General features: G+C 47.7%; 1 protein-coding gene, 1 long non-coding RNA gene and 1 pseudogene across 4 annotated transcripts; 2 read left to right on the top strand and 1 right to left on the bottom strand.

The window, feature by feature from the left end:
* Nucleotides 1–6,015: 6,015 nt before the first annotated feature.
* On the top strand, nucleotides 6,016–8,462 carry LOC119086225 (annotated as a pseudogene).
* A 22,434-nt stretch (nucleotides 8,463–30,896) lies between these two features.
* Ctdp1 (CTD phosphatase subunit 1) lies at nucleotides 30,897–95,486 on the top strand. Of its 3 annotated transcripts, XM_028872007.1 has the most exons (13): nucleotides 31,051–31,364; nucleotides 42,550–42,633; nucleotides 43,358–43,451; nucleotides 44,051–44,179; nucleotides 45,994–46,144; nucleotides 49,514–49,604; nucleotides 51,509–51,675; nucleotides 52,779–53,825; nucleotides 55,429–55,570; nucleotides 56,871–57,080; nucleotides 68,815–68,977; nucleotides 81,458–81,645; nucleotides 94,680–95,486. In XM_028872007.1, exons 1-13 carry the CDS (start codon nucleotides 31,051–31,053, stop codon nucleotides 94,819–94,821), a joined length of 2,922 nt encoding a protein of 973 aa, XP_028727840.1. In that variant the 3' UTR covers nucleotides 94,822–95,486. The 3 variants fall into 3 exon arrangements, with proteins under 3 accessions (XP_028727841.1, XP_028727843.1, XP_028727840.1); XM_028872008.2 differs by lacking the exon at nucleotides 68,815–68,977 and having other exon boundaries at nucleotides 30,897–31,364; nucleotides 94,680–94,800; XM_028872010.2 differs by lacking the exons at nucleotides 81,458–81,645; nucleotides 94,680–95,486 and adding an exon at nucleotides 60,882–61,030 and having other exon boundaries at nucleotides 30,897–31,364; nucleotides 68,815–68,902.
* On the bottom strand, nucleotides 61,167–62,186 carry LOC119086291. The gene is made up of 2 exons (XR_005089545.1): nucleotides 61,856–62,186; nucleotides 61,167–61,344 (listed from the first exon to the last, which is right to left on the bottom strand). It is a non-coding gene; the product is annotated as an uncharacterized LOC119086291 (long non-coding RNA).
* Nucleotides 95,487–111,051: the final 15,565 nt, after the last annotated feature.

The following is a 111,051-nucleotide window of genomic DNA, read 5'->3' as shown; positions in this document are numbered from 1 at the left end:
TTCTCAGCGCTTTCTGGGAATGACGACACTATCAAGAGCTGATTCTTCAACAGCCCCTTCCCTGATGCCTGGCAGCCACGATTGGGAAGCTGTCATCCAAGCACATCCTACGACTACCAGCCAGCTTTCCCTTGTGACACTCAGACTGCTTTGGACACAATATAGCAGTGGTTCTCAACCTGTGGATCATGACCTTTTGGGGACAAAAAGACCCTGTCACAAAGGTCATATATCAGACATCCTGCATATCAGATATTTGCATTATGATTCATAACAGTAGCAAGATTACAGTTATGAAGTAGCAGCGAAAATAATTTTATGGCTAGGGGTCACCACAACGTGAGGAGCTATATTAAAGACCACAGCCTTAGGAAGGTTGAAAGCCACCACTCTATTGTCACCCTCTGAGGTCACTCCTGCAGTTGCAGGGGACCACTGTTCCCTCTGCTGAAGACAGCTCCAGAAAGTCCACCACACTAGCCTTGGAAACAGCACTCCAAGCAAGATGGGTCTCAGAAAACTCTAGACCACCATTCCCTACCACACCCCCCAACCCTTGGCCAGGAGGGGCACTTTTCTGTAATGACCCAACAAAGGCTTGTGGTTGGTGCAAACACAGTCCTTCATTTGCATGAGGGACTGTGCCCTGAGGGGTGTGGTAAAGCATTTATTTATACTTACTCTGTTGTAGCAACTTTAGGCTCAATAAAAGGTTTAGTGTAGAGTTGTGTGGTATTTTGTTTGTGTTCTGACAAATAAACCCTACCTGGAGATCAGAGTGCAGAGCCAGCCACTTGATAACCATAGAGGCCAGGCAGTGGTGGCACCCACCTTTAATCCCAGCACTTGGGAGGAGGAAGCAGGAAGATCAAGAGTTCAAGGCCACCCTGGGCTACACAGAATCGAACCAGTCTAATAGAGAAACAGAGCTGGGCAGCGGTAGTGCACACCTTTAATCACAACACTAGGGAGGTGGAGACAGGAATATAAGGTGGGGAGACAGGATCTTGGTACCCCATTTGGCCTGAGGAGTCGTAGAAGTAAGAACTCTCGAGTGGCTGCTGCCCTGCTTCTCTAACCTTTCAGCTTTCACCCTAACATCTGACTCCAGGATTTTATTTAATAAGACTAATTAATATCACGCTTCATGTTGGTAATTAGGTTTGGGTGATGCTGAGACCCCCCATCTTCCCCTATCAGTGGTCATTCTGGGGGTCAGCATGATAAAAATCCCATAGTCTGCTCTGTCAAGGAAACTGAGTCTACAGAACAGGATAGCTCAACATCTAGACCATGGGCTGGGGAGACAGACACTAACCTCAACATCTCAGTGTCCTGGTGAGTAAGGACCCACACTCTACCCAGGAAAGGGTGACTGAGAACTTGTCATTTGCTTTATTGTCACTCAAGGGGCAGGGAGGAGTCAATGCAGGGATGAACAATGAAGCAATAGTCAGGTCACTATTCCCTGGGGGATGGTGGGTCCCCAGGGAATGGGGACTCTAAGCCCCGCGGCAGCTTGTATTTCAGGCTTAGCATGTTAAGATTCTCAGCCCTTGAGAGGTGGATCTCTGGGGAATAGGCAGGATCCCTAGGGGATCTCCAGCAAAAAGACTGGTCCCAAGGAAATAAATGGATCCCTAGGAAATAAGTGGATTCCTGAGAAACAGGTATGAACCCCTAGGATAGGTGAAATCACCAAAGAATAGATGAGTACCCAGCAGCCCTTGTGCCGCTTCTGGTCTCTGAGGGCACTCTGGTCTTGGGATCTGTGTGTTACAGTGGCTTTCCCTTCTGATCCTGCCAGTGAGGAATTGTGGTGGCCGGTGGCCTCCATACCATGTCACACACACACACACACACACACACACACACACACACACACCAAGCTCAGCTTTCTCATCTCTAGATCTCTAGATGTTGAGGGGAAGGAGACCCACTCTGTAGGGTCAGGATTATCATTTCTCGTGTAGCATAAGCAGATGAACAGCAGACCTACCATTTTGTGAGTAAAATCGATTGTTTTCTTTTCTGCCACCCCATTTAATATTTATAGGCCCAAATGAGCATTATAATCAATAGGACAGCCAAACTAAGAAACTTATTTTTACTAAAAAGGTTTTTCATGGAAAATAAAAATACCTGTTGTAATTCTAATTCAAAATTATGTGCAACTGGGACATTCATGTGGTAGCGTGAATTCCCAGGCCCCAAGCAAAAGCTGCTTCCAAGGCCATCATTCATAAACTGAGCCCTGACAGTGCTGAGTCCAGCTCAACAGAGCCAGGGCTCCTCCCTAGCCTGTGGTGCTGGGACTCCTGCCCTGGTATCCCTGCCTGATCCACCCTGCTATCCCTTAACACTTGCCCATGGACAGCTCACAGATACCAAACCAGGACTATGCACTCCTCAGCCCAGTGCCTCCTTAGCCAAGACCTCCCACTGCTGGATGACAGAGCTCATTAGCGGAAGGATGATGAGAGGTCAGACCCTCTTCCTCTGCTCAATATACCCTCTCTTCATCCATCCTATAAATTACTCCAAGCCTGTCATCATGCCCAGAGTCCCCACCACACGCCTAGGGTGCCCTGCCACACTTATTTCCACCCACTCATCCCTCCACTTAGAGGTGGCCCCTTTCAAGTCTCCTGCAGTGAGCTGGATTCTCTGCCACCTGCCCTGATACATCCCACAGCTTACCATGTTGTTATCTTTTCCCTTTTAATTGGGGTATAATTATCCTTACCCCCCAAAACTGGACAGACTACTCTATGATGACAGTCTTCGAAAGGCAGTCATCTGTGAACTGAGCTTCTTGTCCCCAGCCCCAGGCCAAGTCCCACGCAAAGGCTGGACCCTGAGAGAGTGAGACTGTGGGCCTTTGAGTTTCCTCTACTCACATGGTGCCTTTAGAAATGGCCTCTTCTAATGCAAATAGATCCATATCTATCACCCTGCACAAATCTCAAGTCCAAGTGGATCAAAGACCTCAACATTAATCCAGTTACACTGAACCTGATAGATGAGAAAGCAGGAAGTAGCCTTGAGTGCATTGGCACAAGAGACAATGTCCTGAACAAGACACCCATACTGCAGACCACTAAGATCAACACTTAACAAATGGGACGTCATGAAACTGAAAAGCTTGTGTAAGGCAAAGGATACCATCAATAAGACAAAACAGCAGCCTTCAGAATGGGAAAAGATCTTTACCAACCCCATATCTGACAGAGGACTGATTTCCAAAATATATAAAGAACTCAAGAAACTAGACATTAGCAAACTAAATAATCCATTTGAAAAATGGGGTATGCATCTAAGCAGAGAATTCTCAACAGAAGAATCTCAAATGGCCAAGAAACACTTAAGGAGATGTTCAACATCCTTAGCCATCAGAGAAATGCAAATCAAAATGACTCTGAGATTCCATCTTACACCTGTCAGAATGGCTAAGATCAAAACTACAAGCAACGGCTCATGCTGGAGAGGATGTGGAGCAAGGGGAACACTCCTCCATTGCTGGCGGGAGTTCGATCTTGTACAGCCACTTTGGAAATCAGAATAATAGTTTCTCAGAAAACTCGGAATCAATCTACCTCAGTACCCAGCTATACAACTCTTGGGCATATACCCAAAAGATGCTCAATCATACCACAAGGACACTTGCTCAACTATGTTCACAGCAGCTTTATTTGTAATAGCCAGAACCTGGAAACAGCCTAAATGCCCCTCAACTGAGGAATGGATTAAAAAAAAAAAAATGTGGTACATTTACACAATGGAGTATTATTCAGCTATTAAAAACAAGGATACCAGGAAATTTGAAGCAAATGGATGGGAGAAAAAATCATCCTGAGTGAGGTAGCCCAGACCAAGAAAGACAAACATGGTATGTATTCACTTATAAGTGGATATTAGACGTAAAATAAAGAATAATTATGCTACAGTCCACAGACCCAGAGAAACTAGGTAACAAGGAGGGTTCATGGGGGGGAATGCCCAGATCTCCCTAGAAAGGAGAAATACAAGAGATTTTGTGAGTGGACTGCAGATGGGTGGGGATGGGAACAGGAGCAATCAGGTTGGGTGGGGGTATAGGGAGAGAATACTGAAAGAGACTACTGGAAAGTGGGGGGCATTTCAGGGTCAGGTAAAAACCTAGTACAAGGGAATTTCCCAGGAATATACAAGGATGATCCTGGCTAAGACTCCTAGCAATAGCAGATATATAGCCTGAACTGGCCATCTCCTGCGACCAGGCAAGACTTCCAGTGGAGGGAATGGGACACCAACCCAGCCACATAACCTTTGACCTACAGTCTGTCCTGCCTACAGGATGTGCTGGGGTAAGGGTGTCCTAGAGATTGAAGGAGTGGCCAACTAATGACTGGTGTAGCCGAAAACCCATGCCAGCAGAGTAAGTCCGTCCCTGACACTGCCTGGAGCACCAGGACTCACAGGCTGGATGACCCAGAGACCTAGGACAGAACCAAATATGACTGGAGGAAAAAATGTCAATGTAATGATGCCTAAGACATTCAGCTATACACATAGATCGATGCCTAGCTCAGTTGTCATCAGAGAGGCTTCATCCAGCAACTGATAGAAACAGATGCAGCCAAACATTAGACGGTCTTCAGGGAATCCTGCAGAAGAACAGGGAGAAAGGATTGTAGGAGCCAGAGGGGTCAAGGTCACCACAAGAAAACTCACAGAATCAACTAACCTGGGTTCATAGGGGCTCACAGAGACTGAACCGACAACCAAGCAGCCTGCCTGGGACTGACCTAGGCACTCTGCATATGTGTTACAGTGGTGTAGCTTGCTTCTCTTGTGGGACTCCTAACAGTGGGGACAGGGGCCGTCTCCAACTCTTTTACTGGCTTTTGGGACCCTACTCCTCATACTGGGTCACCTTGCCCAGCCTTAACATGGGGAGGTGCTTAGTCTTACTGCAACTTGATATGCCATGTTTGGTTGATACCCATGGGAGACCTGCCCTTTCCTAAACAGAAACAGAGGAGGAGTGTACTGGGGGGAGGGGGACTGGAACCGGGGAGTACAGGGGGAGGGGGAGGGCGGGGGGGGAGGGGGAGGAACTGGAAGGAGAGGAGCGGGAAACTGTGACTGGGGTGTAAAATAGATAAATTTTTTGAAAAAAAAAAAAAAAAGGTCTCTTCTGCTTTGTAGAGTTAGAAGATGGCCCCGTGAAGGGAAGAGAAACCACTGTGACCTAAACTCATTGCCTGTGTGACCACTTCCTCTCCCAGGGAGGACAGATGTCCCAAGTGTCCTATGGTGTCAGGGTCAGAAGACAGAGCCACATACAGGGCTCCATTTACCATCTGCTCCCACAGCAGGGCCGTTTCCTCCCTGACCAGCAGAGTTGCATCTGGGCAGCCAAGCATCTCTGGGGCCTCCTTCTGCTAAAGGGTGCTCCTTCCTCACCCCCAGCACAGACTAAGGATACCCACAATGCCTCTTGTCTAACAGCAAGTTTGGAATACTCCTCTGCCTGTGGCTTCTAAAGCTAATGGACGTCACTGGGCCACCCCGTGAGGCACCCAATCAGTCTCACAGCCTGGAGCCCAGATGTACCAACACGAACCCTGGTAGTTCTGAAGAGCAAGCCCACAGCCCAAAAGGCCAAGTCTCTCAGTTCTACACTACGCAGAGTCCCGAGCTTTGTATGGTTAAGAATGTGGCATTAAGGCCCCTCACCACCTCAGAAGTCACTTTGATGAAATTCAACAGGTTTAGTTCCTGTTGGGGACAGGACACTGGACAGTGCTCCCAGGCAGTGGCAGCCTGTGCTCCTAAAGAAGCTGACTCTGTTCCCTGTCCCCAGCCACTGGTAGAGACTCAGAAGTGCTACCTACTGGGTGGTGTACACTCAGTCCCCAGAGAGCCCTGCTTTCAATGGCCTGGGGACTGTGGATACCACTCTTGGTCTTTAAAATGTGAAAGCCTGGACTTAAAGCACCACTCGGGGTGCTGTTGGGGATGAAGGTGACCATGATGGAGTCCATTGTTCCCCTTCAGGAACAGGGTAGCAAGCAGCTGTTGGAGGCTTGTCCCAAACTTGTGCTGCACATCAGAGGGAGCCCCCAGCCCACAACCTCCAGCCAACAGGAGCTGAGACGGTAAGACGTCATCGGGGCAGGAGGCAGCAGTCGGTAGCTGAGGCAGAATGCCAGAGACATCTTCAGGAAGGGCCTGCCTCCTAGATATGAATTTGGACAATGTGGGTCCAGGCTCCCGAGGCAGGGCCCTACAGACTCCGAATGTTGACGAGCCAGCAAAAGCTCAAGGCCACGCCAGCCCCGGGGCCGCCCGCTGTCAGCCACACTTTCTTTTTCCTGTGGCAGTCGGGATGGTGAAGACAAGTCGTCTCTGGAGACAACCTCAGACTTCTGTTTTCAAATTGGAAACAGCATTACTGGCTCTAATTTTCTGTGAAATTAACCGACACTCTCGCTCTCCTCCAGCGCTCGGGCTGCCATCCTGTGGGCAACAGCGGAACAGGAGCCGAGAGCGGGTTTCCACGGGAGGAGGTGCTTGCTCCGGGAAGGCTCGAAGCACCCATGGGAAGAAGAGTTGTCGTTCATCCTCTTGGGCCCTGTAGGTTGAGCCTGGGCAGAGGGCTCCCCTCACCGGGAAACAGAGGATCTCATACAGTAGTGGTGGCCTCAGACTGATGTCCAGCAGAACCCCAGGACAGCGGTGGGGGTGGGGATGGGGGCGTGCTCTCTACCTGACCCTACAGAGTCCAAGCAAACCGGGGTCTGTCACCGACTTGGAGAAGCAGTGAGACACAGCCAGGCTCTCAGCCAGCTGTCCCGGGCCACCCAAGTCTTTAAAGGCTCTAAAACCCTCTGAGGGGCAGAGGAGGGGTGTTTCTCATGAGATTTCTGGGAACCAACTTCAGAAAGAAACCAACCCTGCCCAGGAAGGGCCGGCAGGTGTCTCCTAGAGGTGCCAACAGATGTTTCCACATGCCAGTCTTTACTGTGAACTGAGAAGGGTCCTCCACTGAGAAGGTTCCACCGATTCTGTCCTGCTCTGGCCTCCTTGCCGAGGCAAACTTTACCACTGTGGAGAGAACTTTGCCTTTAAAGTTTGGGTCTTGGGTTTTTTTTTTTGGGGGGGGGTGTTTGTTTGTTTGTTTGTTTTTTAGAAAAAGACATCACAGTGTAGCCCTGGTGCCCCTGACTCCCAAGTCCTGAGATGACAGACATGAGCCATCAAGCCCAACCTAAGTCTTTTTATAACCTTTAACACTGCAGTTAAAACTCCTCAGTGGTACTATTTCCCGAGAAGTCTGCTGTGCAGTTTTTTAAAGCATTTGTTTTAGTTGAAGGAAAATGAACCGATCACTCTGTATGTTCAGACCCTGCTTCCGACTCCAAGGTGTGCAGCATGGTAAGGCTTAGAGTCTATGCTCAGGAAACATTCTGAACTCCTCTTGCCCACACGGAAGCCACAAAGGCAGTCGAGAGCCCTCCGGAGGGAGCAGAGCTTATGGGCGATCTCTGTACCTCATTCCCTACCCACTGGGATTTTGTCACTTGAAACACAGCCAGAGATGGGTACGGTGGCTGATGCCCAACGTTTGTGAAGCTAAGGCAAGAGGATTATTGAGGGACTAAGGCAAACCCTAAGCTCTATAGTAAGTTTCAGGGTAGCCTGGGCTACAAAGGGAGACTCTGTCTCAATTGAACCAATTGAGAATTGATTCAATTCTCAAATGAATCAATCCTCCTCATCACTGATAGGACATTCAGGGTTTGTTGTTGTTGTTGTTGTTGTTGTTGTTTTGTTTTGTTTTTGTTTTTTTGTGGAGTTTGGCTCAGTGGCCTATGTCTTCTCTGGGCTTCATGGTGGAAAACTGGCCATGAATCTAAGTGTTGTGGGTCAGAACGTGGCTTTGGTGGGGTAAGGGAACACGCCATCCCTTTCACATGCACGCCACTTACTGACTTCCTTTCCAAGTTCCCACACAGTGCCCACCCCTTCTCAGAAGCATGCAAGAAAAGCTTGGGAGAAGGTAGCTGTCAATGCAAAATGGACAACCACAAGAAGGACCAAGAGAAAGGAAAGTCAAGATGATGGATTTTGTTTGTTTCAGAGTCATGCGAGAAAAGAAAATGAGGAACGGAAAAATCAAGAACGAAGTTAAGAAGCATCGAAAAGAGCCTATGCTGGGAGCTTTCCTGGACCCCCCTGCTCCCCACTAAAAAAATGTCAGTTGCCTTTATGGCTATAGCAACAGTTGGCTATAGGAGCAGCAGCAGCTGAAGCTAAACTACCAACCGATGGGGCAATGGGGACAGGCAAGAAGGCCCCTGCCCAGAAGGCCCCTGCCCAGAAGGCAGGGACTCCTCCACAAGCTCAGAAGGGTCAGAATATTCCAGCCCAGGAAGCACCTGCTCCAAAGGCACCTATCTGGCAAGAAAGCATAAGACATTTTTTTAAAAGGAATGAAGGCTCTTTTTGGCTAAAAGAAAACAGTTAGCTAGAGTGGAATACCCAGAATTCCAAAACCAAGTCACGAAGGGCTAACCCTTTCCTGAAAATGGACAGATGTACCTTCGGTGGGTTTTGAAAACCATGGTAAAATAGATAGACTGTCTAGTTTACCATCCTGACTAGCTCCAGGCATACAGTTCAGCAGTGGGTGAACATCCGCGTGACTGTGTGTCCATTGCCACCACCCGCAGATTCTTCCATCGTATACAGATGGAACTCTGTCCCCACTGAACTCCGGCTCCCTGTGCCCCTCAGCAGCCACCCCAGCCCTCTGTCTCTATGGGTTTGGGGGGATCACATATGGGTGCCCTTTTTTGACATGCTCATCAAATTGTTCTCAAGGCTCAACCATGTGTTACCTATGTCACAGGTCTTTCTTTTTTAGGGAGGAATGCTATTCTGTATTGTGTGTTTTCCACTCATCTGCCTATCAACGCAGTTTGGTTCCGTCTTGGCTACTGTGAACAGTGTGACTGTGAACAGGATGAGTGAACAACTCCATAAAATCCAGGCTCCATTCCTTTGGGTTTATACTCTGTCTTCCCTGTTTCATAATACGTGATTTTATCTTCCCTTAGGTGTTTTACCCACTTGTAAAATCTTACATTTATTTAGTTGAGGTGTACCTGTAATGAATATTTTTCACATTTGTAAGTACAGATACCTCTAAATCAGCTTTCTGCTAATAAATACTCCTGGTCTTATGGAATGGAGGGGAGAAAACAAAGCGAGAGAAGAGGCAGGGGAGGTGGGGGAGGAGGGGGAGGTGTAAAACCCTGACCCACATCCCAGGGCCAGGCTCTGTCCGGCTTCTCCTGCTGTGGCTGCTCCTCTTCCTCCACCATCTACAGCCCTCTTCCTCTCTCCTCTCCCCTGTCCCTGCTAGGGCAAGCCAGGTCTTTCTCACTTCCATTCAGCCTCGGGCTCCTTCCCGCTTCTGAAGCCGTCCACTGTTGTTTCTGGATCACGATGGCACCCCTCTCAGGATCCATCCTCACACTGTTCACTAAGGGGGGGGGGACGCAGGCTCTGTTTGGAGGACGTGGTGAACACAGAAAGATAAACTTCACGGTGCATGAGTAATATTTGAAGATACAATTGTGCCCCAGTGTGGTGACAGTTCAGAATGCAGACCCGGGAACCTCCACCAGTGTGGGTGTGACAAGCTTGCACAGAGCCACGTGCATCGTGCCCTGTTTGGAGTAAGCGGGCGACAGTAATGTCACCCTAGCTCCCTGAAGCCTGTGGCTTGTGTGGTGCCTAAGATGAGGCGACCAGAGCTTAGTTATTTTCCTACTCGGTTCCTCAGTAAATGTTTCTAAAACATCTTTTCTATTCGCCCCCAAGCAGATGTTTAATGATAGGACAAACCTCCTCTATGAAACAGCGTCATGCAAAGCTGGGCTGTCCACATCAACACCAGAGGAAGTGTGGGAACGCCCACCCCAGAACCTGCAAGTGTGCTGAGAAGCAGTCCCCGCAGACCCACACCCCTTCCATCCATTCTTCTCCCAGATAACGCTGGCGGCTGCCCTGCCTGAAGGCAGCCACACACAGATGAGTGCGAGCAAGGGCAGAAGAATTCCGAGACAGGGTAACAGACTCAGAGAAAATCTACAGATGAACCAAAGCTGAATACCTTTGGTAACCTCTTTGGTAAGTAGTCACACTGACTGCTCAGAATATCTGTTTCTCCCAGGAGAAAACGAGAACCATAGGATTATATGACCTCTGGTCACTAAAATCAAATAACCCAAGAAGCCTTCGGAGCCCACAAATGCATACCCACGTGCATGCACATACACTCACATATGCGAGCAACATTCCATGGAAAGGGGGGGCACTGGGGTGGGGGAAGAGGCTTCCCTGATCCTTTTAGTTTTGAAGCAGAATGAAGCTTAGAAAACCCTAAGGGATTCACTAACCTGATTGTCAAGTTTCGGAGAACCTAGCTAAGCCTCACGGATGGCTGTGTAGCCCAAAGATCCTGCATCCCTCCTCCTCTGCTCCTGCTGAGCCCCCAGTGACACCTATAACTCCTAGCTCACATGGATGGGTCCCTAATTCCATAAAGAGCCGCTTCCTGATTGCATTAGCTGCATGATGAAGTTCCATATCATCCTGGGGCGGACCTTCCCTTCGCTTGTCTGATGGCATGAAGTAAATCAAAGGCCGCCTGCTTCAGAGGCCCGAGAGAACAGCAAATGAGGTGGAATTATCGCCCCCTTGGTGCTGAAGGATTCTCAAAGATCACATTAGACACTAGTCTCTACCTGTTTCCAGAAACAGAATTCCCACCACACTGAGTTAAGAGGCTTCCGCTGCCCCTCCTACGTTGTCCACCACCAATACCTGCAACCCCCCAGCCACAGCCTGGCCACTCAAACTTCAGTAACGCCAGCCATCATAGCTCATTCCCCTTGCGTTAGTTTGTTTTGTTGTTTCGAGACAGTGTCTCACCATGTAACTGTGGCTGGCCCAGGACTCACTATGTAGACCAGCTGGCTTCAAACTCACCAAGATTCCCCTGCCTCTGCCTCCTGAGCACAGGGATTAAAGGTGTGCATCATCATACCCAGCCTCCAGTGTTTAACAGTCCTTTCTTAAAAGGCATTTAGTCTCATCTTCAATAAAAATGAGTTGCATCACTAGCTAAATATGATTCTTTCTAGCACACATTCAAAAAAATATGCACAATCAGTCAAGCATAACAGACTTGTAATCAAATAAAAACTATGGTTCACACATTCCCTAAAATGCCACCCCAGGGCCAATGGTGTGTTCTGGGAACTTGGGAAGACAAAGGTTGCCTTAGTGTGCTTCCCCACCACGGGACCATAGCCCAGGCACACAGACCACGGGGCTATGGAGAGAGGTCTCCATCTAGCGGCCTCTTTTCTCATTACATCAAAGAGGCACATTCATTCTGTCCCCATGGGGGAGAGGGTGTTTTCCTGGGGTCTTTAATGAAATAAAATAAGGGTGATGTTTTGAGAAACTTGCGGATATGATGAAAGTCGCTGAAGTGAACAGTTTAAGGGGAGTATAATATGGAAAATTAAAACTTTGAGTTTTAAAAAGAACATTGTGAAAGTTTTTTATGAGCAGAAAGAAATGGTGCACCTCTTATGGTAGACTTACACGGCCCAGTGAGGCTCTTCTCTTCACATTGTTGTGGGAACGTGAAGTTTGACACCCAGGGACCACAGTTTTGAAAAACAGAAGTGGTCATTTCACGTGTGTTTGCAAACCATGTCTCAGTTTCTGGGAAGGCAGTCCGCCCAGGACCCCTTCTCTGATGTTCACTGGGTTGTTTCTTTTTAAGGACGCCTTCCCCCACTGAGACTCCAGGGTTGCAATTACAGATCTGAGCCGTGCACACAGGCCTTCACTCCGGCTCCACTGGGCTGGTGGGTTAGATTATGATGTTTTATTCTAGGGGAGCAAGAAACATCTGCTTCTTGATGGGAGCCATGTGTTATTACAAGACACTACGTCAGGCATCTTAACACGATATATTCCTCGCAATTACACTCACCACACAGAATACCGATGCAGAATTCCCACTAATGTTCTCATCACACACCAACTCAAGGATCTTCCTCTGCACCTCCGTGGGATTGATCAGTGCAATTATTCTGTAAAGGTCTTTGTCAGTGGATTCAAAATAACCAGAAACAGTAATTATTATTATTTAGGATTCAAGTGTTAATTTTCCAGCTGAGATGCAGCCTCAGCCACACAGCTACAGGTGTAGATAAAAAAGAAAACAAAGTTGTCTGCACACAGCATATCTTCATATCTCTGGAAGGGGTCCTGGGGACACTGTTTCTCAGCTCTACAAGAACAAGTGTTGAAGATGCTGCTACAGGGGTCTCTGAGGACCGAGGACGACCCTCGGGCTTGGCAAGTACATCGTATGCTCACCCTAACTGGTCTTCCTTCTCCATCAGATAAGATCTTCTCCGAAGATAAGCAAGCAAACCCGGAGTGCTGCCTAAGCAGGAGGCGGCTGGTACTGCCTCCAGGGCACAAAGCTCCAGCAAGCTGAGCAGGGCTGGAAAGCAAGTGTGAGCAGTGGGGGGGGGGGGTGTGAACTGGAGAGCCATGTCCATGAGGAGCCCCGGCCCAGACTCTAGGATGCTCTGGTTGCCTCCTCCGCTCCCCCTCCCCTCCTCCCCCTCCCTCTGCTTCCCTGCCTTTCACAGCTGTGAACACATCCCACCTAGAAGTCCACCTGCAAGGCAGACCCAACCTATGATGCACAGGCAGCCTAGGAGGCAAAGAATCATCCGGTCCAAACCATCCATGCTGCGGAAGCTGTGGGAGGCCCTGAGATAGACTGACCAGGGAAAGAGACTGGAAGCAAAGACAGGAAAAGAAGACAGGAGTCATGAGGGACAGGGACATCCCTGACAACTGCACCCCCCCCCCGAAAAAAAATTAGAATTACTTTGATGGAATACACCAACCACTGTACACAAATTAGCACGGAATGGGAAAACTTAGAAAGATTCAAATTATCAGAAGTGACTCAAGAAGAAATTAAAAACCTGAACAGCTTATAGCCAGTAAACAAATTTAGCTGTGACTAAAAATCTATCCACAGAGGAAAGCTCAGGCCCAGATGGGGGTTAGGCCTCTCAAGCCTCTAAAGAAAATATAACCCCAGTCAGTCCTACACAGCTCTTTCAGGAAAAGGATCACGTGACGCTTCCGAGCTCATCCTGAGCAGCCAGTGTCACCCTGATACCCAAGTTCCAGTGGCGTGAAACGGTATCATAAGTCATGGCCAACTGCAAGATAAAGCAAGCTTGGTTCAACATCCGAAAAGCAATCAATCTATAGAAAATACGGGGAAAGAATAATAAAACTCAACATCTGTTTGCGATTTTTAAAAATCTTTCAACAAACAAAGGCTGGGAAGAAGGGAGTGTTCTCAGTCTGCAAATGGTGATGGACAAAACCCACAGCTACTATGGGAAATGACAGGAAGAGGCTGAACGCTTCCCCTTTAGACGATAAAACAAGAAGTCTGTTCCTACCCTCCCGCTCAGCACTGTGCTGGAAGTTCTAGGCCTCTAGAAGGAGAAAAGGGGAAAAAAAGAAAATGGATCAGAACCACAGATACTGAAAGAAAATTGTTAATAATCAACCCGATCTACCAACAAACAAACAACAACAACAAACAAAAAACCCTAAGAAACTTACAATAGAAAAGGTCTATTCAACAAGATAAACAATGGGATGATGGGATGACAGGACACAAAACCCATTACATTTTGTATAAGCAATCTAAACATCCAATGACGAAAACAAGTCCATTAAAAACAGCCCCAATTCACCAAGGGCCTGGGAGAGCTGGCTCCACCCCTGCATCTGAAAGGAGCGGGCCCCAGCATCCCAGACTGACCAACTCAGCTGCCGCCCAGGCACACAATCAGGGCTTGGAGTAGGCACACCCCAACACCTACCCCATCTAAGACCTGCTAGAGTGGGTGAAGGGACTGGTCTTGTGGAACCATAGCAGCAGGATCTCCATGACTAGGGGCAACAGCAGGATGTTAGGAATGCCGATGAAGGTCCAGTATAGATGGTGTACCAAAGCCAGAGGCCTTGAACCTGACCAACAGCTCATCACACAATGAACATGTGCACGTAAAGCTGTTTGGGCAAGTGGGTGTAGTGCATGATACACAGCAGCTCCCAGAGCTACTGAGATGAACGAGGAGGTGATGGAGAGGTGGGAAAGATGAAGGAGTGAAGTGTTTTTCTTTTTTTTATTATTGTTTATTTTTATCTTATTTTTATTTATTATTTAGCTTTCCTTTGGGGGCACCCTATAAGAGGGAGGGCAGTATAGAGGGACTGGGAGATGAGTATGATTAGGGTGCATGATGTGAAGTTCCCAAAGAATCAATCAATCAATCAACAAACAAACAAATAAATAAATAAAAACAAAAACATCCCCCAAAAGAATAGAGTGTGTAGCAGGAACCTTAAAGAGTCTTATTAATAAAATCAAACCTGTGAGCCAGGTATTGGAGTGGAGCTGGAAAATCAGAGAGACAGAACAAGTCACAGCTATCTCAACTCGCCGGATCCTCAGCTGATCCTGTTTCCTCAGACTGGAAGCCTCTGAGTCCTCATCCGGAATGGGTCTCAGCTGAACTGCTGCTCAAAAGCCTGAAACTTAACTAGCTAAAAGCTTAACCATCCAAATGCTTCTAGTTTCTGGTCTCCACGCCTTATATACCTTCACCACTCCCTGGGATTAAAGGCTGGCTTTCTGGGATTAAAGGTGTGAGTAACCATGCTTGGCTGTATCCTTGAACAGATGGATTTCTGCCTCTGGAATGCTAGGATTAAACGCGTGTGCTACCACTGCCTATCCTTTATGTTTAATATTGTTGTTGTTCTGTCTCTGACCCCAGATAAGTTTATTAGCATGTACAATATTTTGGGGAACACAATACCACAAGAGTGCCCTGGCATGTTGGGCAAATGCCTTTAATCTCAGCACTCAGAAGCAAGCAAATCTCTGTGAGATTTGAGGCCAGCTTCATCTGCACCCTGAGTTCCAGTCCATTCAGAGCTACATGGTGAAATCCAGCCTAAAAAAAATAATTTAAAAATAAAAAGCTTTTTATTAAATGTAACAAAAACATGCAGCACTTATTCTCTGAAAATTGTGAAAACATGAGAGCTGGACCTGTAGCTGCTTCACGTGCCAAACATAGATCTAAATAAATGAAGAGATAATCTACACCCACAGATGAAAAGACTTAATAGTGTTTATATGTCAATTATCCCCAGATTGCTACAGATTCAATGCAATCACTACCAAAATGCCTGCATGCTTTTGTGGAAATCAGTAAGCCAAGCTGTTCATTTAGATGGATAGGGAAAGGGTCTGGGACAGTCAGAACACTGTGAGAAAGAAAGAAATGAGAGAACACACACTACTGACTCTAAACTCATTAGAAAGCTGTAGTGTCACGGACATGGGCATTGCTGTAAGGACAGACCTCAGGATCTTAGAACAGAACTCGGAGTGGTGGATGCTGGTCTGGTTGGTGCAGTGTTGGAGAGCCCCTGCACCGAGGTGTCCTTGGAGAAGACCCTCTCCATCCTGAAGTTTACCTTGTGGTGTCTGCCCTTCACTGTTGGTCTAGGATGCCAGCCCATTCAGTTTCAAATTACGCTACAATGGTCGGTCTTGAGACCTACTGTTTATAAACTCTCTCCAGTGAATGGAAACTCAGAAAGGATGAAATGAGAAGCAAATGAGAAGGCAAGGTGTATATAAGTCATAAGTGAATTTATTCAGTGAGACTCTTTCCTCTGACTCAACCTTGAAAAGTGTTCATTATGAAAAACTTTCAAACACATACAAAAGAAATGACATTCCTACCCATCTCGGCAGCCGCCAGTGCAAACCCACCTGGTCCCAGCTGCCCACCTGTCCTCTGATCCGTCCAAACCTCACAGAGCATCTCACTCCACCTGTAAGAGCTCTGGCAAGCACCTCTTAGTGACAAGGCTTCTTAACTCAAGGTTTAAGCACTGTTAAGCCCCTGCTGGGTTTCTTCATCTACACAGACACCTTCCAAGGGCTTCGTGGGTTACCCACACTCAGCCCAGGAAGCCAGAGGTCTCCGACAGGGCCTCTGCAGACCCATGTGAAAGGAGAAAGCAAGTGGGCTTTGTACCATGTTAAAAACCTGTGCCTGTCCCAGCTGGAAAGCACACGGTATCCTACGCGGTGGTGGGTGACCTTTGGCAGCTAACCTGCTGGAAGAAATGGGTTAGGGATAAGCCATGTTAGGACCTGACCGCTTGCTTGCCGTGTGTTTCTGGGGCCAGTGACAGAGCTGGAGAAGCTGAAAGCTGCCCACCCACTTCCCTCCAGCCCCGCAGGGCTCTTCCTGGAAACCCCGTTCCACACCTGGCAGAGTGAAGTACTAAGTGGAAATCTGTGGGCTGCAAGTGTGAATCAGAGCCACTCTGAAATTTCTTTTCTTAATGCCTGACTTATAATAACAATAGGAAATTAAAGCCAAGCTGAGTGGAAATAGCCAGAGTGCAACATTTTGATCCACACACACCCATCTCTTGTAGTATTAACATATATATGTTATATATGTGTGTGTGTTATATATAATATATTATATATATATATATATATATATATATATATATAGAGAGAGAGAGAGAGAGAGAGAGAGAGAGATGATTCTGTGTTGAAATCAAAACCCCCACCGAAGTATGACACTAGAATCCCAGCCGTGAAAAAATACAACTTAGAGGGTCCAGAGGAGCGTGGGGGTGTTGTGAAACCTGCCCTGTCTGTTGTGATGACTCAGGAGGAGCAGAGATGACTAGAAAGCAATGTGCTCTGCCCTGTGCTCGCATCGACCCTGCACAGCCCACCAGGTGCTCTCATGGTATTTGTCTTAGTTAGGGTTTCTATTGCTGTGGAGAGACCGTGACCACAGCCTTATAAAGGAAAAACATTTAATTGGGGTGGCTTATATTTTCAGAGGTCTAGTCCATTAAGCATCATCGTGGGACATGGTGGCGTGCAGGCAGACATGGTGCTGGAAAAGCAGCTAAGTGCCCTACATTTCAACTTGCAGGCAACAGGAGTGGTCTGTCTCACTGGGTGTGGCTTGAACATATATAAGCCCTCAAAGCCCGCCTCCACAGTGACACACTTCCTCCAACAAGACCACACCTACTCCAACTTCTTAATAGTGCCACTCCCTTTGGGGGGGCATTTTTATTTGAACCATCACAGTATTCAAGGTTTGTTCATGTTGTAGACTGTCCCAGATCTTCATTTCTCTCTAGTGGTTGAATAATATACTACTGTATGTATGAAGAATAGGCCTGTATATTCATCGGCTGATGAACATTTAGATTACCCCATCTTCTGGCTGCTGTAACATGCTGCATGCGAGATGGGATGGTTGGAGGATGAATGACCTACAAACCACAGGTGACCAGGAAGCCGACTTGACTGACATCACCTGTGGAAGCTTCAGATCCGGAGCTCCACACACCATCGCCACTGGTATCTACCTCTTCCAGACTGCAGGGGAGCCAACCTGCCGACAGAACTGTCCATCTCCCAAAGTCCCCTTTTCCTAAACCCCCCAGGCACCCCATGCCACACAGGCACAGTCTCCGCTTCCGCAGTGAAACTGTGGCTTCTCTGAGGCCCGACAGTTGTTCGGATTAAAGGAGCCACACTGCTTCTGGAGATGCCTGTCTGCTTTCTTTTATTCCCAGGTCCCCTCCATCAATCCTGACCTAACAACAGCTGTGTTTAAAGACAGAACATCACAGGTGTTGGCGAGGCCGTGGGAGAATCAGAATCCTTGTGTAAAGCGGGTAGAAACATAAAAGCGTGGGGCTCCTAAACTACAGTGTTTAAAGGTGTTTAAAGGCTCATTACATCAAACTTTCAAAACTTACTAAAAAACTTTCAAAACAGAACCAGAAGCAGAAAAGAAGGAAAACTTCCCCAAACTGTTCCAGGAGGGGAATGAAGTTCTGATGCCAAATTAAACCTGGATAAGCAAAAGAGGAGGCTTTGAGGGTTATCTCAGTCATCACATGTGAGAAACCAGGTAAAATAGTATCCAGAACGGAGTGAGGTTATCTCAGGAATGATCAATTTTCTTTAGGCATAAATGGAATCACACATACACATATATATTCAAGTATGCATATATGCATGTAAGCCATTCTATCAGCTGATGAAGGCTGATGTTTGATAGATAATATTCCAAAATAGCCATAAGAATATTTTAGGAGATGACAAATGGATTCGTGCTGATTTGAATAAGAATGGACCCCACCTGAGCAGATGTTTGAATGCTTGATCTTCAGTTGTTGGAACTTTTTGGTAAAGATTAAGAGATATGACCTTGTTGGGGAAGGTGTGGCCTTGTTGGGGAAGGTGTGGCCTTGTTGGAGAAGGTGTGGCTTTGTTGGAGAAGGTGTGGCCTTGTTGGAGAAGCTGTGTCTATGGGGATATGAGCTTTGAGGTTTCAAAAGTTCACACTATTCCAGTTAGCTCTTTCTCCCTGCCTTAAGCTTGTAGACCAGATGAAAGCTCTCAGCTACTGCTCCAGGGCTGTGCCTGTCTGCCTGCTGCCTTGTTCCACCATGGTAGTCAAGGATTAATGCTCTGAAACTGTAAGTGGGCCCCCAGTTAAATGTTGATCATGCTGTCTCTTCACAGCAATAGAAAAGTAGCTGACAGAATTCTAGTTTCTCTCACTTGCTAAATAACATTGGCCAAATCCAATTAGCACACATCCTCCATAATAAGGGCATGTTAACATTCTCCCTTTAACATCTGGAATGAGGTGGGGATTCCACCATGGCTAACCCTGACCACTTCTGCATAGAAAATAAACTGAGATGGCGGGCCACGGGGTGAGACTGAAGAGCAGTAGTAAGTGATTATTTAAGTGATTATCTGTAAATGATATGGCTTTTCACAGAAAACGCTGAAGACTACTGGTACACTAGAAATAAAAGATCTTTGTTCTCACAGTCAGTCCTAAGGACGGCACCGAGGCCTTGCTCGGCTAGCATCTTACCACCGACTCTCACCCATGTAGATCTTAATGTGATGACGTTCAGGTCACACATCTTTCCTGAAGTTTCATAAACCAGCAATGATGGGAATTTTAGAGTTCCTATTGCTGTGCTAAACACTGTGACCCAAAGCAACTTTGGGAGGAAAAGGTTTATTTCAGCGTACAGTTGCACATCACAGACCAGCATCAGAGGAAGTCAGGACAGGAACTCAAGGCAGGAAGCTGGAGACAGGAACTGAAACAGAAGATTTGTGAAGCAGTGCTCAGTACAAGTTGGAATGGAAACCCCAAGATCTTGGAGATGCCTGGAATGTGTGTCATCTGCAGGGAAGCTGCAGACACTGAGCAAAACCAGCTCAAGAGAGATCCCACGATGCTACAGGCAACAGGGCCAGAGTGACTATCCAAGACCTTTAGAGCCTAGGTGGTGCCCCCACATGATCCAAGTGCCAGACCTGGAGTTGCAGGGTTTAATGTTTGCCATATGGGATTTTGTTACGGTTTGATCTTGTCTTTCCGATCTGTCCTCCAGTTCTTCCTTTAAAAAAAAAAAATAGGAATAGGTGATGATTAATTTTAGTTGTCAACTAAACTGGATTTAGAATCACCATGGAAACACACCTCTGAGTGTATCTGTGTTTCCACAAATGTTTAACTAATCATGAGAACCCAGACTGACTGTTGGCGGCACCATCTCATGGGCTGGGGTCCTGGACTGAGTAACATGAGAAGGTAAGCTCAACACTGGCCTTCACCTCTCTGCCTCTGGACCCTAGAAGCCATGTGAAGAGCTGTCCAGAATTGCCACCATCACACCTTTCCTGTCCGGATGAACTTGATTCCCAGTGTGTGACCTAGAATAGAACCTTTCTTGTTTAAGTGGCTTTTGGGGGTATTTTGTCATAGCAAAAGGAAAAATTACTAATACTGCCCACTTTCGAGGTAGATCATTCATCAGAAGTTAAACCTCTTTGGAAACTCCACCAAAGACACAGCCAGAGGTATGTCTATGAGGAAATTCCTAATCTTGTCAAGTTTACAATAAAGATTAATCATCACTGATCCACCCCTTGTCACCTTGACACCCGAGCACGTCACTTTTTAACTTCTGACCCTAGGTCCTCCATAAAGTGCACAGCCATCTCATGCTACAAAAGGCATTGAATTCCATCTTCAAAAGCCCCCAAAGTCTTCACAATTTTAAACTGTCCAGAAGTTCAAAGTATCATCTCAGACTCAAGGCAATCTCTTAAACATGAACCTGTTTAAACTTTTAAAACTTACATACTCTCTAGCATGCAATGGCACAGAATAAACACTGTTATTCCAAAAGAGAGGAAAGGAGGGAGGGCCAAGAAAAGCTAGCCCAGAGAAAGCCCAAACCCTACAAGGGAAACACCACATTTGCATCTCCATTGCCAGCATCCGGAACTCACAATAGAATCACTTACTGTCCGGTGACCTTTGGGGGACCCGCCTTGCAGCTTTACTACCAATAGCACAGGTGGCCTCTCTTTCCAGCCAGCTTCCTTCCGTGCCTGTGGCTTTCCTGAGTGGACGGTTCACACTCCAGGCATCTCTAACATTATGGGGTCTTCGCTCCAATTTAGGCTTCACATTCTGCTTCTCACAATGGTCTCCCAAGGCCTCTCTGCGGGGAATCTGACCCTGTCAACATTGCCTGTCGCCGGGCGGTGGTGGCGCACGCCTTTAATCCCAGCACTCGGGAGGCAGAGGCAGGTGGATCTCTGTGAGTTCGAGGCCAGCCTGGACTACCAAGTGAGTTCCAGGACAGGCGCAAAGCTACACAGAGAAACCCTGTCTCGAAAAACCAAAAAAAAAAAAAAAAACATTGCCTGTCACCAGTGGCATTGTCAAACCCCGGGTGCAAGTCTCCACAGTCCTCTTACTTCCGCATTTTGAACGCCTGCAAACCAGCACCATGTGGATGATCCTGGCAACACCTTTCTACTGCCACTGTGATGCCCTCTGTGTACTTTTGTGGCTGAACCTGGGCAAACACTCCCCTACCCCAGTTGTTTTGGAAACAAAATAGCCCTTCAGCAGCACTCCCAGTTCAGGCTCTCTTTCCTCAGGTGAATTTGTGTTTTTATTAGTCAGAGCCTTCAGTGGGTGGGATGAAAGCACCTTTCCTGCGGTCTCAGTACAGGGCCCAAGGTTTCCCCTTTAATGACACTAATGTCTTTAACAATTACCGCTGTTTTCTCCTCACCTGCTTTGTCTGCAGCTTCCAGCTCTCACGTACCTTTCCTTGTCAAACTGCTATCTTTCATATGCTTTCAATCCTCTCTCTGAACCTTAAGTGAAATGAATGGTAACCATTCCACAGCCTTAATGCCGTTCAGCCCCAGATTTTCCTCTGCCAAATGACTTAGTGTATTCCTTTTGAATTCAGCCTCATTCTGACGGTAGGACACAGGCAGAATGCAGCCAGATTTTTCCCCATAAAGTGTGTAAATGGTCTCTCACTCAATTCCTAATAGAATCTTTGTTCTCCTATGAAACTCTGGAGCAGTCTTTACTACTTGCTTTCCGATTGACATTCTGATCTCTACCTTCTCACCACTAAGCATTCTGGGAGCTTCTAGTCCACAGTCCCAAACTCTTGCAAATTCCTCCCACAAACCAGTTCCAGAGTCCTATAAACCATGCAGACAGGCGGTCACAGCAATAGCCCCACTCCTTAATATCAACTTCCTGTCCTAGCTCATTTTCTTGTCACTGTAAGAAAATCTCTGACAGAAGCAGCTTAAAGATTTATTTGGGCTAAGAATCTAGGGGGGGATCCAGTTCGGCACAGCAGAAAGGCTGTGGAGTTCAACAATGACCGTGTGCACGCTCAAGAGCTGGAGAGCCCAGTGGCTGCTCAGTTCCTGGAGCTGGATGCCTCAGGCGTCCCGATCTAGCGCTGATGGCCTCTCGGATTCCTGGAACACCTCTGCTGTTCAGTCCAGACTGAAGGTCAAAAATGCTGGAATCTGATGTCAGTGAAGTGTGGCCACAGCAGCAGCACAGACACACTCACCATCAAGAAGCAAAGTCAGGCAGACAAGAAGACGGCTTCTTTTGCCTCAGACCCTTTATAGTTAGGCCATCTACAGGAAGGTGCCACCCACTCTGGGGGAGGGTCTCCTTCAGTTAATCTTTCCCAGACGTGCCCTCTTGGCTGACACCAGATCTCATCAAGTTGGCAATTAAGATTAGTCTCCACATGTTGTGACTAAAATCTAAGGCCATTTGTTATTTGGGGGAAAGAAACAAATGAAAAGAAATTTAAGAAAGAAGGAAAGTAATCCAGTATAGTGGAAAGTGGCATTCACTGTCTTACTTGTATTTTTGTGAACTGAGAAATGATCAAGGATCTAAATGAAATCAGGCTTTCTTTATTCTATGTAATTAATTCCCTTTATCTATTTCCCATCCAAGTACTAACCAGGCCCGACCCTGCTTAGCTTCCGAGATCAGACGAGATCGGGCGTGTTCAGGGTGGTATGGCCGTAGACCCCTTATCTATTTCCATACTTTCAAGCAATTCTAGTTTACATTATGAAATAAGAACAATTGCATTATTGGAGTATGTGATTCACAAAACTTATTACTAATTTTAGGGGCTATATCTCAATGGTAGAGTACTCACTTAGCATGCACAAAGCCCTAGTTTCAATTCCCAGCACCGCGAGAAAAAAATCTGGCAATATCTATTTTACTATGCCAAAATTAACTAAAACCATGCTAAGTGGTTTTCTAAACAGTCCCCAACTTTTCCTTTTTAAAAATTTAGTTGTGGTTATAAAAAAAAAAATCCACATAGAACCTACCATACACCTGGTAAATTACCGAACACTATAGTACATAAACCTGCTTATTGAGGTACCATGGATTTCCAGAACTCTGTATCTACTATACCATGGATTTCCAGAACTCTGTATCTACTATACCATGTCTGCTTCCCTTCTAGCAACCATTAACTGGTCAACTTTTTCTTTAAAAGTTTATTACTTTAGGTACATCTTAGGAGGATTTATGCAGTATGTGCTCTTTTGTGAGTGGTTTATTTCTTTTAATACATCTTTAACATTCACCGCATTATAGTATGAGCCAGATCTTCATTATTTTTAAGGCTGAATAGCATCCCATAGACTATATTGCCAGCTTTTGTTTGTCATCCACGCAACCGTGGGCTCTTTGGTTGCTTCTGTTTGGCTATTATGGATAATGCTTCTATGAACCTAGACATAGAAATGTCTCTTCTAGATAGTGACTCTAATTTGCTTGGATAAATACCCTCTCTGACCCTTTTCTGGGACTGTTGGGGTACACAGCAATCCCATAGTGATAACATTTTATACATCTGCTAACAGTAGAACAGGCTTTTAATTTATCATATTTTTGCCAACACTGATTTGTTTTTACGGTGGCCATCCTAATGGGTATGAGATGATATTCCAATAAAGTATTAGTTTACATTCCTCTAATTGAGGCTAGCAAGTATAGAGAAAAATTAGCCACCTAAGACCCTATTTGGCTTGAGCTACACACACACACACACACACACACACACACACACACACACACACATGCGCAACCTTTCTTAACAATACACTTAGAAACCTAAGAATTCTCCTTCATTGAGCTGCATGTACACTCCTCTCCAAGCAAAAGCAATTGGGACAGTCTGTGGTGTCTTGAATGAGAAATGTACCCCATAGGCTCAGATATTTGAACACTTGGTTTCTGATTGTTGGTGCTGTTTGGAGACATTATGGAACCCTTAGGATGTGGAGTCTTGCTGGAGGATACATGCCACTGCAGGCCGGCTTTCAAAGTTCCCTCATTTCCAGCTCATTCTCTGCTTCCCATCTGAGGTCAAAGACATGTTCTCCCAGTTTCTTGCTCTGGATACCTGCTGCTATACCTTTCCTACCATTATGGAGTCTTTGTAACTGCAAGACAAGATAAACTCTTCCTTCCATAAAACGCTTTGGGTCATGGTATTTTTATCATGGAAACAAAAAATAACTAATATGCATTCTGACCCATAGCTCTCTCGCCACCTTTAATAACTACTGTGGAAAAAATCCTCTTGTACACTGTAAAGATTTGTCACTTGGATTGGTTTAATAAAAAACACTGATTGGCCAGTAGCCAGGCAGGAAGTATAGGCAGGGCGACCAAACTAAAGATGATGGGAAGGAGAAGGTCAGAGTCAGGAGTCGCCAGCCAGATGCAGAGGGAGCAGGAGATGGGTGTGCCATGCTAATAAAGGTACCGTCACATGGCAGAGCATAATAAGGAATATTGGTTAACTTCAAATGTAAGGGCCAGTTAGTAATGAGCCTGAGCTATTTTTGAGTATGTACAATTAATATAAGCCTCAGAGTGGTTATTTGGGAATAGGCAAGTGGGACAGGAAATGTCCATTTACAAATAACTCTCTTTCTTATTTGTTTTTCTATTGCTATGAAGAGACACCATGAGCAAGGCAACTTACAGAAGAAAGAGGTTATTGGGCTCATAGTTTCTGAGGGTGAGTCCATGGCCATCATGGGGGAGCATGGCAGAAGGCAGACAAGCATGGTGCTGGAGCAGAAGCTGAGAACTTACATGTTGAGACAACAATCATCAGGCAAAGAGAAAGATGAAATTCACTGGGAAATGGTGCTGGCTTTTGAAACCTCAAAGCTTATCTCCAATGACACACCTCCCCCAACAAGGCCACACCTCCTAATCCTTCCCAAATAGTTCCATCAACTTTGGACCAAGTATTCAAATATATGAGCCTCTGGGGCCATTCTCATTCAAGCTCCTACATTCTATTCCCTGGCCCCCCATAGGCTTGTGGCCATATTGTAATACAAAATTCATTTGGTCCCCAAAGTCTCTATCATCTTTCAGTCTCAAGACTGTCTAAAAGTCCAAAGTTTCTTCTGAGATACAAGGCAATTCTTAGCGGTAACACCCTGCAAAATCAAAAAGCAAATTACATACATTCACTGTTCAAGGCACAGAATATATATTACCATTCCAAAATGGAGATATTGGGGCATAGTGAGGAAATACTGGACCAAAGAAAGACTGAAACCCAACAGGGCAGAATCCAAACCCTGTAACTCCTATGCTTCATGTCAGAGGACCTAGATGGCTCCATCCTTCCAGCTCTGCTGACTGCAACACTTCTCTTGGGCTGGTTCCATTCCTTATGTGCAGCTCTCCTTGGCAGACATCCCATGGTGATGGCATTTCCAACACCTTGGGGTCTCCAACATAATTCAGTCTTCACTTTCACAGCTTCATTCAAACACCTCTCAGGGTCTCTAAGCAGGGCCTCCTCAGCCACATGCCTGGCCTCAGCTTTCCTTAACTGCAAAGGAAGATTCTACAACCCCCTGCTGTGGGATGTCTTTCTGTATGCTGTGAATATGTGTGTCTACCATTGGATAATAAGTACAGCTGCATTGGCCTATGGCAGGGCAGGATGGAGTCAGGTGGGAAAATCCAAAAGAGACAGAGAGAGAAGGGCAGAGTGAAGGAGACGCAAGCCTGCTTCCAAAGGAGCTACAAGATGCCAGCAGACCGGTAACACCACGGCCACATGGCAACATATAGATTAATAGGAATGGGTTAATTCAAGAGGAAAGAACTAGCTAGCAAGAAGCTGAAGCCAGAGGCCATACAGTTTGTAATTAATATAAGCCCTGTGTAATTATTTTATAAGTGGCTGTGGGACCATAGGTGGGAGAGATTTGTCTAGACCTCAGGACCTGGCAGGACTGGAGAAACTTCTGGCTACAACTGCCTTTCTCCTTCACTCTTCATGACTCTAAAGCCAGAACCACCACACTCCCTCAATTTGAAACTAAGGGTAGTGGCTAATCCAGCCTAGACTGGTTTGGGGTCTGTGTAAGGCAAACTATATATTCAAAATGAAATTTTGGGGGGAAAATCTTTTACTTACTCTCTTATGCCTAGGCACAACTAGGCATTAATTTGGATGCTGGGGATGTGAATTCAAGTCCTTATGTATGCATACTAAGTGCTCTTACCTAGTGAGCCATCTCCCTAGCCCTACTAAGCATTCATTTGATTAGAGTCAGCTGTGTCACAAGAAGGGATGCACAGTGTACAGAGACCTCCACAATCTGAGTCTGTCAGTCAAACAGAGAACCACCTGTGCTCTACCTCTAGCAACCAACTCCCCCTTTAGACTCTATAACAGAAAGGTCCAAGCAGTGGCCCGGTATTCTTGAGCGCTCACTCTAGTCTAAGTAGCCCACCGTTCCCTTACGGTGCATCTGCTCTGCTCCTTTGTTTTGCCTTTGAATAAAGCTTCTTGCTGCTTTCCTATTTGTGTGTGCTTTTGAATAAGATTCCAAGAACCTGTAACACTCAGTCAGGACAACTTCCTGTGACATTATTAGTAATTGTGAGCATCTTTCCATTTATTATTATTATCTTGTTTTGTTTTTGTTTTTGTTTGTTTTTGAGACAGGCTCTATGTGTCTATCTGGCCTTGAACTTGTAATCATTCTGCATCCACTTGGATTAAGGGATGTGCCACCAGGCCTGGAAAATAATGAGTCTTTTTCTTTCTTCCCTCTGTGGTGCTGGAATCAAAGGCAAGGCCTTTAAACATCCTAGTTAAGACGTCTACAACGCAGCTACATCCCCAGTCCATGTGATTTTTGGTCATTTTTAAAATATACCTTACCTTTAAGAAAATGTCTACTCTGCCTCTTTTGTACCCAGTTCTGGAGAGCAAGCCTACCTGCCCATTTTTAAATTAGGTTGTTTGATTGCCTTTGAGTTGCAGAAATTCTTTGCATATTCTGGATACTAGCCCCTAATCACATACATATACACCTTTCAAATATTTTCTCATTTTTTCAAGCTATATTTTCATTGTTGTGTCCTCTGAGAACAGACATTTTTCAAGCATGTCATTTTGTTTGTCTATTTTTACTTTCGTTGCCCGTGGATCTGTGTCGTATCAAGAAATCAGTGCTAACTCCCATGTCACGAAGCTCTTCCTGTTCTAGAAATTTTGTGGTTTTTAGATCTGTGTTCAACCTAGTTCAAGATGATTCCCCCTCTACCTTATAAAGATGCGTACTTGAAGCTTTTCTGGAAGCCACAAGTTTGTGCATGAAACAAACTTTAGCACAGGCACACAATCATGCAGACAAAAGTCTGCGAGCCTGAGAACTCTGGGTGTTGTTCTTGCCCTGGCAGACCTCTTAACTGCCTCTTAGTTTTGACCTCACTAGCATTGACCCATATCTGTTCATCAGAAAACAGAGTCTGAACGAACCATATCTCAGCCAGGAAAACAGATGAGGTAATGCTCCAGCTCTTGAAAAACAGTCTAGGTAAAGTAAATCAGTCTGGGATTCTAGAGACATGGGGCAAAGAGATTAATTCATCACATACATAGTATGTGAGGTCTCAAACTCAGGACAAATGGCTGAAGTGCTGATTAGCATGTCAAAACTGCCACTGGCTGCCAGGTCCTTCCAGCATCCCTCAGTCCCCACCTGTTACAAGGTCCTCCTGGCTGGCATTCCCAGCCCCCAGCTGCCCTTCTCTATAGCACTCGGCCGTTTTGGCTATACTGGTCCTTTTTCTTGGCCTCTTGCCCTCTTGGCTGCTGCTCCTGGTTCCCTCCTTCTTCCTAGCCCCTCCCTCTCTCCTCATATGGCCTAGTTCAGTCGGGTGGTCGCGTTCAGTCTGGACCCCTTCCAGATGTCTCTGGCTATGCTTTCCCTCATATCTACAATAAACCTCCTCCACCATACCTAGGAGCAGTGATGTCCTTTTATTTCTTTTTTCCATTAGTAGTATTCATGTCTTTCTCTATAGACCCCAAATACAGTTTAAAACACAGTAACTTTAGTGTAACTTACTTGATGGCAGAATCTGACATAATTTGACATATAGTTTTCATTTCCTTACATTTTTTTCTGTAATATTTCATGAAGATGCTGTCTCTACTTGCAGATGATACATGCACACCACCTATTTCTTAAAATCTGAAAAATTATGGACTCGAAAACCCATCTATCCCTAAGATTTTAGGTTAGAGGGTTGTAGTGTAGGATAAACTTTCCTGGCTATGGCCTCACCTTCGGCAAACCAGTTACCTTTCTTTCTAATGAGTAACAATTGTTACACTCTGTCTGATGCTCATGATTGGTCTCAAATTTGTACAAAGTAACTGTATGGTGAATTTGGGCTATAAGACAGAAGTCACATTCCCACCCACCTCACCCCCCCAACAACACACACACCTCTCAAGTCTCATAATCTGGTTACACTATTTCAATTTGTTTCCTTATACATTTCCTGCTAGACTAGTAAAAAGTAACTTGGAGAACCTTTTGTTTCTGCACACTGCAGTCCTTACCTGGTGTCTTAGAGATGCTAAAGCTATGAGGAAACATTGTATCTATTTTGCTTAGACTTCCACATCATTGTCTGTCTTAGTTAGGCTTACTATTGTTATGATAAAAAAAAAAAACAAGCAAGATCGGGAGGAAAAGAGTTTATTTGGCTTGCACTTCCACTTCAAAGTTCATCATTGAAGGGAGTCAGGCAGGAACTCAAACAGGGCAGGAGCTTGGAGACAGGAACTGTCCCCAACAGGCCATGGAGGAGTTTGCTTACTGGCTTGCTTAGCCTGCTTTCTTACAGAACCCAGAACCACCAGCCCAGAGATGGCCCCATCAACAATGAGCTGAGCCCATCCACATTAATCATTAATTCTGAAAATGCCCTATAGACCTGCCTAATGCCCAATTATGGAGGTGTTTTCTCAATTGAGGCTTCCTCCTCTGATGACTCTAGTGTCAAGTTGACACAAAACTAGCCAGTACACTATCATCAAAGGAAGGTCCAGGTAAGAACTCAATCAGGGCAGGAACTGATGCAGAGACCTTGGAGGGGTGCTGCTTACTGACTTACTCCCCATTGCTTTCTCAGCAAGTTTTCTTATACACTCCAGGACTGCCTGTCCATGGAGGGACACCACCCACAATGGGCTGGGTCCTTCCACATCGATCACCAATTAGGAAAATTTCTCAGTTGAAGAACCCCTCTGAGGTGTTATTGTGTTCCCCAAAATATTGTGCACCCTAATAAACTTATCTGGGGTCAGAGACAGAACAGCCACAATAGTAAACATAGATGATACGCAGTGGTAGCACACGCCTTGAATCCTAGCATTCCAGAGGCAGAAATCCATGTGTTCAAGGATACAGCCAAGCATGGTTACTCATGCCTTTAATCCCAGAAAGCGAGCCTTTAATCCAGGGAGTGAGGCAGAAAGCAGAAAAATATATAAGGCGTGAGGACCAGAAACTAGAAGCATTTGGCCTGGTTAAGCATTTGGCTGGTTAAGCTTTTAGGCTTTGAGCTATACAGTTCAGCTGAGATTCATTCTGGATGAGGACAGAGAGGCTTCCAGTCTGAGGAAACAAGATCAGCTGAGAAGTTGGCCAGGTGAGGTTAGCTGTGGCTTGTTCTGCATCTGATCTACCAGCATTTACCCCAATAACTGGCCTCAGGTTTGATTTTATTAATACGACCCTTTAAGATTCCTGCTACACCTCTCTTCCCAAATAACTCTAATTTATATCTTCAGTGTAAAATGTCGGTAGAGGACCTATCAATGAATTGCCATCCCTTGAAAACCCATTCAATTAAAGCAAACAGTTTTGAACAGTATTTTTTAATTCTCTTGGTTTTAGAAAAACCAGACTCCCCGGACGCTATTCGCTGCACTTTAGGCAATTCGTTGGAACACAGCCCATAGAAACAAAGGCCTGTGGCCTGTTTGCATAAGATGCAGTAACAAGTGTAGGCATCTTTGGGACAAGAGTGCTCACAGCCCGGGACACCCACTCAAGCTTTGAGAATGGTATTTGGTAGGATTCAGAAACTGTGACATAGAGATCCTCCCGGCTCCCACTTGTAGGCCTGATGAGTAATGAGCACGCGGCAGCCCTGGAGGAGCGAGCAGGCGAAGTGGATCCCCTCAACCAACCGCAGCCCCACGCTGGGAACGCCACTCTGAAAAGAGCGCCAGCTGCTAGCGGCCACTGCGTACGCTCCTCCACCGCGCACCAGGCTAGGGCAGAACCGGTGAGTCCAGGTCCGCCGCCACTGAGCCAGCAGCAAGAACTCAAGTCTCGCTACTGCAGGATTCACAGTGCACGACCGGAGGAGTCGGCTAGAAGTAGACTGCCGGTCCCGAAATGTACGGGCAGCACTGCTTCAAAGAACCCGGAGTTTCTCCACCGCAAACCTCGCAGAGCACGACGGGAGTGTTGGTGGGGGGGGGGCAACAGGTTCGCGTTGCATGCTGGGGCCGGTAGTTTTCTCTCGACACCAGGACTACAGCGTACTATCAAGCACAGCCGTCCCCGCTGAATGCTAGCAATAAAGTCTCCCGTAGTCGGAACCCGCAGTGTACGACGGGAGTTGGCGCAAGACCCGCGCTGCATGCCGGGACCCGTAGTCCCGATGCGTCAGGACGTGCAGCGTGTGACAGAAGTCTTGTGACAGCGACCCGCGTGGCCTGTCTGAAGTCTCAATACCGCGGACCAGCGCCCGGCGGACGCGAACCAGCGCCTCCCGGCTTCGCGTGGGCCGACTGTTTATCCGCGGCCCGAGAGCACGCCGTCACGCGGCTGCACGTCGCCGGCCCCGCCCTCGTGACGCAGCACGCCTCCCGGAAGTGAGTGCGCAGCGAGCGGCGGCGGGTGAAGCCGGTGTCGGAGCGGGAACCGCAGCGTCGCCGCCGCCCGCGGTGGGCGCCGCGCCCTGAGCGCCTGTGTTTTCCTTTCTCGCCTCCGTTGTTCCGACCGTCCTTGCCGCTCGCTGGGTCGCGATGGAAGCGCCGCCCGCGGCCGGCGTTCCCACCGAGGGCGCTCCGGCGGCGGCCGGGGCAGAGGTGCGCTGCCCGGGCCCCACGCCGCTGCGCCTGCTCGAGTGGAAGGTGGCGGCCGGCGCGGCTGTGCGCATCGGCTCGGTGCTGGCAGTGTGCGAGGCCGCTGCTTCCGCGGAGCCCGCAGGCACAGCCCCTGCTCGCACCACCTCTGGGGGCTGCGTGAAATCCGCGCGGGCCGAGCGCAGGCTCAGGTCGGAGCGCGCCGGCGTGGTCCGTGAACTGTGTGCGCAGCCCGGCCAGGTGGTAGACCCTGGGTGAGTATGCGGGGACCCGGTTCCCAGGGGTGTCGGGGGTCCCTGGGCTACAGCTGCGTTCGGGCGTGCAGGGCGGCCCGAAGGTGCTGCGGGGTGGGAGTATATAGAAAGAATGGGCGCCGTTTGTGATCTAATCAAACCCGAGATACTTGGAGTTTGAAAAGTTCTCGGTGACCCAAAGTTACCCCTTTGGGAAATGTTTTGCATCTGTCCCTCTTCTATAATTGGTAGACTCCACCTTTGTGAGTGAAGGCAACTTGGGTGGCTGTGGCCGCAGGACTACTCAGGCAGGTTCCAGGCTCGTTATTGAAATAGAAGCTGTGGGGCGTGTGTGCTTCTTTAAACGCTTATAAAACTTTGTGAAACGCGGTTATAAAACCTGATGGTTCTGCATCATAGCCGCGAAATGGGTAGACAGAACCCAGGCTGCATCGGGCGCTGGGTACTTGGTCCTCAAGTTATGTGTGGATTCTAGCTGTCATACTTGTGTCCTGATTCTACAGGATCTTGAATTGGTTTGATCTGCCACTGTCTGGCTTTATGTCTGATTTTGCCAGTGTTGTGTGTTGAACCTCAGTTAACACGTGGGCGTGTGTGTCACATGGCTGTGATTGTTTTGATTGTAAGGAACAGAAACTACTGGGAGAGGTGACTGTTCCTACCTACAGTGGGTTGGGCTGGGCGCTTCCCTCTGAAAACATTCTTTTGGCTCCTATTCTGGTGTCCTGTGCTCACCTCTTTGGTAACAATCCTGCCTTTGTTGAGTATTTGCTGCCCACCATTCTCCATAAGGAAAATTCCCATTTTCCATTGGTCTTGTCACAGACAGAGAACCCTGCCTGGCTGTCTTCCTGGTCACTCCCCCTAGTGCATGGTTGCAGATGTTGCCTGGGCTCTTGGCCTGTGGACCTTGCCCTTACTCCTGCCGGCTGGATGCTGGAGGGTGGGGTTGCACAGCCACGGGGAAGACATGGTTCTTTGGGGCTGACCCCCTGAGGGAGCTGTCTGCTTGGCTTCTTCTGGAAGGACAGGGCTGTGGGTTTGGTAGGAATGGTTCTTACATCAGAGAAGCTGCTTTGTTAGCTTCACCTGGGCCCTCACTGGCAGTTTCTCCTGTGGTGATAACCTGCTTTTCAGTTGATTGGTAGAAAGTGCCCACAATGAATGTCTCATTTCCTTCTGGTCTTCTCTGACAGGATCACTGAGGCCCAAACAGGTGCCATCATTGTCCTATAACTAGCTAGTATACATACTCAGACTCAAATCCACCAGTCTGGTGAATCAAACCTACCAGGTTCATTGACCCAAGGAACGAGCGGAGGGCTACTGTAATGAATTCCCAGCTGATATTTGCTTCTTCTCTTTGATGTTTGAGATCTTGGTGCTTAGAGCAGTGGCTTGAAGCAGGACTCTGAAACTGATGAGTTATGTCCCTTTTCAGATGAAGCATCTAAGTGTCCTTGAAATGATTCTTGGAATCCTGGATCACTCGTGGCACCTGTACCACCAGTTAAGTGATGTCAGGTGAATTCCTACTTCTGGGAAAATCACTAGCAACATTACTTTGATTTAAAATGTTTCCTTCCGCCGGGCGGTGGTGGCGCACGCCTTCAATCCCAGCACTCAGGAGGCAGAGCCAGGTGGATCTCTGTGAGTTCGAGGCCAGCCTGGGCTACCAAGTGAGTTCCAGGAAAGGCGCAAAGCTACACAGAGAAACCCTGTCTTGAAAAACCAAAATTAAATAAATAAATAAATAAATAAATAAATAAATAAATAAATAAATAAAATGTTTCCTTCCCTATTCCTATATGTGCATTTGTGGACAACATTTTGTCAGCATTCTGGGGAGTATTGCAGTGAGACAGTATTTCCCACAGTATTTTTCCCATAGTATTCCTGTATGCCTGCATGTACCTGGGTGACCAGTGTGAAAGGACCAGGAAGAAGCAGTTAACAAAGCCTTAGTGTAAAGCTCTCTTTCATTCCCTGTATCAATCCTAAAAGTTTCTTTGGAATAAATTCATGGCTGTGGGTTGCCGTTCCCAGTTGAATTCATGGGTGTTGGGCATGGAGCAGGGGCTGATAGATGTGCAGTACTTTGGGAGCTACTGCTCTTGGGGACACCAGTTAGGCCTCCCCCCAAATGTCTGTCGTACTTTTGTGGATTAAGTCACTTTGTACAAAGACCACTCAGTAGAGAATTGTCTTCCTAAGGCATCAGCCTGGCAGAAGCAGCATCCACTGAGAATCTGTGCACAGGATGCTGTGGGTAGCAGTCAACAGAGCTCTCCATTTAGAGTCTGTACAGGCTATTGTAGCACACAAATTTCAGCCAAGTGGGTCTTCGTCACACAGTTTACTTGTACAGGTTGAGTATCCTTAATTCTATAATCCAAAGTCTAAAATATTCCAAGATCCAAAACTGGGGCATATTTGCTTTTGAGTTTTCCAATGCTCAGTATGTAAGGCCTATGCAAACATACAAACTCCAAATGGCCCCCCCAAAACTGCAGCACTTCTGGTCTCTAGATCTTTGAAGGTGGGATTCACGTATTAGAAAGTCTTTCTAAAGGGCATGTGCATTTCCCTGTTTGAGAAAACAGAGAATAGTAGATATCATTTGATGCTGGTATTGAACGATACTTGCCATGACTCTTAGACCTTGGTCAGCAAAGGGCTGTCTGGCTCACACCAGGTACCCTGAGACAAAGCCCTCTCTCTGTTTTTAGAAGGATTTCCGTGTGTGGTTTTGGTGCAGCCTCATCCAGCAGCAGTTCATCACAGCACTGCTTCACCCCAGGTGGGGACCCTGGAAGAGGGGGCCGGCCAGGAAGAAGCAGCCATGCCTGATAGCCCTAGCTAGATGCTTACTTCTTTCTGAGCACATTTCAGAATCACACTTGAGACTACTTTATAATGGGTTTATCAGAGCATTACTGGAAATTTGCTCATGACCTCAAGTTCTGGTCTTCCAGCAATACCATCCATTTCTTTCTCAGTGCTGGGATTACAGATATGCACCACTGAGTCTGACTACATATTCTAAAAGTCACATGGGACAACTAGCATTTACTGACATTTACACTTAATCTTTGTAGGGTGATTATTGGATGGTGGTCCTTAGAGCCGCCCCCACATACACACTTCTATAAACTTAGGATTGGTGAATTTAGAACTGTTTTGAGGATACTCTTGCCCACCTTCAGCTTGCCTGTTAGCAGAGGAAGCATCTGTTCATGGACTTTTCTCCCCCCTACTTGAATCTCCCCACACCAGTGGAACCTGTGGCTCTAGCGATGACCTGCACTGGTCCCTCATTGGTGTCTCTTCTGAGGTCAGGCCACTCTTAAGCCCTTGTAGGCAGCATGAAGAGGTTCTAAGCCTGATGTCTTTGTGGTTTTCCTGCCCATTACTGTCCTGATTTCTCCCAGGGTTGGCTGACACCATACTTTTGAAGAACGAAGGAAGATCACCCACAGTCTGGGTGCTGTGGCACAGCTGCCCCCAGATGTGTGCACTTGGTGACAGCAGCCCTCATTGGCAGGTTGTTTGACACCAGCTTGTTTTTGCTGAGACGGAGAGGTGACTTGTGTACTTAATAAAGACTGACAGAGATGAGACCCTGTGGTTGTGGTTGTCACTGTTGTTTTGGTCACTAGCAACATCCAGTCATGCCGCATCTGAGTTTGTTCCCAAAGAACTGTATCTGGTTGAAGTTGAAATAATCACTAGGCTGTCATCTTGCGCTGTGCTAGGACTGTTTCCATAGCACTTCATCCTCTCGGATGAAAGAAGGCGCTCTGCCGAGCAGGGGAAGGGAGGAAGCGGAAGGTGCACAGTGGCACACTGGTCATCTGCCATGTGTAGGCGTTATCAGTGACTGGCCGCCTAGTACGCTCCCTAGACCTTATCATGGTGCCCCAGCTCAGAAGAAAACAGGGAGAATGATAGATACTCTGTAGCAGTTTATAGGAAGAGTGATACTTCATATCGGTTTGCCTTTTTGTAATGTTTACATGGGTTACAGTTACTATGGTTGAAAACACTGGTCATTCACCATCTGTCAGAAACCTCTGAATTGGTTCGCCATAGTGCTCTGACCCTCTGTGGCACTTGTTTGCTTGTTTTTGTTTTTTCTAGACAGGGTTTCTCTGTGTAGCCTTGGCTGCCCTAGAACTTGCTCTGTAGACCAGGCTGGCCTGGAACTTACAGAGATCAGCCTGCCTCTGCCTCCCAAGTGCTGGGATTAAAGGCTGCAGGACTTTTTCAAGTTCCCACAGAGGTTTGAGCATGCACTCACTGGAGGAGTGGGATGGAGAGAGGTGATAAGAACCCTGCATCAAGGAGACTTCACTTTGCAGGAGAGTGAAACCATTACAGAAAAACCACAATCAAACAAAATGCAGAATTGTGGAGTCCAGTCCCAATAGATACATCTACAACACGACTCTAGTACCTAAGGCTCAGGAATCATTGTGGAATAGGGTATGGGAGGATTGTAAGAGCAGGAGTTTGCTCTCAGCTTGTACCTCCTAGTGAGGTCAGAAACTACACCCATAAAGTCTTACCAACACGACTGCCTAAATATGAACTGAACACGGACAACAATAAACATACTAACGTGGCTGGTGCAGTCCTCAACTCTACACAAAGAGGTACAGGCAACTAAAGAATGCTGACAATGGGAGCAATGGTCTTCCCTACTACCAAATGGTCAGCCCTGGAAACATACATACAAGTAACATGCATACTAAGCCATTTATACTTATGTAATTATATATATATATATAACATATACATAAAACAGTTGCTGAAAAAGCAAGGAAGGATACCTGGGAGGGTTTGGAAGGGAGAAATGATATATTACAATCTCAAAAAAATTAAAGAGATAAATTTTAAAAATATATATCCATAAAACAAAACAAAAAACTACAAACCAGTAGAGGCAGAGACTGTAGATTGCATTTGGGGACAGTGCCTGTGGGTTGCTGGGAGACGAGCATTTGCCTAGCCAGCCCTGGCTAAAATCAGGAGTTATTCTAGCTGCCTGGACAATGAAAAAGATCTTAGAAAGCCTAAAATAAAATGACTCAGGGTTGCTCCTAGGATTAGCTCCCTATTTCAGTGTGGGAAAGTTAGATGAGGAGAGGTGCCCAAAATCACAGCACATCCCAGGTGCCACGGAAGCCATTGTCTACACAGTCTGGCTTTGGGAATAAGATTTCTTTTACACTTCCATACCCAGGATTTTTATGAATGAATACTCTTTGGCTAGTACTCATGACTCTCCCTGTTGGCGTCTGCTCTATCTAAATAGTTACTCAGAAGACATTCTTGAACATTCTGAAGCTAGGGAAATTGTTCTTTTAACTGAACCTGTTGAATACAGATGATCTGTACTTCAGATGGAGCTGTGTTATATTGTGTTGTATTCCTGGTTTTGAAGGAACTCTTCAGGCGTTTTTGGTTCCTGTGCAGGCTTTTAAGTAGCTTGACATAATCATTTAACAGAGGCCTCTGAGATAGGTGGGCTTTGAAGTGTGTCTACTTAGGAACAGCACATTGGCTCTAGAACTGTATGTGTGTTGTAAAATGTATTGCTAGCCTTGTATCTTCTTCATTTCATTTTAGAGGAGATTAAACGACAGGGTTCAGAGGTTAAGAGCACGGACTGCTCCTCAGAGGATCTGGGTTTCATTTCCAGCACCCACACAGTAGCTCACAACCATCTGTGACTCCAGTTCTAGGGAATCTGACACCCTCTCTGGCTTCTGCCAGCACCAGGCACATATGTAGTACACAAACATACATGCAAGCAAAATCTCCATACACATTAAGTAAATCTTTTTTTGAAAAACATCAAATGAAATCCTCATATTGATGTGGAGGAATAGAGAAGTCAATTCCATATTTTTAAAATTATGCATAAATACTGATGTCATTGTCAAACATAACAAGTGATGTACATCCATTGTCTCAGGAAGAGTGTTAACTGGTAGGAATGTAAGTCTTGCGCCTGTAGGTCGGCAGGTGCACCCTGCAGCTTTGGAGCTTGACGAGCATCAATGGCTTTGTACAGCTACAAGCATTTAAACCCTTGGCCAATGAAATTCTGAGACAGCTTTGGCTGGTACATCCATCCTTGGAGGTCTGTTTTCCAACAGAGGTAATAGGGTGAGTACACGTGTGTGCAGCTTCCATACTTTTGAGACTAGCAGCTCTGGACCACAGAGGTTGTGTCTTTGTGTCGTCAGAAGTCAGTAGCAATCTCTTGAATCTTAGCTGACCTTCAGTAGATTCCGTAGATGGTTTTGGGAAGTGTCCTTCTCCAAATGTCTTAGACTGTTTTTTATACTGCTGCCAGAGCCTGGCCTATCTGGTTGTTCCAGGCTTTGTCCTGACCCTGTGTCTCCTCGGCCCCAGCCCAACTCCGGCTGCAGGTTGGCAGATGAGTGTGTTCCCCATGTGGCACCTCCACCCCACCAAACGGTTATAGAACAGGAAGTGTGGTCTTTCAGCCTTTTTAAAATCTTTTTGCCCCGCCCCCCTTGTGCTATTGTGATATTTTTTGTTTTAGCTATTGTTTTGATATGAATTATCCCCCACCATAAAGGATTGAAGGCTTGGTCACCCAACTGGTGGGGTTTGGGTCATGAAGGTGCTAGCCTTCAATGGGTTAGCACCGTATTGAGTGGGCGAGGAGGAGGAGTGGTACCTATCGGAGGAAGTGAGTCCTTGGAGGTGTGCCTTTGATGAGTCTCTCTTACCACTGGCCCTTCCTGTCTTTATTGCTCTGCTTTAGAGCCACCGTGAGGTGAGCAGCTCTACTCCACTATGCCCTGTCGCCCTGATGGGGCCAAGTAACCAGGGAACTGTGAGGCAAGTAACTCTCCTCCTTGAGTTGATAAGCTTGGGTGCAGCCGGAGCTTCCGACTTAGAAGTTACAGAAGAAGTTGCAGAGCGTTCGCATGAGTGTCACTCGGGGTTCTAGAGGGTCGGCAGTTACTGTGTTTGCGTTCTCTTTCTCTCTTCTTGCCCAAGTCACTTTTCTCTGAAAAGTTGGAGGGTGAGTTGTCCTGAGGTATGACATTCTCCTAAATACTTTCTGCAAACCCAAGGTCCTCTTATGTAAGCACTGTATAGTCAGCGTCTGTGCGGTGTGCTGTCTTGTCCTCTGCAGCCTGCTCTGCTCTCCGTCTTGATCATGTCCTCTAGAGTAGACGCAAACTCTGTCCCACTCTGCCAGTTGCATGTGACAGTCAGCTTCTGTGCCTCCTTCCCCTTAGCATTAGTGGTGACTTGTTTATAGACTGTCCTTCAGTTACACTGTGGCTCTGCTGATGCACAGCGCTGATACCCTTTCAGATATTAGTTTGTCTCACTTTGTATGGTTGAATGTTGATCACTGGGTAATGGTGGCATCTGGTGGGTTCCTGTTATGGAAAGAGACTTTCTCATGAGTTTCAGTGTCATGATAAATGTTTTATTCATCTATAAAAACTGTATATTCTCATCAAACTTTGACCCTAAAATAAGGAGGTGTGGCTACACCTGAGTTTCTTTGAAGCTTGTGTCGGCTGTGTTCTGTCTGGGCCATCATTGTGCATATCGTACCTGTCTCTGTTCGGACACAGGCAGCAGATACCATGTGGGTTTTGCCTGTGTTTCAGCAGACATTTGTCTGGAACAGTGGCATCTTCCAAAGATGCTCTGTTGGTAAGGTGTTCATTTCCCCCTCCTTACACTGTGGCTGTGACATCTTCCAAAGATGCTCCGCTGATAAGGTGTTCACTTCCCCTCCTTACACTGTGACTGTGGCTCCAGCGTTCTTTTACCATATGGCAGCTTCCAAAGGTGCATTGCATGGACTTTAAATTTAGTGGGTCACTTTGCTGGGTCATACACTTGTGTTCTGTACCTTGTGTTATTTTACTTCTTCCTGAGGTGCTGGCAAGCCCTGTATGGTCAGCCACATGAGTTTGGAAGGAGTGAAGCACTTACTGCCTAAGTGACAGGCATCAGGAAAGTCTGGCTTTGTGGTACACCCTCAAGACACCATTTGCGAAGAACAGGAATTCTTAGAGTCACTTGGAGTTGGAGAGATCAAATTTGAATTTAGTAACTATTTTAATGTTTTCAATGAATGCAATTTGTGTATTCTTAACCATTATAGGTAGAAGGAAGGTCACAGGTCAAAACTTAACAGATGGGGTTTAGGTTTGGTTTGATTTTTTGTTTGTTTGTTGTTTGTTTTACAAATTTGGAGATCAAATGCAGGTTAGTGTGTATGCCAGCCAGGTGCTGTACCAATGAGCCATATCCCCTCCCCACTGAGATTTTTGAAATCCAGGCATGTTATAAGAGATGCAAAGATAGATGAAACCTATGCATGGTCCCAGGTTGTTTTGGTGATGCAAGCTGTCGCACATATTAGCTCTCCAGGTGGATTAGCATGTTGGCTGGCAGTGATTCATTAGGGGTGATGTCTCTAGGACACTGAGAGCACCAGTAAACTGGATGAGCATAGACAGTATATACTCTGGTGTGCCGTTGGTCTCATGTCTGTGCCTTCCAATCTGATCCCGGAGACATTCTGAGACAGTTATTCTGTGCCCTGTGAAATAATTGAGCAGTGACATGTGTAATATCCAGAGTGTCTATAAACATGGTCGTGGGTCCCGGGGCAAAAGCTGCCGTACAGGATAAGATGGGCAAAGCCTTTTGAGTCCAGTACAAAACACTACATGATTTTCTCATACGGTGAGGCCGTTAGTTTCCTAGTGCCTGAAGTATAGGGTCCGACTGAGCTGCTCCTCCCGGGCTCCCACTCTTCCTCACAGCCTTCCTGTGCATGCTTTTGTGTTCCCTGCCCCTCTCCTCGCTTGCCAAGGGTCCACAGCAGCACTCTTCCTCCACAGCCTTCCTGTGCATGCTTTTGTTTTCCCTGCCCCTCTCCTCACTTGCCAAGGGTCCACAGCAGCACTCTTCCGCTTGCATGAGAATCCACCATCTGTGTTGGTGGGATTCTTCCTTCCAGTGCTTACTGTCTTTATTTAACTCACAGCAACTGGGCTGTGAGCTTCCCTTCTCGTCAAGTCTTTGAGAGCAAGGTTGTGTAACCCACTGCTTAGATTATGGCCGTGTTTCTTCTGTTTATGAAGCTAGCCTATTCCCAGAGGAATTTTTGCCCATGGCTTTGATGCCCATGCTCCAGGGAAGACCAAACTGGACAGGTCACCCACCAAGGTGGTTGGCTTTGTTACCAGCTCTGTCTTCACAGCAGACTTCCTTTTTAACTTTACCCCTGTCCTTGATGGTGGCTCAGTGTTGCCATGTAGAATACCATATAGTTTGCAGACAGGCACAGGAGCTAGAGAACCAGGCTGACTCCACATGGGTGGGTGGGCAGGGGTACTTAAGGGCTCGAGAGACTTCCCTGTGTCTGAATTAATACTACTAAGGTAGGACTTGTGATCTACTGCTGGTGGGTGGGGAGGGGGTTCCACGTCACATGCTTCTTTGTGCAGCCCCTGTGGCCATGGGGAAGATGCTTACTTGTTACCCGAGCAGAGTTTAGCAGCTGTGCTTACAGAAAAGGCTGAACTGGTCCTGATGTTTGTATGGAAATACAGGGAACCTTAGCTGCTTGGAGAAAGAATAAAGTTGAGAAAAATAGAGTTTTACTTACTGATTTGGAGACTTACTTTAGAGCTGCAATAATCAAGTTCCCCATTCAATTTTACTGTTGAGTTGTGAGGATTGTTCATGCTAGATAGTAGCTCTTTGTTAGGACTGTGGTTAACTTCTGGGGCCTCACTGACCAAAAACTCAGAGAGATCCTGCACCTGACCCTGGGCTTTGTGTTTAGTTGTAATTTGTTTTAAGTCAGGTTTGGTATATGAGCCTTAAATCAAAGGTCCTTTGTTTTGCTTTTTCTTACCTATGGTATCCCACAGCACCAGGGGAAAAGACTCTCCTGTATCCACGGGACTGTGATGTAGACCCTTGGGCATGTGCCCCTCAAGTCAGTCCCTCTTCCACACCTCATGCTCCAAACCTCATGCACAAGGAAAGTCAGGATGCATGCGGAAACCTTGTCCAGTGAGCTGCGTGTCTGGAGCTGCGTGTCTTGGGTCTTGGCCTTCTACCTCCTGTGAAGTACCAGGGAAGTCCTTTTGTTGTTCCTACATGGCCAAGACTTGGTCTAACCTTTGTCCTGCTTTCCTTCATCTCTTTCAGAGTGCTGTGAGGGGAGCAGTGGATAGGCTTCCCTGGCCAGGTCCCTGGGAGGGCCAAGTGCTCTCACTTACAGTACAATAGATAGGTTGGGCCATGAGAGCTTCTGCTGGGGACAGAATAGACCAAGAAGCAGAGTGCCCTTGAGTGTAGAGCAGGGTAGGTAGGACCAGTTCTGGTTTCTGGAAGGTGACCCTGCTTCTGGAGACTTTTAATTTCATGCCACTAGGAAATAATTGGAAAGGTCCCAGAAACAAGCATGGACCTGACAAGCACCCGACTGAACCATATTAGAGAGGTGTGAATCTCTCTCTGCTGGGTTATCTATCAGAGTTGCAGCCTCTGCTTTTACAGTCTGGAGATTTGTCTATAGTAATCCCTCCCTGAGGCAGTAGTGTGTGTGGACCTAATAAGAAAAATAATTTCTGTTTATTTAAAATAGAAAGTGGGCATGGTGGCATAGCCCAGTACTTGGGAAGCTGAGGCAAGAGGATGGAGAGTTCAAGGTCAGCATGGGCTACATGGTCAAATATTGTTTTAAAAGGAAATAAACAACCAACTAGGGATATTATAGTAATTCTTTCAGAAAAATGTCAGATGAATATGAACTGGTCTAGTCTGGGAGTCATCTGTGGGAAGGAACAGAAATTTATTTTTGAATTATACCAACATGTGCTTACAATAATGTAGGTAAAGCGTGATTTTGATGCATTCCTTGTTAGAAACATGAGAAGATCGTGTGCACATAGTTATTGAGACCATCTGTGTGTCGTCTCCTCTTCTGACTAGACCTCTCTCTGCAGCTTTCTTTCTTTCTTAGGCAGTAGATGGTTGTCCTGGCTAGAGTAATCTGAGAGTCAGATGGAGCCAGCCCGAAGACCTGTTCCCTTTCAGACGCCCTTTCTCCCACCATGTGATACATTGTTACTGTTGGCTTCTGTTTCTGCAGAGCACTTCTGGTGAGACTGGAAGGATGCAGCCATCCTGTCGTCATGAAGGGCCTGTGTGCCGAGTGTGGCCAGGACCTGACCCAGTGAGTACACACGGGGGGTGAGGCTCAAGAGTTTTAGCTCTCAGGTGGGGAACCCTGGGGAGACAGAGGGCAGGGGTGTGTGAGGCACCATACAGGGTCCCGCTGCTTCTGCTCAGAGTTGGCCAGTTTCCCAAGGAAAGAATCCTTTTTGTTTTCAGCCTTCACTGCCTGACTGACACCCTAGATTATGCAGGGTACCCTTCTCCAGTGTTTCTGGAAGGCATATGCTTTCCTCACAGTTGGGACTGCAAATCATCTTCTACGTCTGGAGCACCCCCTCCCTCTCCACACACACACACACACACACACACACACACACACACACACACACACACAAAACCCCATTCAGGATGTAGCACAGCTTTGGACACTGAACCTGTTTTTCTAATGCTCTTTGTAGCTGACCAAGCGGTCTCTGAGCTCTGTTCATTCAGCAGTGTAGGTGGGGGTGGCTGTCACTATTTTTGTTTCCATGTAACTGCCGTCGATTTACATGGAGAATTGACTCTTGCACTGAGCATGTGGCTGGCATATCTGACTGCAGGTGTGACCTAGAGCTCAGTTTCTCGTGTTTTTCCTATTTTTAAAGAAGGCAGCATTCACTTTGCCGTCTGCAGACAAGTGTGCTAGGATAGAAGTGTTGGTGACCACCTGCGAAGGCATGTCACTCACAGTTAGATGTGCCTTCCACACGGTTAACCAGGTGCTCTTTCCACATTCACAGGTTGCAGAATCAAAATGGAAAGCAGCAGGTACCACTTTCTACAGCAACTGTTTCCATGGTCCACAGTGTGCCAGAGTTGATGGTGAGCTCTGAGGTAAGAAGAGTAGCAGCCACTGGGTTCTTTAGGGGAACTCTGGAGCATGTCTTGGTAGACATCATTTTATAGGCAACCCTTATCTGGAATACTGCTTTCTAAGACGTGGAAGCTGCCTTTTTTCTTTTCTCATTCATTAACAATGTGTCTACACGGATACTTGGAAGCCCCACAGCTCTTAGTTTTATGTGTTGGTGATCTTCTTGGTGCTGCCAACACAGCAGCAGGGGTGTTGAGTTCCCTCCCCTTGAGCCAGACTTGCCTAGAAATGCTGTGGTGTGCCGGGCGTTGGTGGCGCACGCCTTTAATCCCAGCACTCAGGAGGCAGAGGCAGGCGGATCTCTGTGAGTTCGAGGCCAGCCTGGGCTACCAAGTGAGTCCCAGGAAAGGCGCAAAGCTACACAAGAGAAACCCTGTCTCGAAAAACCAAAAAAAAAAAAAAAAAAAAGAAATGCTGTGCTGGGCTGCCAACATGGAAGCAGTAGTGATGGATGCTAGGGACCTGTCTGTGTGCTTTTTATTAATAAAATTGGATTTTATTAGTATTTATAAAGTATACTCATACTTTGCCATTTTTCTCTTTTCCTTTTTGACTTTAGCAAGCTGAAAAACTAGGAAGGGAAGATCAGCAGCGACTACATCGAAACAGAAAACTGGTCCTCATGGTTGATTTGGACCAGACCCTGATTCATACAACTGAGCAGCACTGTCCCCAGATGTCCAACAAAGTGAGTGACACCAGCTTTCCCGTGGTAGCTGTCACAACAGTCTTAGACCCTATGATTCTATTTCAAAGTACATTATCGTGTTTAAGTGAGTTCCTGTGATCACCTAGAGAGATGTGGGAAACAGGCCCATCGCATATCTGTGTCTGGGCTGGTCCAGGCAGCACTGAAAGTGGCCACTTACTGTTAGCATGGAGCTTTTGGGTGAGGTTCACACTTGCTGGGGTCCACAGAGTTCAGAGACCTGTAAAGACAGTGAGTGGGGACACAAGGAATGCTGTTGAGGGCATGGTCTTGGGAAGAGGTCTTAGGTGGAGTTCCTCATTTCTGGATGTCTAGAACAAGAGGCTATCTGGGTCTGTGTTTAAGAGAACCTAGGAGTCCCCATGAGGGAGTTGAATTCTCCAAGGTGACATAGGAAGTAGCCAGGTGTGGAATCACATTCAGGTTGAGCTTGAATGGGAAATCAGCCACTTGCTAGCAAGTTGAGGTTCAGGAGTGAAAAGCTTTTAGTGCCTAGTAGAGAAAGATAACCTAAAGCCTGTAGTCATGCATACTATTAACAAGGAAGGCCTGGCTAGTGTCAGTTTGTCGGGTTTTAACATATGAGCTGTTGGGAAGTGACACATAGACTGTTACTTTAGATTCTGGGTACATTACAGCTTTGTGTGTGTCCTGCTGTTCCTCCAGGTCTAGGGATGAGAAGGCGCTAGAAGCTAATCACAGCCTAGGCTATGGGTCACCAGAGAGCTAAATTCCTTTGCTTGAATGAACTGCTGTGGATATAATGGTGGTATGAATAGTGACCAGTGAAAATAATGTAATGACAAGAGTGTAGGTAGAGTTTCGTGAAGATTAGCCTAATGTGACTAGAGTTCTGCCTCCACAGCACAGCTTACACTTAGACTTCCATTAGTTATCTCTGCGTACCATGGCGTGTTACAGGACAATATGCACTGTCCTGTATGCAGTATCTGGTGTGATAGAAGTTCTTACTGAATAGTGTATGGTTTCATTCACACCGCCTGTCTGGGTAGTGAGTGTTCTGGAACGTAGATGGCATGTAGATGGAGGGAGGCCTTTGCTCCTGTGCATCTCAGTGTGGGTTGCTGTGGTTTTCTTTATTGTGCCTTTGGAGTTGCACATTTTGAATTAGTTCAGTAAGATAGCTTGAACCAGTTCTCAACTGTAAGGGATCTGGAGAACTACAGTGTGTGTACCTCTGTGTAGGGCAATGGTTCACAACCCCTTTCACAGGGGTCACCTAAGACCATCAGAAAACAACATTTACATTGTGATTCATAACAGGAGCAAAATTGCAATCATGAAGAAGCAACAAAATAATTTTATGGTTGGGGGTCACCACAACATGAGGAGCTGTATTAAAGGGTCACCACATTAGGAAGGTTGAGAACACTATAGGAAGATTTAGGCAGGACCAGCCTTTACTAATATCAGGCTATCCTGGTTGTGATTATCACAGGTAGTTATCATGGTGATTGATCCTAAATAGTTACAGGTGGTTATAGGTACCAGGTAGTTTATAGTAAGTAGTGTCATGGACATTTATAATTATGAGAGGTAGTTATTGCAGCCTGTCATTACAGTGGCTGGTTGGCATAGCCATGATAGTTAGTGGCATCCATCATCATGGACCTTCCCATGCCTCACTCAGGCAGTATGTGGCTCTCATGTGCCCTGTGCAGTTCCTCATTTAACTTGGGTGTCTGCAGACCCTTGCAGGGCCCACAGCTCTACAGATGCTACCTGGGCAGTTCTCCCTGCATCCTCTTCTCATTCTTGCCTCTTCTTTACAGGGCATCTTTCACTTCCAGCTGGGCCGGGGGGAGCCGATGCTGCACACCCGCCTGCGGCCCCACTGCCGGGACTTTTTGGAGAAGATCGCCAAGCTGTATGAGTTGCATGTTTTCACTTTTGGCAGCCGTCTGTATGCCCACACGATTGCAGGTCAGTCAGGCACAGTGTGAGGTCTGCAGTGAGTGTACATGGCACGGTCTTTCCTGTTTCCAGGGTCTGTCTTCAAAGCAAGGAATGGTACAGAAACTCAGGGTTAAGACTAGCAGTTGTAGTGGGAAAGTTGACTGGGACCATAGGTGAATGGAAAGAGAAAACTTACGTGCGTGTGTTTTCAAAGGTAGCTGACTGAAGATGGCTTTGGAGCTGTGTTGTCCAAGTGTGTGCCAAATGGTGTACTTGAGGACTGAGTGACCTTTGCTTGTCTTGGTTGGACATGAACTGCTGGCAGTCACTTCCATGTGCTCTTAGTGTGCAGTGGCCACCAGGTGGCAGCACTGTCTGGGGAATGAGTTCTGGCTAGAGCCAGACAGGAAGTTACCACTGAACCACTGTACATCACAGTCACCGCCTAAGTGATGAGGCAGGACACATTTCATTCCAGCAGGCTCGTGGCACCTGAGTAGCAATTGCAGAACTTGTTCAAGGGAGCACTTTAAAATCCAAAGTCCTGGGGCTCAGGAGATGGTTCAATAGGTACAGCTCTTTTTGTGCAAGTGTGAGGACCTGCGTGCAGACCCCAGCCCCCACTAAAATCAAAATGGACAGCCAGTTTCTGAACCGGTAAGATCAGATACCCTGTTTCAAAACAGCAGAAAACAACAAAAAGCAAAAAAGCGATAGAGGAAGAAGCCCGGTGTTGACCTCTGGCCTTCACACATGCATGCATGGGTAAGTGCACACACACACACACACACACACACATCAAAGATACAGATTGATCTCTGTCTTTATTGATGGAATTAGTAGTTTAGACTCTCGTTTTAGTCTTTAGTTTCTTTGTAGCCTGTGTTTTTAAATAGGCTTTGTCTTTTAGGTGAACTTTAGGTTCACAACAGAATTACAGAGATTTCCCATATACATTCTCCTTCCACAGACTCTGCCCCCACTACATACCCCCTACCCTTAACACATCCTGCCTCCCCACTGTCAACAGCTCCCACCAGAATGTGTACTTAGTAATCTGTGGGTCTACACTGATACTGTGTTTGCCACAAACACTGAAGCCATATGTTGAAGCTGATTCATATTGTCTTCGATTCAGTGTTTTGAGGGTGTGATTCCTGTGTACCTGGGACATAGGATTTGAAGATTTGTGTAATTGTGTAAGAGGAAGGTAAGCCATCTCAGACCAACAAAGAAGAACCCTGTGCTCAGACTGCATAGTCCAACCTTTAATCAGCAAGGTGATTATTAAGAGATGGCCTTGGGAGGTTATGGAAGTGACCTCAGGACATTAGCTTGTCATTTCCACGCTTCGAAGGCATAGTGAGGTGGTACCACACCAGAACACCTACCACCTGTCCCTGGACTGGAGCTGCTGATGCCTTGATCTTGGGTTTACAGCCACTAAAACTCTGATGTGTAGATCGCTGTTGGCTGTCAATTACCCAGTCTGCAGTAGTTGGCTGTGGCAGCCCCAAAAGCTAAGGCATCCCTATATAAAAGTAGATCCACACCCAAGCTTGTGGCTTTCCCATTGAAACCCTCCTCTCTAGGTGGTAATTAGTGACTCATGGGCTAATAGCAATAATGGTGCAAGCTTTAGGCAGGTGACTTGGGCAGACATCAGCAGAGTTTAATGAAGAAAACATCCCAGTGCAATGAGCATTTTCAGACTTTTAATTTTTTTTTTTTTTGGACTTTTAATTTTTAAGGTAAAGCTGTCAGAAAAGTTAAAAATTTGAACTGTTCATCACTATCATCATGTCCACATGTATTCCCTCTTCTCTTGCTTGGGGTGTGTGTGTGTGTGTGTGTGTGTGTGTGTGTGTGTGTGTGTGTGTGTGTGTGTGTTTTACATAGTTTGTCTTAAGTGTACATACACATTCATGCCGTGTTCTTCTCGAATAAGAGTCTTACATCATTGTGGTTGTTAGTAAACCTGTGTCACATAACTGCATAGGAACCATTTCTTTTTGAACAATTGCATTCATTTCAATCTTTCTTCATAAGAAAAACGTCCACTGAGCATCCAACATGAACGAACTTCTCTCTTTAGATTGGCTCCTGTGGGTGAGCACGTCAGCACCCGTGCCTCCTGTCCATCTAGTAGCAATGCCAATATTTATTTGGGGTCTTTTAGATCTTATCCTAGTTACCAAGGACAGTTGCTGGACAAATCCTAGAGCAGCAGTTCTCAACCTGTAGCTCGAAACCCCTTTGGGGGTGGAAGATATCAGATAACTTTCATTACTGTTCATAGCAGTAGCAAAATTACAGTTATGAAGTAGCCATGAAACTAATTCATAGTTGGGGGTCACCACAACCTAAGGGACTGTATTAAAAGGCCACAGCATTAGGAAGGTTGAGAACCACCGGCCTAGAGTCACTCTTCCTTGTAGATACTGTGTTTTATTGATCTGACCATATAGACCCAGCAAGGACCAGAATGAAGGAGACTTAAGGACCGTGCCAGTACTGAGCAAGAGGACATTTGCTTAAGCAAAACCACATCCTGGGTTTCATCTGGGTCACCTCTTCATTAGTCCTTTTGACACTCAGCCAATGTGATACTGCATCAGGTCCGTGTCAGTAAGGCCCCAGTGATGAAGATAAGAATGAATGAATGCCAGGCTGCTTTCAGACCAGCAGCAGGAGAGCGTGGGGTTCCTTGCTGCCTTGACAGTGTCTGTACTGACGGTGCCCACCGTTGACGGTGCCACACCGTAGCAGCCAGCTAACAACCCTGGCTTTGTGGGGCTGCCAAAAGCAAATCCTGCTGCTCTGAGTCTTCTGTGCTAGGCAAGCACTTGTGGCTTTAGCAGAGACTTCCAGCATCTAGTTCTTCTGAAGCATGTAGGACAGACTCGGACAGCAATATCCAGTAAAACTGGAGACAGTATCTGTAAGAACCTAAGTGTGAAATTCTCCCAGGAACACTGCACTCCAGAGCCTGAGGACAGCTGTGGACAGGGTGTGAATCCAATGGCAGATATTCCTGTGGCATATTCTACGTGCAGCACACTTAGCACAGTGCACATCAAGGTGACTGGACACTAGTGGGAGGTGGTTGGGCCTTAGGAAGTTGGCTGAGCGAGGTCACTAGGGCAGTGTCCTTAAAGGAGGGAATACTGGGACCATGCTCCTCCTCTCCCTCCTCCTGTGCTTTGTGCAGGACAGTTGCATATTACAGATTGCTTCAAGTTAAAGTTACTGTAGACAGACAGCAAGTGTGGCTTTGTTTTAGAAAATCTGGCACATATAAGAGAAGATCAGACTCAAATGAGCGGGTCTCAGCTATACCGGTCACAGTGGAGTGCTGTGTGCACAGTGTCAACTTTGCCCTTTGTCCTCTTACAGGCTTTCTGGACCCTGAGAAGAAGCTTTTTTCTCATCGAATATTGTCTCGAGATGAATGTATTGACCCATATTCTAAAACAGGAAACCTTAGGTATGTACTTGGCTGAATTACCTTGGGAACAGCTTACTATTCAGTTTCCTTTTTAAAATTTGAATTTTGAGCCAGACAGTGGTGGCGCACGCCTTTAATCCCAGCACTCAGGAGGCTGAGGCAGGTGGATCTCTGAGTTGAGGCCAGCCTGGGCTACAGAGCAAGTTGGAGTACAGCCTGGCCTACACAGAGAGACTCTGTCTTGGGGGAAAAAAAGAAAGAGATCGAATTTTGAGAATCAGTTTCAGAGGGTCAGTACATGGTCATCATTGTGGGGTGCAGGACAGCAGGCCTGGCATTGGGGTACTGGCTGAGAGCTCACATCTGGGCCTGGTCTGGGTTTTTGAAACCTCCCAGGCCACCCCCAGTGACATAACCTCCTACAACAAGGTCACACCTCCCCAAACAGTTCACCAGCTAGGATCTAAACATTCAGATACATGAGCCTATGGGGTCTTCTCCTCCATCCACCACAGCCCTAAGGAGACCCACTCCTTTCTGCAGCCTCCAGTCCTGTTCCCTCCTCTGGACCGTACAGTTATACAACTACCCTGAGGTGGTTCTTCATTTCTGTCTTCACCACCTGGGGTGGTGGTCATCTTTCCCTGCATGGGATGCATGTTGGCTTGCTCTTCATCACTCACCCATCTGCTTCCATGTCTGCCTTCACCAGCTGACCTGGGAGAATAGGCCTTGAGTTTCAGGCCTATTTAGAGGCCTGGCTAGAACTCACTATTGCAGAGACAGGAAGCAGTGACTTGAGAGGTGTAGGGTTGGGGCTCGTGAGGCAGAGTAGCCTAGAGGAGGTGAAGGGCTCACAGGAGCAGCAGTGTGACCCCAGCAGCTGCCAGAACTTCACATGGCCCTCTGAGGTGAAGGATGAGCAGACCAGTGCCACCATCTCAGAGTTATAATTCAATAGCAATTTCCTGGGAGCCATTCCACTAATACATATAAAACCCAAGTCAAATAGCCAAAGTGTTACATCTTTCCTGTTTCCCCTTCTTCTGTCTTGTTATCTTTTTGTTTATTTCTTGTCATTTCTAAGCTTCTGTGACAGGGCTAGCTCCTACTCAGTCCTACTTGGAAAGCATTGTTGTATCTGAAATTTTTCACTTTGTACAAGATATTTCCCATTTCTACCAAGAAAGGGCCATGACTACCATTCTTATGCATCGAGTGGCATTTGTTTCTATAGTGTTTCTTTCAAGACCTGGACCATAGCAGTTTTGTATGCCAGCTGAAGGGGGTGGGGCTTGTGCAGGCATCCTCTTCTGGTTTCATTTTTAGATCAAGGGATCCACAGAGACTTGAAAGCTGTGTGCTGTTATTAACGAGAAGAGAAGAATGTGAAGTGTTTAGTTGAAACAAGACCTCACTTTGACTAGCTGACGTAGAGGGGGTAGACTGAAAGCATGGGTTTGTGATTCATCAGCACACAAAGCTGTCTGCAGGGCGGGTGCTAGACTCCAGGGAACCACCCCAAATAGACGTATGCTGCCACCTGTGGTGTGGACAGCTGGCCATCCACTCTAGGGTGCCAGGGGAGCAGTTGGCTCTTTTACCCTGGCTGTGTTTGTGAATGTGGTCTGACCCATTTGTTTACAAGAACTGAATTTTCAGAGTTGCGTTCTGACCTGTGACTGAAGTATTATCATCTTTAAAAGTTTTCTTAAGGAGAGCCAACAGTGGAGAAAAATATTTAATGTTACTTTCTCTGGACAAAAAAAGTATAAATTGTGAATTAAGTGAAAGTTTCCTGTTATAGCTTGCTTCTTTTTAAGGAGTCTGCTGTTTGCTCTTTATATGTAGTCGAATGTCCTAAACTTTTATTTTTAGCAGAATAAAAGATTATTGCAAGTGGCAAATCAATGTTTGTGTAAACTGCATGTTTTTGCTTGTAGAAATCTCTTTCCCTGTGGAGACTCAATGGTTTGCATTATTGATGACCGAGAAGATGTCTGGAAGTTTGCCCCTAACCTTATAACTGTGAAGAAGTATGTCTACTTTCCAGGCACAGGTGATGTGAATGCACCTCCTGGGGCCCGGGAATCTCAGACAAGAAAAAAAGGTGGGTGATCCCCTTCCCAATGTGAAATTAGCATTTTGATAAATTTTTATCTTTTTTTATCTCTATAATGACTTGTAAATTCAATATTCACTTTATTCTTGTTTGCTTTCTATTTGTATTTTAATTTTCCCGAGGCAGTGGGGTTTATGTAATGAAAAATAGGATATTTAAAAGTCATATTAGGGCCGGGCAGTGGTGGCACGCCTTTAATCCCAGCACTCGGGAGGCAGAGGCAGGCGGATCTTTGTGAGTTCTAGGCCAGCCTAGGCTACCAAGTGAGTTCCAGGAAAGGCGCAAAGCTACACAGAGAAACCCTGTCTCAAAAAAAAAAAAAGTCATATTAGGGCTGATGATATAGTTTCATGGTATACTGCTTACCTACCTTTCACAAGTCCCTGGATTCAGTCCTTAGTACTGGAAGGGCGGGGGCAGCAGCAGATAACATACTGCTCTAAAGTTTTGCTGGCTGTAAGATTAAAGATGCTGGCTGAGTAACTGTGATGATGCTACATTTCATCCCAGGTTTCCTTAAGCAATAGGACCAGTGGATTCTATATCCTATAGAGGAAGTGAGGTGCAGGATACAGTTGTTCCCTTTGTCAGAACCAGCCCCAAGCAGGGACTCCATCTATTGCCTGCATGGAGACTGCAGGGAACTGTGTCTGCTGGGCACATGTGAGCCAGAGTGTCTGAAGGAAGTTTATATTTCTTTTTCCTCCCTCTTTTGTTTTTTGAGACATAGTCTTTTTATGTAGCCCAGACCCTCTACCTCAACCCGAATACAGGGATTACAGATGTGCATCACCAAACTCAATTTAAAGTTTTGGTTTTAAGAGTTTGTGGTGGATTTTAGTTTTGGGGGAAATGTTTAGAGGCATGCCATTACTCCTGTAGTCACTGAAGTAGAAAAAGAAGGTAGAACGTTTTGGGGGCCTTGTAGATGAGGCCGTTGACCGGGAAAGCCATGCCTGCATGGGCTGTAAAGGTCTGTGCTTGGCCACAGGCCTGAGCTAGAGGGCAGACAGTTCAGACTGTCCTGGAGATGGGTGTGGTTTAGGTTTGAAAGTATTTACTACCATTAAGTAACAGTAACTTTTTTTTAGTAAATCACTCTAAAGGAGCTGACATCTTGGAACAAGCTCTGTCAGTGAAGGATCCTGAGGAAGGCAAGCCTGCTTCTGGGGTGGAGCAGAGCAATGGCCTTGGGAAGACCTCCCGGGAACTCAATGGTGGCGAGGCTGTACCAGGAGCTCTCCCCAGTAAAACAGACGAGAAGGATACCTGGTCCCTCCCCCGGGCCTCTCCTAGCAGCAGCCCCCGCGGCCAAGAGCTGACGGAAGCTTCCGAGCTCCCAGTGTCTTGTGAGTGGGACAGTCGGACCACAGCAGGGAGGCAGCCCCCTCAGGGCGACTCCAGGCAGGATTTGGATTTTGACTTGTCCAGTGACAGTGAGAGCAGTGAGGGCAGCAGGTCCGAAGGGCGGAAGTCGTCCTCTGCTTCCTCCGATGGGGAGAGCGAGGAGAAGAGAGGCCACAAGTCTCCAGCCACCCAGGACAGAACCCAAGTTCCACAGCAGGGGGCACCCCCTGACCCAAGTGTGGGGAGACCTACAGCAAGCCCCTTGGGAGAGTCTGGCTCCAGCACCCACCTGCATGACAAAGGATCAGACCTGGATACACAGGAGGAGAGTGAACGGGACAGTCTCTGTGGCCTGGGCAATGGCTGTGTGGACCGGAAGGAGGCTGAAACAGAGTCACAGAACAGTGAGCAGTCAGGTGTCACTGCGGGCGAGTCCCTGGACCAGAGTGTGGGGGAGGAGGAGGAAGAGGACACAGATGATGATGACCATTTGATACACCTCGAGGAGATCCTAGTCCGAGTCCACACCGACTATTACACAAAATATGACAGATACCTCAAGAAGGAGCTTGAGGAAGCTCCAGATATACGGAAAATTGTGCCAGAGCTCAAGAGCAAGGTGCTGGCAGATGTGGCTGTGATCTTCAGTGGGCTGCACCCAACAAACTTCCCCGTGGAGAAGACTCGGGAGCACTATCATGCTACGGCCCTGGGAGCCAAGGTCCTCACTCAGCTGGTGCTGAGCCCTGACGCCCCAGACAGGGCCACTCACCTCATTGCAGCTCGAGCTGGTATGTGCCACCGTCTCTGACCCCTGGGGTAGGGACATACAACCAGCCTGCTCCCGGGCATGCATGTACCTTTTGTGCTTCGACTTGGTCTCTTTCTGAGGCTAGATCATGATGGAACACTCTTTATAATCATGACACTTTAAAAACAGGGTGACTGGCTAGGGAGAGAAATGAGTTGATCAGGTGTTTGTCACACAGGTGTAAGGACCTGAGTTGGGATCTCCAGAACCCATTAAGCCAGGCTCAGTGGCTTATGTCTGGAATGTCTGTGCCCCTATAGTATGATACAGTGACAGAGACAGAGAATCCCAGAAGCTCGTCTCGAGGTGGAAGAAAAAATACCATCTAAGGTTGTCTTCTGATCTCCACATTTGTGTGTGGCACCTGCACACACACGCAGACACACACACTCAAGGGTGATAATTGACTTTGCGTAAAGGTTTTTCCTGTACACACTTCACCTGTCTTGGGTCCCTAAACAGTCACCTTCCTGTTTTGTGTGACATGGTCATGGGTGCTGCTGTAAGAAAAGCTCATAGAAAGCCAATAGCAGTTTGGCTTTCCTTCATAGAGCTCACGCACACTGTCTAGGCACTGCTGGTCCCCTTGCTGTTTCTCAACAATAGTCCCTGGGCTAGAGTTCCTCACGCTTCACCTCCATGCTCTGCACGCCTGTCGAGGTGGCTCATTCCCATCGTCTCCCTGCAGGAGACTCCCTGCTTGTGTGACTCTGGCTTCTGACCATGATGTCATCTGCTCGGTAGAAGAGTTAACACAGACTAGAGGGAAGCTGACAGGCTCTCTGGCCCCAGCAGCATCTTGTGTCTGAGGAGGGAATGTAGCAGCAATCTTCCTCGAGAACAAAGGGGGTTGTCCTTCCAAAGCATTGGGAGTACAAGTCAGGTCCCCCCTTGGGTTGTGTCTGGGTGTGCATCTGCTTATGTAGGGACCGTCCAGGACTTGGTCCATATCTCTATTTTGCCTGGTTCTGAAGCTCTTTTTCCGTGGACACTTGAGCCGTTGGGACGATGTAAGGTGTGGCATGTTGTCATCCCACCATTTCCTTTGAAGAGAAGGACTTCCTTGAAGCCACAGCCAGGGGCTCAGTTGGCCATCCTACAGCACAGGGTCCCTGAGCCTTGTACAGACCAGCTGTAACACATCAGGACGGGGCAGGAGCAGAACGGGAGTCACTCGGTGGGTGACCAGGAGCCCTCCAGGGAGCTCTTGCCATACATAGGAAGGACAAAAGACGAGGCAGGGGACAGGGCCAGGACAGGGCCAGGCTGGTTAAGGAAGCCCTGGAGTTGCAGTGATAGGTTGCCTCAGTGTGGGGAGAATTGACAGGGCCTCCTGATAGATCTCTTGCTATGGGTGGTGCCAGAGCTCAGGTAATAAACAAGCCTGGAGGGCCTCAGGCTGTCATGGGGCTACCTTGAGGATTAGAAAGTAGTTTAGCTACAGAAATCTTGTTGGTAGAGGTTCTAGCCCCCAGTGGTGAAGAGGATGCTTGGCTGTAAACTGCCGTGCAGCTCCATCCTAAGGAATATCTAACCCCCACTCTGGTACACCAGGCAAGCAGTCTGACATGTTGTCTCTGCAGGCACAGAGAAGGTGCGCCAGGCACAGGAGTGTAAGCACCTACATGTGGTCAGCCCTGACTGGCTGTGGAGCTGCCTGGAGCGCTGGGACAAAGTCGAGGAGCAGCTCTTTCCACTCCTAGACGATGATGCCCGGGCACACAGGTAGGCTCGCTCCCCTCCATATCATTCCACGCTGCCTTTCTTCCATGAGGTACCCAGCCACTAGCAGGCATCTAGGTGTGGCCTGCATGATCTTCCCAAGCTGGGTCAGGAGTGTCTGCAGACTTAGTTACACTTCAATCCAGCAGTGTTTTCAGGTGGCTGGATACAGTGAGGAGAGCCTTGTTGTTCAAGGGTGTCCATCCAAGATCCATGACATATGAGTTACTTGTCCTGATGCTGTGACACAGGACCTGACCAACAGTTTAAAGGGGGAAGGAGTCTCTTCTATCATGGTAGGGATCTGTCGCAGGAGCTTGAGGCAGCTAGTCATGCTGTTTCAGCATTTTAGGAAGAATGATGTTGGTGCTCAGCTAGCTTTCTCCTTCCTGGGTAGTGTAGGACCCAAGCCCAGAGAATCCAGAGATGGTTCCCCACATACCTTTAGGGTGAGTCTTCTCTCCTCAATTAACTTAATCAGAATAATCCTTCACAGGCATGGCCAGAGGCTTCTCCTAGATGGCTGTAGATCTGCACAGTAGTCATTATTACCGTTACGAATGCCACCCAGCTCCAAAGCTGCAGTGCTCCTTAGAGGGGGCGTCCACCCTGGCCGTGACCTCTACAGGTGATCTTATAAAGATCCAGAAAAGCATCAGCTCTGGGTTTTCTTTTAGTACAGTTCCATGTGGGATTCAGGAGTACATCCTAGTTTGCATGTATTTCTTCAGGGTTGATATTATACAAATTATATGAAGGAACCAAAGGACGGGAGGTGGGATGAGGGCCATGGAGCAGGTCTGCAGAATTACTCCAAGAGGAAGATATATGGAAAAGGGAACTTCGCATCTTATGTGTATTTGTGATGAGAAACTTTTGGTGTTGGGGTCAAGTGGCAGTCAGTTTCTGTTGAGAGTAGCTTTGAGCATTGTCAGCTCAAGCAGCTCTCAAAGTGTGAAGTACAAAGAACTGAAGTTGTCCTGCTGAGGTAAAGGCTTCCTCCAAGCAGGCCCTGCTGCGCAGCAGGCTTGGTGATGCTGGTGGTTGAGCATCATGTCATTTTTACACATCGTTATGTTCTAGAATTCCAAGTTGCAAATCTTCCATCTTAAGCTGAATTCAGTCAAGAATTGAAGAAGCTTTTCATTTGGAGCCTAGCCAGTAGTTTGTGGTTGTCCCTGGTACATATTGCCACCTCTCCTGCATCCACATCCTTAACGTTGCTGTACATCTCTTTCATCTTGTGTCCGTGGGCCATGTGTTATTGATAATACCATTCATGGCCCTTACTCTCATCCCACAGAGATAACAGTCCTGCAGCCTTTCCAGACAGACAGAGTGTGCTCCCAACAGCCTTGTTCCACCCAACACCCATCCATTCCAAGGCCCACCCTGGCCCCGAGGTTCGGATCTATGACTCCAACACAGGCAAGCTCATCCGGATGGGCACCCAGGGTCCTGCACCAGCTCCCTCCAGTGCCCCACTTATCCATGGGGAGCCTTCCTCCTTCAGGTACGTTGTGGCACTTGGAAGCTTCCTTTGCTGAGAAAATAGGCATCTGAAATGTTAAAGCTTAGCTTTCTGAACCTGTTAAGATGGTTGTGCTGGCCCAAGTGGTGTTGGAGGCTCTGTTCAGTCCTGAGTTTGTGTTGGGGCTGCCTGCCTGACAGCGGTGATTTCCAGTGCATAGAGCACCTCCCAGCTTGCGCTGGGCTCTTCTGGTTATTCTGCCAAGTCTTGGGTTACAGAACCAAAAGTAGAGGAATCTTGCTTTAGTTCTGCAGTATCCTATACAAGTCATGTGTCTCTACAGAGTGCTCAGTGCTGGCAGGGTATTCAAGAGTATCGTGGGGTGCCCAGCAGAGGAGGGTGCTCTCACTTCCCTCGTAGATCAGTCCTCAGGCCAACCTGTCCTACAGGCAGGCAGTCTTGGCCCCCTGGACTCTTCTACATACTGAGAGAAGACACTTTGTCAGAAGGGTATGTGAGAGCACTGAGTAGATTAAAAGTCACTTCTTGCTTGGGTTGGTGATGGCCCACAAGCGACAGCCCCTTATTACCCCCTACTTTCTCTGTGCAGTCTTCGTCACCCCCATCCCTCTGAACCCCTCAGACTGCCCTTATATACCCAAAGCACATCCTGCTTGTTTAAATAAGGAGTCTAGAGGTTGGGGGCAGTAGATACAGTGTTCAGCTTGCAGTGGGCATGTAGTCCCCTGCCCATTCCTCTGTGATCCTCTCTGCAGAAGCAATGAGATCATTCCTGGTACTCGCCCTATGTGCTCAGCAGCCCAGAACTGTAATGCTGTTCGTTCTGCTCCGATTGCAATGCTTTATATGTTTTCAGCAGAGCAGTCTTAGGGCTGAGCAAGAACTTGGTCCTGGGTGGCCCAGCCTCCATGACACACAGGCAATAGGAAGTAGGATTGGCACAAACAGAAAAGCCAGGATCCTCATTCAGGACTGGTGTGAAGCGGCTTTCTGCTTCCTCGGTGCACGCTGACTGCACCTGCTGCTCTGCAATCAAAACAAAACTTGTTTTCTTCCAATTGGTCACTACATGCTGGAGCTGTCCACTTGCTGCTGCTTCTAGTCTGTACCATCATATCACCAAGGTGGGGTCGTGGAGGTCAAGGTTGCGGATATTTTTAACTGTAGTACAGCGTGGCAGTAGTGTTGCCACAGCATGCTGCCCTTTGCCCTGACACCGAGAGAGTAGACCTGTATGCCCTGGGGAGGTGGGGGGACATATCCAGCAGCTGTCCTGGGAAGCTAATGGATAGCAAGAGCTTGGGAAGGCGGCCTAGCCTCTCTGGGTGTGGCTCACTATCGGAGTACACTTGAGCAAACTGCCTTATTATGTCCTTTCCATCCTTTCTTTTCTACTGAGTTCTTCTTTGGAGAGGGGGTGTAAGGGGTAGGTTTGTCATGTGAAGCCCCCTACGTGCTTACAGGAGAGAGCCATGGTTAGTACCATGCTGCCACAGCGTCCCTCCCTGTGCAGGACCGCATTTTTGAGTGGTATGGAGTACTAGGTGTTTTCCTCCACAGCAGGCACCTATGACTCAGACATTTATTCCCTGTCTATGAAATTAAGTTCAATGTAGATTGGCTGTACATTGTTTTTCTTGAAATTTTTACATTCAGTTTGAGTCTCCTTTCAGATTCTGTTGTGATTAATACCATTTGGCAAATTCTCCATACTCTGAAGTGTTACCTGGTCCCAGAACACAGGGACGGCAGAAGTTTCGGCACCTCCTGCCACAGCCCCAGCCAAGCGTGACTGCTGTGCTGAGCCCAGCAGGTGTGAGGTTGCCGTCACACACGATCCTAAGTCATCTGTGTGTGTTGCGGTGTGAGAAGTCTGAGTTTGGTTCAGAGCACTGTATATATTTTACTGTCCTAAGGTGAAACGGTCACTCTTTTGCCAAAGTGTCTTTAAAATGGTGAGGCTATCCTCATCTCTGAGGTCTTGGTTAGAAAATAAAGAGGATGAATGTGCACAGCTGGCGTGGGGGTATGCTGTACCCCTAGAACCCACATAAATGCTGCACAGTGGTGTGCATCTGCAGTCACACTGCTGGCCAGGTGGAAACAGGCAGATACCTGAAGAAGTTCAGTGACGAGCCAGCCTGTCTGAGTCAGTTAGAGGCCTTGTCTCAGACTTGTAGTGGAGGGTGGTTGAGCAGACACATGATGTGTCGGCCTCTGGCCTGCACACATGCACCTACTTGTACGACCATGTTCATCTGTCCATCACATCCACGTGTAGAAGAGTGCTGTCCCCTCGGATGGGCAGCAGTGACACCTTGTTCACCGGCTTGTCTGTCATCTCACGGCTTCTGCTTCCGTGCACACGTGACGGTGGAGGAGAACCACAGGCACAAGGCATGCCAGCAGTGTGGAAGGGCGGAAGTTGGAGGCCAAGGTGGGCTGGGGCTTCTAAAGAACCTTCTAGCAAAGCTGCAGAGCAGAGTGTGTGCTGTAACAGAAAACATAAAATCACATGGGTACAAAACAAGCCCAAAAAAAGTAAAACCACAGGGAACTTGTTGGCCATGGGTCTGCATACCCTTCATGTAGGACGCAGATGCACCCAGCTGGAAGTCAGGGCAAGTGTGGTCTTCGGACTGACCTAGATACTGGAGCCCAGGTGGTCTCAAGAGGGGGCTCTGTGGCAGTGGGGAGAGGTTAAGCATTCAGCTTGTAGGAATTGGGGGTGTGTGTGACGAACATTCGCCCCCACACGTCACCAAGTACAAAGGCTTTATTCCAGTGCTGCCTGTTCATTCAAACGTGAAGTGTGCTTGTGTTTCGCTGAGGCTGTTTAAGTGAGCTCAGCACTTGGCTGAGCTCTGGCAGTGTTTACTGAGTATGTACCCTTTGACCCAGGTCCTGATTTAGGAGCTGTGCTCTAGAAGTAAAAGCAGTAGCTGAGGGCAGTGGAGTGGGGGACAAGATTTGGAACTCTAATTTCTTTCTTGCTGAAAATAATCATAACACTGTCACAGGAAACACTGATACATAGTGTTGGGAGCAGCCCAGTGACCAGCTGGGCTATGGCCTGTATCCACACTGGTGCTATTCTCTGGGCTGCTGTCGTGTGAGGCCTGAGCAGCTGTACCCTTCTGAGCTGAAGGGACAGACACAATAGGGAGTCGAAGCCACCACAGCCTCCAGGATTTGAGAAGCAAAGCTGAGGGAGGGGAGGCCCAGAAGGAGCCTGGTGGGATTCTGGAGTTGTGAGTCCTTCCGGAGCCTCTCCGCCAACAATATCTGTGGAGGGAATGTGCCATGGTCAGCCCAGAGAAGCAGATGGGTATGGGAAAGGGTGGAAAGATGGAGAACTCAGGTAGGATTCGAGAAGATGTGGGCCTTTCCTGGGGTCGTGGAGGCTGGGCACAGGAACCTCAGTCCCTATGAAGCTGTGGCACACCCACTCCAGAGCTCTGTGAACCCACCCTCTGGAGGTGGAGGATACTTTACATGGGTATAGTAGGTTAATCCCTGGAGCTAATGATTGGCTCTCTGGAGGTCAGAGGTTGGGGTTGGGTTTTGAAGTTCCAGGTCTCAATCTTTCTAGGGACTAGCCCTGTTCTGAAGCCATAGCACACCTCCATGGACACTCCAAGGTTTTGACTTTTGTGTCAGGAACCGGGAACGTGCTCAGATTTCCCCTTGGAGCAGAGTCTCAGTGGTCAAGGGGTGCACATTTCCGTGGCTGTCTGTTCTGCAGTGTTACTATAAGCTGATAAGGGGCAGGAAGGAGCTGTGATTGAAGGCTGTTTCTGAAATTGAGTTTCTGAATTGCAGTTGGACAGCAGTGCTTCCAGAATTTAAAGTCAGGATGTGCTGGTGTGCACCTGCGCATCACCTGTGCAGTCTGCTTCCCACGCTGCCGAAACCAACCCAGCCTCTCTTTATTTCCCCTTACATAAAAAGCAAAGGCACCTTGTCTTAAGGTGAGTACAGTGTTAGGTACAATACTGTTTTTGTAATTACTTGGCTTTGTTTGAAGTGTGTGTCAGTAGACCAGGGATATCTAAGACAAGTGAAAAGTAATCAAGTGTTGTCTGAAAAATAATTTTGAGTATGGTAGGCTGAGCCTCAATAAAGCTTTTAATATGGCAACAGAGAAAGCAGGTTCTGAAAGGTGAAGCTGCCTCGTGCAGCTGCAGGAACTGGTCTCTGGCAGTGCATACTGGGAGGTGACTTTCGCTGGTGTTTTCTTCTTTTGAACCTGGAAGTGTCTTGTGCACCCAGGTTCCAGGCTGTCCTGTACATTAGAGGATAGTAATGAGTCATCACTGTATTGGTTGTAGACCCTGTATAATGGACAGTGGCTTTGTATAGTCACACTGACAGGTCATCTCAGCCCAGTTCACTTGGGAGGCTGCCAGGTAACCTGTCAAGGGCCCATACTTCTGCTGTCCACACTTGAAAGCACAGGGAACTTGGAAGCGCCGCAAGGTCAGCAGGTGTCAGAACTACTTATTCCTGACCCTGATTTCAAAAACCGATGAACTGACCAGTTTACATAAGGACACATGGGGTCCCTGTCCCTTCCTCTCCACTGCTTACCAGTCTGCACACAGAGAACTGGATGTGTGAGGAGCAGGAGCATCCAAATGCAGAAGAATGCTTTCCTTGTGGGTGGCCGTGTCCACTGAGGAATGTAGCTGAGGGATTTGATCCCACTCTGATCAGACCCACTCTGCCATGACCCCTTCTTTGCTGAGTGAGGAAACCTAGCATGTTTTTCCTAACAACACCTTGTAGAATACTACCTTTTGATTTAAATTAGAGACGTCCTTCCCATCCTTGTTGGACTTTACTTCCTTTCTGCTGAGTCTCATGTGCTGAACACTGAACAAGTAAAGTGTGCTCTGGTTCAGCTCTCCATGCTGGTGGTTGGCACCTGGTGACTTTGTTTTTAATAGTCCTACCCACCACAATTCCAGACATCCACAGCGGCCTTTGCAGCCGCTCTACATCTTTGGCTGTAGAGCGTCCTTGGACCCATCCCAGCATAGTGGAATGGACCACTGTTCAGCCATCTTACGGCCTGTAAAGCTCCTGCTTTGTCTGTCACAGGGCTCCTGTGGCAGCTACCCTCATTCTGGGCCTGGAACTCTGTGCAGACCCATTGTGACAGGGCACTTAGCAACAGCACCAAGCACTATCCTTGATGACCATTGTCACCCAGGCTGTGAAGTTGTAAGTTTTGTTTGGTACTTGGTGGCTAAGAGTACAGCGGAGTCTCCCAGACTTGTCACTGAGTGAAGTCAGGGACATCTGCAGGCACTCCTGAGTGACACTCAAGCGTAGTAAATGTGTAGTTTGAGACAGGCTGTGTCCAGTTGCTAGGTGATGTCCATCTGATCCCACTCTAACTTGGTGTCTGAAGCAGGGTGAGGTACAGATCCCCACTGGCCATGTGTGGAGGCGGATCCCTTGGCCTTATTGAACTTGCTAAGATGACAGGGTCCCATCTGGAAGCGAGAGCCCAGGGAGAGGCCAAACATGGCTCTCTGAGGGGCACTGAGCTATGAGCATTCACTGACGATGATTACTCTCGGTGGAACGACTGTGCCCAGTCTCAACTGAATTGTCTGGTTATTACTGTTAACGGAAGCCTTTGTGTGCTCTCCACTTAAAGGAGCGTTTTCTCAGTCCACTGCAGCCTGTCTGTCCACCTCTCCACGGGCCTTTGCTAGAGTGATAGGTTTTTACTTTGTGAAGTTGTGCTTACCAGCTCTTCTTCTTCTTCTTCTTCTTCTTCTTCTTCTTCTTCTTCTTCTGAATTGTGTCTCATTGTCGTTTATTGCTGATAGCCCAACCCTGTGTTTCTCTGGTGTTCTATTCTCACATTTGCATATACTGAAATATGATCTGTTTTCAGTCAGGGTTGGGTTTTTTAGGAGGATGGTGTGGGGGGCGGGGTTTGGTGTGTGTGTGTGTGCACACACCCACAATGTATGTGGAGGCCAGAGGTCAGTGTTCCATATCATCCTCATTTGCTCTTAGCCTCATAGTTTAAGACAAGAGTCTGTCACTAAACATTAGCTCACCAGTTTAGTCAGCAGACTGGCCAATGGATTCCAGACATCTGTCTGTCTGCCTCTCCGGCTCTGGGATTAAAGGGGCATGTGTGTGGCTGTGCCAGGCTTTTACAGGGCTTCTGAGGATCCCAATTCAGGTATTCGTGTTTGCATGACAAACACTTTGAGTCTTCTTCCCGGCCTGAGTCACTTTCTATAGAAATTGGGAGAGGTCTTTTTCAATGGTGGGATTATTGGTTAGCATTTTGAGACAGTCTCACTTTAGCCCAGTGTGACTTGGAACGTGGCTGTCCTCCTGCTGAAGCATCTCCACTGGAATTACAGGTGTACATCTCCACACCCCACTAAGCTGGGAGATTTTCTTGCTTCAGTCTTTCTTGTTGAAAATGTCATTTTCTCCCCTGACCTTCATTTGCAGTTCTCAAAGACACTCAGAGTCCATACATCTCTGTGGATCTGTTTCCTAGTTCTTTCTGTTCTGTTGACCGAGGATGCACCTCTCTTTCAGTCTTGGGTGGAGCACTATCTTGTTGCTAAGCTATTGAGAGCTGTGGGGTTTGGTGCCTCCTCCTTGTCACACTGGGGAGGGTCCCTTCTTCCTCCCCTCTTGCTCTTAGACAAACTTTCCTTACTTGGTGGCTGTGAATGTTTTAAATGATTGTGTATATTAACTAATATGGAGTTTTCTTCTTGACCTGCTTCTACATGGGTGGTTAACCTTCTTTGCCCTTTCTTTATTAATTTATGCACTTAGTTCTTAGAGGGAAGGTGTGTGGGCTTGTGGGACGTGCCATAGAGCAAGTATGGAAGTCACAAGACAACTTACAGAAGTAGTTCTCTTCTTTCACCATGGAGGTCGTGAGGATCAAACTCAAAACTCAGGTCAGCAAGTTTGGCCACAAATACCTTCATCCAGAGCATCTCCCTGGCCCATTGATTGGTTATAAAACAAAAAACATCCTTGAACTCTTGGAATGGAGCTGTGTTTATGGGTTTGTAAGTGTTGGCAGGCATACCAGCTATGCGTCTGTGACATCTTTCCGATTCTATGCATTTTCCCATGCCAGTGTGACTTGTTAGTGTTCTCTCCATTCCCTTCCTTTGCTGAGCCTGTAGAGAGCTGTCTCTGTTTCAGTGATACTGACTGACCCTGGGGTGCCCCTTTTTGCCCTGATGCAAGGAATCTTGTCTTTTTGCATGTCAGTCTTGCTGGAGACCTCTTTCTAAAACCAGTTATTTGCAGTTGTGAGAGAGGCAAGAGGATCAGAAGTTCAAAACCATCCTAAGGCCAGCCTAGACAACATGATACTGTACAGTCTCAAAAACAAAAGAAACAGCAGTTATTTAATATATTGACTTGTGGTTGTTTCCTTCTTCTGTTCAGCTCCATGGTTTCTATTCTTTATCATCTTTCTCCTGCTTGCTTGCTTTCTTGTCATTTGTTCCAACAGTCGAATGCAGTCCAGGAGACTCCTTCAGAGCAGGGTCCTCTGTAGCGCCCTCCCCTGATCTGTCCTGTATGTCCTCCAGACTCTTCCACAAGAGAGATCCACAGTGGGCTCTCTGTTCCCTTTGCCTGCAGTAGTCTTGACTTTGCTCCATTCCTGATAGTTCTCTTCTAGTCTAAGGATCCAGGCTAAGAGTTCTATTTCAATCCTTTGGAAACATCTGGTCCTCCTGGTCTCTGAAACTGATAGGCAAGCTCTAGTGTTGGCTTTCTTTTTCCCTTTAGGAACACGTAAGGCGTCTTTCCTCACACTGCTTCCAGGACACTTTTTTGGGGGGCGGAGGGGGACAGAGCTTTAATTGTCTGCTATGTGGGCTGGTGTGGATTTTGATACTCTGTGGAGTGAAGGATTCACTCAGTCTCTTAGATCAGAAGGTTTATGTCTTATGCTGGACCAGGGACATTTCAGCCATTGCTGTTTGGGTTCATCTCTGCCTCTCTTGGGAGTAGAAGAAACCTTTGGTTCCCTCTCACCTGACTTCTCAAAGCTGATTCATCTTTTCCTCTCCGGTTGTGTTTTCTCTCCGTCCAGGCAAGGTGATTTCTGTGAGTTTGCTGACCTTCCCCCTTTTTCAGTTTGCTGTGTGTGTGTTTTCCTTGTGCTTTTCATCTCTTAGATTTCCCTGCTTTTCATCTTCTAGTCTTTGCCAAGGATTTCTTCTTCTTCTTTTTTTCATCTCTTTCAGATATACTTGTAATTGATGGTTTAAAGTCTTTATTGTGGATACTTTAAAATCTCTGAAAGATGAAAGGTCACCTTGGAGTTGACAACCCCCTGTTAACTTTCCTTTCCATCAGTTGGAGGTCTTCATGGTTCCTACACAAAAAGGCATTCAGATCGAAGCCTGGTTACTTCCCCATCGTGATAGACCTGGGTCTGGTTCATCCTCTGTCTTACCTGACAAGTGGTCTTGAAATGGGGGAGGGTGGCAGTATTCCTAGAAAATGATACCAGTCTCCTCTCTCCTGTCCTCGTCCGGTGCCCGGCATGGGACGGCCTGCTGTAGAGAGGTGTTGGACTCCAGGCTTCCTGTCTTCTTAAAGACAGCACAAGCAGGGCAGCACTGGGGCTTTGCTCTCTTTAGCTAGAATAGAAAAGTGATTGTCCAAAGATGGATTTTTCAGCTCATTTTAATAGAACATCAAATGATCGTCGGTTAGCACACGTTTTCTGTTAAGTGAAGTTCCTTCAGATTGAGAAGGAGTGTAATGGGAGTGCTCTTCATTTCTGTGACTGTCATGTTTTCTCTCTGGGTGGCGGTTCTGGAGGAACTAGTCTTGCCTTCATTCCTGGAAGAGCAGGAGCTCACAGGTACTCTGAGAGGTCCTTGAGAGCTTTGGTATGGGTCTGTATGTGGTCTCTTACAGATCAAAGAAGGAGTTCTGCATTTTTTCATGCTCCTGGAACCTATTACCCTTTCAGAGCTCTCCTGGCACCAGCAGACCCAGGATGGCTGTGAGCTGGGCATGGCCTTGGCAGTGTTGACCTTTGAAGATGAGCACTCAGCTTTAGAAGACAGGGCTTTCTTTTTCTTACACTTCAAACTTGGTTGAAACATTAGACAACCTTAAAGAGAAGCATGGTACACTTAATGTTAGAAAAGGAAACTTAGATGAGTTTTTCCTGTTTCTCTTTGGAACTGGTGTTGGGAGCACGGTGGTGGCTGTAAATGTCGTCAGTCGGTGTCCGGGGACCTGTTGTTGCCGTCCCTGGAGAGAAAGCATGCCAGGGAAGGGGAGGCTCTCTTCAGGTGCTTGTTCCTCAGCACTGGGCAGCAGCAGCAGCTTGTGGCAGCAGATGGCACCTGGTGTAGCAGTTCTCCAGCACGCCTCTGGTGTCCGGGCCCTTGGATCTCCAAGTGTTGATCCAGTTTACAAGAGAACAGCTCCCTGTAGGCCTAGAAGATTCAGAGTTCCTTATATGTTGGCACAAGTTGGCATTGGAACTTCCGTGCAGGCCTAGATGCCAGTGTCCCTAGCCCTTGACAGCAGCTGGCATGAGCTGCCCAAGCCTGGGTGGCTTTGACTCTCAGGACTAAGCAACACTGTAGAAGTCTTCCTGCACAAGGTCCATGGGTTCTAGTCTGCCGCTGGGCATCCTCGCTTCTCCCCTTGTTCTTGTCCCGGCTGTTCTGAGCTCTTCAGCTGCCAACCCTGGCCCTTTGACAGCTCTGTGTGCCGACTGTTCAGCTGTCACCTCCCCTCACTGCCTCTCCCGGACTGTGCTCTGCTGTCGCTGCTTCCTTCATCTCACCACCTAGCCCGCTCCACCAAGAGTCGGGAAGAAAGGTGCAAGAGAAGCCAGTGCTGCAGAGCCAGGAGAGGCCACAGGAGGGCATTGCCCATCTAGCTCTCCAAGTGAGCCAATCGGCCTGCCCATAGAGAGAGCCGGGGCACAGGGTTTTCATGGTGCTCACAGCATTGCCCTTGGGGCCGGTCAAAGGCCCCCCAGGAGAAGTGGTGTCCCTTTAGTCTAGGTGGAAATTGTTTTAGGGTCCTCTAGAGCTTGCCGAGGCTTGCATATGACAGCACAACTCTGGTACAGAGGGCTGGAAATAGCCCTCCCTGGGCAAGCACCTGAGGTTGCCATGTAGCTTTCCTGCAGTGTCCATGGAGGTTCAAGACTGACCAGGGCTGCATAAAGATAACTCAGCTGTCTGTTCCAGGCAACCAGGACAACAAGGGAAAGTGCGCTTGCCTCATCCCCAAATTCAGGAGTGGTTACTGTAGCACATGTATCAGTACTAATAGTGGTGTTTTGTTGTTTTCAGAGTCACCTCCTCTGTCTCAAAAAGGCAGTATTGGGCCGTGGCCACACACACCCTGATCATACTTTCTGCTGAACTTTTGACTGTGATCAAACTGAATTTGCCAGGGATAGGAACATGGAGTCTTGACTTTGGAAAAGCAGAGATTACACTTTTTAGATTTCTAGGTAGAAAATCTTTTGCCCTCATTAGATATTTGGTTAGCCTAATACAGTTACTTTTTAATTTGTGAACTTTGAGTTAATGCCTATTATTCTTTTTATTACATTTTAATCTTTCTGTTTGTGTGCATACTTACATGCATGTGTTTGTATGGGGATGTATATGCCATGGCATCCTTGTAGAGGTCAGAGGGCTTGTAAGAATCGGTTCTCTCTGTCCACCTTGCGGGTCCCAGGGGTCTAATTCAAGTGGTCAGGCTTGGCTGCAAGGACCTCTACCAACTGTGCCATCTTGCCGGGTCCCACGTTTTTCTTCATGTAGTAGGGTCTTGTCACCTTATCTACATGTCAGTGAGGGCCAGCCTGGGACCCAGTGGACAGGGATACTCTTCTTCTCGGCTCACTCCCTTACCTGGGGAAGAGCCCGTTAGAGAGACACCTGTCTTACTCTCTAGCATAGACTGACCTCAGCCTCACAGCAGTTTTCCTGCTTCAGCCTTTCAGGTCCTGGAATGTGTATATGCGCCACTGTGCCTGGTGTGCCTTAAATTTTGACACAAACTCACACATGCATAGGATATATTCATTGAGGTTTGGCACACCTAGGTGCACCTTGCACACAGATGCTGTTTGCGCAGAGCTGCAGTTTTTGCCAGTGAGAATACCAGTTGATGTTGGCTTGTTGGGGTCACAGGTAGGAAGTGTATTTGAGGTTTGGACTTGGTCCTTGAAGCTGGTTGGTTACTGTAGTACTTACTGAGCCTGTGCACAAGGAATCTAATGTTTCTTCCCTGTCCTTTGTAAGGAGATTTATTCTACTCCATTGACAGCCATCTCTTAATTCACTATTTTTGTTTGGGTACTGTTCTGTGCTCTGAATAGGATGTAAATGTCACTTTGGTTTCTTTTGTCTTGTGATCCTGTGACTTTATTCGAGGGTAAATGACATTTCCTGGTGATTTCTAGCAAGCCATTGGTCTTTAAGTTTTGTGCTCGGGTCAAGTCAGGTGATGCTCTGTGGACCGGGTGTGAAGGAGGTGAGTGTGAGCTTCCACAAGGCCCAGGGAGAAACGCTGGGTCTGCTAAACAACAGAGATAGCAAATGGACGCGGTGGACAGAGCTCCTTCTCCTTCCCTCCAAGAGTTCTCCACGCGTGTCACCCGGTCCAGGATTCGGGTGTCTGCTGCAGAGCTGGGAAGGGGCTATGGAACTGCTTTCCTCACGCGGGACTGTAAAATTCCTTTCAGAGCTGTTCAGCCACATCAGCAGCAGATGTTTGGTGAAGAGCTGCCAGAAGCTCAAGATGGAGAGCAGCCTGGCCCTGCTAGAAGAAAGCGACAACCCAGTATGTCAGAGACAATGCCGCTGTACACTCTCTGTAAGGAGGACTTAGAGAGTATGGACAAAGAGGTGAGAATGTGGTGCAGGTCCCAGGGCCTGGAGGCTGGTGTGACCAGCACATCCCAGATTCAGTGGGTCTCATGCAGAAGAGATACGGGTGTGGTGAGCCAGCACCTGTTTTCCTCTACAAAGGGGTCTGTAACCATATGAAAGGATGAACTCGTGTGTTTGGCAACAAGAACACTTGAGCCCCCCTCCCAGAGCTTCATGATCATGTCTGCAGACATTCTACATTGTCATAACGAGGGTGCTTCTGCATTTTGTGGTGCAGAAGACACAGTGCTTTTAAGGATACCCTGCTAAGGGAACAGTCCAGACAGACAGTCGATGGGCTTCAGGATGAGAAAATGTGAATTATTTTGCATTCAGTAGAACATAGATTTTAAATACATGAATTCAGACAAATTAACACCAGTTTCTTCTGTCATTTCTATACCAGTAAATAGTTTTAGGTACACTAGTGGTTAGCTTTTTCTGATGCTCTGTTTGGAGAACTGAATACCTGGACTACAAATGTGTTTTGATTATACCCTAAACACGGGGTGCATATCATTGAGAACTAACACAAAAGAGGCTCCTGGGTCAGTAGTCTGTATTCTAGACTCATGTTCTTTCTTACACAGCCCTGGCTCAGCCCTGGATAGCCCTGTGTCCCTTGGCTGTACACATCTTCCTCTGGGTTCCCAGGCTAGCCCTCTGACAGGAGCCTTTGCTCCAGGGGTTTGGTCGTGTGGTCTACAGTGTCACTGCCCTGCACACTGCTTTCAGGGGACCACTGGAAGAGATGAGCCTCGGGTCCAGTGACCAAGCTGCCTACACTTTCCCTGCAGCCACGGTTGGGCACAGTCTGCCTGGCATGCTGTGCTGTGAGGACAGGAATGTCATGTTTCCATTGACCATGCAGCAGAGAGTGCTAAGGAAGAAAGCATGGCTTTCATTTATTTATAGCAAAAGCAAGAAAATGCAAACATTATTTTCAGGGTGGAATCCCATCAGCATCTCAGATTTTCTCAGTCGATACCTTCCTTTCTGAGCTCTTTACTATTTCTGGTTTTTAAACATTAGCTGTTTCATTGCATGCAAAGGTTTCTCTTGGCCACTGCTTCCTTGTCCTCAAGGTCAGCTGACTGTTACCTAGAGCAGTGCCCACTCCCTGCAAGCGTAGTTGGCTCTCCATCCTGTGTGGCTGCCACGCGCTGTTTCCCTTCTGACTTCCTGGTCTGTCACAGAGGGCTTCCCTTGTCCAGTTTGACACAACTTGGCCACACTAGGCTTTTTTTTACGTTTTTTTTCCACACTAGGTTTTTATTCATCTGATGTTAAAAGACCTCAAATTGTCATATGAAACAGCAACTTTGACTTACTCCAAAATCTTGCTTTCAGCCATAAAAGCCAGCCTTAACCCCCAGCCTCCATTCCTCAGAAGCGTGCTCCTAAGGAGGAAGGGCTGGCCCTCTGGCTTCACGTGCATGGGCGCTTGCTCAGGTGAGGGGAGAAAACTAGAGGCTTTACAGCCCTCGGCACCTGCACGACTTTGTCAGTCTTGGGTCCTGGGCCAGAGGAGTAAACGTCCCTATCCTCCGACAGAGATGGCAGCCAGGTTTCCCTACACTTAGGCATAATGGAAATGTTCCTGCCTTCTGAGTGCCATGGGCCCCAGATCACCATGGGCTCTTTTTTCCGTCTCCAGGGGAGGAAGAGGACAGTATTCTCACAAGATGTAAGCACCAGGCTATTCTCATGTGCCTCTGGCCACTAGGATCTACCTGAACGGTCCACATCCATTTAGTGTTGATATGCCACATAGGTGCTTAGGTTTAACTCTCGTCTATGTCAGGGTCTGTCCTTTCAACAGTCAGTGGTCGCTCTAGGACCACCCTGATCCAGGAGACCTCATCTTACCTAACACATCTACAAAGACCCTGTCTCCAGTGAAACCATAGACACAAGGACCAGAGCAGAACTTACAGGGCAGGGGGCAGTGTTTTGGAACTTAGGGCTCTCTCTGACAGAAACACACACTCACATCCTTCACTATGGCTGCCTGGGGTGCTTCCTTGGGTGAGTTGGAGCAGGGGTTTTTTTCCTGAGAAATTTAACCTAGTTTATAAAATAGGTATACAGATCAAACATTTACTTGTAGTACATCATGAAGAATTTTATTTTAAAATAATTCTTTGATATACATAATAATCTTGTCATTTACTAAAGATGAAAGCAAACTTGTATACTAATAAGCTGAATAGGCTTATTTGAAGAGTGTTCACAAATACATATATTTCCATGCGTGTGGAGGCCAGAGGACAACCTTGGACATTGTCCCTAAGATACTGTCCACCTTGGTTTTACGGCAAGGTCTCTCACCACCTAGGCTAGGCTGACTGGCCAGCAAGCCCAATGGGTTTACCATATGCCTGGCTTTTTTGTTAAGTTGTAGGGAATTTCATTCAGATCTCCAGATCCTAATGCTTGCCTAGCAGACACTTGCCCAACTGAACTCTAGCCCACCACTGTTTGTCTTGGTGGAATATCGATACTGCAAAATACGGAGCATCTTCAACATTTTTCAAATTAGTTGATATTTTTGATTTTTCATTTATCAATTCTGAGAATACTATTTACCAAACACACACACGAAGGGGAAAAAAACCATGTAAAATGGAAGTAATATGCTTAGGGCCATTTCAAAAATTTTTGGGAAATTATGTGCTAATCCCAAATCAAAGTTCTTCTGATGATTTTTTTTAATGAAATTCAAGTGAACAACTCAAATACCACGTTTAGAAATCAACATTCTAACACAATATAATTGAAAGATACACTAATTTCATGTTTATGGTTCCTCATGAGAGAACAATATTCTTTGAGCAGAAAACAACAGTGTGATTCCGTCTCAAGTCTGAGCTGGGGTATTTCCGGCGGCATTCATCAGTGTTGTCTGTAGTGGCGGGGTACAAAATGTACGTCCTCTGTGTAACTCGGCTAGTAAGTGTCAACTTAGCACAACCCAGAACCACCCAGAAAGTCATTCTGGTTCAGGTTGGCCTGTGGGCACGTCTGCAGAGGGACCCTGAATGTGGGCGGCACCATTTCATGGACTGGCCCTTGAACTGTGGGAGTGAAGAGAGTTGGCTGAGGGAGACACGGGCAAGCAGGCAGCATGGTGCACTCGTTTCTGCGCCTTTTACTGGATGGCACGTGACTGGCTACTTCCCCTTCTGCCACCGTGACTTCCTCAGTCATGGACTGACCTGAACTGTAAGCCAAACAAGCCCTCTCGCTCCCTTACGTTGCTGGTCAGGGTGTTTTTATCTTAGCCGCAGAAAGAAACTAGAACAGAAATTGTTACTAGAGAAGTGGGTTTGTTGTTGCCATGAACTTGACCATGTGCCTTGGACTCTTTTATTGAGGATTGTGGAGGATTTCGGAACTTTGGGCCAGAAAAGCTTTTGAGTGCTTAGAGCTTAATGGACCTTTCTGGTAGGAGTTGGAAGATAAAATTGCTAAGAATAATGCAGACAGTGGAGAAATGTTTCAGAGAGGAACCAGAATTTTTGTCCTTAACTCAGTTGAGGCTATTTGTGGATATTTTTGCTAAGAATGTATGTGCCTGGGGTTGAGAAATGGCCGTGGTTGTCCCAGAGCTCCGCACCCCTCAAGTGAAGCCTTCCCTGCCTTCCTGGGACAATAGGAACATGTTTCCTCAAAGTCAGCACACAGAAGCTGCCAAGGGGGCCCGGCTACATCTTGAACTTCCAACAGAACTTGGCAATATCTGAGCATTGTCCACATGGTGCTGGTTTTGAAAGCATGAAAGATGCAAGATTGAGAGAGCCATAGAGAGTGGCTGAAGCTTGGTGCCGTGTGGTGGGGTCACAGTATCTGTGAAGGGAGAAAGACTCAGAGATAAGCAGACTTCCCCTTCTTCCCCACCACATCTGTTCCCCCTGAGCTGGTGAGAGAGACCCCGCCCTTGTCGCCCCCGTCCCTGACTGACTTCACGGAGCTTTGGATGGCTTACTGCCCCGAGCCCAGTTGCCTGCTGGAGCGCTGTGGGCAGGGAACGCCCGTGCTCTAGCACAGTGCTGGTGGTGCCATTCTTTGTCCAGAACCACAGAGTAGTTCCTCATTGCCTAGAAAGCAAATGAGAGATGGGGTGGCCACGAAAGGTACAGCAGAGACACACAGAGTTGATAAAAAGCTGCAACTCTGTCTTCGCTGCCTTGTAATCCTGTGTATGTTTCTAGAGGCGTGGAGAAGCCAAAGATTCTTCTTGACAATCTAGGGAGTCAAGTGGGCTTGGAGGATGTGGGCTGCCCCATCACTAGTAACATGGATAGGTAACTAGGTTAACTAAACTGTCCAGGCCTTATCACTAGTAAACTGTTCTAATAGTTATTGTTCTGTACAGTCCAGAGAATGATCTTTGATAGCCATACTTCTGGTTTTGAATGGGTGGATTTATTACATACACATCAGTAAAAGAAGAAAAATGTCTCGTAGCAAATAGAGAGCAATGATAGATAACCATCTAGCAGAGGGGACTGGAGTAGCCCAGTTGGGGGAGCAAACAAAAGGTAACCTCACTAAAGCAGGGGCTTACAGAAATCAACTGGGGAGCCCCAGAGGCAGCCAGGCAGAGGTCCTGGTCCTGAGTCATCAAACCAGGCAATTCCCATCATCCATCAGCAATGAGCAGGTCAGCTGAAGCAGTCAGCTAGAGTCCTTGATTGTGCCTCTCTGTGGGAGAGCTTCCCATGGCTGAGCTTCCAGTTTCCCAGGCCCACAGTGGGCACTTTCATACCATAGGATAAATGATGATGACGTCTGTTAGAAATGGTTCGCCTCTAGCTGTTCTCAAGGTCATGGTGTTTTAACTCTTGAACTGTTCTCTTCCCTCCGTGTTACAGATTGAAGTGGGCTAGCTCTTCTGTAGCTGGGAAACCTTGGAGGACACTTGGAGACAAACATGCTTAGGTCTGAGCCAGCTTCTCAGTGAACTTACATAGCACATCTAATGTGCACTACATTATTCAAAACAGTTATGACACAGGGACTTCTCAGTTCTTTTACAACAACATGAATTTGACAGCTTGGGTGCTTATTTTGCAGACTTATTTTACAGAGACAACCTCAGTCTGTCCAGCCCATGGTCAGAATTTACACTCTGGCCCTAATTTATTCAGTGTCAGGAGGAGAAATGAGAACAGTCTGGGCACAACTGTGTGGCCTTAGCCTCCTTAGCCCATGCTGGAGAGAAGAACCCATCTCAACAGTGAAACAAATCCCATTCCTCATTTGAGCAGGACCAGTCATAGCCATTCCCCCTGTCCTGGTGAACAGGGTCTCCACCCTGCAGGCAGATGCAGCCCAGGATTATGGTTTGAAGGTTGTTTTGTTTTATCACTCACTGTGGGGGGCGGGGGTGGGGTGCCGTGCATGTTGAAGATCAGAGGAGAACTTGCAGGAGTTGGTTCTCTTTCTCCTATGTGGGCCCAGAGGGTGGAACTCAGGTCATCAGGCTTGACAGCAAATGCCTTTACCAGCTAAGCCATATTGCTGGTCTCAGAGGGTTTGTTTCTGCTGAACATTTATATACTTGTTTAGGATGCATACAAGCTTAATGGTTGTATGCTTGGTTCATGCTTATATGAGTTAAAGGTGGTTGAAGAAAATGGAAACTCTGAGGCATGTTCATATTACCTGGTTAGTTCAAAGTCTGTTTGGTGTGAGCTACTTTAAGGTAGTAACTGCTGGGTCCTACAGAGACCCCACCCCAGAGCCTGCAAGCTGGTCTTCTGTACAGTTTCCGTCCAGGTACCCTGTACCTCGGGAAGCCTGGCAGTGGCGGGCACAACAAGAGCTGTTCATCACCACTTTCTCTTTGGTGTCTCACAGCTGTGCCCAGTTTGGGGCTGAGGCTGCTGCACATAATTGCTTTTCCCACTCCTGCTGGGTGCCATGTTCACAGGCAGGTTGCCTAAGACATGTTCTTTGCTGGAGGCAAATTGTCTCTGGCAGTTGTTCCTTTCTGAGTGAAGCAGGTATCTCTCCACTGCCCTGCAAGCGTTAGGACAAGTTGAGTTTGCTTCTGGAGCTGAGAAAGCCCATGGGGACAGGGCATGGATTCAGGCCTACATGCTTGTGTGTAGTCAACGTTGCTAATAGTGCCTTCAGAACCCTTTGTGTAAATGAACCTGCTCTACTGTGCAGTCACTCTTGAAAAGTCATGTTCTCTGGTTCTCTCAGGGCACTGTATGGGATCCCATCATTAGTACATGAGGGTGGGAGCAGGTAAGTTCTGCTTGGAAACTCAAGTGTGTACTGGGAGGTGTGAGGTCGTACCATACCCCATGCCAGGAGCACTGAGCCAGAGGAGAGGCAGAGTGGCACTTTGAGGGCAAAGTCGGTAGGACGGACAGACAAGTTGTCTTCCAGGGCAGTCCATCCTGCTTTGTCCATGCCACAGCAAGGATTTGTGTCGTGAAGCAATGGCATTTTACGTCTTTTCTATTTTGATGTACCTGAGGACTGCCGGTCTGAAAGGAGGGATCCCCAGTCTGTACAGACAGTCCTTAAGTGATGAACATGTGTGTGCAGAGCTGTGCAGAGTCCTCCCCAGGCTTGAAGGTGGTAGAGGAGACTGGCTTCCGAGTGAAGGCAGGCACACCAAGGCTTCTGTTGGCCCGTTAGACGTCCGCTGGCACCAGTGAAATGCAGAGCTCTCATCAAAACCGGCCGCCCCTATGGTTCGAGAACCCATGACTTACCACTCTGCCAAAAGCAGCTCTGGTCCCAAAGTACTACCTACCACTACCCACTGCCGAGTGGGGGCTGAGGGTAATCTCTGAGGAAGACCTGGGGAAGGAATCCCCTCCTATGTAGATTATGAGCCCATACCAGTCTCAGGCTCATCCGAAAACACAGGCGTGGGCCAGTGCCGTTAGAACTGACTGAGGATAGAAGTGATCATCTCAGCATCTACCTCAACAGCAGGTAGCATTACAGAGCCTCTCAGATTCACTTTGGAGCCTTGCCCACAGAAAGCAACACAGATTTCCTCTGCCAAGTCAGTACTATACAGTGAAAAGCAGGACTATGACGGTGAAATGACCAGACAGGAACTTTGATGCCGCCTAAGGTGGCCAGTGGAAGGTGAGCCATCCTAAAGTTACTGAAGAAAGAGGAACTACACAGAAGGACTAGTTTCAGAAGTGACGTGTATAGAAGTGTGGTAGAGCACTAAAATCCACCAGTGGAACCACAGTGGGCAGGGGCACTGTCCTGGGACCCTTCCACACAGAATCTCAGGAGTGGTTTACCTTGAGGAGCACCCAGGAATGGAGGGAGGGAACCTGGGAGTGCTTCTGGTGGTCTGAATCTGAAGGAGGGTGGCTGGAGCAGGAATGTTCCTGAAGAAACGACGGCTGAGAGTGTCTGAATGAGGAGGAGGAGGAGGTAGATGGCAGCCTCCTGGTGCACATTGGCTTGGCCAGGTGTGGAGGTGGATGGGTTAAATCCATACTGGGTCAGTGTCAAGTCCAGACTTTCCTGGTGCTTTTGTTTGGGTCGGAGAGACCATGGGAAGGTGTGTGTGTGGCGGGGGGGGGGGGGGTGGTGGTGGTGGTGGGGGGTGGTCACCAGCTAGGCTTGTGCGGTCCTCTGCTTCTTAACCTGGTGCGAAGGCTCTGTGGAGAGTAGATCTAGGAATTGGCCCGGGGCTCTTAGATACCAGGAAAAGTTTGCAGTTCTTTGCCCAGTTTTAAATGCTTGTTTTCACAGTGGCTGGACTTTGGTGTATTATTCCAGACTTCTTTTTGCCGCTTTGTGATTGTGTCCTGTGACTGGAGGAGAGGTGGTCCATGTCTTCTGTCTTGTGACCCTATCTATTGTATACTGTCTTGGGCAGAATGTGTTTGGCCAGTTATGAAAACCAGGAAACTCTCTAGCTCGTGCAAGTTGTAGGCTTCCCAGAGCAATGTTTTAAGAAAAAAAATCGGTACTGGAGAATTCTGTGTTTCCCATGTCTTTTATCTTTCCATTTTAGGAAGCAAGTTACTATTGTGGACATTCTGTTTATCCTCAGCTGATTAATTAATACTACCTTTAAAAAAAGAAGCCAAGAGTGCTAGCACCTGAACAGATGGTTTCGTATTGTGATAAGGAGGCAGGGCAGTGCACCACCTCATCTCCCGCTTGCCTGCCTCTGTGATCAGTCTTAGAAAGTTGTTGCCGAGGAAAGTCAGGCCTCGAAAGAAGCGGGCCAGGTGCCTCACCGGCTGTGGAGAGTGGAGAGCCCTCCCGTTGCTGGGTCCTCCTTGGCTGAGTGGACACCTTCAGTCCCACCTCGCTGTCTTTGAAGACGGTCGCCTCCTACTTCAGGAACCTATGAGCGAGGGCATGATGAGTACCTGCTAGGTGGGAGCCGAGTGGGGGGAGTGCTTTCCTTACACAGTGGAAGAATCATCTCCTGATTCCGTGTTTGGCACCATAACCTAAAAACTACCCTTGTTAGAGTGGGTTTGTTTTCCCACTGAATTCAGCACTTGTCTGTCTGCTCTGATCTCTTTATAACAATAATTAATCACTCTTACCGTTTGGCCTAAGATCGACTGTGTAACGGTAATTCATGCTGGATTCCTCTCTGTCCGGGAAACTGAAAAGACAGCCTGGACTGTGACCATGCTCTGCGTACTCACACATCTGAGGATTAGTTTCCCAGAGCACAGCGGACATGGAAAGGTATTTGGGAATACTCTGTTACTGAACAGCAGTCGTTTCTACCTCTTGTCAGCTTGTGACTGGATCTTAGACGATTGTCTTAGTTAACCAGTCCTTAAGAACACATCCTTTTTGTAATCTGTTTAGTCAATAGAGGTCATTGAGCCATTTGGTAACAATGTATCCTACACAGAATGTTCTTTGATGGTGATCAGAAACTTCCTGATCAGGTGTTTGTGCTTGATTTTGATTTTTTTTTTTTTTTTTTTAAGTGTTTGGAAGAATGGTCCTGTCTCTCTGGCCCTTTGTTTTTTCCTGAAAGTGTTGGTCACTGGAGTTTCAGTGAGATAAGGTTCATTGCATGTGAAAATCTATGTGTGAGAAAGTTTGTGGTTCTCTTTTGTGTTCATCTCCCTGGTGTAAAGAACTTTCTGGGGGTTGTGGAGTCATTTGCATAAGTCCTTTTCAGAGCATATGTGCTGCCCACAGCCAGCATCTGTGTGAGACTTTAAATCCTCTTGAGCCCTTTCAGAATGCCTCAGTTTGTTTTCCAAGTTTGGGGGTTTTCACATGTCATTAAAGTTCCTCTTTGGCCTTCCAAGTGTTTTCTCTTCATAAAAATAGCTTCTCAGTTGACATCATCCCCTAAAATACATTCTACCTCTGTATTAGTTTTCTGTGCTGCATACCGAGGGCCACACATGTAAGGCAACAACCCATGTCTCCCACTGTGTTCCCAGGGTCAGGAATCCCTCAGAGCTGGGCCTCAGAATATCCTCCCGGCTCCTAGGGATGCAGGTGATTTCCTGCTGTTGTAGGACTGAGGTCATGGGCTGCCACTCTTGCCTTGGCATAACCACTAGGCCACTGGACGTCCAGTAGGAGTCCTTCCCATGGCCAGAACAGCCTTGTGTGGGAATATCCACCATTGGAATGGCGACTTCCTCTGTTGCAGCTGCCCTTGGAGTGAGTTACAGGTCCCTCCTGTCTTGGTTGGCTGCTTGGCTCCCAGCTGACTTTCAGATGCCCACCACTAGAGTCCCAGAAGCGTTCTGTGTAGAAAACACAAGGTCTTGTCCAACAACAGAAAACTAACCTAGCTACAGACAAAGAAGAATGGCATATAATTGAGTTTAAAAGTACTGTGAGATGGTGGCTGTTTATGAAGCTGAATCATGGTCATTGGAATATGTCAGGAACTGTGACTGATGGACATTGACTTTCCTGTAAGGAGGAGACCAGGACAGTCTCAGGAAGCAACAGGGTGACCCAGGCCATGAAGTCAGCATGTGTCAGCAGTGTCCTGTAGGCCCTGAAATTCTGTGTGGAGTCCTCTCTGTCCTTTGTAACATCGTCAGGAAATTTCCAGAAAAAAAGTGACTTAATGCATCTATAAATTGAGTTTTTCTGTCAGAAAGTTCTACTAATCAGAAGATTGGTTGCTGTGGGATGTTCTGTATGTCCTGTGGGAGCTTGTTCTTGGGTTCCTAGTGGCTTTACTCAGCAGGTCCGCATAGAGGATGATTAGGACCATGGGCCTGAGTGCAGGTGTCTGAGATGGTCTGCACTTGGCTGTGCTGGGGGATGGTCTGTATGGCAAATGTGTTGCTCTGATTGGTCAATAAAGAAAACCTGATTGGCAATGGCTAGGCACGAAGTATAGGTGGGACTAACAGAGAGGAGAAATAAAAGAACAGGAAGGCAGAAGGAGTCACTGCCTGCAGCAGCCGCCAGGACAGGGAAGATGTAAAGTACCGGTAAGCCACGAGCTGCGTGGCAGGGTATAGATTTGTAGAAATGGATTAATTTAAGATATAAGAACAGTTAGCAAGAAGCCTGCCACGGCCATACAGTTTGTAAGCAATATAAGTCTCTGTGTTTACTTGGTTGGGTCTGAGCAGCTGTGGGACTGGTAGGTGACAGAGATTTGTCCTGACTGTGGGCAAGGCAGGAAAACTCTAGCTACAGGTGGTTCTTTGGGACAAGGAAGTAAATACATTCATTTGGGTTCCACGTCAGTTGGTGTAAGTTTAAGGTTGAGGAACTTGTTCCTGGAGCTCCTGTTCTCTGGTCAGGTCTGTGAATAGTGGCACTGGAAGGTATGCTGCTCCTGTCTGAACTGGGGGGGGGGGGGGGGGCATTCGCTGGCAGGTTCTGCACATTCCCCCTCTGGGTCTGTACCATGCTGAGAAGAGGCTGTCTGTCCGTCTCTTGCATGGCATTTCCATGACCGAGGAGAAAGACGGGCTTCTGGGCTGGCTGCTGTCTTCTGTCCCTGGGTTCAGATGTCACTGTTCACCTCTTGCCACACTGGCTCTAAACCTGCGATGAGACAAATTCTCAGAGAGCTTGTCTCCCGAGATTGGCTGGGGACCCAGGAGTGTTTGATATGCTGTGTGGCCTTTTGTGAAGATTTAGTACTTAAGTCAGTATATGTTGAATTTTTTTTCCAGGTCACATACTGGCTTTTAAGTTTTTCCTTAACATTTAAAACAACTTCCTATTTTGTCTTTTCAGTAAGTTCATTGAAAGATATCATTGAGGTAGTTCTCGTTAAGATAACTAGTTTTCAAAGGCAGTTGACACATTTGTAAATGAAAGCTTCTGGAACATTTATGGCATTCCCAAGAGAAGCCTGAGTGAAACAAGGCCAGACTTGGTGTCCGCCCACATTTTTGTTTGGGCTTTTAAGATGTTTCTGTAAGTCTTTGGCCAGCCAGCAGAGTTAATGCATGTTGAAGTCAGTGTCTGCCACACAAGAATGCTGGCATGGTATATGAAATGCTTTTCTGATCGGGATATAGATGCAGTCAGCCACGCAGAGACACTGGTGGCCATGTACCTCACCCCAGCTGCCCCTTGGCCTGGCAAAGCTGTGCTGTGGGCAGAACCTACCCCATTATATTGCTCAGACTCAGTAAACCACTCGAGTGGTGAGCAGCTGAATGCAGACCCACTCTCCCTGCTTTGCTAATGCTGCAGTGCAGGAGAAGAGCTAAGAGCTTGAATTCTGGGGCCAGAAGGCCAAAGCCAGGTGCCTTCCCTGCACAGCATTGGCCGCTACTCTCTGGTACTCGGGTACAAGGTAATTCACTGTAGTGTTGGCCCCAAGTGAGGTTCCCCTAACTGCAGCCTGTCACCTGTCTTCTACTTGCTGTGTGTCCCCCCACTCTCTGCCCCACCACCTCACTTCCCTCTGCCCACCCTCAAATCAGGAGCAGGAATCGCAGGCAGGCAGGCCTGCCGGCCTGTTCCTCCTCGCCATCACACTGTTGTGGCATCATCCTCATGTGAGATTCCTAGCTTGAGGTAGGTGGGAAAGAGAAAAGCCAGCTAAACAGCTGCCTTGTAGCACAGCTGCAGTCCAGACTCCAGTGTCCAGAAGCCACTTCCTCCTGGGAAGTAGGTGCTCAGGCTTTGGGTCTCACTGATCTAGAAGATGGTGAGAAAATGGCCAGCTCACAGACAACCCACCAGTACTGTATGTGAGAACTTCAGCCGGTAAATGAAAGCACCATCCCTTCCTCCGGGCTCGTGTGCAGGCTCCATGGCAATTTCTGCTCTCTTGCTGTCATTTAAACTTAGTTTCAGACCCCAGTATTCAAGTAGAAAGCAGAAGTAAACATCCGGCCCCTGCAGGATGGTGCTGAGTATGCCCTTATGTGAGGATGATGTGAAGCTATTGTGGTCCTTTCTGGGTGAGTGCGGATCATGTGACTCTTACAGAAAGCTAACTTGCAAGGCCACTGACTCTCCACCTTTTGTCAGGTCGATGACATCCTTGGAGAAGGCAGCGACGACAGTGACAGTGAGAAGAAGAAGCCAGAAGACCCAGACACTGAACAGGAACGAGCAACGAAGCCCAGGAAGCCCAGGGCCCCAGGGGTCCGCAGAGAGCAGCCTCCAGGGTTGTCCTCGTCTGGAGAGAGGAGCGCCACCGGCGTGCGGGGGCCCAGGTGACGGTGGGCAGCGTCCACGGGAGGGACCACATAAGTGGGAGTCCCCGGCCCGCACGCTGCCGTCTTTTTCACAGCAGTGGGAAGGGAGCAGAGAACCCTACTTGGCCTGTTTTGGTCTCTATGACTCTTCCGACCATTCATGGGAGCTGGTTCTGGTTACATGTGGTTCTGCTCTCTACTGAGAGGTCTGACTGTCACACCTCGGGTCATTCTGTGCGATGGTAAAGGGTGGCAGCTGTGGGGTGGAGGACTGGCCTGAGGTGCACCCTTGGCCTTGCTCCAGGAGCTGATCATGGAGCCTGTGCAGCGTCTGCCTGTGCCAGTCGATCTTACCAGTGGGTGTGCAGTTGGCTCTGGTAGCACTTAGAGACCCGTCCCGGGGAAGCTCCCTTGCCCTCCCTTCTCCTGTATGTCAGTACAAACACGGATGAGGTGCTGCCGTGGGGACTCTTCCTAAATATCGGAGGTCACCGTGACGCTGAGTCCCAGCTCGGTAGTGCGTGTCCTGGCACTAGTGGGCAGTCGGGGCAGAGCAGGACTCCTGCGGCTCCGCCTGCTGCTGTCAGAATGGAAGTGATGGGCAGCATGCCCGTCGTCACCCTCCTCTCAGGACGGGCAGTGCTTTTCCAATGACAGACCTGTGTTCTTTTAGTTATCGCTTGTCTGTCCTGATGTCCCGTCGCACAGGTGCTGACAGCTTCTGTGCAGAGTTAGAGCTGGCTTTCCTGTCCTCAGGGTCTGCAGTGACACACGTCTCTATCAGATACTTCAGGTCCTGACTTTCTAACATACATCTTAGCAAAGATTCACCTATTGTAGTAAAACAAATAAGGGACCTAATAGTTCTGTCACAGTTTATTAAATAACATTCTCCACTAGTTTGAAATTAGTCTCTGGATATATGGTGGGCTTTTTGTTTTTATCTGTTGATCCCTGTGTACTGTTATTAAATAGTGGTGTAGGGCATTATATCCTCAACAAGCTGATTTGCCTTTAAAATTTTATTTTACCAAATTGATGGGAATTTATTTAAAATCCCAAAAGCACAAAAAGGCATAGAATAAAAAATAACTAATTCAAGTGTTCTGCCCCCAGCCCCGCCCTCCTCTCCCCTCCCCTGCCCTCCCCTCCCCTGCTCTCCCCTCCCCTCCCCAGCCCACCTTTCTGCAGCCTTTGTTGCATTGTCCCTGTTAAAGAGAAAGCCCCTGCTTTCCACACTTTAACTCTTTCCTTGCCTCAGTCCTGCCTGTGTGATCCTTTCAGGTTTAGATTATAGAATGATGCAGCATTGTTTGTGACTTCAATCATTTCACTAAGTCTAGAAGGCCACATGGTTGTATTTTCTTTCATAATCATCTTTGGTCTTTTCTTGATTTGATATTATCTCATCTTTTCTTTGCTTAGTGTTTGTACCTGGCTGCCTGTGCAGAGGGTAGCTGAGTACAAAGTTACATAATGTCTTGTCCTCTCCTATTTCCCAATGGTGGGCAAGATGCAGAGCTCAGGAGTAGTGTGTAAGGGCCCTTTTAGAACAAACAGCAAAGATAACATGGCTCAGTGTCGGGATCCACATACAGCCGTATGGCATTCCTGTGGCCTCAGTGTCACGGCAATCTTATTGCATCCATGTAGTCTTAATGGCCTAGCGCTATGGCTGTAAAATAACATCCACTGGAAATGTTTTGTTATCATCTTAGGAGGACAAAGGAACTTAAAGTGTATATAAGACAAAGCCCCACTGCACTCGGCACCAGCCTTTGGATGTGAGTCCCCTGATCCCCTGAGTACAGCTGCTTCCTGCAGAGGAAACCCTGCTGTCTGTGTCTCTGTCCAGGCATGCCATCGCCATCACGGTTGAGTCCTTTGACTTCCTTGCCCTGTCCCTTCTCTCTAGGATTTGGAGTCTTGTCTTAACCTTGCTATTGTCCCTTGTGTGGTCAGAGCTCACAGCTCAGGGTGAGGTGTGGACTGTATGTACCTCGTCACAACTGTGCTCTTTTTCTTAAAACCTTGGACAGCTCATCTGAGAAAAAACACTGAGCTCAGCAGTCTGGCAGAGCCTTGGTTTACAAAGAAATGCAAACCAAATACATCCTCAGGTCTCCTTTAGAACTCAGTTTCTGGTGCCTTCTCCCACCCACTCTATGACATGGGAGAGTTGCTCAGCCTCCTGGCATCCACCTGAGAAACCTGAATGAGAAGAGCAACAGCATGGGTCTGTTGTCATCTAGCTGGGCCTTTGACTATTCTTTAGTGAAAATGCAACAGTTAGAAAGAATGTGTGTTTTTTGAGGTCCTATACATCAGCAGCAAATGGAGGTGGTGTCGCTTCTAGCGGATGGCCCTTATCCCATATTTAGAATGGCTCAGGACAGATGGGCTCACAGCTTACCAGGAATCGGGGTTTTCATTATGCCATTAGGAAGGGGTACTTTCCAGATGCATTGAAATGCTGCAGAATCATGTTAAATTAAAAAGATCTGTAACTTCTATACAGGGTCATGACAAACCTGTCTTTCCACATGAGTTACATGTTTTGGTAGATGTGTCTTCAGCTCTGGGAAGACACTAGGGTCTACAGGGAAGCTTGGAACTGGTCTTGGGGAGGGAATCATGGAATGGGGTTCTTAGGATTAGATTCCATGCCCCCTTGCGAGCCTGAATGAAAGGTGGGCTTCATTGTGCTAACTTGGTCTCTGTTGCAGTGTCAGTCAAAAAGAAGTGTTTCCATGGGCTTGCTGGGGTGTCGCGCTTACTGCCTGTCCTCCCTGTACTTGCCACCTCTGGGTAAAGAGATCACATCCTGGCTGTGGTTTTGGTTTGTATTATGTGCTCAAGTAAAATTCAGAAAGATGCATTTTAGCATCATCCTGAAGAGGATGTTAAAGTTTTACTCAGTAGGGGGTGGGGGCAGCTCTGCCCTTAGGCTGAAGGACGCCAGTGGATATGTCCAGTGGGGTGGGCAAGGTTCTGGTCCCTGCTTTGTTCCTTGCTCGTCCCTGTTATATCTGTTCTGCATCCCCTTTTTAGCATTACTCAGTGAGAAAGCAAGCTGGCCTCCAGCACAGAAGCTGTGCCGTGGTCAGGATGAGTCCTCTAAGCAAAAACCACCTGACTTAGCCAGAAGAGTCTGGGTGTAGCTGACCTGGGTGCAGAATGGTGGAACATTCAAGATGATGTAGACTGGTGTATACCCACACAGATTTCTAGGTAACAGGCCTGTCTGTTCTCTAGCTCCTCAGGTAAGAAGTCATGTCTGTAGTTGTTTAGTTTGACTAATTGTTTTGGAACTTAAGAGCAAAAGAATAAAGGATGAAGGAGGGAAGCCTTGTTAGCAAACACACACACAGTTCTCACCCCAGAGACCCACATCATCCACAGCAGTTCTTGAAGGGAGAGCTGCAGGTTCCATGGCCTTTCACATCATCGTGTATGAGGTGTCTCTGATGGCTGTCACAGCCGACAGAGCCAGCACGCCTCTGTTGGGGACTGGATAGGAAGGTGACATTCTGGGTGGGCCCAGCTTCCATCAACTCTTAGACTCGGAGGTCTCACATCTCTCCAGGTTTCTTAGTAATCCTATTCCTAGTGTGCTGAAGCAGTGCGACTGAGTGCAGGCTTGGCTTGTCATGTGTGCTCTGCTTGGCAGCACATCTTGTCAGGTTCACACGGCCAAGCTGTTCAGAATCTTAGCGCCACTTGAACTTGAAAATGACTAACAGAAGGAAGGAGGCTGTATTTTGTACTTACCCACCAAGAAGTGATTCATTCTCCTCTCATAGCAGCACACAGCATTCTCTGTACACATTCCTTAGATAAGAGATCCAGCCAAGCCTGGAAAGTGTCTGCCACCCAGGTAGAGTACACAGGTGTAGCATGACCTCTTAGGCTTGGACCTTCGTAGCTACCCTCCCTTCCAGCAAGAGCTTTCTGCAAGGAGGGGGAGTAGGGATCACGGCCAACAGCCGCCAGCTTTGAAATACAGCATGACCTTAGTCTGTTCCTAGAGTGAGTGGAGAAGTGGAAGCAACAGTATTTAGATGGCAAAGCCCACAGTAGTTTTGCTGATACTGTAACTCTTGGGTGACAGACAGCCTGATGAGGTCTGTCTGTCCTGCCCTGACTGCGATGGCACTAGAACCTGTTCCTTATTGATCTCAGTGTTGCTTCTACCCCATGGCTACTCCACACATACTGGCCGGCAGGACCCTCTGAGATGCCAGCCTGAGAATATGCCAGATGGACACAAAGCCCCAGGGCAGGCTCTGCTGCGTATTTAGCACTGGCCTAGGTATGGGGACATAGAGGGGACAAGGAAAGTAGCACTGCTTTATAAAGGAATAGTGTCCTGATACAGCTTCCCTGTCCTGGCCCCAGGCTCTTTCTGTTCTGTTGGATCTTCTCATGCAGAGTGTGTGGTTACAGGGATGGCCAGGGCAGCTCTGCCCAAGCCTGCCCCAACCCTTTCTTTCCTGGAGGCTTACGTTAGTTGCAGCTCTCACATCTAGGTACCTCACTAAGTAGAGCTGCAGAGATGCTCACACAGAAATTAGGTTTGGCATGATAATTAACTTTGAGAGAAAGCAAAAAAAAAAAAAAATTCTTGGGGGTGGGGCTAAAAACTTCTGAAATTTGATGACATAGATATTTATGACCCAAACGTTCAACACACTCCATGTAAGATAAGAAATACACCAGACACAGTACAGTAAAACTGTGAACGTGAAAGATGAGAAGAAAACTTAAAAAGGCAGCAAGAGAAGCCTGATGTGTTTCCAAAAGCTCTCCAGTGAAGTGAACCTGCTTTCAGGTGAGAAACAGGACAGACAGAAGGTCATCCAGGTGCTCCCAGAGCACTCACCTGCCGAGCGAGACTCCTGTGCCAGCAAAACTGCCTCACAAGTGGAGTAGACTCCTTCTAAGGAGTCCTGACGCTTTCAACTGAATGTGTCCTACTTGAACAGCATTGTGAACCCCACAAGCAGTAGGGCGTGTTAGGTCACCATGGAAAAGAGCGCTCTGTGTATCTCCTCCTCCTGATTGACTTACACCGTGATGCACAGAGTGGACTGCTGGGCCTGTGACATACTGAAGTGCGGTGTTTGCCAGCAACATTGTAGAGGAGAGAGGCAGGAAGAGGCAGTTAGGAGCGCACAGCTGTCGCCTCAGATCTGATGCCGACTTACCCATGCCAGCCCTTGAAATAGAGGCTGTGGTCCAGAAGGAAGCTCAGGATCTGTGGGCAGCTGGTAGTCTATGAAAAAGTCTAGCCTGAATCAGTCTATCTGAGGCTAGCAGGAAGAAGAGCAAGAACAGCTCAGAAATGCTCCTAGCTGAAACTTAGATCACCTGGGTCTGTGTGTGAGCTTGCAGTTTTCAAAAGCTGTCAGGTGCCGGGCGGTGGTGGCGCACGCCTTTAATCCCAGCACTCAGGAGGCAGAGGCAGGCAGATCTCTGTGAGTTCGAGGCCAGTCTGGGCTACAGAGTGAGATCCAGGAAAGGCTCAAAGCTACACAGAGAAACCCTGTCAGAAAAAAAAAAAAAAGCTGTCAAGATAAGTGTGAAAAACACATGAGCTGTGTAACCACATTGTATGTCCCAGCTGCATTTTCTGTACTACTGCCTGTTCAGATCTAGACACTAGAATGGACCTCCCAAAGTGTGTGTATGTGTGTAAGCAGAGGCACATTTGTTTCCTATGTAGTTTTATCTGTGTGCAAAGCCACACAAACACAAATCTTTTGGGAAGTATTTCTCCAGGCTTGTGCACCTACCCGTCCATATCCAGTGAAGACAGTGGAATAAAGAAAGCAGGGTTGCCCCGTAGAATGCTGGCCTTTCCCTTCCTTTCTACCGAACAAACCACACAGCTGTAATCAACATCGAGCTGGTGGCTCCTCCTAGATCGGGTGCTAGTGTAAAACAGCACTGTGATTATTAAAACAGTGCTGCATCTTTGAATAATAAACCCTGGGCAGTGTTCCATGCATGCTGTGACAACAGTGAGTTCAGAAAGCTGAAATATTGGGGAGGAAATTTACATCTATTATTCATATTTATATTCTTCTACCACATTGAATTAGATATGCTTTTTTAAGCTTTCAGCTTTTCCAAAATTAAATCTGCTAATATTTCTCTATGGAGTTGTGCAGCTGGTTGTAAGAACAAAATATAAATACTGCATGTTACACTAAGAGGCAGTGAAACCTATCAGTTGTGGCACTCATCACTATGGCCTACAGCTATCTGTTTCTAATTTTCAAGGTAATTTTTAATTACCTTGATTTATTCATGGTGTATTTTAAACTGTATTGCTGTAGACATTGTTTTAGCCAAGAGTGGACCCTGTGCATTGTTTTCTGTAAAGCTCTGCCAGGGTCTCTTACAGGCTGAGGCCATAAAGGGCTGGGCTAGTCTGGTTGTCTGCAGTAGGACTTGTCTCTTCTCATATGGACCTGCTAGCCATCTGTCCCCTCCTGCCATGGACCTGCTCTCTTGCCTTTCTCTTTTCCTGTGGTCTTCATGCCCCATCAGTCTGCTCTCCCCTGGTCCCACCGTCTCTGCAGAGGACATGTGCTCTGCTTCATGTTCCCTCGGAGTCGGCACAAGTTTCACATCCATGACACATGTCCTGTGCGTTTCACTAAGAGTCACTTATTTCTAAGGTGATGAGCACACGCAGTCCTTCTGCTCTGTCACACCCGTGGGGCAGACACTGCCCTGTTTTAAGGACCTGTGAGACTCAGCTCCTTGAGATTCAGACAGATAAGACAGCACCCACCAATGGGTTTCCTGTGACCATTAAAGGAAACAGCAACCAACTAGAGATGCAGCGGTAACTGCTGTCATAGCTGGGTGGGGCCAGCAGGATGGGTAGCATAGCTTAGGCAGCCCCTGTGTGCAGCTCAGAGGCTGTGTGGGGGAGATTCTGTCAGTCTGAGTATCCTGGAAATAGGAAACCTGTTGTAAAATTCAGCTCTGATGGTGTTTATTCTCTCTCTCTCTCTCTCTCTCTCTCTCTCTCTCTCTCTCTCTCTCTCTCATCTAAAATATAAAATATAGTTCGTCATTTGGCTTTCTATCCAAAATGGTGTTCTACCTTTATCTTTCCTTTTACTTACGTTATACACATAACTTTAAGTGCTGGTTTAAATTTTTAAAAAATTAAAATGCCAAATTGACCTTCAAAGGATTGCTTGAAGACCAGAAAAAGATGGTATTGATACTTTGTGTATTGTTTTCAAACAGTCAAAGCTAGGTGTGGCAATACTGTCTGTAATTCCAGGAAGACAAATGCAAGAGGATTAGGGGCCCAAGAACAGCCTTGGCTACCTGAGACCCTCTCTCAAGACCCCTCCCCACAAAGCAGTTAAGTTTGTAGCAAAAATGTGCTTGAGGGAATTAAGTCTCCATAGGGAAGCCAGCCATTGTGTGCCTGAGCTCTGCATCACACCCCAGAGGAAGTGAGAATTTCCAGAATCTCAACCAAGTTTCCCTGCTTTCTGGAGGGTGGCTGGGGAGTAGCGGCCTGGCAATAGAGAAAATAGAGAGGCCTGATAGTGCTGACATTTGAACTCACATGGGAGTCAGTTCCCATCCCAGCACACTTGGTGACTGAAATTTACAGCCCCAGGAGCCATGAAGTGTGTATTGCTATTTGAGAATGGAAGTCCCCAGGTGACATCAGCATGTGACAGCAGCCAGTTGTGTCAGATAGAAGATCCTCCTCCTCCTCCAGTGTTGACCACCTGCAGCTGTTTCCTCCTGGCCAGCCAGCAGGTCCCCAGGACAGGCACATGTGGCTGTGCCATCCTCCCTTATGTCTTCAGGTCCTGGGAATAGGACTGGAAATAGTCAGGTGCCTCTCATATTTTTAACCTTCAGATCATTTTGTCACTGTCTGTCTTGGGGGTTTGTAGGATTCTTATTTGGTTGGTAGGGTTTGGGTTTTGTTGGGTGTTATGACAGAGGCTTATTATGTAGCCCCAGCTGGACCTGGAATTCACAGAGATCTACCTGTGGCCCCATGCCTAGCTTCTTTGATGTTTTTATCTTTAGTTTTTTGCTAGTAAAACATTCGATCTTTTCCTGTAATGATGGTTTCTGGGTAAGCAGAATGGTTGTTTGGTTGTTGGTAGGAAGTGGTGTCTCCGGGACAGGCTGTGGCAGCTTATGAGCCAGTGCATCAGGTGTCAGCTCGAGGAAAGGCTTCTCGAGTCATTTTTCAGTCTTAGATCCAAAACTCCTGATGGTTAGGACATCAGCTTCCTACTGTAGACTCCTTCCACGTCACCCGTGGTTTCTGAACGCACCTGCCAGCAAGACACTGCTGGGCCTGCCAGGCTAAGAGTTGCCACGTGGGGCCACTCTTGTTCTTGTGGGTGCTCTGCAGGCCACCACCAGGAGGCTCCTTCACGGCGTGGCTTTAGAAGGATGCTGGGAGGACCAGTTCTCGTGCCTTTTGCTGTCTTTCTCTGACTTTTTTCCACCTGCTCTTTCCGGGTCCTACTTCTCCCCTCATAGTTCCTCAGGAACCTCTCAAACCCAGTTGCAAACCTGTGCCCACTCTGGGCATCGTTGTTAGTCCAGAGCAGGCAGCTGTGCCGCTCAGCTGTCCGTTGTACACCAATGCTGTAATCAAATGGAAGGATCTTCAACAGTGGACACACATGTTTCCATATGCTCCAGAATGCAGCCAGCTTTCCCGGAGCAGAGCTACATGGGTTCCATGTCTGCCCAGAATGTTCTCCTGCTCAACCACTGGGCACTCATTTGTGCTACACCATAACAAATGAGCCCACTTGGAGCCCAGTCCTCAAGGTGGGGAAGCTGGCTGTGGTATTCATCCATTGGCCACTCAGCCACAGTTTGGGGCTGCCCCTGTGCTTGGGCTCACTCTGTTTGAAGATGCTGTTGGAGAAAGAAGCATAAGTGGGAGGGATTTTTGAGGGTGGGTGAGACTTATTTAAAGCCCTTTGAGCATGGCTAGCAAGCACTAGTTAAAAATGCATTTCAGAATCGGGTGCAGGTTATCCCAACTTCTGCCAGCTCTGAACCTCAGTACCCTAGTATCTGTCTACCTCCTTCTCTGTTGGCACAAGTTTGAGTGACCCCCTCCTTGGCTTGTTTTCGTGTTCAAGAGCATGCACACATGCATAGGAGATGCATCAGCCTATGCATGCACATCTGGAGGGCAGCACTGGGTGTCTTCCTCTGCCACTGCATCTTATTCTTAGATACGGTCTCTCACCTAACATGGAGCTTGCCATTTCAGCTAGGCTAGCCAGCAAGCATGTCCCCAGGATCCACTCTTGTGCACCCCCATCCCATCCCTAGCTGGGATTATAGACGTGTACCATCATGTCCAGCTTTTACATGAGTGCCAGGGATCCAAACTCAGACCTTCCTTCCTGGACTTACCCACTGAGCCATCTCCTCTCCCCCTTCGGCCTCCTTGGCTTTCTGGCAGTCATGTTCATCCTGGACCAGCATTCTCATCTGTGGGTGCTTTTGTTCCTGACACGTGATGTCCTGCAGGTGGGACAAAGCAGACTTGGACCAAAGCAGATGTGTGTTTCAGTGTCAGTGTGCTGTTGAACCGGTTTCCTAAAGAGCCTGAGTTCACGCGGCTTCCAGAACTCAAGGCACTGAGTTCTTGCACCCAGCTGTTTGAGGGCAGCCCAGCTGGGGAGTGAGGTGTTCTGTACCCTCGGTACCCTGACTTACATTTCGCAGCACTGTGTTTTCTGTCTGCTTGAGTTTGGGTGGTTGTGTTCACTGAAGGAGTATTTCTCTTGTAGGTTATTTGTTGTCCTGCCGCTTTTAGAGCATTTCATACATCACATCACATACATGGCCAAGTATGCGCCATCTGTCTTGCAAATCCAGTGTTTGCAACTTGGTGATCTGTTTGACTAAACAAATACTCGCTTTCCTGCAGCCAAGTACACTTTTGGGGAGGTTTCTTCTTTTGCTTCAAAATTCAAAAGGTTTCTTTAAATAATGGGTCTTTATATTCCCTCAGGCAGTTCTTAAATTTTCTTTCCCACAATTGGTACTATAGCAGTGAGCTGTGCAACTGCAAAAGAAAGAAATCTCAACCCATACCTTACACCCAACACAGAAATTAACTCAGAATAGATCCAGACCTAAATAGAACCAGAACTAAATGTAACCATGTGTTACACCGTGAGTTTCTAGCAGCAATATAGAACGGACTGTTTATAAATCAAAAGGTAACTTTTTTTGTAAAAGAACCTTAAGAAAATAAGAAGATAGCTGCAGATGGGGTGATGCATGGGTGCACGCCTAAAGAGACTCCCCCAGACCTGAGCAGTGAGAGACTATACACACCCTAATAACAGCAGAGATGAAAGATGTGGCCATAGTCACTGGGAGTTCAATAGAGCCACAGTGAGACTTGATATGCACTGGTTCGAATGGTCAAGACCAGAAACAAAGCTGTGGCATTCCCGTAAGGGTGACAAGGGTCTGTTTGTCAGCAGAACATGGTTAGACCACAGTAGAGAGTGATCTGGTGGGTTTTTATAGGGAGTTTTGGGCAGCTTTCTTTTCCCTGCCTATGAAAAGTTTGAGGTATAACCTGGCAGCCATAGATGCCTGTGTCTGCATTGAAACCACCTGAGAGCATGCTGTGTGAGCCCGAAGGCTTGAGCCTGGGAGTTGTGCACTGTGTTCTGGAGCTGTGCCCCCTGTACAGAACCCAGGTGTCTTCAGCACGGAGTTCCCTTGTTTCCAAAGGCCCTGCCCCATTCCTGCCACAGTGTCCTGCCCACGTGACCAGCTTCTCTACTGCTCACTCAGCATCTACTCCATGTTTGTCATGATTTCTACCAAGACTCCTGTCTAGTCCGGACCCCTTTACACTATCTTCCTGGAGAAATATACTTTTACCTCTTCTATAGTTCCTCTTCATTTTAATTGTCTTTTTGTTTTGTTTTGTTTTTGTTTTGTTTTTTCGAGACAGGGTTTCTCTGTGTAGCTTTGCGCCTTTCCTGGAGCTCACTTAGTAGCCCAGGCTGGCCTCGAACACACAGAGATCTGCCTGCCTCTGCCTCCCGAGTGCTGGGATTAAAGGCGTGCGCCACCACGCCCAGCTTTTAATTGTCTTTTACAAACACTTATTTCTGCAAAATAATGTGTTTCTATATGTGGAGCTCTGCAAAATACAAGTTTTTCTGGAGGAAAAGGACCCAGGCCAAGGGTCTGGATTCTGCCTTTTATATCGGTTTTAAGATCAACCCTTCCGGGGCTGGAGAGATGGCTCAGAGGTTAAGAGAACTGGCTGTTTCTTCCAGAGGTCCAGAGTTTAATTCCCAGCAACCACATGGTGGCTCACAACCATCTGTAATGAGATATGGTGCCCTCTTCTGGCCTGAAGGGATACATGTAAGCAGAACACTATATACATAATAAATAAATCTTTTTTTTTTTTTTAAAAAAAAAAGATCAACCCTTCATTTTTGTATATTTTAAAAAATCTGTTTTTATAGAAGAGTTCTGCTTGACATTTCAAAAATGATATATGGATTTTGAATTTAGGCTGATAACATACATAGCTTTTGATGCAAAAATCTCACAGCGCAGGGGCCCCAGCATGTAGATAAAAAAAATCACATTCCTGTCCTCCTCAAGGGGTGCAGGGTAGGGCTGAGGACCTTGGAGGAGCCAAGGCTGTCATGGAGGTTTACAGTGCACTGAACTGTTGTGGTTGTTAGTGTTGTATTCGCTGTAACACTGATGCTACGAGCCACCTGGAATGGGCACTCCTTCACTTGGATACAATCAAGGAGTATCTTGTCTAATGCTTCCATCCCATCACCTTGTTAGATTGTACCTGCCTCACATGTAAACCACAAAGCTTTCCTAATGTTAGCATAGTAATTTCAAGTCATTATGCTGCAAGTTCCCACTGTGCATGCTGTAGAGTACGTGTGTGCATACATGCATGTGTGTTAGCCAAAGAAATTTCTGTTCTGTGGCCATGATTACAGTGTGTTTAGTTGTCTGAGGATTGGAGCTATTAGATCAGTTAGGGTACAAGATCATATAGAGAGAAACTTGAGAGATCAGGGTCATTAGAGCCTGCGGGCTAAGGAAAGGAGCAGGTTAACCAGTGTGGTGCCGCTCTGGCTCTGGTCTGCAGATTCCTGGGCAACAGAATTGGGTGATTAGAAGCATGCAGTAGTGCTTGCTGTTTGTACAAAGTGCTGGTGATTGCTGTGGTTTATGTAGGAGAGGGACTGCCTGAGGAAATGGATCTCCAGACAAGTCCCGAGTGCTGCGCGGAGTTACCTGAAGAGACTGCAATTTCTTTCCAGAACTTTGCCTTGAGTGGTTGTAAAAGAATCCCCTTCTGAGTTGTCATTCAGTTGTTCCTCTGTGGATCTTGTCGTTTCTTTATGCCAGTGTCTGGAACTTTGAATAGCAAAAGAAAGGAGTATATGCATGTCATAGGCTCACACACACACACACACACACACACACACACACACACACACACACACACACACACACACGCATGCACAGCTAAGGTGGTTCACGAGTGACTGAGTCTTTATAGAATGTGTCGTGGCACCCATAGCACCTCTTGTCACTGTGTGGTGTTCATTCCTGTTGTCCATGCTCAGAAGTGACATGCTCTTTCCACGCCATCCCTGCATGCCTTACTGGGTTAGAACCAGCTCTGGTGAGGTTGAGAGTTCATGGGTGTGTTTGAGTACCTGTACGTCACCCACCTCTTACGTAAGCTCCTGTTACAGATCCGTCACCTATGCCTACAGAGTTCGTCCTTGGCATGTACCTCAGGATTGGGATGTTCTCCACCAGTCCACCCAGCCCTCTGCCACTCCCTCCTCTCCAAAGGCAGCCAAGTGTGGAGTGTGCCCAAATAGCATGCCTTCCTGAGAGAGTGACCACGGGGTTGTTTCTGCACCAAGGTGACCTAGGGGCTGCATGCTTGCCCACTGCCAGTTCTGACAGTGTCTGGCTTCTCTTCTCTTTTTCTTCAGAGGCCACAAGAGAAAACTGAACGAAGAGGACGCTGCCAGCGAGTCCAGCGGGGAGTCCAGCAACGATGAGGAGGAGGGCAGCAGTTCAGAAGCTGATGAGATGGCCGCTGCTCTGGAGGCGGAGCTGAATGACCTCATGTGATGGGGACCTGCCACCGGACAGCCCCTGGGGCGGCTCCTTTTCTCCAGAAAAACTTAGATTTTGCAGAGCTCCACATACAGAAACACATTATTTTGCAGAAATAAGTGTTTGTAAGAAGTTTTACTATAGGAAAGTCTACTTTTTTAAGCGACAAAGTGTTACGAGGAGTTGGTGTGCTATGCCAAAGAGCTCGGTGGGGCCTCTCGTGGCGAGAGCGGACATGTGATGTCTAGTCATGTAGTGAGGGCCTTGGGGGCTCCCTTTGAATACAACAGCACATTTAGTGTGAGGACTGGGGACCCAGGAAGACTTAGAGCAATGTAGCGAAAACCTGCCGTCTTGGGCTTTGTTCACAGCTGATGCGATCAGAATTGTGAAGGATTTTTAAGTGAAACGGCAGTGTACATACATGTGTACAGGACACCAAGACTCACAGGCAGGCCTGGGAGCCTCAGCCACCCTTCAGGCCCTCGGCCGATCTGCAGATGACCTGGTTCCTGATGCAGGTCCCAGCCTGGGCTGCCTGGGCCACAGCCTGCCACTGTGGGCAGTGTGACGAGAGGTGGCCTACGCTGCCCTAAGAGAGCTGATGTAAAGTTTTTGTATATTTCATACTCCACCCACCAGATTCTTCTTCCATTTAATAAAGTCCTTTTTGTAAGTTCTCTCTGGTGCCTGACGACAGCGCGAGCGGCCCTCCTGGGATTCCCTCAGCCAGGCTCCCGCTCAGCAGCAGGTGCTGTGCGGGCCAGGGTGACCAAGCCTGAGTGTGTTCCCTGTCAGAGCTTGTAGAACAACAGACAGCGCACTAACGGAGAATGACGTCCTGGGACTAGACGATAGAGCTCGCTGTCACCCAGCTCTTCCTGTTACCTGGGGAATTTTTTCAGAAGATTTTACCAAACCATGAAGAATGCAGTCATAATTTCCAGCATGAGGTGGACACCTGGGGAATCAGGCAGCTCTGTTCTGGTGCTCGGGGCCGCAGCTAGAGAGAGGGTTCGTCATGAGACGCATCTGCTGTGCTGTACTGCATTATTGCCAGAGCCAGTCAGTCTGCCACACAGGCATCCTCGGGAGAAGCTGGGGGGGAGCGGGGGGGGGGGGTGGGGGGGTGGGGGCGGTGTCACAGAGTGCCCTCTGTCTCCAAAGGTACCTGAACGAAAGAACCAGTCACTCTCTTCTGCTTGTTGTGTAAGCGGTGGGTAGTGCGGGAGAAGTCGAGGTGCGTGTTGGGTCCGTGAGGTCACTGCCAGTTCTGCCTCTCACCTGCTCTTTTCTCACCTTCCGCGAGAACGAAGTGAGCCAAGAGCGAAGGTGAACAGGATGAGACTCCGTTAACATGGGATTGTTGTCCCAACAAGAAACCGCTCACCACACAGGCATGACAACTGAGAGAGGGTCACAGTCTCGACTGTGCGGGATGCTAGCTAGCTGAGAGCTCGCCAACATACATTAGGAGGCGGGAGTTCCAGACTGCAGCCAGAGCATGGAGTCTTAGAGAATGCAGCGGTGAGAGACCGAGCCAGTTCTCTGCCTAGGGCAAAGCCCTGAGGGGTGGTGAGAAGCCCAGCATTCTTCCCTCTCCTCTTACTCCAGGCACGTTGTTTGCCTGTCCAGAGCCTGTGCCTCCTGTTACACAGACCCCTGTGTAACACAAATAAGTATAAAATGAAGACCATTCCAGGGAGCTTTCCCACCTGGTAGGGGTGGGAAGCAGGTACTCGATGGTTAAAGGGCACAACAGGACAGTCCATTTCAGGTTGCCATCCAGAAGGCGGGTCTTTGCTTGCATGTTGTCAAACAGCCTGTTCATGGCTAGAATTGGGGCCTGAGGTTTTGTCGGTTTCCCAGCAGGTTTTTTCAGGCGAGCTGGAGCCCCTTCTGTCCCTATGCCAGGACCTAGGGGCAGCCAGGATGAGTTTTGTTCATAAAGACACCAATGCCTTCTGTCCCTCTCCTGGTTAACCACTACATTGGCAGTGAAGTTCCAGACCAAGACAAGACTACATCGCCCGTGCTCAGGGGCACACTCCACACTCCCGTGGGCTCAGCTTCATGTATCGACTGGATTTTTCAGAGAAGTTACAGATGGAGCTCCAGGTACTGCTGCATCTACGTGTGCAGATGCTTGGACGTCATCAGGAACTGGAGCTCCCTCTGTGGTTTACCTTGCCACTCTGCTGGGCTTTCCCCGTTGCTTGGCTAAGGGGGTCATACCCTGAATGATGTGGACAAGGAATGCGGTCATGGAAAGACTGCTGTGGCCCCCGAAGTGAATGTTGAGCAGGCAAACACCCAAAAGCCAAGCCTCACAAGTGTCACTGAGTACATTCATTTACTCCAACGGCAGTAAACAAAACCTCTATCTGCCAGTCAGCGCTTCCTGTGAAACGGTAAAGGGGGAAGCCTCGCTGGCAGAGCTGCGCTGGGACGGAAGTGAGAACATCATTAACGTCATCTTGGAGTATGCCAAACCAGCTCTCCGCCTGGTTTTCTGAGCAGTGATGACCAGCATCGGCGTCTTCTCACACTATCGTTCTGTCTGATGCTGTGCTCATCTGAGCTGCCATTCTGCTCCTCTCCCCAGACCATGTTCCTGGCTGTCAATTACTGATGTTTATATTGCTATTTATTGCATGCATTTCATCTTATTCCCTATATGGCCCAGATGAACAAAAGCCTTTCTAACATGGCCCCAACCTCTCCTTCCCCCGGAAGGAGAGAAGGAAAGCTGCTGGGGGCGGGGGGTGGGGGGGGTGAGTCATCTGCAGCTGAGGAGCACAGACTTGCTGCAGATGCTGGCCAGGGCAGTGCCCCTCCCAGGCCACCACCAGCTGTCTACACCTGTACCCAGGGCTTTGCTGTCCTGTTGGAGGTGGGGCTTAGCCCCAGAGCACCACACACGCAGATGCTTAAGATGGACTTTCTTCCCCCACCTCAGTTCTGACTGCCTTCGCACATCAATGCCAGGGCTGGAGCAAGCAGAAAAGTGGGTGTTGAAGACCCTACCACAAGGTTTTCCATACTGACTCCTACCTGTCAGAACTAGCCATGTCCTCTGGTAGGCCCTGACTGTCCACCGAAGACCTGTCTCGAGCTAGCTGCACACCTGAGGGCAAAGGACAAAGGCCTGCACCAAACCCAGGTCCTCCAGACAGATCGTATCTAAACCGTCAAGAAAACACGTTTAATAGTTGTACATCTATTTGAAATAAGGTCTTAGTAAAGCTTAATGGCTTGAATTTGCTTCTCAGAGGTTTGTTTTGTTTTTTGTTTTTTTAAATAGAGACAGGGTCTCTGTGTAGCTTTGGCTGCCCTGGAATTCACTGTGTAGACCAGGCTGGCCTCTAACACTCAGAGATCCACCTGCCTCAGCCCCCACCCCCAAGTGCTGGAATTAAAGGTGTGCACCACTGTGCCAGACTGACATCCTTTTTGTGATCCAGAGCTTGGCAAGAGGAGTTTGTTAAGGTGTGCACTCAGGAAGTTGAGTCAGGAGGCCTACTGTGAAATTAGGATCAGCCTGGGCTACCTGAGACCCTGTCTCAACAAACAAACCAAGAGAACTCATCAAAGCCCAAAAGAAATCTTTATATAACTAGACAATAAACTGACTTACTTTCCACTATGTGAAAATCTGTAACAACTGGAATTGAATGGTTTTCCCTTGTTTTCTTTTTTCCAAAGCTGTCCTACTCTATAATACAGATTCAGCTTCGGCTCATGATCAGGTTACAAGCGTTGGAGTTACAGCTGTGTGCTGCCATGCTCAGCTGACTTCCTGATCTTTTTTTGAGAAACAGAATGTTGACATTTTGAGTGTATTTCATACCCAGAGGTTTTTATCACAAATTTTCAAGGTGGCCATAAAGCACTGACCTCTGAGCACATTTGGTTTATGTTGTAAACACAGATCTAGCCACAAGGCCTCCCTCCCCAAATTTGGTGGCTTCTGAGGCCTTCATGGCTACATAGCTTATTCTTTTTGTCTCTCTGGGTGAAACACTGTTCATTTAGGCATCCCCTGCCAAGGGACATTTTGGTGGTAAGTGTGCACAGTGATTAATAGAGCTATGGGTAAATGCTCGAGTGTGGGGTGGCTGGATGCCACTGTAAGAGTATTTAGGTTTGTAAGGATAGGACAAAGCTGTTGCTGCACTGTGACATGCCAGCTTGGCCTGGGCGTCCTGCCGCAGCACACTAACACCGTTTCCACCATGCCCTTTTCCATGTTTTGTGCGCATTTATCACTGGTTAGCTGGTTTTCAAGGGCCCTTATTTGGTGCTGGGAAATACCTGATTTTCACATGGATGTGGTATCTTTGTCCCAGGAGTGGCTTGGAGATCTTCCCAGTTGCCCGGTCGTCAGTCTCTTGCACTTTGACATGTCTTCATGGTGACCTTTCCACTTTAATATCCGGCTGACCAGGCACATAGGCTGAGTTAAGGAGACCTTCCACACGAGTATGAAATGCATCACACTGTAAATGATACGAACGTGTCTTCTTGTAGTCTTGTTAGGTTTGCTTGTTTGTATTTCTGTACTGGCACTCAAACCCAGGGCTTTGTGTGTGCTAGGCAAGTGCTCTGCCCCTGACCTACTCCCCCACAGTACCTCCTTCTCAACCATTTGTGTAGGTGGAGTTAAAAATTCTCATCAATCACACGGTTACACTTTAAAACGCAGTGCATTCAAAATCACAACAGGAGGGTTTGAAGCATAATTTCCTCCAGTAGACTCGCAGGTCTCAGAGTGGTTTTCTTAAAAAACAGAAAAGAATAAATTACTCACTTTTAGGGGATACTATTGTAATGGTTTACTCTTCATTGTCAGTTTGGCTGTCTCAATACCCACCCAAAAAAGAAAGTTATTATTTTATATATTGAAAGATCTATGGATAAAATGTGAGTCTTCATTAAAATACATGGCTCAGGAGTGGTGTTTTAAGATCCGCCATTCTGAAAGTTGGCTCATGAGCCAGCCCAGATTCTACCTATTTTTGTGTTTGAAATGATCTGTAGTAAGGACATAATAGTCGTGAATTCTTAAATACATAAAATTATGCAAGATCGTTTGTAATCAAAATGACTTAATTGCTCTGTGGCAAGCCAGGTCTTCCTTTAAGGTCATTGGAACTGCACTGAGTAAGTACTGGAAGCACACAGTGCCCTTTCAGGTGGGCTTCTGGAAAGATCAAGATCCACAGACAGACTTCTGGGCCTTTGTCAATGCTCGGCACAGAGGAGGGTCGGCTCAGCAGTTACCTGGGCTGTAGGATTCACAGTTGTTCGCATACCGAGAAGACTCTCTGGTGGGCCTTTTAATCCACAACTTCCTGGTTCTTGGGAAAGGACTTCCACTTCATCTGAGAGGATTGTCTGGTCTTTGTCCTGAGCCCTTGTGGACTGTGATCTTCTCAAAGTCAGTGATTACTGATCAGGCTCCACTGTAGCGCAAACACCATTACTACAAAAGTTCATGTGCCAGATCGTCTAGAACATTTTTAGAACTGTTTTTATAATTTTATTTCAGGATTTCTCTGGATATACTGTCTTGGTGCTGATTTTGTTTGAGAACAAGCCTGCATACATGAATCCTTTTAGCATAAATTGCCTTTGGTTTTGCTTCCGTTGGGGTTTTCCTGGGCCTTCGGGAGAAGCGTGGTTCCCACTGTCTGTCACTTCTCACATTTTCATCTCCTTGGCATCTGCATCTGCCCCCGAAGCCTGGGAGGACGTCCCAGGACGTTCTCCACACACTTCATGGGAAAGCCATGACTGCTCCTGGCAGGCAGCTCAGCTCTGGGGCTCGGCCAGGCGCTTCCTTCCCCAGCCTGAGCCCTCCGCCCTTGTCCTCATGACATGCATACAGCTTCATGCTTCTCTGCGTCCTGCATAGAAGGTGCAACTCTTCTGAAATGTTCTTCAGGTTAGTGACTTTGCAAAACATAATCTATTTTTCTTTCTGCATAGTTTTCAAAGGCCTCCACTTAGATTTTTTTTTTTTTTTTAACCTCGGGAAGAGAGGTGTACTCAGCTTCAAAATGGAGTGCTTTGGGGCCCGGAGATATGACTTAGTCATAGAGAACTTGCATGGCATGCAAAAGGCCCTATATTTGATCCCCAGCACGTGTGTATACACACACACACACACACACACACACACACACACACACACACCACATGAGTAATAGTCACAGCCCAGCTGTGGTCTCTGAGGCAGCCCCTTGTGGAGTCCTAAGCCTCTCAGCTCTGACAGGATGGCCTGTTCCCATCCCAGGGCTTTTACATGTGCCTTGGGCTTCCCTCATTGGGCATGACAACTGACACCAGACAGTATCCACCCAGTGTTGGGAAATACTCCTTTACACCGTGTGAAGATGTGTCACTGTGATTGGTTTAGTAAGGAGCTGAATGGCCAATAACTAGGCAGGAAGCAGTTAGGCGGGACTCCTGGGGACAGAAAGGACTCAGAGAGGAAAAAAGGCAGGGTCAACAGCCAGACCAGAGAAAGCAGCGTGAACAGTACCGAGAGATGAGGTAAAAAGCCTCACGACAGAACATAGATGAAAAGAAATGGGTTAAAATTTAAGTTATTAGCGCTAGTAGCTCAAACCTAAGCTAAAGCCAAGCTTTCAGAATTAATAATAAGTCTCTGTGCCATTATTTGGGAGCTGGCAGTACAGGAAAGACTTACCATGACCAAGTCTTAGTACATGCGCGCGTGTGCGTGGATGTACACACACACACACACACACACACACACCGCCCCACCAGAGCTTCCCTTACCCCGTCTCCTCTCATTTAGTCTTTGCTAATGTGTGGTTGGTTTGGGCTCTGCCCCCATCTCCGTGTCTTTCCTGACGGCTCCACGCTATGCTCCGTGGCAGCGGGGAAGCAATTTGACTATCGTAGCTTCTCCCCGCGCAGACCTGGTTTCTGGAACCTGTTCAGTACAGGTTTGTTGTCTGGTATGGTTCAGGTACCCCACAGCTTTCTTACCTCACTTCCCATCTCACGCTGGGGCTCTGAGTTACTTCTCTGCCTCCGGTCACAAACCAAGGTTACACTTGGTAGATGCAATTGTCCATCCAGTGCGAGAACCAGAGGAGCAAGAGCCTGAGGTAAGGGGGTGTCTCAGACCTTGCCACGGGTTGACATTGGTACCCCAACTTCATTCCTTTGTGTTGTAGTAAGAGTGAGCATGTGAAGTATGAGTGCTCTTTAAACTATGAATGGAACTGGGTAGTTGTTGAAGGAAAACTCACCCAGATTGTATATATGAAACTGCCTTCCCAAGTAACACGTTTGTATAGGGAAAATCTGAGTAACTTAAACTGCTGTTGGCTGTAAGTTAGCAAGGTTGCAGGATAGACCATCAGTTCGTGAAAGCAGGTTGTAGCAGGCCTGGTGGCACACATCCGTAATCCCAGCACTCAGGAGGCCGAGGCTGAAGGGCATATTTGAGGCCAGTCTGGACTGTGTGATGACCCCAAGAGCAGCCTGGGCGACAAAGCAAGACCCGCTAAGAACAATGTCTTCAACAAATGGTCCTGGGAGAGTTGGATTGCACATGGAAAACAGTGAAGACGTCTCACCCCTCACAATGGAACAAAGGCCTAAATGTAGACCTGAGACAGCAAAACCATCGGAGAGGACATAGATGTAAACCTTCGTGTACTGGATCAATCAAAGATTTCTCACGTGTGGTAAATAGAGCACAAGCAGCTAAAGGAGTGGGTAGGTGGGACCTCACCAAAACTACAAGATTTTGTACAAAATACACTATCAAGAAATTAAAATGCAGTCTACGGAAAAGGAAAATGCCAGTTATATCTCTGATAAGACTCTAGAAAATGTAAACAACAATAAAGCAATCCAATGTAAAAACAGTTGAAGAACCTAGACATGATATAGATATACACACAAATAGCTAATGGACAGATATTAAACAAGGCTCAATGCCATAAATCCAAGAAGGTTTCAGGGCTGGAGAGACTGTTCAGTGGTTAGGGCTGCTTGCTACAAAGTGCTGAGAACAGGTTTGACTCCCACTTAATAAGCCAGGCATCCCACAGACACCTGCATCGGAGGGATCTGACGCCATTCCTGGGCTCTATGCACACAAGTGCACACACACACACACACACACACACACACAGTAAGCTAAAATTACACTCCCAAGAGTTGACAAATGGGGTACATGAAATCTAAGAGCTGTCCAGCCAATGACAACCAGCAGAAAGAAAAGTGCCCACAGAATGGGAGAAAATCTTTGCCACCTTTGACAGGATTAGTAGCTACAGTATATGAAGAACTCAAATACCAATGAAGCAATCCAATAAACGAGCAGATAATGTGAATAGGCAGCTCTCAAAAGATGGAGTACAGATGGCCAAAAAATACATGGAAAAAATGTTGAGTACCTTAAGCATCTGGATTAACGCAAGTGAAAACCACACTGAGATCCCATGTCACCCTAATCAGAATGGCTAATGAAAAGAGAATGAATATGGGCTGGGACTGTGCCTCAGTGGTTGTTTGCCCAAGGAAAAACAAATCTGGAAAGCATGTGGAGAAAAGGGAACAAGAATCCATTGCTGGTGAGAATGTAAAGGGGTGTGGCAACTATGGAAATTGCCGTGGAGGTCCCTCGAAACTCTTACATAGAACTATCCTAGGCTTCAGCTATCCCAGCCCTGGCTGTATACCCAAAGGAATCTAAGCACACCCCAAGAGATATTCACACACATCCATGCTCAATACAGCACTAATTACAGTTGCAGAGCAGTGAAGTCAACCTCACTATCCATCAACAGATGCACAGGCCCAGCATGACGGCCCTAGATTCTACAGCTCCCAGTCAAAAAAAAAAAAAAAGGAAAGAAAGAAAAGAAGATGTGAATATACCCAGTAGTATGTCATTTCGCCATGAGGAAGAATAAAATGTTTGCATGAAAATGGAAACAGATGGAACTACAAACCATCATATTGAATGAACTAGACCAGTCTCCCAAGTGTCTCCTCCTTGTTTTTCTCATATACATACAACATTGCAGTGGATGAGGACCCGTGGTGGAGCAGATAATGGGTCAGCAGAGAGAAACGCGGGGGATTTGATCAGTGTTAAACGATATCCCTGAGTGATGAGGAAGCCATGACTGTACAAGAACGTGTACTAATAAAGATAAAGATGGACAGTCACTCATACTTCAGAGAAATGGAATAGGCCATTTTAGTTCATTTTAATTAGAGCATTAAGTAGTTACATGTGGCTGGTGACTTGATTCTAGAGACTTTAAAATTTTCTCAATGATGATATTTAAGTAAAATTCTTTTCAAAGTACAATTCTTTTTTTCTTCCAGTTTCCAGCTCCTAGTAACTGTCTGCTTCTGTCTCTATTGTTTTGACTTTTCCAGAAAGTCATATAAGTGAAATTATATATGGTGCACTTGAGATTCATTTTTTAAATGATGGCAGAGAGCAGAGGGTGTGTCATCTCAGCCTGTGTGTCCCAGGCGTGGGTGGCTCTCCCACATCCTGAGCTTCTGCAATAATGTGAACCAGGCACTGGCAGCATTTTAGCTCCGAGATGGTTTTGTTGTTACTAGTTTCTAAAAATTCATAGTTTATGTTTTGCCATGGAGAAAATCAGGAAAGCTGGCAGTGGGCACTTGAAGCCCGGAGGCTCTGGATGTCTGCAGCGGGGCAGCATGGCTGGGAAGCTCACAGGAACTGCAGAGCCTCGGGGAAGAAAGGTCTGCAGTCACAAAGGGGCTCCCGGAGCAGCGGTACCAAAGTGGACTACCTGGGCAAAGGCAAACACCCTCAGGGTTACCCTAGCGTCTGTCAAGAACTGTTCTCGGCTGCTTCCTTTAAAAGGCTCGGTTCTCCAGAGAATGTCAGATGTTTTACAAGTCAGAGTACGGGAAAGTGATAACTCCCAACCCAAGCCCGAGGCGGGGAGGTGTGGGAACGCCGCCTCAATCTCTATTCCGAGCAGCTCCCGGAAGACACCTTGATCTTCCACAGCTGCTGTCTCCATGGCAGTCGCCTTGTCGCTGCTGTGCCGCCACAGACTGCTGAAGCTTTTCAGCTGCCCGTCCAATCAGAAAGGCTGCCTCGATCCACTCTGCATTTCCCAGAACAAAAGCACTCATGCACCTGGAGCTCACTGAAGGTCGGCACAGAAGCCTCAGACCTCCACAGAGGACGCGTGCTATCCATGCTGGGACCCCGGGTCCTGGGCTGCTGGCTGTCCCGAGAGCCCAGATGTACCCTAAGCACTAGTGTTTGTTCTGGGGCAGGAAAGTTGCCCGTGCAGCCTGAGAACCTCCATCTCTGGGCCAAGTGGAAGACAAAGATGTACCTCCTCCCTCAGTGCAGCATGGGTAATAGAGTGCTCCTCCGCCCTGTTGCTTATGGCTACCAAACTAGTTTATTTTCCCTCCCCGGTAATTGAGTCTTAGCCTCCCTCTTCCTGGACACCAGAAGTCCTGAAAGCTTCTGAGTCAAGGGTCTCCCCAGGTACTCAGGTGGAACTGGGTACTGAATGACTCAGGCTGGGCATACAGAGAACAGCATCATGCTAGAGATGCCCGTGTGTCTTCTTCTGCTTCTCCAACCAATTTTCAGCTTTTCTTGTGTGGGGGGGAAATCATGCGACCTTCTCACCAGCATGAGGGAATATGCAATACCAGAAAGAGCAGAGCAGCCTCCTTGGACCCATCTCCCAGGCCTGGTCTGCACACCTAGTCTCCTGTACACGTGGAGGTCTGCAGCTTTTCTACGGTGCAGAGCTGACATGCATAAGAAGTCTACCTTCCCTGGACCTCTCACTGGCTCTTCCACTTCACTGCACCCACTCCCTGAGAACAGTGAAGTACATTGGCATTTAATAATTGCACCAATAAGCCAATATCCACCAATATGTTTTTGAGAGCATAAACAGGTAGTTAGGAACCTGGCAGGCCAGGCAAGTGTGGCGTGATGCTCCAGAAGGTGAGTGTGACCTTCTGCAGTCAGCACGCTTTCAGGGATGCAAGCAACATCAGGACCGGAGGTTTCCTCCTTCCTCGGCTCAGAGCCCTCAGACACGAAGTCACCCTGAGCATGCATGCACACATAGCTTCAACGGCACCTGCTGTGGGGCCAGGCAGAGCCACCCTTGATTGTCAGCGGTTTCCAGAGCATTCCAGTCACCACTAATTGGTAGCTACTGGGGGAAGTGCGGGGGTGCTGCTACCCCAGTGTTGAATGAAGCACAGCTCTGTGGCCCTATCCAGCAGCCATCGTGTCCTCCCGTCTACCCGGCTTCCTCTTGGGGGCCACTCTCACAGGGCCTGATGAAACTTAACCTCTAGCACCTCGCTGTCCAGGGCACCTGGTCCCTGGCCTTTCTCTATGCCCCACCCCCTGAGATGACAGAACCATCAGAGATGGCACTGAACCTGGAGTTACTGTGGATGCCTTCAGATGTTTTCAGTTAGCTAAGCCCCACTCTCTGGGGAGGAGGGGTTGGAGGCATCTGATACAGCGAGTTGGGTTCACATTGAGGCTGATCTGTAGTAGGCACATCTCCACACGGCAGGACCTCCTCTTCCGAATGGACAAAGCTCCATCACAGAGAGCCACCTGGTCCAGGAACCACAGTGCATCCGGGCAGGTACAGGCCCTTCCTGTTGTCTTTTTAACACAAATTTCCAGATGACCCCTGTGAGCCTCACAGAGCAATGGTGACTCTGTTTTCTGTTACTTAAGAATGTGCCATCTCTGTTATCTTTTTTTTTGCTGTGAAGGACACCATGACCAAAACAACTTATAATGGAAGGCATTTAATCGGAGCTCACAGTACCAGAGAGTAGTAGGGTCCATGACCATCATGGTGAATAGCATGGCAGCGGGCAGGCAGACATCAAACTGGACTAGTCGCTGAGAGCTAACATGTTGAGATAACAGCCATTGAGGCAGAGAGTGAGAGCTAACTGATAATGGCATGGTCTTTTGGAACCTCAAAGCCTGTAGCCAGTGACACGCCCCCTCCAACAAGGCCACACCTCCTGATCCTTCCCAAACAGTTCCACCAACTGCAGACCAAGCCTTCAAACACAAGAGCTATATGAGTCTATGGGAACTGTTCTCATTAAAAGCACATGTGCCTTATTCCCTAGATCACGGAGTAATTAGCATGGCCCTTGGGAAGCAGAGGACTCAATGGATGAGTAAAGCTCAAATAGTTCCCCCCCCCTCCAAGGCATGCCCTTGAAAACATAGTACCCACCAGGAGCCTAACTTCTCATGAGCAGATGACCAGTGCTGTCCCATGCCAGGTACCTCCAGCTCCAGCCAGGAGGGGTCTGAGCCCAGTCACATCAGACTCCATCCAGGTGGGCATGGTTGGCCAGAGTATGCCACCTGTATGGCACATGATATCATAGAGTTAAGTCACTGTCCTCCTCACCAAACATGCTGGCCCAGAGATCCTCACTGTAATGACAGCACAGGACTCCACTATCCATGCGCCTGCAGTGAGGACGTTCCAGAGAGGGTGGGCCACTTAGGAGCCCAGGTTGGTGGTTAGACATTGCAACTCTGCACAAAAACTCTCTGCAAGCAGACTAGCCAACACATTGACCAGAGGCTGTGTTAGCATGTGTGCAGGGCCACCAGGATGTCCCCATGAGGAGAAAGGCCATGGCACCTGCAGGAAAAGTGCTATTCTCCCTTAATCACACAGGATTTCCATTTTGGTTGCCCCAAAGGATATAAAGGAGTCATCCCCACAAGCCTGGCCAATGGAGGAGACATATACAACTGAAGTAGATAGGAAACTCCAAGGAGGCCAGAGGGGAGCTGTGGATATTGAAGGGTTCACAACGCGGTTACATTTACCAGGCGGACACTTCCGCCTAGCCATTTCTGCATCAAAAGCGTCCCGTAGCTAGGACACGATGGGCCCGGATATCTCCGCCTAGCAAGTTCCGGGCCAAGGGGTCTCGCGTGATCAAGAGTCCGTGGCATTGCATGGTCATGTAAGCGCGCAACGTGACCATGTGATCTACGCACACACATAGAGTAGTGACGTGACCTGGCCACGCCCCCAGCCAGTTTTAAAAGTCCAGCGCGATATTCCCCATTCTCTTCTCCACGCACGTGTCTCTCCCACAGGCCTGCACTTCCTGTCCCTTTGTTTTCTAATAAACTCTATAAGCGGATTCTGTCGTGTTTCGTGACGTTTCCTTGCAGGGGTAAGAACACAACGCAGCCAGAAAACTAACAGATATACTTCTGGAAGTCTGCTTACACAGTCAGGTTGGTAATGGTCCCCATTACTGCCACACCTAGCAAGACACAGCCACCATCACAGCAACGTGGTCTACTTTGCAGCAGACTGCAGAGAAACTAGGATCTTCAGACCAGCACCGCTGTACAGGCTGGACGAGAGTTACTGCATTCTCCAGGCAGGAGTACCACCTCACCCTGCAACTGCAGTACTTAGGGCAAAGCTGAGAGGCTCAGTCTACCTTGGGCTCCACAGATATTTCCTGTCAGATGTCACAGTCTGTCATTCATGAACAGTGAGTTACAGGACATCACTTCTCAACCTGTGCATGAATGGATCACCAGGAGGTGAGGTGTCTTTCCATTAGGACCCAGGTGGTCGGGGCTCACACAGAGCATCCTGAAAGAACAGGGTGAGGATTTTGTCTTTGGTCTTCATCACCTGAGCCATGAAGCCAGCGACACAAAATCACTGGTGGGCTCCTTCTATTCCTTTGCTCCTAGAGCCGTTAGGCAGAAGGCATGCAACCATCTGTACCTGTCTTAGGACCCTTGGACACAGTTCCTAGGACAGGATTCAAGGAATCTGGTTTCATACCCAAGTCTCCCTTAGGGATGTCGAGGTTCTGGCTGTCCTGGCTCTAGGCTCGGCTAGACTCGTCTGAGGCTCCATGGGACCTGGGGCGTTCTGCAGGAACACAAATGGCTGCAAGTTGTTGGTCTGTGACTGCAAAAGAAGGCAAGTCTCCATCTCAGAGGAGCTGCAGGCCCTGTGGTCTCTACTGGATGCAAAGCTTGGCTACAGGAGGACCTGACACCCAGGGAGACCCAGGACACAAAAGACAAGTCAAGGCCTGGTTCCAGCCCCAAACCACAGCATCCTTGGTGTGTGTTGGTCACCAACATCCAGTCTGCAGCTCCTCCCTATACCCTGGCTCACTGAAGTTGACTTCAAATACACACACAGTCCCTATGCTTTTATATTATTTTTAAATTTTTTTTATATCTTGCTTGGAAAATGTCCAACAGGGCAATGTTCTTGGAATCAACACACAATATACATATATGCGTATGTCTTGTTACATTTCCCATTTTAGGCTGAGCTCTTGGGGAGTCCAAGTGATTAAAAAGTGACTTGGAATTGTGTTCAGAGCAGGTGCTCACAGAACCTTAGCACCCTGACTCTGAGCCCATGGTACCAGCTAGGTCACAGTATCCTCAGGTACCTGCTCAGGGAGGGTATAGGCAGATGTCACCTCTCTTCCATGTTGGCAGGTTTTGCTTTCACATTGCTCCTGGCTTCTGACCTCAGACCTTCTGGTTGAGCTTTAGCTCTGTGGCCAATGCTGATAGGATATAGGTGGACCAGTGTCCCTCCCCAGAACACACAGCCTGGAGCTGGCTGGCTCCACGTTCTCTGCATAAGACAGTGATTTTCCTTTAACCCCAGGACTGGAATGATATGTGTGGAAATGCACATCTTCCTAGGACCAGCGAGCCACAGTGTGAGATGACAGGGTGTACCTACAACGTGAGATGACAAGGTGCACCCCATCAGCTTGTCCCTGGGAGACTCAAGAGAATTCTGGTCACTTTCCCATTTCCCTGGAGATGATGGCATGTTCCAGAAAAGTCAGTCCAGATTTGTTACTAGGGAACGAGAGGACGGTGTGACACAGCTTCCTGCTTCCCACAGGCCTAGCTACCTGGAGCTCAAGGTCAGGGCTGGCCGAGGACTAGGCCTGGCCTCATGTCACCTTGGGAAAGGGCCTTGGGGAAGCCTCCTTTACACCCCTCTGGAGTGTGGCCCTGTGTGCATACTCAGCCGGAAACCATCTACAGATGCCCCTGTCCCAAGGCATCTGGGTATCCATGAGGCACAACAGAGAGCTCTGAGCAGTCCCTGCTTCCAGAGGCTGCGGGGCGTGGAGACACAGTGGCACAGCTGCCCATGGAACAGTGGGCATTTGCGTTCTTTATGATTATTGAGTTTATTTTATTGTGTCTATGAGTGTTTTGTCTGTGTTTATGTATGTGCACCGCATGTATGCCTGGTGCATGAGGAGGTCAGAAAAAGGCACTGGATCCCTGGGACTGGAGTCAAAGATGGTTGTGAGCCTCCATGTGCTGGGAATGGAACCTTGGTCCTCTGCAAGAATAACACGTGCTCTTAACTGCTGAGCCATCTCTCCGGGCAGTCTTAGACCTCGTACATCTTTCCTTGTGCTGCTGGGGCTATGGGAGCTCAGGCCAGTCACTGGCCCCCACCTCTCCCTTTGCCGCAGGTCGTCTCATATCTCGAGAGGTGACGTCTTATGAGTCATTGACCTAGGGCTGGGCCAGGTGCATAGAGCTGGGTGGGGATGAAGTACTCAGGAACCGCATGACTAGGAGAGAGAAGGCATCACTGTCCAGGAAAGGAAATGGAAAACTGGCAGCAAATAGCAGCCCCCAGAGACCTAAGGCGGGGACCTCACCCAGCTGCACCCTGCTCACCTGGACATCCAGAGCTCCAAGAGAACACCTAATGCCAGGTGGGTCCTATCTAAGGACTTGCTGGACTGAGCATCACCTCTGCCTCTGAAACTGTCTCCAATGACTGTCCATACAGATCTGAAAGGCTCCTGGGCCCAAGTCTCTCAGCCTTTGTGGAATTCTCACATTGTTTCAGTCCAGGGGGTTCTGGGAAAGTTGTGAGGGAGAAGAGAGACCCTTCTCAGTATGTGTTGGACTGTGGCCTCCTCCCCAGATTGTGCTGTGGACCTCAGCTGAATGTACCCTGAGCCACTGCAGAAGTACCTTCAAGAGCGTCCGATCCACTCCTCACTGAAGCATCGCCTCTCCCCCATCTCGTCCAGCCTCCCCACATGAGCATCCTTGACCTGCACATCCTCAGCAGCCAGTGTCTCACCCTGCTAGAGTCACCACCCCCACTGTTTGGACCC

Source organism: Peromyscus leucopus, chromosome 19 (genome assembly GCF_004664715.2).
Source record: "Peromyscus leucopus breed LL Stock chromosome 19, UCI_PerLeu_2.1, whole genome shotgun sequence".
In the NCBI taxonomy this organism is placed as follows: domain Eukaryota; kingdom Metazoa; phylum Chordata; class Mammalia; order Rodentia; family Cricetidae; genus Peromyscus; species Peromyscus leucopus.
The sequence above is the reverse complement of the archived record's forward strand: the minus strand, read 5'-3'. Positions and strand labels throughout refer to the sequence as shown.

Bases quoted from the DNA above. Each gene is read 5' to 3' on its own strand.
- Ctdp1 (XM_028872007.1), top strand. From the start codon at position 31,051: ATGGAAGCGCCGCCCGCGGCCGGCGTTCCCACCGAGGGCGCTCCGGCG. The intron at 43,452-44,050 runs GTAAGAAGAGTA...TTTTGACTTTAG, and splicing joins AGTTGATGGTGAGCTCTGAG to CAAGCTGAAAAACTAGGAAG. The intron at 44,180-45,993 runs GTGAGTGACACC...TCTTCTTTACAG, and splicing joins GTCCCCAGATGTCCAACAAA to GGCATCTTTCACTTCCAGCT.